Consider the following 111,127-nt stretch of genomic DNA (forward strand, 5'->3'; position numbering starts at 1 on the left):
ATTCGAACAAAACATTCGAAATAGAAAGCCACTTTCAACCACTTTCAGCCTCATATCTCCCGCACCCTTATAGCAATCGAGACGCAACCACCCCTATGCACGAATGGAGACTTGGGGCTACCACCACATACAAACACCATTCACGTGCGATGTGTAGTTTTGGCGAAAAAGTGAAATATAGGGACATACATGTCCATTTTTATATATGTATATAGATATAGATATAGATATAGATATATAGATTACTTGGAGAATCGGTCCCAAAAGACATCTCGGCACATCATTCGATGGTCCGATTCGAATCTTTTAGATTTAAAAAGGCAGCTGCAATGAGCATTTTGCTTTTCTCGGAAGAATTTAGACATTAATTTAAGCTTTTGTTTTAATCGACTAATTGCAAATTTTCTTTTTTTCAGAATGAAGATGTTGGAGTGGTTTCGCCGGAGGTTCCGACGGAAGAATGCGGTTGCGCCGGAGGGAGGGGGGTTCCTCGGACGGCTCCGATGAGACGTTCGAGGACCCGGAGCTCGACTGGGTCTCTGTCGAAACGATTACCGGTAGTTCGGTTTCGTTGGAGACCGTCGAGCGAGAGGCAGACGACCTCTTCCGAGTGCGTGTAGCGTAGCACTCTCCCGAAGACGAGAGTTCTGAGTCCATTCCACTTGGTCAATGTCGTCAGGGGTCAGCCGGCCACAGGCCTTGTTGTGGAAGACGTAGAGAGTGACGAGTTCGGAACGGGGAAGCATCGGAGGAGAGCGCCGCCGAAGTCGAGGAACCGTGATTTTGTTGCTGCGGGTGGCTGCGGTTCCCTCGGCGTAGGCGGTGATCCTCTTCGATTTTCCCCAACTCGTCCTTTGCAGCCGGATGCGACATTCTGACCGGATTCGACACTTTTCACCCGGACATGACCTCTTTACTCGGACGTGGCCTTCTCTTACCCGGATGTTCTCACGAACATGACACTCGATCGACGACAACGGATTTCATTTCCGATTGACCACCCGGACTTGACACGTTTTTTCTCCGGACGCGACATTCGGTCGACCTTTCTTTCCAAATAGCTGTTACGAGGATTAAGCTTCCGGTTAGGTTAGGTTAGGCTGGGTTTAGGGCCGAAGATGGTCTTCGATCACACAGACACATACGCACGGACATAACATTACTATACACGAAGATATACACCGTTTAACCTTTACTCGAATTCTCGCACTCACGCACTTACACGTCAAGCGCCTCGTTCTATGTAATTCCACACAATGAAACAACCCGAACACTCGCTTCCCACAAATCCAACCCCTGGGTCCTCGTCCCAGGAAGTGGAAACGCCAATTTTAAAGATTAAAACACTTTAAATTGGCAGCCGAAGGGGCTTTAGTAAATATAATCAAACACCAAACAATTTGCTGAGCTTATTATTAATTTACTGTTCAAACGTTTTCAGCCTACTTCTATCCTCAAGACATTTCTACAAACGAATACAAAACTTTCGAATAAATTTTAAATTTAAATATTTAACATATTTTTAAACATCTTTACAATAAATTGTAAACTATTAAATACTTAACTAAAAAANTGCACAAGTGGCTAAAAAGAACTGGGGACTGGGTTCCAACGCCATGTCTATCATATATGACTGTGTTTTTCTTCCGGTAATCACCTATGCGTGCGGCTCTTGGGGCTGGGCATCTCAAAAGGTGCACAGCAAACGCAAATTAATTTCCTCTCAAAGGCGAGCCCTGCTCTTGATAACACGATCTTTTCGAACAGTGAGTAATACGTGCTTACAAGTTTTAGCGAAGAAACCCCCTATAGATCTGACCATTCGTGAAAAAGAAAAATTTCACCACATTAAGTGGGGGAAGGAAATCACTGTTAATACAGCTGTCTATAATCAAGAGGATATTGAATGGAACTACCCTTATAGGGACACCCTCTTCCCTACCGGACAGGGTATCAGGTTGGAACGTGATCTTGGGGATTCCTGTATAGATGTTTTCACCGATGGATCTAAAATCGAGGGAAATGTTGGGTGCAGTTTCGTGGTTTATAATAATAACAATGAAGTTAACAACGAAATTTATAAACTTGATAATATGTGTTCCGTATTTCAGGCGGAGCTTTTCGCCATTGGAAAGGCTATCGAATTCATTAATAGAAATTACACCAACATCTCTGCTACCGTCCATACGGACTCTCTTTCTGCATACAACATCCTGTTAAGCAACAAGTTGCATCCTTTGGCAGAATCAATAAGGAACGACATAAGACTATCGGATTGCAAGATACACTTAAACTGGGTGAGAGCCCATCAGGGCTTAGAAGGTAACGAAAGGGCCGATCAATTAGCTAAAACTGCAACTACCATCAATAATGATCGGATAACCTATAGTAAACTCAGCCAGCAGTCTCTAAGAAAACTACTTCTACAGGATACCATTAGGATATGGCAAGACATGTGGGACAGGAACTCCGATCACATCACTTACAGTTTTATTCCTCACCTGGATAACTACATCAATTTTAACTGGTACACGCCGGACTTCTATACGAGCCAAATTATGTCTAATCATGGTAAATTTGCCAACTACTTGATGAGATTTGCCAACAAGAACTCCAACTTATGCGTGGAGTGTGATACTGAAGATGGGCCTATCCACTACTTATATAAATGTATTATCTTCGAAAGGGAAAGGATTGAACTCATAGTAATTCTGGATACCTACAATATCTCCTGGCCCTGTAGGCCACATGAGTTACTACTAAACAAAGAAGTCTACAATTACTTCAAGTACTTTTCCAAGCAGATCTGTAATTACTGCTGTAAAAAAATACACAGCTGATCTTTTTCTGGCACAAGTGGTGCCTCGGTTTTCGCAACACTGTTTTAATTTCATAAATGGGAATTTTGATATAGTTTGTTGGCTAGCGGGTATCATTGTTTTATTTTCTTATTGGTCTCCTTTTAGTGACCCATGATCAATCCTTACCATCTTAATTGGGTTTAAGCCCTGATACTGTCGGTGCCTAAAAGTTTTGCACCTGGCTGCGGTGTCGTCATGGGGCAGGATTGGTCGTGGGGTCGCTTTCCAGGAACAATATAACCAAACTGTAAATAATACTGTAAATAGTTTTTGTTTTTGTTATACTACACGCGAATTGCAATGTATTACTCTGTTACCACTCTTATTATTTTTATCTTTTTAATGTACTATAAATATACATTGTAAACTTATTAATTTTGTATTCTTGCCCTGGTGATGCTATGCGGGACCAGGGCATGTACATTTTGTACCAATAAAAACTAATGAATGAAATGAATGAAATGTATCCACAGACCACAAAGGCTGGAAAACCACACCAACGGATGAAATGGACAACATAAATGAACGAGTTTATCATCCATACTTACTACACAATCGCAAAAGTCGAAACAAACATGACAGCATACAGACAACAAGTACACCATAGATTCCCACAACAATATCCTCACCTCACTGTCACTGAACAAAGGGTTGTCGATCAAAAAAGAACAATTATACACAACAACCTTATCCCACAAACAACACTTTAACTTATCAAACAACAGGTTGCTGATCAAATACATCAACAGGCAGAAACATTTAACATTAATGAAGATCACATAACCTGTCAGGATAATCCAGCAACAAGCATTGATAATAGCACACATACAACAACTACAACTAATGATACTACAGGCACTTCCTCATTGATCACTGATAACATAGACATAGAATTAGTTAATACTCTCTCACTTATATTATATTTCAGGAAACACTCACTAAATATACAGGCACAGATCCCACACAATAACCACGAATACCGAAAATCAACACGTTAAAGGTAGTAGGAAAAACACTAAATTATGTAAACACTCACTTACTACCAAATTACATTCATTCAATTTCTACACTCGCAGACATTCATACGTTAGTTTATGCTGGGGCAGTCACAATAGTGACACACCATGGACTGAAAANTTATAGCGTAGTTTATACGGATTATTCCCAAAAAAATATACGTATTTTGGAAATGTTGAGTCGGATTAGTCTAGAATCGATTAATTTTATGGAAGAAATCCTTTCAATCAGCCGTAGTCCGTAAACTTCACACGTGTCGGGCTGTGATTGGAAGGACTCGTAAGAAATCGGATTCCTAAAGAATGGAACGTATCTATGATCTTATAAAGGGTCGACTTGTATGTTAAAAATAATTTTAGTTAAGTATTTAATAGTTTACAATTTATTGTAAAGATGTTTAAAATTATGTTAAAAGTTTAAATTTTAAATTTATTCGAAAGTTTTGTATTCGATTGTAGAACAGTAATGTCTTGAGGATGGCCTATTAGAAGTAGGCTGAAAACGTTTGAACAGTAAATAAATAATAAGCTCAGCAAATTGTTTGGTGTTTGATTATATTTGTAAGTAAACTGCTGAGGAAGTGAGAGTAGGGGCTCTGGTAATCACACATCTTGCATGGATTAAATAGAATTTCAGACATTAGCATCAATAATCGTTTTGTGATGAATTTTTCTGTTAAATTTAGTGTGGTAAGAAATTATCTGCGCACAAATCTCGCTCGAAGTATTGATAACTCATACCTAAGATCATTAAAGATCTTCGTGCTTATCGTATATTTCATCATACTTGCAGCATGACAGCTGGTGGTTTTTTGTTTTGATTTGTTCTGTCTTAATCTTATACCCATTTTTGGTTTCTCAAGATCCACGATGTGGACTGCAGGACTGTATGACACGGGACTTTACACATCAGGTATAGACCGCCCTGGGTTCTTCAATAGCCCGAATTCGATTTGAGCTGTAGACTGGTCGTATCTCCAGAGGAGTCGGACTTAATGACGACTTTATTCGTTATTATCATATACAATTTTCATCGAAGTCCGGAAGACTAGTAGTGCCAGAGACATTCACCGGCATTCAGAACAATCAAGTAACAATTATTTTTTTATTTTTACGCTTTTTTCACACGTGCTGGATAACACATGTCGAACGACGATAACGGAAGAATGGCGACCTCCTTGCCAGAAATCTCCCGGGTGGCTGTAAGAACCCCACCGTTCTGGAAGGCTAACCCGACACTTTGGTTCGCCCAAATAGAGACCCAATTCGCAAACGCTAATATAACAGCCTACGAGACGAAATTCAATCATGTTATTGCGGCCATGGAGAGCGAAATCCTCGCGCAAGTAAGCGACATAGTCGTCCAACCTCCAAACAAAGATAAATACCTCACGCTCAAACGCCGATTAATTAACCAGTTCGCGGATTCAGAACAACAACGGCTACGGCTGTTGCTGCAAGACATCGAGCTAGGGGATCAACGCCCGTCTCAATTACTACGAAAGATGCGAGATTTAGCCACAAATAGAATTTCAGACGACGTGCTCAAGACACTTTGGCTCCAGCGTTTGCCAACAGCCGCTCAGCAAATACTAGCGGTAAGTGGCGAAGATCTGGCGCGAGCTGCCGAATTGGCTGATAAAATCTGCGAAGTCACCGCACCGATGGGCCAGATTCAGACCGTGTCACCGCCGTCCGCCGAGAACCACGTGGACGCGATCGCCCAGTTGAAGGAGCAGATAGCACAATTGTCCCTCCAGATCCAGCAAATCATTGAGTCAAAACCCTACCGACGTAGCAGGCATCGCAGCCGCTGGTTTTCGTCCCCCATCGAAACAGAAGCACATCAGAGGGAAGGCAGATCTGCTGGTACCACCGGAAGTTTGGAGACAAAGCAAACAAGTGCACGTCCCCTTGCCAATTTCAGGCGGGAAACTGATCGGGCCGTCGCTCGACGATACGGGAGGTGGCCAATCTAGGGGACACAAGCTCTTCTTGCATGATAGGGCTACGTCCACGCGTTTTCTGGTAGACACAGGAGCGGACATTTCTGTAGTTCCCCCAACTCCGGCCGAAGTAAGAAGAAAGCCAGACCGACTGCAACTCTTCGCAGCAAATGGTTCAACGATCAAAACGTACGGACGGAGACTATTATTATTGGAGTTGGGTCTGCGTCTGTCGTTTCAATGGTCGTTCGTAATAGCAGCAGTATCCAACCCAATAATTGGAGCGGATTTCCTAAGGAACTTTGGACTGATTGTCAATATTCGACACAAAAGGCTTTTGGATACCCAAACTAAACTTGCGAGCGTAGGAAAAGCCGTGACGGTGTCAACACCGATACTATCACTCGTTGGAGACGACTCCTCCTTTTAGACGTCTGCTCGCAGAGTTTCCAGAGGTAGTCACACCATCTACACCAGCAGAACCGCCCAAACATAGCGTCGTCCATTTCATTCAAACCTTGGGACCGCCAGTCGCAGGAAGGCCACGCAGACTTCCGCCCGACAAATTCAAGCGAGGAAAGAGTTCGAATGTATGATGGCCCAAGGAATTTGCAGACCATCCAGCATCCAGTGGGCTAGTCCGTTGCACCTAGTGCGAAAAAGCAACAGCGACTGGAGGCCCTGCGGAGATTATAGGAGATTAAACGCAGTAACAGTCCTGACCGCTATCCCATACCCCATATACAAGACTGTGTACAACTGTTACGCGGCAAGTCCATTTTCTCGACGCTCGACCTAGCGAGGGCTTACCACCAAATCCCAGTGAACCCGGAAGATGTCCCCAAGACAGCAGTAACCACCCCCTTCGGGTTGTTCGAGTTCCTATACATGGGTTTCGGATTATGCAACGCTGCACAGACCTTCCAACGGTTCATTCATCAAGTCCTACGCGAGCTGGACTTTTGTGTGCCCTACTTCGACGACGTGTTAGTGCCCTCGACCAACGAAGCAGAACATTGGGAACACTCAAGACCGTCCTAGAACGCTTCAAAGAATATGGAGTACGGATCAACCCGTCCAAATGTCTCCTTGGTCAATCTGAAGTAAGATTTTTAGGCTATCGCGTAACCCCTGCAGGCGTCAGTCCCATGCCAGATAGGGTTGCAGCAATAAGCCAAATACCCCAACCAAAAACAGTACGTGAATTACGTAGGTTCCTGGCAATGCTGAACTTTTACCGACGTTTCATTCCCCATGCGGCAAAATCACAGGCGCCCCTCTGCGAGAATCTTAAAGGGGCAGCAAAAAACGACAACCGTGCGATTAATTGGGACGAAGACTCAGAAAAAGCCTTCCATGAGCGCAAAGATAAATTAGCGCGAGTGGGATCGGGATATACTAGTGTTGCTAGTATATCCCGATCCCACGGCGCCGACGACACTGATTGTTGACGCTTCTGACATCGCTGTAGGTGCGGTCCTGCAGCAAAAGCAGGACAACGAGTGGAAGCTTCTAGCCTTTTTTTCCCGCAAGCTAACACCAGCGGAGTGCAAGTATAGTGCGTACGATAGGGAATTACTCGCGGCTTATTTGGCAGTCCGACACTTTAGGCATATGCTAGAGGGCCGTGCATTTACAATACATACTGACCACAAACCCCTGACCAATGCCTTTATGCAGAAATCGAACAAGTGCTCACCCCATCAAGTTAGGCAGCTAGATTTTATCTCCGAGTTTATGATAGACATTCGACATATCAAGGGCAAAGAAAATGTTGTAGCCGACACGCTGTCGCCTTTAGAAACAATCACAAGTCTGCCGATTAACTATCTGGAAATGGCCAGAGCTCAGGAGACAGACGACTAGCTTCAGGCGTTACTTAATAACCCCAACTCGACCGGGTTAGTCCTGAAGTTGCTGCCGATAGATGATTCAGTAGCCCAGCTGTACTGCGATGTGTCAACAAACAGGGCCAGGCTGTTTGTTCCCAAGGATTTTAGACGACAGGTCTCCGATTCTGTTCATGGTCTGGTTCATCCTAGTATCCGCGCAACAGCAAAATTAGTAAGCGAGCGATATTGCTGGGAGTCAATGCGATCGGATTTTACCAAGTGGACGCACGCTTTCCTCCAGTGCCAACGCTCCAAGGTGCACAAGCATATTCGCTCAAAACCAGGCACCTTTCTCACTCTCAGTTCCCGTTTCGAACATGTGCATATAGATATAGTGGGTCCGCTTTCCCCGTCGCAAAGCTTTACATCGTTACATGTATCGATAGGTACTCCAGGTGGCCTGAGTGTATTCCAGTCGCCGATATCTCGGCGGAATCGATCGCAAAAGTCTTTTACGCGAATTGGATATGTCGCTTTGGTGTTCCGCTCAGATTGACCTCGGACCAAGGACGCCAATTTGAGTCCAACCTTTTCCACTCTTTATCGACAACTCTGGGCATCAAACAGATCCACACAACCCCGTATCATCCAGCGGTGAATGGAATGGTGGAGCGGCTCCACCGCACACTTAAGGCAGTCCTACGTTGCCATGGAGGAGACGATTGGGCACATGTACTCCCAACGGTTCTCTATGGGCTTCGAACAGCGTTCAAAGAAGACCTATAAGCCTCCACTGCTAAAATGATTTGCGGTGAAAATCTTAGGTTGCCGTAAATTTTTTACTCCAAGCAGGTACAACCCCGACCTAGCAAACTTCGTCGGGCGTCTTAAGAACACCATGGAAAGTTACGCCCAACACCCACCAGGCAACCAAACGGGACAGCTTGCTTCGTACACGAGGAACTGAGCTCGTGCTCACAGGTATTTATGCGCGACGACATGGTAAGGAACTCATTACAACCAGTCTATTTGGGTCCTTTTCGTGTTATAGCAAGAGACGACAAGGTTTTCACCATCGAACAGGGCAGTCGAAAGATTGCAATAAACATAAACCGGTTAAAACCGGCATCCATCGAGGTAAGCCCAGATACGGAGTCCGGAGGGCCGCCTCTAACTTTCAAACAGCAGAAGACAGCTGCTAAGACGACAACAGGAGCGACGACGCCAGATGACAGACGAGCGCCGGTCGCAACCAGATCTGGTCGACGGGTCCGATTCAACCCGCGATATTTATGACGGGTTAACCGTAATGATATTTGTGGTTATATAACGGCAAACTTCTCGTTGTCACTGGTGGGGGTGTGTGTGACGGCCGAATAATTGTAACCTAGCGCTGCATCTGAAAATCCAGATGGAGCTATAAAAACAGGTGCAGTCCGTCCGCCATATTCTCTCTCTCTGTCTCGGCTACACTACTCACGACAAGTGAATGTTCTGTATCGACGCATGCTTGCAACGGATCGAACTTTACTCAATAAGTGTAAAACAAAATCTTATACGTGATTATATCTCACCACGAAAATTTATTTACAAAGCTTCGATTATTTTATAAATCAACGAACACTCAAGTGGTGCATCAATCACCACAGTGGGCATAGTAGCTGGTGAAACAGATTCTAACTTACCGTGATCATTTCTTTTCGGATTTATTACAATAATGCTTAATTTTAATAATTTTGCATATTAATAATATTAGTTATAAAGTATTATTAAATTAATTAATTTCATTTCAGTAATATAAAATCCAGCATTTGTCAATAAAATCTGATTACAGCGCCTCTAGCTGCGAAATAGAGAACAAGAACTCTAAACATGCTTATGCATCGTATTATTAGATTAATTAAAAGTCGTAATTTTCCAATTTTAAATAGGATAAACGGTATTTTATTTTGAATTATTAAGGTAATATATGAAATATATATATTCAAAGTATAATTTTAAATTGCAGAATGTAATTATACCAAGTTAAATAATGGAAAAACCATAGGTTCTCACTTTTATTCCACTTCAATCGGTAACATGTATGTATAATAATAATGCTATAGCTAAATACATTTATTTTTTATTAATAATAATAATAATAATATCCATTTAGAGATCAATGGATTGTAATGACAGATAATGGAAATACAATAGTGTGTTGGCACCCAGAAAAACAATATCCATATGAACATACTTTGGTAAGTGTTTATGATGTTTAAACATTTTATTGATTTATTATCAAAGTTAAAATTTAATATTTATTAGTTGAATATAAAGTATGATTTACAAATATTCAAACATTGTTTCTACTGAAGTTTTAAAGATGTTTTTGAGTGTTTGCAAGTCTTGCCGACAAAAAAGAAACATGTGGAAGGAAGGTGTTGTAAAGCCAATGGTATTTTCACATATGAATTCAAGATGTCAGGTAGATATAATGTAGTTTCCATCAGGTTGAGACTGAAAATCTAAGTTTATTTTAGTAGTTGGTACACTAAAATAAACATTTGACTAAACATAAACATGATCATTTGACTAACTTTGTTGTTTTTAAGACTCCTCCAAACAAAGAGGGCTGAAGAAGTTGGTACACGCTTGATATATTTCTGCTTCTTGGTACACCTTGCATCCTCCAGTCTGATAATGGCTGTGAATTTTGCAATAAGCTCATAGAAGACTTGAAAATATCTTGGCCAGAACCTAAAATTGTACATGGGAAACTAAGGCACAGCCAGAGTCAAGGTAGTGTAGAGAGGGCCAACCAAGACATTGATTATCTTTCATCCAGGTTGTCAGTATATTTTCTATCTACTACATGGAGTAATGGTCTAAAATTTATTCAGTTCATGAAAAGTAGAGGTTTCCACTCTGGTATAAAGAGATCTCCTTATGAAGCTATGTTTGGATGTGCAGCAAGATGGGCTTGTCAACAACACCCATTCTGAGGGAAGATTTGATTCATTGAATGATGATGAAACCACATCTATATTATGTGACATTTGCTCAAGAAATTCTGAGGAACATTTAGAAAGCTACATTCAGATGATGATATTGAACAGAAGATCTGCAGGTTATGTTTAAATAAACTGAATATCCAGAAAGAAAGAGACCAAAGAATGTTTGGAAATACAAGCAAAGGAAATGAAAATACTGTCAGAAAAATCACAGTCTGAGGCATCTATATGGAATGATGGTTTGTATCCTGCTGCTTGATGTTGACAGAAGATGAGGAGATGCCAGATCCATTCTTACTGTTCAGAAGAAACTAGTGAAGGATTTTGATTGGGAACAAGAAATGGGTGCCTCAAACAGTTATATTGCAGGAATCAATTTAGTGACTGTGAACAAAAATCAATATCAATTGATGAAATACTAGACATTGAGATACCACTCCAGTCTGTTGCTACAACCCAAAGTGGTGGTACAGGTCAGGGTTCAAAAAATGCTCATGTAAAAAATAGTGAGACAACAAAAGATGTGCTTGTCTATAAAGATAATATTCTCTGTAACTTCAAATGCCATTCCAGCACTATTATAATATTACAGTATTTATTTATCTATATATATAAAAAAGAATCTCTCTGTGTGTGTGTGTGTGTCTGTCCTTCATGCATTACTATACCATTTATCCAATTAACATGAAACTTTGGGAAGTTGTTTAATACACTCCTGCAAAGGTTTCTGGCATAATACATTTATCCTACGATAGATGGCACACGTGTATATGAGCATTTCAGCACAGTTAGGAGTTAAAACTTGAAATTTGGTACACAGTTAGGGTACATCATGAGAATGCACACTAACAAGGGATTTTCTGAAATCCCCCCATGGGGAAAGGGACAGGATTAAGACTTCAACAATGGAAGTGTTAAGAGAAAGCAATGTGCAAGATTTACAGGAGCAGATGCGGTTTTTTGCATTAAATCAAACATAATTTTAGACCCATCTAAAAATTTTCTAATTAGTCCGGAAATGGAAACCTAATTTTTGTATTCTGTGAAAAAGGATAAGATTGGCTGTAATGTAATAATCTTAATCTTTGCTATCATTACTTTTTGCCCAAGCAATGCTGGGCTTATCTGCTAGTTATATTACATATAATAATTTGACAAGCTTAACATGCATTTATTTTATTACTTTTATTTCATATTCTAACTCACACTGGTTGGTTAATTCATAGAATAACTAGTTTTAAACTATGTAATTTTTAGTTCACTCCATACTTTACCTAAACCAGTCAGGTATTCTATAGAATAACGGCATTCAACACTTTAACAGTAACATATATATTAAATTTCTATTCCTTACTGTTTTTTACTATCATACTAAACTAGGTATCCCAATAGTATTTAATTATAAATACCCCTAGGTATTCATAAGTAAAATTTAAAAAAAAAATTTAAAAAGCAATGCATCTTTTTAATATTGGATTTTTAAACCTGAAGATGGCCTGTGAATCAGGCTGAAAACGTTTGTTTGAAATAAATTATATTTCTCGGCAAGGATAAGGTGTTAGTTATATGTATAGTGATTTGCTGAGTANCATATATATTAAATTTCTATTCCTTACTGTTTTTTACTATCATACTAAACTAGGTATCCCAATAGTATTTAATTATAAATACCCCTAGGTATTCATAAGTAAAATTTAAAAAAAAAATTTAAAAAGCAGGCAAATTTATAAAACAAAATTAATGAAATTGCTAAAAAAATTAAAATAAATTTAAATTTGATTATCTTTTGTGCAAAACAATGCTGATACAATTTCAGTAGTTATGTCACAAAAGAAAAAAAAGTTGCAATTACAGTCGACCCCCCTATAACATGGTAGATACATTCCGGATTTTATGAAATCCATTTTCTACGAGTCCTTAAATACATGAGCCAATCACAGCCTGGCACGTATGCAGTTTACGGACTACGGCTGTTTTCTTCCATAAAATTAATCGATTCTAGACTAACTCGACTCAACATTTCCAAAATACATATAATTTTTTGGGAATAATCCATATAAACTATGCTATAAACAAAAAATTATAGGATTACTTACTGAGTGTGCACCGTTCAACGACGCCATTGCTTAAGCTTGTTTTCGTCATGGAGCGGTGCATCGAATGGCACTCTCGTGCTTCCTGATAAATTATTTTTCTGCGAAAACTTTGCTGAACTTTGGAGACATCATTAATATAAATATAATTTTTATGGATGTTAAATAATAAATGGCTTTTAGTAGGTCCACTGCTCGTTTAAACTCAATGGTTTGTGCAATATCAGCTATTGTCTGGATTTGACCAATCCTGTCGCGACATGAGTCGGCAATGACGTTTTACTGAATTATACGATTCTCTTTTAGCATGTTTATATGAATACGGTTGCAATTTTTTTGCCATCATATAGGAATCCGAACTATATGAACCCGTTTTATAGGGGGGGTCTACTGTAATTAAAAAAATCATAATAAAGGATTCAAAAATGGCAAAATTAAATAAATAATAAATTAATAACAAAAATAATCATAAAACTAAATTAATACTAAATTAATTAAAACTCTGGCCTTTACACTGAAACTGAATTAAAAAATAGAATCAAAACTAATTAAAATCAAATTGTTTGAAAATTAAAACATTTTTAAAAACCATTTAAAAGTTGTTTTGAAAATTTCAAAATATATTTCAAAATTAATTTGATTTACATCACTACACACAAATAACATATTGCTTTTACTGTATATACTGTAATATATACTATTAATATATACTGTATACAGATAAAAATCACTAAAAATAATATAAAAACTAAAACTATATCTGTATTCTATATATAACTAAAGGTTGTTATTAAAAAATCTAACTTAAAGAATAGTTGCTATGGAAGCAAACTTGAGTTGAAGAGACAACTGAGTCAAACGTGAAGTCTTTTTGTTTCCTATCTCTACATAATTACCTTCCTTTCCCTTTCTTGACCCTTTTCACAAATTCATGCAAATCCACAGAAGAAGTTAACGGGTCCTTTTGGTGAAGGATTGCAGATCCCACCTGCGAACTGGCGTGTATTTCTTTGTAAAGTGTTGATTTAAAATAAAAATATTAATTTTAAGTATTTATTTATCTTCATGTTTTTATTGTTTCCCTATCAATTGCTATCACCTGATTATCTTAGATAATTGACATTCTGCTATATTGAAGAAATATGATGGTAATTTTTTGCTGTAACTAAAAGTTATTTTTGACTTATTTTAGCCTCTTCCTGAAATTGAACCAGAACTGAAAGAAGTAAGTAATTTTAAAAATAGAAAAATATTTTATTAACTATAATCAATTTTTTAAAAATATTGTTTGAAATAGGGAGATTCTTTGTTAAAAATACAATATCGATTAGAAGATCATCATCGTTATAGGCCAGAAGGACCAAATATGGAAGAACTTCAAGCTCTTACTTTTACTACAAAACATCGGTGGTATCCTAAGTGAGTGAAGAATTTACATATGTTTTTAATATAAAAATGCTATTTCATTTACAATATTTTTATTTTTAGGCCTGAAAAAAAATATGATGATCCAAATCCACCAATAGATAGAGATGGGTTATAAATATTTTATAATGTTTGTAAAGAACTTATTGTAATTACAAAAGTAGAAATAAAAATAAATTATACAATTTTAATTTTTAAAATGATTGATTTTGATTAATCTTATAATATAATCGAGATGGGTTGATGATGATGATGATAATAATAATCACAGAGCCCAAACGGTTAGGAGTTGAAAGTTGAAATTTGATACACAGTTAGGGTATGTCATGAGAATGTATACTAAGAAGGGATTTTTCAAAACTCCCCCTGTGGGGGAGAGGGAAAGGATTAAGGCTTATCCTAAAGAACTCAGCTTCTACTGTACTATTTTAGATGCAAGTTTTTGTTTTTAACTGCATTTTAGTAGGGTACTACATGGGGATGAAAGAAGTGTATTCCTTAACAATGGAAGTGTTAAAAGAAAGCGACATGCAAGATTTACAGGCGCAGATGTGGTTTTTTGCATTTTTGCAGGAAATCAAACATATTTTTAGACTTTTACTAGACTATCGTTACTTTTTGCCCGAGCAATGCTGGGCTTATCTGCTAGGACTTATTATACTGGGACCTGGTTCTGCAAATTAAGAAAACAATTCAGAAAGAACAGTGTTTATTTTTCAACTGTTTTTTTCTGAATTGTTTTCTTAATTTGCAGAACCAGGTCCCAGTATAATAAGTCCTTGTAGACATTTAAGTACAAAACTATAAGGACACAAAGGCATAAATTTTGAACAATACTTACAGCTGCAAAAAGAATACAAAAACTACATAAAAGATTCTAAATCGAAATCCTGGAGAGAATACTGCACTAGAGCTAACAAAGACCCTTGGTGGTTTCTTACCAAGTGGAGCTGTAACAGATTACGAAGAAAGGAGGACATGACCACCATGGAAACTACAAAAGGGCATACAAATGATTTGCAAACTACCATCAAAGCTATATTTCAAAAATTGTGTTTAGAAGATAACGAAAACAAAGATCTTGACATTCATAGTGAAATCAGAGTCAAGATAAACGTAGACCCCTGACACACCCCCTTTCATACTCAAAGAAGTTCGCAAAGTAATCACTAACCTGAATAACAAAGACCCTGGGCTCGACAGAATTACCCCAGAGATCATCAAACAAATTTGGAATATAAACACAACACTTCTTTACCTCTTCAATACTTGCCTACATTTCAGCATCATCTGATTTTGATTAATATACAGTATAATAAAATATTCTATTAAACAGCTTTTCATTAAGAAAAAATAGAATGTCAAACTTACATCAATAATGAGAAACAACTCCAAATTCTTTAAAAATGCAGCAAACCCCTGCTAACTCAGACTAATGAGGAGTGAAGATTAATTCAGACTCATAAACTTGGACAGAGTTTAATTCCCAGTAAGACTTATAACTAAGATAGCAATAAAATCTAATATCAAATTTGAATAAATTATTATTATATCATCAAGCAATTCTATTACAAATACAATTTAATATTAATTTTCAAAGTGATTAAAATTACTTATCACTTCAAAAGTGGCCACAATGTAACCAAGGCATTTGGCAAGGTCATAGTCAATAGACCTGCTACGCTCTGGTTCAAGAAATTCAAAGATGGAGATTTCTCATTTCAAGATGAACCCCATCCAGACAGTGATTCTAGCATTGAGGATGACATTCTCTTGCCTGGAAAACTTAAGATGTGCTAATTCTCTCAGAGTTATAATCCAAACTACTGTATGTTTTACAAGCGGGAAATTTTCTATAAACAACCAGAAATGAACAGCGACTAACTTGTCCTGACTGACTAAGTCATTGATTGATTCATCATTGCCCAGAGCAAACCGCTGAACCTAAAGAGGTGAAATTTGGCACACAGTTAGGGTACGTCATGAAAACGCACACTAAAAAGGGATTTTTCAAAATTCCACCACGGGGAGAGGGAGAGCATTAAAGCTTAACCGGATGAATGGTTTCTACTGTACTATTTTAGATGCAATTTTTTGTTTTCAACTACGTTTAGTCTTCATTGAGTAGATGCATTAAATTGATAACATTTCAGAAATTGTTATAAATATTTTTATATATTTCGATTTTTTAACCAAATATTCGAACTGTTTTAAATTCAAATTTGTTATTGCATATTGGTTCAATTATAGAATGATTATAAATGCTCCAGAAAATTGATCAAATTGAAAATAGTTTGTTTGATTCTCAACAATTCTCATTATTCTCAACAGTAGGTGTTATATAACAATTACTATGGTTGTTGAAATACTGAATATGAATGGGGTTTGCTTGCAAAACCACTGCGGACGAAGTCACAGGTAACAGCTAGTAATCAATACAGTAAAACATGTCCAAAACAGAACTTGCATAAGAAGGGAACCTGCATAAATGGGAGAAAGGTCTATGTTAAAAAAAATCTGTTCAAAACCAGAAAAAATATTTAGTATCATGAGATTCTGGTTTAAGCAGGTTTTACTGTACATATCAATGTACTAGACATGGACAGATGTTAGATGCATACTTATGCAAAACTGAAGATTCCAACAATTTTAATATCAAATCACACAGTCCCCCAAAAGGAGACTGCTCATAGGGATACCTCTATTCTGTATGTAGGTGGTGTCATCAAATATGAAGGAGAAGGAAAATGTGGCCAGGTGTGCCAATTCAAAAACTGTGGATGCAGGATAGATGACTGGTCAAACTTGTCAAGGAGAAAGTTCCTGAGGTGACAAAAACAGGATTCCAACCTTATAGAAGGGTATAAGGCCTCAAAGTCAAACACTTCATCAAGCAGAACAAGGTCTTTTTCTTAAGAACTAAAGGTTGTGTGATGATGTAGTCATAGGTAGGAAGGTGCTGAGCATCAAACTTGTTGAGGATACATTTCACAAGGATGGTAGACAAGCAGCTCTTGTCTAGAAACAGATCTTAAGTTTCTATCTAGTTTAGGTATTTTAACAAATTCATATAACCTTGACATGAAAGAGGAAAGGACAACAGCATTATAAGAAAGTTAATTGCACCTCTCACTAAATAATGATGTAGTGTAGTGTTACGACATAATGTATTCTGTCTTACAGCTTTAAACCAATGTTTTATTCAAAATTTGCAAGTACTTTCGATAGTTTACAACTCTTCTCTTCAGGCTGATTTGATTAGACTCAAATCAAATAAGATTTTTCATATTTAAATAAAATAAGAACATAACAGGCAACAGTAAAAAAAAATTGATACTTTTGAATAAAATATTGGTTTTAATGATGTAAGACAGAATAAGTTACATTGTAACATTACACTAGAACAGCATTATTCATGAAAAGCTAGTGAGCAAAAAGCATGCAAGTAAACTGTTTGACTCTGGATTGTAAATGGTCAGAAGCCATTGTACAGTTTGTAGTATAGATGAATCTTTCATCACTTGGATAAGTAGAATGGGACAAGACAACTTTGACTTTTTATGAGCTGAACACTGTCTAACAAGGAAGGCTTCTTTCTCTAACTTTGGGATAATGCTTTTTGTTTTGCTTTCATTATTTACTATTGTTACATATTAAGTAATATTTTTCTGTTACATTTACCTTTAGTTTACCATTATGCATATTTCCATATTTTTATGTATTTTTATCATTTATCTACATATTTATTTTTGTATTTTTCATAATTTATGTTTTATTCTTTTCACCTACATTTTTAATTAAAACCATCTGGCATTCTATGTTCCTGAATATTTTTTCTCATAAAGTATGTAAATATTTTATTTCACATTATGTTGTTCTTTTTTTGTATTTTACCTGAAGATGGTCCTTAAACAGGACCAAAACATCAGTAATTAAAAGTTTTTGCTACATACAAAGGTGTTTTGAGTGTTTGATAATCTACTGTTGCAGTGTTTAGTTGTTCCAGACTAAAATTTTTACTTTTTCATCTTGAGTTTCAATAGGCCAAAGTTTACATATAATACGCAGTATAATGTCCATTAAAATTGAAAAATTTACCAACAGACTTTAAGAAATTAAATTATGAACTGAATTTTATTCACTAAGAATTTTTTCCCCAAAGCACAAATGAGTCTAATGGTACCATTGGAATTCATTTTTAGATTAGTAAACTAAGGAAAAAAAATGCTATGTTACACTTCTTAATCATCATCATCTATGGTGTTTTATTGTAGATTGTTCTCTAAAAAACTTCAGAAACTTTAACTTCAGAACTTTAGAACATTATTATTTTTTCCTAATGAAAATTATTGACATCAACTTTATTAAATATATTACATAATGAGAAATGATAAAATAAATGAAAAGACATTTATGTGATTAAAAAACATTTTAAGTGAACCATGAGAAAAGTAAACAATTAACATAAAAAAATTTCTGTACATTCTTTCATTAAAAAGTTATGATACTGTTTACTATAAAAAAGTTAAATTATTGAAATTAATAATTGAAAAAAATTCTCAAAAGATTTTTATATTATTATTATTATCTAATTTAATCTATCACATAAAATTGTATTTTACAAAGTGACAGAATCAAAACAATTCTGGAGTTAAAAAAAAAATTACTCATATGACTTGTTAAAACAAAAATTTAACATTTGTATATTTATATATATATATATAGTACAATAATAATAATAATAATAATATATATGCATATATTTATATATAAAATGGCATAGAGTACAGATAAATTTTAATTTTTATTTTATTTCTACAAATAAAGTATTTTATCAATATATATATTTTTCTATTAGAAGATGACACAAATAGTTTTATTATTATGTAGATTTATATGCTATAAATGTGTAGAGTTTTCTGCCAATTAACTTATTTTTAATAAAATCAGAATTTCTACAAAATATAACATATACAATCACATCTAATTCACTGATGTGACACAAACTTTGGGATTGAATTAAATGGATAACTCAAACTTTCTAATCATACACACCATGCTTCACATTCTTTTCTCAATCAAACACACACACATTCACCACTAGAGGAGATGTTACATTTCTCCCCACATCACTAATGTCACACTCTCAATATTTCTAAATAATAATTATAACATATAGCTATCCAATCTGGTTGTGTGCTGGCCCATTGAATTTGATTAATTTCCCCTTCAGCTGTGTAAGCTAGAATAGGATCTTCAATGGCTCTTGGCATCTGCTGAATATCCCATATTAAAGCCTGGTGATCATCAGCTAAAAGTAAAGGTAAAACTAAGAAAAATATTTAGAAGCATTACAATTATTATTAAAATTATTACAACTTACCTGCAGTGCAAATATGACATGAAGAATGAGGAGCCCATGCAATACCATTTACACAGGCTTTATGATTATTTAAACGTGCGACTGGAGTACATGGAACGCGGACATCCAAGATTATAACCTAATAAAATTTTTAAATGTGTGAAATTTGAAGTTCATATAATTTCATAAAAGAAAGTAATCCTTTAAATTTTTAATAAATTTTAATAAAAAAATTCCTTTAACCAAAGGAATTTGACCCTACAGAACTGTAATATAAAGCATATGAGAAATTTATAACTCTTTCTATTTAACTATAAACATTCTCACGATCAAACCATGTATAGTTTACAATTATCGGCGAAATTTGTCATATTTTTGTCATTCTAACACCAACTTTAACCCCACACCTGCTAAAACAATTGGTCACCTGACAAATTTTTCCACCACAAAATGTATAAAAGCCATCCTCCTTCCCCTCTCGGGGGAGTCACCAATCGAACAGACAATGACAAAGACAGGCCATATCTTCCCCTCATACCTGCAGTACGCCCTTAATTGGAAGACCTTATGCCACCCCGAGCACTGCTTTTCGAAACCTTTAAGTCAGAAGTATCCCTCCGATATTATCTCAGAGGTATGATATATTATTGTGAACTCTCTCTCTCTCTTCCGCTAAGTCTAAGGAGTTTTGTAAGATTTTATTTAGTTAGTTAGTTTAATAAACTCTTGTTTTGTTTTATAAATGGTGTCGTTACTCGACTTAGCCAACGTCTTATCGTCGACCCCTCCGACTCTCCTCCACTCGCGTAACTGAACGAAACGCCATCCTTGATAAGAAAGTAGGTCACCGACCTGTGGCCGGAAGGAGAAAACTTTCCGACCTCCCCGGCAGCTCACAAATTTATGAATTTCATTTATAAATTTTGTTAAAATAATAATGATTTTAATTTTATACTAAAAGTTTTAGAAAATTAATGCACAATTTTTAAAAAATATATATAGGTATATGATTCTTGAGGGGTAGTTACCTGCCCCTCAAGAATCATATAGCCAAATCCTAATGTGTAAAAAGTGCAGTGTCTGATTTCTCAACTATTATTATATTCAGATAATATAACAATATAATAACTACAGATATATGACCATATTAATTATAATGTCAAGTCTTAAAGCAGTGGCCAATTGTTTAGGACCAAACATGATTGTGGCAAAAATCATTGATTAAATACAAAAAAGAACCTGGAATTAAATAAACAATTATGCAAAAATCAATTGTTTGTATTTGTATAAAACATTTGTAGAACGAAGTAATTTGCATAATTTGCTGTGGAAAAATTACAAGTTGTTTAGCAAAGAAATTAAAACACCTTAATTTGTTGCTGAGAAATATATTTGAAAAACTAAGGTTTTCAACCTGATTAACAGGCCATCATCAGGTCTAAAAAACGAAAATGGAACAGATACGTTCCATGTATAGAATATAAATATTTAAATCAAAATTTAGAACAAAAATTTTTAAAAATATACAAGAGAAACGGAAGAAAATATAAAAATAACACAAAATAAAATTAAAATATACAAGAGAATATATAAAAATAACACAAAATAAAATTAAAATATACAAGAGAATATATAAAAATAACACCAAATAAACTAAAAAATAAAAAATATATAATAAATATAATAAATCTTCCAATAAACTAATTCTAGCTTGAGTTTTCAGTGAACTTTTTAATCATGTATTTCCACGCCGACGACAGGCTCTCAGCATCTCTCGCATTTAAACATCCCTCACGTAGCCTACTCCTATATATTTCAATCTTCTCCGCCGTCATTGATAAAGTGGGGGAAGACACTGGTTTTAGCCTCGTCCCATTTCACCACCAAACCTTGGACTTGCGACATTTGTGACAAAACTGTAGCATTGGATCCTTTTTTTACGTTATAACAATGTTCTTTTAGTCTTACTCCTAAGCTCCTGTTGGTGACGCCGATGTAGTCTTTCTTAACATCTAGTTGGATGTTCTCATAAGGAACTTTATAGACACCTGGTTTTTTTTCTGTTTTTATTCTATCTTTATCATTCCTCAATATCTTATATAAATTTGGGGCTCTTTTTAAAACCATTCTTGCTTGTTTCCTATTAGCAACTTCTTTCATAATGCTGTTCAAATTATTGTTATATGTAAACTTCAAGCGTCTATTAGGAGCGGTATTTAAGCTTTTTTTCTCTTTGTTCCTTTCATATTTTTTGAGTAATCCTACAATGGTGCTTTTCTTGTAGCCTAGGGTCTGGGCTACTTGCAATATTCTGTCAATTTCTTTATTCCTGTTACCGTTTTTTAGTTTATTTTGTGTTATTTTTATATATTCTCCTGTATATTTTAATTTTATTTTGTGTTATTTTTATATTTTCTTCCGTTTCTCTTGTATATTTTTAAAAATTTTTGTTCTATATTTTGATTTAAATATTTATATTCTATACATGGAACGTATCTGTTCCATTTTCGTTTTTTAGACCTGATGATGGCCTGTTAATCAGATTGAAAACGTTAGTTTTTCAAATGTATTTCTCAGCAACAAATTAAGGTGTTTTAATTTCTGTGTTTACTTGCTGAGCACTTTTTATGTTATTGTTGTTTAGCAATACACCCACATACATCTGGTCATTAGTTTAGGACCACTCACAATAAATCCTACAAACAAAGTAAGTACATTCCAAAAACTTACTAAAACATATCAAAACATTAAAATGCAATTAAAGTAATATATATTTTCTGCTTAAAAATGGGCAGGGGAAAGAATTTGAGTCCTGATCTTTATCAAAACATTGTAAGTCTTCGTAGTCAGCTATGCCAAAATTGCAACAACATTGGGGTGCAGCAAAACATCATGTATTTGCACAGTGAAGCTATGGGAAGAAACTGGATGTCTTTTGGATTGGCCTAAACCTGGAAGACAGAGAAAAACCACCAAATGAACAGATCGTAGAATTCACAGAATAGCAAAAAAAAAAAAAAAAAAAATTGCACACTAACATCAACGGATCTCAAAACTAAAATGATAAAACCTGGGATGCCTGAACTTAGTACCCACACCATTAGGTGCCGATTAAATGAATTTAATCTATTTGGGTGAGTTGCCAGGAAGAAGCCACTTGTATCACTGAAAAATAGACAAGCTCGTCTGAAGTTTGGTCATGAACACTTGACTTGGACAAGTCAAAACTGGCAGAGTGTGCTGTGATCGGATGAAAGGAAGATAAATCTGTTTGGGAGTGATGGTCGCAAATACATAAGATGACAAAAAGCTGAGGAATTTCGTCTTAATTGTATTCAACCTACTGTAAAGTTTAGAGATGGAAATGCAATAGTGTGGAGATGTTTTTCTTCATATGGAATTGGACCCATTCATTCATAAATGGGATAATGGAACAATTTCGATATAAACAAATTCTGGAAGATGTAATGTTGCCATTTGCTGATGATAATTTGCCTCTGAAGTGGATTTTCCAACTAGACCAATGCACACCAATGATCCAAAGCACACCAGTAAACTTGTCAAAAAATTTCAGGACAACCATCTTAGGGTAATGGAATGGCCAGCCCAATCACCAGATTTAAACCCTATTGAAATGTTATGAGGTGATGTAAAATCTGCTTTGAAACATAAAAAATACCAGAATAAAAACGAGCTATTTGTGGCAATTCAAGAAGCTTGGAAAAACATTCCAGCTGAGTGTTTGCAATGATTGGTGGACTCCATGCCTTACCATTGCTTATCTGTGATAAAAAACTTTGGTTATCCAACAAAATATTAGTTTTTTTTTCCTAAATTTTCTTATTGGTCCTAAACATTTGTCCAGGGACAAATTGAACTTGTTGCACATCATCCATTCTTGAGTAAAAGTAATGTTTTGTTTATGATATAAAGGTTATAATTTTATCAAATGAAAACAAAGTTAATATTTTTCCTGAATTTTAGTTACATTTGTTTAGTTTTAGATTCCACACAACTCGTTTTGAAAATAATTGTTAATGATCCTGAACAATTGGTTACCACTTCATGTTCCTAATGATATATTTAACAAATTTAAAAATGCTTATTCTACAAACTAATTTCTCTAAATTTATAACAATTTCCCTGAAGATGTCTTGATTGTCTGAAAGTGCTTAGAAACTTTTTCCCCTGAAAATTTGTGTTGTTTTTATTAGTTCCAATAAAGCACTTAAGGAATGGTTTGAAAGTTTAAAAAAAACTGTAGAAAGCAATAGGAACATTTGCTTATAGAAACTCAGGATTCACATATTCTTTTCAGAAAATTAAAAATGGAGAATTTCATGCTGAAATAGGGTTTTAACATTGATAAATGTTTGTTTTGCAAGCAGATTCCTTTTAAAAAATTTTATTTCAAAAGATAAGAAAAAATTGTTCCAATATTAAATTAGGTAAGAATAAACTGATCAATCTCATATGAAGCAATGTTTGTGAAAATTGCTTTACCAATATTATATTCATGTTTATATCACTCAATTTCCATTCTAAAAATAAAGGATTATTTTTTCCACTATAAGTTTATTAGAACTTTAGTCAAAAGACTAGTTCAACAAGAGTTTCATTCCTGAAGAAAAGTGATATTTTTCAAGGCAACTATACAAATTTCTCCCCTATGTCAACATATCTGATCATTCTAAGATTTTCCAATTTATTCATCTAAATATTGATGCTATTTTGCTAAAACACAAAAAAGTATTTTTTAGATCAAGACATAATAATAATTGTAATATACTTAAATTTAACTCAAGATTCTATGGCAGAAATTCAACATTGATAGAAATCATAAAAATTATTACAGAAAAATAAATTTGTGACTTTCAATAGTTAACCTCTGGACAATTTCACAGAAAAGCACAATTACAGAATGTAGCTAACATTAAGAGAATAAAAGATTGTGGATGTTTCATTAGCATATACACTGAAGGATTTGAAAAGTAAAATGAGCAAAGTAATTATTCTCCCTATTTTAAGCAAAAACTTACTTGATGATGTTTACAACAGCATCAACATATGAAAAGTTTTATATTTTAATTTTATTTAAATTTTTTATTTTTTATTTAAACATGGCATTAATCACCATTCTTTATTTTCTTCAAGACATTTATCTTATTAACTAAGAACTTTTTATAATTGGCAGTGTTCTATTAAAAGTAAAAAAGAATAATAATTTACTTCGCAAGCATCCATTGCAAATGTTGCTAAATAATTTGGATCTTGTTTGTTCCAAGCAAGTCTTAATAAAGGATGATGTTGTGGATCTTCATAAATAATTGTGGAGTGTTCCAAATGCCTAAGGTCAAACATCCGGACTGAACCATCTGCACCTATTATAAATATTTATACTTGTAAGTATAAAATTATTTTACAAGGATAGTTACATCTTTAATATTAATTCTAATAAACCAATACATTTATAGAATAATCATTATAGCCAATAAATTTAATCAATAATATATAATGAGAATTTTATATACACAATTTGAATTTAAAAAATACATAACTAAATAATTCAAATAAAATGCACATAACACATACACAAAGTTATGATTTGAAATACTTTATATAATTCTTTAATGGATGGATTAAAGATCAAAATCAATAATTACATACTGTAAATGCCAATATTAATCTTAAAACAATGAGAATGTAAAAGAAAATGATATATCATAAATGTAATATGAAATATAAAGCAAAAATAATAAGTTAAGTTATAAAAAAAGAAATAATCATCAATATAAATTAAAACAAGATGGCAACTGAAAACAACCAGTGTAAGCAAATGTATAAACTGTGGTCAAACAAAAAGATGACAAGCATTCCTGATGACAACACACACATTTCAGTTAAAAGTAATTGCAATGAGTCTGAAGGCATTCATTCCACTGTTTTGGAAGTCATATTACATTCTGCTCAAAGAAGGCCTTTGGGCTTTAGGAGCAACCAATCTGTTACACTATTCTGGACCTCAACATCTGATCATGTGAATCAGATGTCTTTTGATAGGCCAAACAAACAATAATCATAAAATGAAAGGTCTGGGCTATACATTAGGATTATATAACTCTCCTTGGAATTTATTCAATTGAAGCAATTTTTTCATTGGATACTTGTAAATAGGTGTTATCACATAACAATATGTCATTATAGGTTAACAATCCTAGATATTTGTTTTGGTCACCTTAGGTAGCATTGCAATATCTGACAGTATGCAGCAGTGTAGATCTGTGTTCAGGAACTCAATGAGCAATTGTCCTTGTTCATCAAAAAGATAGTTAATAAGACTTTCTCTGCAATTGTTAAGTTTTAAATTTCTTTGGCATGAGAAATGCCAGATGTTTTCAAAGCATGGTGGACCTCTTAGTTTCCAACTCAAAATGATGGCACCAACTTTCATCTTCCATCAACAGCTTCTTGAGAAACATTAGATCATTGTGATAACCTATCAAATGTTGAAATGATAGACTCATTTTACCCTTCTTTTGGGTTTTTGATAACATCTTCAGCACCCACTGAATACACACTTTCCTATGTTCAAATCTTTCATGCATAATCATCCAAATGATCCCATGACTGGCACCAAGTTCAAGTTCTGTAACACAATGATCTACTTTCACAAGTCCATGTATAATACTTGTTCAATGAGTTTGAGAGTGATCACAATGTTTGCTTCATCAGATCATGTGTCATCTGGAATGCTTTTACCACTTTTCCAGAACAATATACATCATTTGTAGATTATTTTCCAAGGCACATATTCTTTACATGACAACCAATCTAAATAAATGTCAACTGGCATTGTTGCATTCAGTGATTAGGAAATGTATCACTGCACATGGTTCTTCAGTAGATGAATTTTCCAGTTAAAACTCCATTTCTTTATTTAGCAAGTTTGCTAGGATGGTAATAGGACTGACTGTGCCTATTATCAATGTCACCTGTCCAATATTGCTTATTGTCACATGCATGTCGTGCACACGTGACATCACATATGTTGCCAATATTAAACATGCATTACAAGCTTTTTGTTATCCTGCTAGAGGTGGTTGCTACAATGCTCATTGTCTTTTCATTTGACAAACTCTTATATTTCTGCCATGCAAGCACTAATCTTAAAAAAATGAAATTATGCAAGAAGTTGCCATAATTATATTTATTCAATACTTTTAATATGGTAAAATCTTTAACTGCTACACAAGTTAGATAACCAGATGAAAGTAAATAAAGTTTTTGATACATCTTAAAATAATATAATTTTATAGATAATATCCAGTAATTATAAAATTAATACTAAACAAAATCATCAAACTAATCTTATGGGGTACTGAATAAAATTTTAAATTAATTAATATGATAACAGTTAAGCCTAACATATCCTAGATAATAGAGCAATTTACATTTTTGCTCTGCTGATTTGGTTTTTCTGGAAGCAGGTGACTGAATACCCCATTGTATCACCATTCCCTGAAAGTGCAGAACTAAGATGGACCCATGAGAATGTGAAACATCTACTACCAACTAGCTGAGGAACATATGAACTCAATCCTTTAAATACAGTGGAAACCTGAGTTGTTTGTCTAGTTGAAATGCAAATTGCATGAGACTTGCTAAGAAAAAGATCAAACTTCCTTACATTGCATATAGTAAGATTGACAAGTCATCATTCTTTGTAGTGTAAATAAGACAACATTATCAACAAAACAAAGACCACCACAGAGTGGCTAGATCATAACTGTAGCATAAACTAATTTAAAAAAAAAAAAATCAACTTTCATGTTTACTTCCCAATTGAACATATTTCAGAGTTTAGTACATATACTAAGTTGGGCCACTGCAACATGGCAAGGCTTAAAATCAGCTTACATATGGTGTTTGCTTGAGCTGTATTCAATTGCTGCTTGTTATTTGCTTGTTTTTTTTTTTGTTGTTTATGTATGTTTTATGTTGGTTTTTGTTATATTCATTATGGTTGATAATAAAAATTAAAAATAATTACAACCAATTACCATACTTTCATCAGTACTTAAAATTAATTTACACTGTGATCACAATCTGACCACTCTGCATTATATCAAAGGGAACAATGAAATGTATAAAATCATCTCTCCCAACTGACTCCATTTGGATATCCTACCCTTAGATGTAAATTTTTTCAAAAGCAGAAGAAACCAAGATTATCAGAACTATAGCATGGGTCACTAAAATTGTAAATAGAGAGAAGTTTGATTCAATAATTAAATTTGTGCTTCATATACAAGTATCCCTTTTGTGTTTACATCTTTACTGTATTAGTTTAACTATATTCACTTGCTGGCAACTCTTATTTTAGACAACTGAAAAGAAAATACTTTATTCTGTACATAAAATTTTCATCAAACTGCAATTTATTTATTTATTTTATTTTTAAATATATATAAAAATCACTTACCAACACTTGCAAACATATCTCTACCCCCGCCAGCTCTGCTGAAAGCAATATCATAAACTTCTTTGTCATGTGCAATAAGCTGTGTTTTAACATGACCAGAAACAAGATTGATTCTTCCAACTACTTGTCCAGTCTAACAAGTAAATAATAATAATTCACGTAACCTGAATTATAAATATATAACTTATAATACGGTAATTAATTTTTCTTTATAATAGTAAACTTAATAATAAAAATAACCTGCATTCTATTACTTCATTTTAATTACACTTTCAATTTATTAATTTCATAACTTCAAACGACATTTACAATGGTTAGAGCATGAAAACCCTATAAAAAAACTTTTTTGATACATACTTCTTGTCCTTAGTTACTTATATATTATAGCTTTGTCCATTTTGGACTTTCTTGTAAACTAGGACTTGTCATACCAAGGGAAGAGAATCACACAGTTTCAAATTAAAATACCTTTAACATATACAATAGAAATTAAAAGATGCCTAGATTCTGAGGGAAGCGAGGACATGCAAGCCAAAGAAGAACTGAGAAGATTTAAAACAGACTTGTGGTATACAAGAACATGCCAATGAGAAATAATTCAAATGAACCTCTTAGCAAATACTGGAGGAAATATAATTCATCATACCAAAAAAAAAAGCTTTGTAACTCCAGTGATACATGTTTACAAAACAGCAAACATTTTCGACCCCATCCAGGCCTTCATCAGGCTACGTTCACTGTTTTGTAAACACACATCACTGGAGTTACTCTTTATAATATTAGTATAGATAGAAAAGTATAAAAATATAGAAACTTAATTTAGAATTAGAAAAAGCTATATTTATATTATTAGATAACATATAAAATGGCATATAAAATGCTCCACAAAAGTGTGAACCGAGGGGGTTGAACGGCAAGCTCATCCCCACTTATTGGCTTCTTTGTCAGGGGATGGCCTATGTTGTAAACAAGTGGGAGGGTTGGTGAGGTCATGACAAGGTGTCGGCCATAATCAAGGATGACACATATTTAAACATAAGAATAACATATTTAATAAAATACAAAAATTATACACAGTGAATACAAAAGCGAATAGATACAAAGATGGAAATAGCTAAAAATTCTAGGTCGCGACAAGGATTACTTTGTTCTTATCGATAGACCATCTAAGTTCTGAACCTTTATCGGTCCCAAAATTCTTTAAGTTAAATTAACCTTAATCTAGCTTATAACAGAGAAAGAGAGAAGTTTAATTTTTCTAAGTAATTATCACTTCTGCTGTGGCAATCAAGTTCCGAGCAGTCTTGCTTCAGGAGTGCAGAGCAGGGATCCAAATCATTACCAGCCTGGAGTCTTCCTTATGGTGATCACCCTGATGCATGAGTGCGATCCCTTTTTATTCACATCATGGAGGGGGAACTATCGAGAGAAGTTCTGATGCAATCCCATCTAAGTTCAATTTGCGTCTGGGCGTTATTTATGTTAATTGTCAGAAATCAAACATTTCTTTAAATTACTTCTTTCTATCCAGTATTGTTACTCATTCTACCTCATAAAATTGATAACAGCTGTCAAATCAACTGAATTAATTGCTGGAGGTGACTAAGGTCAGAGTATGTAGTGCAACCTTAGTAATAATTGTTCATTTGATGGGTCATCTGATCGGTTTTATCAATGTTAAAATTGGACAAAATAGGAAGTGTATGGGTTTGTTTGGTTCAGACTCCTCTTGTTGGTGACCTTTTTTGTTACCCTCTATCGTGTAACAAGTTTAGGTTCTTGTTAATTGGCTAGTTATTTGTAGATCATAATGAAGGTGAAAATGAATAATCCTCAGTCACGAGGGGAGAACCTTATCTGTCGTCTGTGATGTATTTGAAAGTTTAAAAGGTCACTTCTCGAAGTTATGCAGAAAATTGAAGGGTTGAAAGGTCTAATTTTGACCTCCCAGAAAGGAGAAACTGGAGGAAGAAGGGAAATAATGATTGAAAAAAATATTGAAGCTTTTAAATTCACAAAAGAGCTTAAATCTTCACAAAAGCATAGAACTGCTCAAAAAATTTGTATTTTAAGGTCAGAACATGCACTAATAAATAGAAATAGATTTTTTTACATGTAATTCAGCACCTAACTTATAAAAATGTAATTTTAGGAAACTAATTCGTGGCTGACTGCAAAAAGTGAGGAAGTCAATTTACATACTGCCACATAAGTATAGAACCACCATCTTTCTCACAAGTTTGAAGTATGAAAGTTTTTTCATCATGCCTCATGGTATTTTTTTCCTTCATGTCATTTAACAGACTTTAAGAAAGGACAAATTGTAGTTTTGAGAAGCACAGATTTAAGTCATCAGGCAATAGCAATCATCATCAAGCATTCAAAAAAAGATCATTCAGCATTATTTGTCAAATCCTGCAAATTATGGACCAAAGCATAGAAGTGGATATCCTTCAAAGCTTACCCTGAAGGACCGCAGATGAATTATTAATGCAGCTTCTAATTCTACAGCGTCCACACAAAATTTGGGATGATTTGGATATTTAAGTACATCACGAAACTGTTCAACATTGTTCGGTCTCGAATGAGAAGTGCCCCTGCTCTTAAGCCTGAGCACAAAGCTGCATGACTCAATTTTGCTAGGAAAAATATGGCTACTCAATAGAATAAAATAAGTTTTTTGTTTTGTTTAGACCAGTGTTTCTCAATGGGGGTGATTTTTCTATGTTGGGAGCTATTAGTAACAATTTATATTTTGGGGGACAATTTTCAATTTTCTGGGGGGCGATATAGTAAAACATTACATTAAGAATAATTAGATATTTTATTCATTATACTGTACAATAATTAAACAAATAGCATTCCTATAATCCTTCTTCCTTCCACTTTTAACCCTTTTCTGTCACATGACAGGAATTGTAATATTCAGGGATCCCGATTAGCTGATTGACAAAGGGACGAAAAGGGGGCCATGCCCAAGGGTAGGGTGAGATATGTGGTGAGAGAAGAAAAAACACTTTTGGGTTCGCCACCAAGGAGAAAGGTCAAGCAAGAGTGATGGAGTAGCGTGTGTAAGGCTTAGGGAAAAGAGAGAACAAGCCAAGGGAGATCAAGTAGGAGTGGAGACAAGAATTAATTGGGATAGCTGTTCTGGAGAGATCCAAGGAATGTGTTCGATAATAATTATATTGAAAAAACCCCGATGCTAACAGATTGTAAATTTGCTGTGCATGAAGTGACCAACATCGTTATCTACCTAAGTATCAGGACTCACCGATTCACTACTGGTAGACTTTTCTAGTCATTCTTTATCCTTCTTTCTCTCTCTATTAGTAATAGTATTAGGTTTAAGTTTAATTGTAATTATCTTAGTTTAAGTGGGTTACTTATTTTCTAATTTGTCATGAGAATGTTGAACGAGAGATGAGACTCTGTAATTCTATATATATAATTGGTTCAGTGACAGTCATTCCGACCTCTGTCTATTTATTCAACTAATAAAGTGATTGATCTTTATTTGCTGGTCGTCCATACTTTCACAGTATAATAATTAAAAATATTAATGATGATTAAAGACAAAGTGCAGACTATAAAAGAAGAAAATAAAAGGAATAAAATAATATAGGATTAACACATCAGTGTTGCAGCATTACAAGCAGTGATTTGAAAAAATTCACATGTACTCACAAGTACTTTTAACAGCTTACAGCTGTCATCCTCCGGTGAAAATCAAATACTATAAATTTCGAATGTGAATCATACTGATGTGTTAATCATATATTACTCTACGCTGGCATGAAGTGTAAGTTTATTTATGTTTAAAAAGGAATAAAGTAATAAAAATATAAAAAATAGTTTATTTATTTTACTTATTATTATTTTTTTTTATTTTTTAGAAAATTAAACAGTACATTAAACCATGTCTGAAAAACGAAAATGTCGCCAATATTCCATTGAATAATTAAAATTTGGTTTTATTGCTTCGCCAAGTAATGAGCAGTTACCAATGTGTCTTGAATGTCATCAAGTTTTTTCAAACGAAGGAATGAAGCCTTCAAGAATGAAAGAACATTTATCAAGAAAACATCCCAATAAGAAGTACAAAGATTTTGAATATTTTCTTAATTTAAAAAAGAAGTTAGACAATCGTACAACAGTTGTGAATTTATTTAAGGATTCGGCAATTCAACTTAACAAGGGTCTTGTGACTTCATACAAAATTTCATTGTTAATAGCAAAATGTGGCAAGCCTCATAATATTGGGGAAAAATTAATAATTCCAGCTGTTTGAGAAATTTTAAGTGATATGACTACATTAAATCCAAACAGTATAATTTCTTCCATTCCTTTAAGCAACAATACTGTTTCCAGATGAATTGATGAGATGGCTAATGATGATGAAGAACAACTTTGTGAAGATCTTCAAAACACAGAATTTACATTACAATTGGATGAAAGTATAGTTCGCAATAATGAAGCGTTATTACTGGTGTATGTGCGATACATTAAAAATGACAAAATCATTGAGGAAATGTTATTTGCAAAATCTTTAACTACTAATACTAAAGGTTTGTATCAGTAGTTATATCTTTAACTACTAATACTAAATTTGTATTAGTATTAAATTTGTATTGTATTTTAGTATTAGTAGTTAAATCTTTAACTACTAATACTAAAATTTTATGACTTCTATTCTCTCCAAGAATATAATATGTTAACACATTTACAATTTATATTGAAGCTAAATTTTAGAATTTAAATTAAAATAATTTTTACTTACTTCTAAGCCCCAGATGGTGCAGGTAGTATCGATACTTGATGTACCCAATAAATTTGGATCAACTTCATTCCAATCAAAAGAAGTAAGTGGAGCACAAAAATCTGAGTTTTTATTCTAGAAAGAAAAAAATAAATTTTTTATTCAAGTAGGCAAAGTTTGCTAAATTTCTTATAAGAGAGGTTGTGGCCGACGTTTTCATTGCAAAAATGTGAACGTCAGACATTCAGTGCTGCCTTCCTGTAAGCCTAGAAGTTTGACAATGGTGTTTGGAATGTCAGTGGAATCATGCTCAACATTCCAAATGCCATTGTCAAACTTCTAGGCTTACAGGAAGGTGGCTCCAAACATTCGACATTCACATTTTTGTGATAAAAATATCAGCCACAATCTCTCTATTAATAAAATCAAAAGAATTTTTGAAGTCTAAGAACTTTAAAACATTAATCTGGCCTGCAAATAGCCCACATTTAACTCATATTAAAAATTTATGGACAAAGCTGAAAATGCTGGTTGATAAAAGGGCACTAATTAATAAAGACAAACTTAAAGAAGCTATTACAGTTAGCTGAAGTAAAATAATTTTCAGACACCTTCAATGAATTTGGCAATTTGACAATGCCAAGATAAATAAAAGCTGTAATAAGATCAAGAGGAAGATCAACAAAATATTAACTCCTGTTATTTTGTTGAATATAAAGATCCTTTTATTATTACAGGTTGACATTCAAAAATCTGGAAACCTTCTGAGGAGTGCTGGATTTTTTATGGTTATACATGACGTATACATTTAACAGAAAATTACTACCTGTATAATCCTTTAAAGAAAGAAAATTGAACACTAAATGAAAAGCAAATGAAATTTTAATGTTCATCAATTAAATAAAACAGTTCTACAGAATTTTAGTTAGGCACCTCCAGAAAACAGTAGTGCGTCAATACAGTAAATTTCAAAATGAACTCTGAAATCCATGCCTAAATCTGAAGGAAACAGATTATCGATGACTGAATACAAGTTGACATTCAACCTGTATTGTTGCTGTTCAAATACTTTTTCCCAATATTGCTTTATGTAAAAAATTTTTTGGGGAAAATGGTTTTGTTTATTTTAATTTCAAATGAATAACATTTGAAATTAAAGTGATAAACATGTGATATGATAACCCAATAAATAAAATGTATATTTTGTTTTGAATATAACATTAGATTTAAATCTTATATGAATTTTTAAATTATTTGTCTAGAATTGTAAAATTCATATAATGTTTGAAACTAAAATATTTGAACTTTATCAGTCACCATTTAAGTTTGAAATTTTATTAAAGTTATCAAAAAATGTTTGCACAATTACAACTTACATTATTCAATAAACACTCTAATCTTGTATCAGTTTCTCCAGCTCTCCAAATTCTTAGATAATCACCACTTGTCGCAAGAAGGTCCGGATACATGCCTTTAGTATCTGGAATCCACACAATTTTGGTAGTTGGATATGGATGATCAAAAGTGCTTTTTGCAGTAAATTCTGATGTTTCTTCATCTAAGGAAACTATTTGAACCTACAAAACAAAAGCAAGCACAAATATAAAACCATTCATTCATTACATTTTTCAATCAATCTTCCAGAATTTGATAGTAAAAGTAGTTACAACTTGATACCTATTTAAATTAGCTGAAAACATTTGTTTAATTAAGTAAAAAAAATTAAATAATAGAAATTACAGGTTTAATTTGTCAAGTTAATATCATTTAATTGTTGTTTCTTTTTATTTCACTGTAAATGATATACTAAAACTGATCTACAATAAAATAAAAATAAAAATGTTTCAAAAAAAATGCTAGAATCGTTATTTCAGACTCATTAATATAATTAATAAACTTCTTTTAAGACATTTATTCAACTTTTTATAGAAAATATCATAATTTATCTGATATACTAATATGGCCATATGTCCCAATTTAGGTGGGACACTCTTGCATTTGAGTTTCAACCCCAAATGCTTGGTGTGTTGCATAAATGTATGGGAATGATGTATCAAATGTCATCTAGAAAGGTACAAGGCTTTTGATGTCCTCAACTTCCTAACTGGATGACACTAATATATTGTGCAGAATGCATTAATAGCCAATTGAACAATATGTTGCAAGGTGAAATTGCTCTTGCAAATGTACAGGGTGTCCCTAAAGTCTGGACACACAGGAAATCTCACTAACTATAATTTTTCTCTCCACAAATTAAATATGGCTTTAAAAGTGAAAAATAATATTGGAATTCACAGCTGAATATTGGATAAGTAAAGTTGAGAAAATTATCATCTAGGCGTTAACAACCTACAGCTATCACTATGGTTGTTTGTAGCCATAGATGTAGGTTGTTAACGCCTAGATGATAATTTTCTCAACTTTAAATATGGCTTTGTTGAATAAAGAAAGAATTGGACTAGTATTTCATATTATTCACATCCATGTGACCATATGACATGGGCATAGACATGGTCATGTAGAGTGGTCTCCTTGTTCACTTGACTTTAGCCCCTTTGACTTCTTTTTCTAAAAATGATGGAAATCATTTTCAGAAAAAAAGTCAAGGACGCTAATGTCATTTAATTCATTATTTGATACTCCAATTAAATAAATTATTGTTAATGAATTTTATTTCTTGAAAATATGTATCTTTGTATGTGTCAAGACTTTAGGGACACACTACATTTTAGATAAGTCAATCAATAGTCCAATATACTACCTCAATATAGCTTCAGTATCAGAAGTTAGTTTCATCCATGGGAATAAATGTATTAATGCAAGATATGCATACATTTTACCATAAGCATGAAAGTTCATTGTAAAAGATAAGCTTCATTATAGAAACTCCTAGTTACCACATTTGCTAAGATATATTTTTGAATTTAAAACTTAGTTCTTATTCTACTTTTATATTTTACTTTACATCACCTTTATGTTATTTTTAGAATTTTTATGTTCTTTATATTCAAATATTTACAATTTTATGTTCTAATGTTCTGTATATGACGCATTCTATTCAGTCACCTAAGGACAGCCCACACATTAGGCTGAAAACATCAGTATACCATATTTTCTCGCATATAAGACAAGGTTTTTATTCATTTTTCTCTGCTTCAAAAACCTAGGTCATCCTATACTCGCGAGTGAAGGATTATTTGTCTTTTTGCAATAATTTTTGTGAACCGTGTATTTGCAGTTTTTATCAGATGTTCACACTTTAGTGTTTAAAAACAAAACTATTTTAACTGGATCGTTTGAATCGTTCTTGTATATTGTCAAGAGTAAAGATGAATAGAAATAGGAAAAGCAAAACTTTTGAATTAAATTCCAATCGAAATTCCAAAATCACACGGGAATGCAATATAAGTTTTAATCCATTCCCATGAAAACAGACAATTATTCGGAAATCAGAATTTGGAGAAACTCATAAGTGTGGATTCAACCATTAAGAATTGCCAAAAAAAGGTTCCCGATTGTCCAGCTTTATACGAACAAATTATGTTGTCAATTTTACAAAATTTTTCTTTAAAGTTTAAAATGCCAGTAATTTTTGCAGAACAATGTGTGCATTTAATAATATTTTACTTGTGATTAAACAAAATTAGAATTGAATTAATAAATCTAATTTTATTTTGATCTTTAAAGTCACGCCTCATCTGTATGTGAGATTGTCTTATATAAATACAGTATAAGCAAATAAGTGTTTCTTAGCACCAAAGGTGTTTAGTGACGAATTATTCTTTCTGCCAAGTAAGTGTTATGTTGCATTAATTTTCAATACATTAATTTCAAAGGATGAAAATCCAAAGATCCATTATAGTTTTATGCTCATCTATAACAATGCATTTGACCAAGCTGTAATAAAGCCAAATACCCACCAACAGTTTACTCTGAAATGCAACATTTTTTACTGTATATATTTCTGAAAGTTATATCAAACAAGTAATCATGATTCACAATAAAATATATATAAATAAGCTTAAATAAATACATATATTGTCATTGATTTAATGCAATAGTAAAACATTTATAAGATATTTACTTTATTGTTATATTCTTCAATAAAACTTCCCAATGCCAAACGAAATCTTCTATCTGGTCTAACGCTCCAATTCATTGAATATACAGTCCAAGGAGCTTCATACTTATAAATTTCTTTACGTTTTGGTGGAGCCGAATGAACAGCCATTGTTAAATAAAAAACTTAAACGTAGTTTTATTAATATAAGAAAAATAACTTAAGTATTTACAACTTTCAAAACGATTTTACTTCGCGCAACAGGACTAATATGTCAGTAATGATTTTACTTATTGCGCCACCTTGCGTATTCCACACAAATCAGAAATTTACCGCAGCCTTCTGATATTGTGTAATTGTTTTCTTTTCCTTTGCAAAATCTGATTAATTTAAAATTTTTATTTATAAATTTATTTAAATTTAATCATTTTGGTGAAAGTTTCGACAATAGTAAGCAATAGTAACGTAGATAATTCAGGCAGAATATTTTTCACGCTTTCATTACGAGTTTTCTACAAAATGTCAAATATAATTATAAACTTTGACGTTCAATAATTTTGAAAAATGAATTTTTAAATTATTTCCTATTAAATCCGGTTTCGTGGACGAATTTATTTGCAATTCGCGCGAGGATCCTCGCTTGGTTAATACTCGGCTATTAGCAGAGTCGGTAGTTAATCTACCGACTCTGCTATTAGTGTCTTGAAATTCGTTACAAACCCCACATTTATATATTTTTACTTGGTTCCGTAAAACATGGACCCAATGGTGTTTTATGACTCGATTAATGCATTTGTAACTGAAGTTAACTATATATCATAAATTTGATAAAATATCAATAAGATTAACTATAATAACAATAACTGAATATTAATAAGAAAAAAAATAAAAGTAGATACCCAAATAAGAAGATATCCAAGGAAAATTCTAATAAAAAGTAATATAATACAAACATCCCAATCTTTACGCGCTCACCAGTAATCCATGAATAAAACCACCGACACTGCTAGTTGGTTGTAGATTCGCGCCTTATCAACGGCGGGATACATGAAATTTTTCGGGTTTTCTTCAAGTTAGTTACATTTAAATAGAAAGTAGTTTCTCATAACAGACTCCACCCGAGAAAAATTCCCCCGGCAGATCGCCCATGTGCCGCGTTGTTGTATACGAATAGAACCAAACCAATCAAATTTTTACAAGATTTATTTTACAATGAAATTAAAAATTGCAACATGGCATTGTGACCATGTCACAATAAATAATTGCTCGTACTTATAATTTGTAAAAACTTTGGTTTCAAATTGTGGAAACATTTACGATGAAAAAGCACATTTTGATCTTTGTCATGTTATGAACCACAATATTGAAGTTAAAATCCTTCTAAGAGATAATAAGGAGATAATAATTGTGACAAATGGAAGAAGAGTTGCATTTACCCATAAAAAATATACAAACAAAACATGCCAGTAAGTGCAAGAGACTGATATGTACAAACGAAACTATACCATTAAAATTGAGCACTACAGGTAACCCCCGTATAACACGGTAGTTACGTTCCAAAAAATTGCCGTGTTATGCGAATCCGTGTTATACGAAACAAAGAACTAATACGAAAAGGAGGGTTAGGTTCCAAAAATTAAAAAATATGCTAGTATATTTTCATAATTAAGATAAATATCTTCATTAAAATTTTTTAAGTGATACATATTAATATAAATTAAACAATATTTTCTTCGTCATCACTAAAAACACTATTAATTAACCGATAGCGTTTTCTTTTTGGCAAGTTATCCTTATCCTCTGAGCATTTTTCTGCATTATCTTCAGATCCATGCTTTACCTTTTGCAAAATGTATGTAATTTTAGATTGCTCGCTTCTAGTTAAAAGGTCTTTATAAATTTCCTTATATGGTGCTAAGCACTTATAAAGAATAAAGTAAGTATGGAATAAAAGAAAAACATTCGGCAACATCAGAAGCAGAAGCGTCGCGATCTGGCAACATTGAAACAAGTTTTGAGAAGGACCACGTGTATCGATAGAAGGCGAGAAGAGAAAATTTACATACTTAAGTACTAATAGTTCACGAAAATAATAATTTTCGTGAACTATTATTAGTTAAGTATGTAAAAATTTATTACATTTCCTGTTGTACGAGGGTTTTACCCAATTCTCGAACCGTGTCAGAGTGAATCCGTGCTATAAAAGTACCGTGTTATACGGGGGATGGTACCAATTCTTGAACCAGCGAATCCGTGCTATAGAAGTGCCGTGTTATACGGGGGTTACCTGTATATCCATCATTGTGCATAACAAAAATATATTAAGACGAACTAACCTTTTGTTCGTTATGTTGGAGACACTGAAGCCGTGAGCGCGAATAGAAATTAGAAAATTACCAATCCGAAATGCATTGTTAAACAGGCGAAATAAACAGAACTGTTTTAATCTCGGTCTCTGCTAGTTGTACGTAAGTAAAAAAGACGTAATAAATATTACTAGTCTCACTACTGGAAGAAGAAACCTTCACTTATAACTTTTTATACGTTCTCCAGCCTGACGAAATAGAGTCTGTCTCCTCGAAGTGAGCTACCGACTTTTCCCGAAGGGTTTGTACAGTACATTTCTATGTAACCTTTCAAGTTGTTTCGGCCGAGGCACTATTTTCCCTCGATGCCGTCTTTTTCATTTCTAAGCAGTGAAAAAATTGTAGGGTTCTTCTAAATCCCTACAATTATCTCACTCCTTAGAATTCTGTGCTTACTATATCGGGCTATCTCCTGCTAGATGAAATAGAAAGTTTTCTCGTAGGTGACTACCACACCGTGTGATAGAACTGCCTGGGCTGAAACATTTGGAAAGGATAGATATCTACAAAATGTTTGAGAGAAGGACCTCATTACATCAGACAGTTGGAGAAATTCATCAGCGATCAAATAAAAAAAAGTTCGAAAAATTCAGATGCGAATGGCAGTTCGTTTGTATTCACACACACTGGAAGCCTCCACTCCGCACGCTGTCACAAGGCACGATGTTTATTTTTAGTCGTATGTGGTTTCCACACTTTATATAAGGTTTCTGACTAGTTCATGCTTATAGATTAGGGATCCCCAAACTTTTTATCCCTGTTTATGACGAAAATGGACTGTATACAAGCGCACACAATAATTGCACTGTTAAAACAACTTTATTAATTTCAACAAGCCAAAACACTCCGATAATACTGCCCGGACTCCTCTCGAATCCGTTCCACAGCCAAGATGGCGACCACGCCCAACGAACATCACCCAAAAAAAGGCGCGTAAAAAAGCGCCTTCTCAACATTAAAAAACTTTCCAAAAAATAATAAATAATAATTTAAACAATCCCGTCGACCCCTTTATAGAATATTTGCCTTCTTATCGTCCCCCAGATTAAGTATTTAACAAAAACATTAAATCATTTTTGCATTTTTGATGTTAAGCGATAAGGAGATCCGCATAACAACCCAACAAAAGAATTTATAGATTCCATTCTTATCCACCCAATAACATTAACAGAAAAGTATATTATCCACTGATTTATAATCTTAAAAAATAATTGCAAAATTATGGATGGACGGAAATTTGCCTATAGTTCTTAATTTAAACCGTACATGTCATAATACGTAAAAAACACAATTATCTTTGAAAACAAGTTATATTGGATGAAAAAAACCTCTTACTGTCATTTTGCGACTACTACTGAATACCTTAAAAATATGTTAACATACCTTTTTATTAAAATAGTTTGATATTAATGGGATGGATGTGTCTGAAGAGAAGCAGCAAGATTATTGATATTCGGTTGAAAATTAGTAAGTTTTAGTTGCAAAATACCACTAATCTGTTCCTCTGTTTTATCAAATTTGTTCTCTCTGTTAGTCGCAAAATACCACTAATCTGTTCCTCTGTTTTGTAGCTGAATCTGTTCCTCTGTTTTGTCAAAATTGCGTTCGCGTGGTTAAAACCAGCTTTAACCATGTATGAAGTTGGGAATGCAAGTAAGAAAGGTTCGGCTTCTGCTCTGAGCTTGGAATATTTAGTGGCAATATTCTTATTGCTCCAAAATTCACTAAGGTTTTTATTTTTTAAACAACGCTTTAGCTTCAAGATCTACACATATTTCAATCAGTTCATCTTCTAAACCATGTTCACCCATTATCTATTTTTACATCAAATGGATTAGCAAACCATTCGGAAACATGCATATTCTCCAAGTCTTCGAAACGCGCTTTAAAGTCTTCCCTTAATTTATCAAAATGTTTAATATATATCTCCAAATCACGTTCGGAAATTTTTTCATTTTTTTCAGTACTCGCAAGTTTGAAAAATATTTAAAATCGGATCGTGCCAGTGAAGACTTAAATAGCTCAATTTTTACTTGAAAGGCCATTATGATTGTTCGAGCTTGAATAACTGTAACGTTTTTTCCTTGCAAATGCTTCTGTACTATATTAATGATTTTTGATATATTACGATATTTTCTCTGTAAAGGACAAAATATCTACATTTAGATATAAAATACTTGAAGTGACAACTCTACTAGAGTGTAACAGTGCAACGTATGTCTGTGAACCACCAGCGTTCATAACATGTTTGCAATACTAGTACAGTTGCCAGATGCGTGAAAACATGCTTAAAGTGGCGTAGGCTAAGGCAAAACTCAAGTTATAACTAGGGAAATCAGTAATGTTAATCATATCCGTATTTCGAATTTTTATTGGAATATTCTATTTTTTTCCTAGACAGTTTAATTGATCCTCTTTGGTATTAATCGACCTCTGGAGAACTCTTTAGTCTTATCGACTTCTTGGGGTCGATATCGACCACTTTGGGGACCTCTATTATAGATGAACATTATTTATTTTATTTAATCGAAAATTAAAATTTCGGAATGTTTATGAAAATACTGTTCAAAACCCTATTCGAGTTAAATAGTTCGACGAATTCGAGTTAATTTTGTTTGATTTAGCATGTTGGACGGTCGGGGTAAGAAAATGACTTCGAGTTTTCCTAGTTCGAGTTATCCAGGTTTCATTAATTTACTAGTCATGGATTTTCAATAATGTTTTTTTTTTGGATATTTAAAAATCTATAAAAATACAACTATTGTAGAATTAAAATTATAAAATAGAATCATTCTGTACTGTACAAAAGTGAAACTATTAGTTTGGGAGACGCCTGCATGTTGTGGACCTAAGGAGCCATATTTCGAAACGCTCCATTGCATATGCTAACTTTTATGACAGGCTACAAATAATCATTTCCAAAAAGACAATACTCCGCTTGACACAGATACGGCCTGGGAGATATCTCCGTCAGGTTACAAGCTTTTTTGGCTTGCAGTCTCCAGATTTGTCACTCATCAAGCATTCGTGGGATCAGATAAGACACCAGCTTCAGCCGTCTACGGGTGGGAGGAATCCGGAGCGGCAGTTACATCTGTGGGAAAGTTACATCTGTGTGTTACCAGAAGTAACTTTACAGACTCGGGCCACAAGCTTTCTCAGTTTTGTTACCTGGATTGTAAAAGTAAAATATTTGAAGGGACAAAGGGGTCGAAGCTAAAAACTATACTTATTTTTTTCTAACATAGTTTTATAGAAATTTTTATGTTATAATAATAAAAATAACAAATAGGTCAAATCTGTTGCATATAGCACATGTCTGTGTGCTGAAGTTTCATTCGATTTCAATGCTGCCTCATTGGTGTATTTTTTTTTTGTCAATGATGGTAATAGATTTTAGTGATGAGTTAGGCACATGCTACTTATTGTGTTTTTAAGGCATTATCTATTTTTACATAAATACTCGTGTTTTTATTATGAACAAACTTCTAGGTAAGATTCTTTAACAAAATTATAATTTAAAAACTATGTTTAGAAGAACAGTATTATTATTATTATTATTATATGAAATAGCCTAGGTGAATAAAAACACTGAACGATAGGGTTTCGCGCCTGGCCAATGGACTGCCCGTATTCTGGGTTTACTTCACATGTCTAAAAATCTAAATAGGGACCTATTTACTCTTAATAATAATAATATAATGAAAATTATAATTTTAATTCTATTATTATTATTATTCCATTATTCTATTTCATTATTTGCTCACTCCACCATTATTCTATTAAAACTAATTATCCAGTCTAAAATAATCGACATGAAAATAGATTATTCTATAATTATAGAATACAGTCGACCCCCCTATAACACGGGTTCCTATAGTTCGGATTCCTATATCACGGCGAAAAAATTGCGACAGTATTCATACAAACATGCTAAAAAAACTCCTATAATTCGGGAAAACGTCATCGCTGACTCGTGTCGCGACAGGATTGCACAAATCGTTGAGTTTAAACGAGCAGCGGACCTACCAAAAACCATTTATTATTTAACGTCCATAAAAATTATATTTATATTAATTAATGATGTCTCTAAAGTTCAGCGAATTTTTCGCAAAAAAAATAATTTATCGGGAAGCACGCGAGCGCCATTCGATGACAACCTCCACGACGAAAACAAGCTTAAGCAACGGCGTAGTCGAACGGAGCACACTCGGTAAGTAATCCTACAATTTTTTGTTTATAGCATAGTTTATATGGATTATTCCCAAAAAATTATACGTATTTTGGAAATGTTGAGTCGGATTAGTCTAGAATCGATTAATTTTATGGAAGAAACCTTTCAAACAGCTGTAGTCCGTAAACTGCAAACGTGCCGGACTGTGATTGGCTGGACTCCTAAAAGCTGGATTCATAAAAACAGGAACATATCTACCGTGTTATAGGGGGGTCGACTGTAATCCATTTTATTAAATTTAACCTCCTCTCTCCTATATAATATGTAGGAGAGAGGAGGTTAAAGAGCATGCATTTCGTGTTTCTCAAATTTTGCAACACTGACTGAAGAATTTCCCGTGCACATATTTTACTCTTGATGGCAAAGTGTGTCCGATCCAACTTTTTTGGTCTGTGATTCGCCAGGGTATTGATATCTTAGTAAACATTTTTTTGTGTTTCCAGAAGTAACTTTACAGACTCGGGCCACAAGCATTCTCAGTTTTGTTACCTGGATTGTAAAAGTAAAGTATTTGAAGGGACAAAGGGGTCGAAGCTAAAAACTATATTTGTTTTTTCTAACATAGCCAAGCGGAAAGATGTATAAATGATATATATCCAGATAAAAATGTATTCTGATTAAACAATAAACACCTGATTAATACAAAAATCAACATAATGCGTACTCTTTCCCTCCTCTCCCCTGCTGTTGGCCTGTGAAACTGCATATACTACAGAGCTAGGTGAAAGAGCTTACAATAAATAAAACGATAATTCTGTAAATAATAGCTTTAAACTTTACATCTAAATTTCGTCTAAACTTACTCATAATTAGACGCTGAGAAATAAACATTGTTTTATAGAAATTTTTATGTTATATTAATAAAAATAACAAATAGGTCAAATCTGTAGATATTTGATTACGAATATCTATTCGATTTTCAAATAACATTATGTCTACCCATTCGTTATTTTATTTTATTTCTGTCAAATATATAACACAAAAATAAAACAAAGTAGATATTTTTTTGTTTAAAATGAATAGGTAATTTATTTATTACTTATTCGTTTTCTAGTCGTTTATTTAATTGCTGCTCTTAAATAGTACAATTACAAATGGAATATTGTTTATAATTTAAACTGATTGTTATAATCAATAAGATTGACTTTTCAGTGCTAAAGAATCATTTAACGCGAACAAACTTCGATGACAATTTTTACTATAAATATAGATGGAGCGATTTCCAATTAAAAATATTGTCGTAAAATATTTTTTGGAAAACATTCCTTTTCCGATTACTTTAGCAGGATCCATTTAGAACGTGCACATTTCTAATGGAGATCTTTTGTCCTTCAGAATTGTTTGGTTTACAAACAATAAATCCAATCTAAAAAGAAAAGTCAAATTTAATATAAAAAATTATAAAATTAAATATAAACATGTATTATTATTTTTTTTTTGTATAAGCAGTTTCGGATAGAGACATGGATCTCTTTCTGTATAGAGAACACTAAGAAGTCTGGGTTATGTTGTTAGTGTACAGTACATGTGACACATTATCCAAGGGATGTGGTTAATGAAACACAGGATCTAATTTTAATGTACGATGAAATTGGAACTGTGATGGACTATGAAAGTTTATACCCATCTATAAAAATTGAATCATGCAGGGTAGCACTTTTAGATTTCATGCACATCAAGAGCCCAAATTTGGCATATTACAATAATGATTTGATAGAACTAGCTAACCTTATTTGTTATAAATCTTTTTTCGCCTTTAATGACCATCAGTACAGACAAAAAAGAGGAGTACCTATGGGAAGGCCCATGTCAGGCCTTTTGTGTGAGCTTGTATTGAGAAAATTGGAAAAAAGTGCTCTTCTGTTTTCTTAAATGACATTGTGTATTTTAAAAGATACGTTGATGATGTCTTGGTAATTTGGAAGAATGACCAAAAAATTGATGAGTTTATTAACATGATCAACAACAATGATGATGGTCTCATGCTGAAGATTGAACAAAAATGTGCCTTACGGATACATTTTTTAGATGTTGACATTGAATTTAAAGAAGGAAATTTGGCCACTAATGTGTACGTAAAACTGACGCATAGCCCTCTGTACATTCCGTCCCACTCTAATGATCCTTACCAATACAAAATGGCTGCCTTCCGTGCCCTTATCCAAAGGGCCTTTCTCTATTGCAGTAGTGTGTTGGATAGGCAAAAAGAAATTAATAGAATACTGTATTACATATTGCCAGATCTCTAGGGTACAGAGAAGATATGATAACAACATTGATTAGAAAATACAAAATAAACAAAACTAAAGCTCAAAACTGCGATTTCGGCAAAATCACAAAGTTCACTTATGATAGAAAGAGAAAAGCCATCATGAAGGAATTCTCAGCCCGCAAAAAGTCCAAGTTAATTTTCAAGAGAGCTCCTAACCTGTACAAATTATTAAGGAATGACAAAGACAGCATAGATAAAGAAAAAAGAGCAGAAGTATACAAGATTCCATATGAAAATCGTGAACTAGACATTAATAAAAATTATATTGGTGTCACTAATAAAAGTTTAGGAGTCAGATTAAAAGAACATAAATACAATATCAGCAAGGAATCTAATGCCACAATACTATCGCAATTGGCGCAAGTTGAAGGCTCAATCGTCAAATGGAACGAAGCAAGTATTATTAAACCAGTACATTCACCGACATAGGCAATTTGCACCGAAAAAATTGAAATATATAAGAGCAGATTGCATGATGTATGCATTAATTCTAGAGATTCTGAAGGGTTGTCTTCGGCCTGGAAATACTTAACTAAACGATTAGACAGCTCTTAATTTAATGCCTTGATTTTAGTATTTTTTTGCATATCTTGCATTTCATTGAATTTCTATATAACGTTTTAATATTTAATTAACCTATGCTTATTTTTTCATATACATATTTTGTTATTTATAATAATAATTTTTATTTTATTTTATTTTTCTTTATACATTTATATATATATTTCATTCGTTATTTTATTTTATTTGTATTTAAATTTTTGTTCTATTTAATTTATATTAGAATATTCTTAGCCTGGCCAACAGATTTGGCTGAAAACGTTTGCTTTTTATTAAATTTTTCTCAGCAAATTAAGGTGTTGTGTTTTGATTTACATACAAATGCTGAGTGAGTGTACAGTACATAAAGTAAAAAATATCATTTGGCACTTTGGCTACTTTTTGGGCTACGTATTATTTATAAATATATTGTATTAGTTGAATAAAAATGCACTTTAAAATGGTGTTTCGTCGTTTTTTAATTTAATAATTAGAGACCCAAATAAAACAAACATTTGTGTTTTAAAATATTTTAAATAAATAAATTTTGTCTCTTTTATAACAAATGAATTTATCTATTTCTAAGTAAAAATGAAAGTGTCTGTAGAAGTAATTTTTTAAAATATCCTTTTTCATGATGAAGTTTTAATACTAATTATTATAATCTAGACATGTTAACCCTTAAATATACTTGTGTATTGAAGTTTTGGGCCAAAAGTATATATTATATATACTTGTGGCCCAAAACTCCTTGACTTTTTTCAACGCGGCCCAGAGAAACAAAAAGGTTGGACACGCCTGGTTTAGATAAAACATTAAAAAGAAGCTATCTACAAAGGATAGAATCTATAACAAGAATAACTCAGAATTTTAAGTGTCAATCATAATAATTAGTGCATGTGACTAGACCAGGGATGACAAACGTTTTAGAGTTCTCATGCCTCATATAAATGAGCATAATTATCTTTAAAAATCTTTATGCGTACAGAAGTTTTTTTACTTCAAATAACAATATTTAAAGAGATGAAACGAATATTCTTTAATTAGAATAAATGTAAAGAAGCTGATTGAAAAAAGAATGATCGGGTGATAAACCGAAATCGTATGATATGTACGTTACCTGCGTACGTTATGATTTCTCCCAACCTGCTACTTTAGGCACGTGTGCCATAAGTTCGCCATCCATAGATTACACCACATTAATTTATTGTTGTTAAAGTTTGTTTGTTTATTAAGTTATGGCAACGCAACACTTGAGCGATCTGTCTAGGGAATGCCCTCTGTGAGATCTTTTTAAGGGTAACTGACCCCTATTCAGGCGTTACAAACGTGAAAAAAACGCGGAAAACTCCACGTAGCCAGCCCGTCTTGGCAAAGCACGAACCAACGACCAAACTCCCATTGTTCAGGGAAAGGAACAGCTTGACCACTGGTGGGCCTGTTGTTAAAGACTAAGTTCTACATTGTTGTTGTCTATACTAATATTATAAAGAGGTAATGTTTGTATATATGTAAGTTTGTATGCAGCAGGTAATCTCCGAAACTACTCATCCGATTTCAAAAATTCTTTCACCAATATTTAGAATGAAACCTCACGGTGGACATAGGCTGTATATTATTCCGTTAAACATTCATATAAATTAAAAGATATAATCTAGGTTAAGGCTTTTATGTCCAACAGATGGCGCTACGAGTACGACGCCCTAAGTTTGCTTTTCTGTAAGGCATTACGCTTTTCTGTAAAAATGAACTAAAGCAGATCATCTTCTATCTATTTATATAAATAAAAATGTAATGTTCGTTTGTTCCTACCGATTCCTTTGAAATTTTGACACACCGCTGCATTCGAAATACGCACGTGTTTTTATATAATATACATGTCGAAATTCAACCCCACTGAAAGGAAGATGGTTAGGATTAAGGCTTACGGTAAAGAACTCTGCTTCTATTTATACTATTTTAGATGCGGGTTTTTGCGTTTTTGATTGCGTTTTAATAGGGTACATCAACAGAATGTACACTAACAACAAATTTTTCGAAAAATTCCCCCCCACGGGGAAGTGTTATTAATTTATAATAGATACATTTTGAGCCACCACAACGCGTGACGGGGTCTGCTAATAATTCTATAAAATGATTCAAAGGTATAAAAATAAATAAAGCAAATTTTTTATTTAGAAATATCAAAAAAATCTAGAAAGGAACTTTAATTTACAAGAAATTTTTCAGTAGACTGAGGCATAAAAGAATTAATTCTATAATTTGATAACAGAGAGGTCTCGAGAGGTAAATTGAGGCTATTTCAGTTATAAATGTGGGACTTCTTTCATCAGAAGCTATAAAGTACAGTACATAAATGAAATCAATAAAACAGGAAAACATAATTTACAGTTTGTAAAAATTCACAAAAAAATTTCCAAAAGAAAAAAATAGATTTATTACTATTTATCAAAATAAAATTTAATTTCTGTTAGTGCAAAATTGACTCTTTTTTATAATATAAAAGAGTAAATTTTGGGGCTTTTCTGTGCCCACAGAAGTTCAAAGAGCCCAATTATCTGATTATGCACATATGCATATATGGAAGTACCTAATGTAATGTAGAAACACAAAAACACTTTTGGAATATATAACTATATTATTCTATCTGTAAATTTTCGTCAGATGGAGATTATTATTATTTTTTTTTTTTTAAATAATATTGAATTATTCTAGTTCTATATAAAATGTAAATATTTGATTTATGAATATTGAATTATATCAGAAATTTATTTATTTAATAATTGTTTCATTTTTATTTTTCCAGCTCTGTTTTATATAAAGTATGAAGATCAGTCCAAGAAATAAAAATCTATAAAATTTTTGAAAAGAGGAAAAAAGAAATAGAAACAAAATTCGTGAGGTTTTTCTGTGCATGGGGATGCGAGAGTGTGTGTTTGCCAGTCACGATTTTGTTCACCCATTTTGAAGCTAAATAGTTCCTGTGCTTTTTGTCGAAAAATTTCTGAAATTTTGCAGAAATGTTTGTGTACCAAGGAGATTGATTTTATTAAATTTTGCAGTTAAAGGTCGAGGAAGTGGAGAGATAAAAGTGATAGTGTGTCATATCTCGAGTGGGCTCGGACCTCCTCGTGACGATTTTACTTGTTATTAGCATCTACAACTTTTTATAAAACCCATCCATAACTTCAAAATTAAGCTTTTTTATATTTTATAATAATTAAAAATATAAAAAGTTTTAAACAAAATATAACAAGTAGCTCCACATGCAATTTTAAATGTTGCCAGGAAAGTTAAGCAACTCGTTGCTGGATTTATTAAGAAAACGTTATTAAGATCAATAAATAGTTTGAAAAGCTAATTAAAAACTGATAAAAAATTTAATTTGATGGGAAAAAATTATGCAGAAAAAGTAATATTAATATTCACCTGAATTTCTTGATTTCTCACAGGAATAAGAAGACTGACCATCGTCCAAATATCAGCATCATCATCTATAATTACTGCTGCGTAATTTTCGCCTTCGTTCCAAACAGCTACTGCAATTAATCTACTTTTATCTTGAGCTATAGACAAATATTCTTTTTTGTAATCAAATATTAGACAAGCTTGGTCCTCTATTGAAATAGGTATTATAAACAGTAGGGAAGACTTTGGCTTATGTATTATAATTTCTTGATAGCAATCTAAAATGCAGAGAAAAAAAAGAGAAACTAAGATTGTTTTGATACAATTAATAAAAAATCTAATAATAAATATAAAATACCTCCAAACCCACAAATTGTCTTCCAATTTTTATAACATTGCATTTCAAATTCGCATTGTTTCTTTGTCCCAATGGAAAAGTCACATTCCCATAAAATTTCATTGTTTATAAAAGTGGTTTGGAGTGTAGTAATTGTACTGGTAATGGTAGTGATAGTAGTAGAAGTAAGATTATCAGCATTAATATTAGTAAGAGTACTAGAAACAACAGAAGAAGCAGGGACAGTCGTGGAAGGAGGGGCAGTTATGGTGGGAGCAGCAGCAGTCGTGGTGGGTGCGGCAGCAGTTGTGGTTGAAGCAGCAGTTGTAGAAGCAGGAACAGTAATAGGAGCAGCAATTGTACTAGTAGTACTAGTTTTTATGGGTGCTATAAAAAATCATGAATAAATTATAAACTATTTATTTATTACAAATATGAACATGATTTAATTTATATCTGTAATAAACTTCCGTTTAGTATGAAACATATTTGATTTCAACTAAGTTTCATGCTTCAGTAAAATCAAACCTATTTCTTCTCAATATTCAAACAGATCTTTTTTTATACATTGAATTAATTTATAAAATTATTTTCGTTTAAATATTAAATTGATTCTTACAGTTAACTTAATTACGAGGGTGTATCAAATGAAAATCTTAAAATTGCTATACATTTTGTATAGTGACGATTAAGAAAAACTCATACATATCATTTTTCGACTTACTTGTTAGTCTCCATGACGTTGAATGCACGTATTCCACTGCTTCAGAAGTGCATGGATACCACGTTTAAAGAAATGTTTCGGTCGTGACAGTAGCCACCGTTTTCACTTCTTTATCACTTCTGAAATGCTTGCCTCCCATCACTTCTTTAAGCGGTCTAAGCACATGAAAGTCACTTTGAGCAAGGTCTGGTGAATTAGGTGGGTGTATGAGACATTCAAATATGAGATCCTGGATAGTCTGAACTGTCAAACGGGCTATATACAGTTGGGCGTAGTCATGCTGTAACAATACATCTGAAGTCAGAAGCCCTCATCGCTTAGTCCTGATTGCTTGGCAAAGTTGATTTTTCAGTAGATTTGCATAAGAAGTACTGGTTACTTTCACTCCCTTATCCATGTAATGTTCCAGAATTACTTCCTTTGCATCCCTGTGCTCAGAGTGAGTATGACTTTTCCCGCTGATGGTTAAGTGCGGAATTTTTTCGGTTTTGGCGATGTGCTATGGCGCCATTCCTTGCTTATCGTTTCGTTTCTGATTGATGATAGTGAACCCAGGTCTCATCACCTGCAACAATTTTGTGCAGAAATGCATCACCTTCGACATGGAAACGATGCAAAAGTTCTTCGCAGACATTGACGTGACAGTCTTTCAATTCAGCAATTAACTGATGTTGAACCCATCTTGCAGACACTTTATTGAATTGCAGCACATTAAGGACAATCATTCTGCGCTGAACCCAAACTAATCTCCAAAATTGTGGCTATTTCGTTCATACGTATACGCCTGTATTGCTCTTGCTTTACAAGCTCTTCCACTAACGCAATGTTTTTGTCCATCACTACGCAATGAGCCTGCCCTGGTAATGAAGCATCCTTCGAAACTTTCTTCACCACTCATACACTTGCAGCAGGGACAAACAGGAATCACCATACTGTGCTGTCATTCTACAATTGATTTCAATAGGTTTGACACCTTCGCTACTCAAAAAACGAATCAGAGATCGCTGCTCTACAGTGGTGTATGCTGATAGTGGAACAGCCATCTTGCTACTAATAGTGCTGCGTCCTCTGTGTTGTAGCATCATTCTGCAACCTGTCTGTCATTTTGTGAACCTCAAGGAATACTTCTGCCACTTACCAAATCAATCGTACTACTTTTTCGGAATTTTATTGCACTTTTAAGGTTTTCATTTGAAACACCTATGTACATCTGTATAATTCATAATCGAAGACAAATGAATAGAAGAAGAGATCAGAAAAGACTATTTATTGTACGATCTTTACTGGGCTGAAATTTGAAAAAATTGTTAGACTATAAATTCCCAATGTCATCTATCCCTCTGTTTTTTCCTCAATCTTGAGAACGGAATTACAGTAGAGCGTCGATTTTCCGAATCAATTGGGGACTGGGGTTGTCCGGATAACTGATATTTCGGATAACTGATTTACGTACGAAAAAATAGTTTAACGTATCCGATGTCGAAATTCTTCTCAGTTGCGTGTCGCTTTGCGTTGAATTTTCGTCGATGTTAAGCCTAACAAAGACTATTGTATCGTTAAAAATTATTTTTTTATTTTGTACAAACAAAATAAATATATTGAAAAATATAAAAATAATAAAAAATTATACTTCAGATGTTAATTTAGTATCAAAAACGTAAAATATTTGAGTAGCCCAAGACACAGCCAAAGATTGAAGCGCCACAGCACTGGCGAAAATTTAAATTTGCCGACTAGAATTCTTTCGGATGATTGACGTTTCGGATGATTGACTTTCGGAAAATCGACGCTCTACTGTATATAGATGAAAGATGAGACCAAGTATGGAAACCTTTGGGCAGGAGATCCCAATTAACTATATATGAATTTCCAATGAAAACCGGAAGTCATGTTATTTCAATTCAAAACTTTTCCCTGAAAGATTTTAGATAGATGACCAGCACGACTCTATTGTCAAAGGAAAAGTATGATGTACAGGGACAAAAATTGCAGCCCAGCATTGTGACGATGTCACAATAAATAATTGCTCGTTGAGCTATACAAAATTATGAGAAAACTGAACAGCTCTTTTCTGCATATTATTCAATTTTACAATAAACAATTTCATCTCATTGTACATTAATTTTGATACAATAATTTAAAAGTTTTAACATTACAAATTAATCTATTTAAATAATTACATTTGCTTATTATTTTATGTAACATTAAATAAATATCTTTAGAGCAAATTATTAATTTCCCTTTTACTTTCTTGGCTATTATATATACATAACAAGAAAAAGAATTGGAATCGTGTCAAATTTTGCCCTCCGTTTTTTGCAAATCTACAGGTTTTGAAACTTCCTGAACCAAAAAATTTTAAAAAGGGGAAAAAATTCGTGGAGATATATGTGATATCTCGAATGGGATCGGATTTAATAAAGATTTTATTCATTATTAACGTTTACAATTTCTTTTTAAATAAAAACTCATTTCTACATTCAAAATTAATTTAATTTTGAGGGTAGAAATGACCAGAAATGACCCCAGTTAAGCGTAACCAACGGTACGCTTAACTGGGAAAACGAAAAAAGGGGGAAGAGAGGTCATCCCAATGAGTTTGTAAACAGAGGGAATTGCATGATTTTGATGAAAGACAAATATGTCAATTTTAGTATTGTTGTAAAATTAATTGTAAATGTATAAGAAAAATTTGTAATTGTTTAAATTTTATAACAGCGAAAAACAGATAATTAGATAATACAAAACCGTATGTTTCTTAAAATAAAGAGTGTTAAGGGCCAAGAAGTTTTTGTAATTCCATAACAACAAGTAAACATAGGCGATGGAAATTTGTGGTTTTAATATCTTGATAACCTGCAAATTAAAAAGTTGGCTGAGGAGGAGCAATAAATGCCCGAAACGTATGTAAATAATATCAACACGTATCAACTAAATAAAATTTGATGATAAAAATTGCCAAGTGCCTGAAAATAAATACAATAATAATTTGTGTTTGAATTACTATTTCATTGTTATACCAAGAGTTCGTACTTGCAGTTGCGCATTATAACAATGACACAAGCAAATTTTCATTTATTTAATTGTTTTGGTATACACAAAACAGAAAACGAAAGTTTTAATAGATATATAATATCACTTAGCGGGCCACACAATTTAATGTGACGGGCCGCGGGTTGGCCAGGCCTGTTCTAGGCTTACAGGAAAGCGGCGTGAACGTCCAACGTACACGTTTTAGCGTTTATAACTTCGGCCTCAACATCGCTGTTAATGTATAGTTCAACTGGCAACATTAATTTTAATCCTTAGTTATGGTTTCGTTTTGATGCTGTTATTCAACAGTTTATTTCTTTATACGTTTACGAGAAAAAATGGGAATAAACAAAACAATTTTTATAACATTGCATTTCAAATTCGCATTGTTTCTTCGTCCCAATGGAAAAATTAAATTTCATTATTTATAAAAGTGGTTTGGAGTGTAGTAATTGTACTGGTAATGGTAGTGATAATAGTATTAAGATTATCAGCATTAATATTACTAAGAGTACTAGAAACAGCAGTAGAAGCAGAAACAGTCGTGGAAGGAGGGGCAGTCGTGGTAGCAGCAGTCTTTTTTCCCCTCGTTACATCGAACATTTCCTTATATGGACACAAAATTTCCACGTGTTTATATCAACAATCATACGTAATCATTTTATAAAATTTCTTTATAATTTCGCGTTGTTTCAGAGTGTTTTCGGGCCTTCACAATAGCTACCCGAAAGTAGCATAAAACCCACTACTAAATGTTATGCCAAAACACCAAACATGTTCCAAAACAGCGCTACTGTATAGGTCGTTCAGCAGAAAAATATTCAACAGCTCCGGAACTGTTCAGTCTGCTAAACGCAACCAATACTGGCATAAATATTGCATAAATTCGCAAGCTACAAAGGGTGATTGAGTAAGTTACAAGTTATAACTGTTGAATAAAACCGATTTCTCTAACTTATAGACGCAACGCTCGTTATAAGGAAAGAAACTGACATGTTTGCTAGTAATAAGCATTGCGCCTACAAGGTACCCTTCATCAATGAACTCAAGAAAATTCTTCAATCGATAAAATCAATAAAGAGTCTTGTATTAAGTTGTAAAAACTATATAAGTATCTAATTTGTCACATCTAACAACTCGGGTTTTTTCATTTCTGAATGGTACTGTCTTAATTCTAATAAGTACCTATCAGTGGCAAAGTGGATAAAACCACCGAAAACTAGCAGATTCCCCACCCGTAACCAAATGAATCAAAGTAATTCTAATAATTTTTCTGTAAACTTGCTATTTGCCAGGACATACTTCTCATGTAGTTTAGAGCCATGCTGAAGTTCATACATTTTTGAAATTTACGATTAATAACGCCGGGTGTAAAAATTACCATGATGGATACAAACCTGGGCTAAGCCGGATATAACAAGCTAGTTTGTTTATAAATAAAAAAATAATCATTCAAATCTAGTACGTTATTAATATAACTAAAGTCACTGCAAATTATCGGAAAATTTCTACTAAAATTTTTTAAAATCAGAGGAAGATCAGAAAAATCTTTTGATTCAGAATGTTTTGATAAACTAAACTTAGATCCGGTCTTGTAAATTTAACAATAATAAAATTATTTATAATAATTAATAATTATAGCATTATACGGTTACGAAAGGACCAAAAACTGTTAATTAGTCCAGACAACTATTTTTCTGCTGGCTCTGTCCACAAAAGTCATTAGCAAATTATAGTACCATCTGCTACTTACCACATAAACGTTTATAAACAGTATCACATCCCATTCCATCTGGACAGTTACTACACGAAACTCCTTTTTCATATATTTCTTCTCCTTCTGTCAAAGTCCTATTTAAATAAAAAAAGAAACTGAAATTCTTTATTTCTAATGTTAAGAAATTCATTAAACTTAAAGCCTAATTTAAAAAGTTTGATATAAACTGAAAATGAAACTAAGTAAAACGTCGATTTCAATTTTCGATTTTCTGATAATACAGTAATTGTAAATCAATTCAAAAAATTTAGTGAAAAATCATGTTTGAATTTTAATGTATTTCTTTGTCGACAATTTTGTTCTTTTAAATTTTATATCTTTTAACTCTATTAATATATTAATAGCTACCAGGGCTGTGGAGTCGGCTGTGGAGGTAAATCTATAGCTGTTGCTATAGATTTACCTCCACAGCCGACACTGCAAAACGTATTCCACAGCAGAGAGCTATCCTGCTCCATATTATCGAAGAGAAAGGCTTAGAAATATACAATAATTTCCATTTAGAGGAAAATGCCACGAATCCGACAGTGGATAAAATCTTAGCTAAATTTACGGACCATTTCCAGCCGTATAAGAACACTATCTATAGTAGATATGTATTTTTCTCGCTTGTACAGAAGCCAGGACAAACTGCAGACGAATTTGTAACATAGCTACATACAAAAGCTCAAGGATGTGATTTTGACACCCTAACAGAATCTCTCATAAGAGACAGAATTGTCTTAGGCACACAAGATGATAGTATCAGACAAAAAATGCTGCAAGATCCGACATTAACATTGGCCAAAGCAATAGACATGGCAAGAGCGTCCAAACTATCTAAGCACCAATTATCTAAAATCAGGGCAACAGAAATAACAGTGAACAAGGTGAAAAGTCAGTTTCCAAGACAAAAAGATAAATCGAAGAAATCGAATACGTGATGACGAATAAAAATAGCAAGAATAAAAAATGTCACAAATTCCTAACTATAACTATGTATGTATGGAAACTGTCCAGCTTTTGGCAAATTTTGTTATAAATTCAAAAAAAAAACCATTTTTCTTCAGCATGTAAGGCGAAGAAAATAAACGAAATTGATAATCCTAATTCTACCGTCATCTCAGATGAGGAAGATTATTTATTGGATAGAATCGTTGTGCTGAATGAAGTCACGCATGAACACTGGGAAGAAGTCATTGAAATAAATGGGAATCCCACTAAAATAAAATTAGATACTGGAGCGGACACTAATGTTATTTCTTGGACATATTTGAAGCAGTGGACCAATTCTTCAAAGATAAAACAGACTAAGGTCAAAGCCTATACATTCACACGCGAGAGAATTCCTATCGTCGGTGAATGTCACCTCCGACTCAAGTCTGGAAGCCACGAAATCACGAAATTCCTTGTCTTCAGGAAATAGACTACCTCTATTGAGCGGAGATGCATGCAAAAAACTAAGCTTTATTAAAAGGATAAATTCTATTACACCTGAACTTAACCCAGAAAATATTTTGGAATCCTATTCCAGTGTATTTGAGGGAAGTGGAAAACTCAAGCGTAAGGTTATAATCAAATTAAATCAAAATGCAATTCCAAAACTTGTCCCTCCTAGAAGGATCCCAGAAGCTTTAAAAAACAGAAGTTAAACAAGAATTAGAGGATCTGGTTAGAAAAGGAATCTTAAAAAAGACAGAAGAAACTTCTAGTTGGCTCCACCCAATGGTCATTGTTAAAAAGAAACAAGGAAAATTACGCCTGTGTATGGATCCGCGTGAGTTAAATAAATACATTATTAGAGATAATTATCAGATACCATCGCCAACAGAACTGTTATCAAGCATTCCAAAAGCTAGATATTATACAGTTATGGATGCTAAATCAGCCTTCTTTCAGCTACCGGTAGAAGAACAATCGCAAAAACTGTTAATAATGAATACACCTTTCGGAAAATATAAATTTACAAGATTGCCGTTTGGAATCACAACAGCATCAGAGCATTTTCAAAGAGCCATCGACACAATATTTTCAGATATTGAAGGCATTTACACATATATGGACGATGTTCTAATCTACGGCGACACATTAAGAGAGCATAATCAAAAACTGATAAAAGTCTTACAAAGAGAAGAAACTCATGGCCTTAAATTTGAAAAAAGCAAGATACAACTGGCACAAAGGCAAGTCACCTTTGTAGGGCACATAATAGGGCCAGACGGTATAAAACCAGAAGAATCAAAACTTATTGCCATTCAACAATTAAAAGAACCAGAAAACCAAAAAGCACAACAAAGATTCTTGGGATTAGTGAATTATTTAGGCAAATTTATACCTAATTTATCAAATCTCACACACAATCTTAGGCAGCTATTCAAAAAAAATATTGAATGGACATGGACAGAAGAGGCAAGAAGGATTTTTAATTATATAAAGAAAATTCTAACGCAGCCTCAAACGTTAGCACAATATGATACAAACAAAATTATAATCCTACATACAGATGCCAGTCAACATGCTCTAGAAGCAGCAATTACACAGGAAGGAAAACCCTTAGCTTTTTCATCATCATCTTTGAATGACACACAATAAAACTATTTCCAAATCGAAAAGGAACTACTCGCCTTATATTATGGATATAAAAAAAATTGATCACCTGCTACTTGGAAGATCGTTTGTAGCATATACCGACCACCAACCTTTAATCACGCTAATTAAAAAACCATTAAGTGCATTGTCTCCTAGACTGCAGAGATTAATGCTAAAGTTATTGGCTTACGACTTCAAGTTATACTACAAGCCGGGAAGAGATAATCTCATTGCAGATGTTCTCTCAAGTTACATAAGGCATTCTACACCCAATTTTTCAACACCAGACCTAGACAAACAAGTATTAATAAGAACAGTTGGTATGAAAATTACAGACACCAAACTCATAGAATTAGCTGAAAACACAAGACAAGATCAAAGTCTGCAGACTCTAAAGAAATACATATCAGAAGAATGGCGGGTACATAAAAAGTCTATCCCATCAAACATCAAAGCCTACTACGATTTTAAAAGAGACCTATACCTATGAAAGGATATTATATGTAAAGGACCTGCCATAATAATTCCAGAGAAACAAAGAACCAGAGTTCTACATCAAATTCATGCTGCACATCTGGAAATCAACGCTTCACTCAGTAGAACGAGGAATAAGGTATACTGGCCAGGAATAAATCGTGACATAGAAGAAGTAGTAAAATCTTGTAGACGATGTCAAAGATTTCGACCAGCCCAGACAAAAGAACCTCTGATACCCCATAGAATTCCTACATATCCATGGCAAGAAGCAACAGCGGATATTTTCTATTTGACCAACAGTCCATATTTGCTAATACAGTGTGGATAGATACAGTGCCTATCCAGAAGTTTATAAAATGCCATCGACTGATGCTTCCAAAGTTATTCCCAAGTTCAAAGAAACCTTTTCGCGATTTGGAAGTCCAGAAATATTGATAACTGATAATGATCCCCATTCTCGTCAGTAGCTTTTAATCGCTTCTGTGACAAATGGAATAGCAGGCACTGTACATCTAGTCCTCGATATCCCCAGAGTAATGGCCACATAGAACGGCATGTGCAAACAATAAAAAACATACTTAAAAAGACAACAGAAGCAGGTCAAGATCGGTATTTGGCTTTGCAAAACTGGAGAAACACTCCTAGGAACTCGTTACCATCTCCAGCTCAGCTGTGCATTGGAAGGAACTTAAGGTCAACACTTCCATGCAAATCATCCCATTATCACCAATTCCAATTTCGTAGAGAAGATATCCAACAACAAATGGAGCAGAACCAGAACAGGATGTCAATGTATTATGACAGAGATAGTGTTCCCCTCAATCCGTTGAGACCGTCAACGCGAGTTTTAGTGCATACAGGAAAAGAATGGTCCCCGGCAACGGTTGTAAAACCTCTAAATGAACCCAGATCATACTTAACCCCTCAGTCTCCATGGACTCACACGGACAACAATACCGAAGAAACAGAGTGCATCTGAAACCGAATCACAGCCCCGGAAAGCACCTCAAGGGAAAGGTGAAGAGAAACGAGAAAATGGAAAGGAACAAACTGAGGAAAAAGAAGAAGTAGCAATCTCAAAAGAAAAGGAGTTTCAAACTCCGACATGAACTAGATCAGGAAAAATAATTAAACCTCCTGTTCGATTCAATTTGTAAATACAGTATGTATGTATTTAAGTTTTATGTGTTTAGTCATTTCATTTGTCAAAAAAAAGGAAACATGTTACGGTAAGATCTGGCAACACTACAGAGAGAGAGACGTGCAAGACAATGGCCGTGACTAATGTATAAGAGTGGAGATCGCCCGGTCCAAGTAGGACCCCGAATAAAGCATTCAGAGTAAGTGTTTGTATTCCTGTCTCGCGGGGGGGGGTCTTAAGTGCATCACGAAGGGCGTATAAACACTAAGTAAACCACATAAAACAGCTGCCACATTGAACATGCTTTGTAACACGTTTTAGAAACGATTAAAAACATTTTCAACCCATGTCTTCATGTCTTATTTCGTTTAACAATATTGCATACAGCGCCATTCCTCGCTGGTGGTGAGTTTTTGAACTATTTTGTTTTTGCGGAAAATAAAATCCCATTACGTCCTGTAAATTATTACCAAGTTTGATAACATTCTGTCCAGTAGTTTTCCTTTTATGGCCATTTCATAGTCAAACTTTAATTATAATGACCCTGTATATTGTGTTAAACCAATGGTCGATTATATGCTTTTTTCAATCTTGTCGCTCGTTTTGGACATTGCATATTTCTTTTTACTACGTTAGATGCGTCTCTTTTTCCAGATAATCTTAAGTTTACCTCAGCAGCATAAGTAATATCATTCAAGTTTCGATCATCAATAATTTCTTGAACTTTTCTCATTTTTGCTCTCCAGTTTTCGAAAAATCCTTTTTGGGATGTCCCATTATTTGTTTTTGTGGTGTTGCACGGCTTGCATTAGTTTGTGGCAAAACGACATTTTCGATAATTATCTAATCATTGAGCCATAAATGATTGTTTGTTGAAAAATGTTTGATATTTCGATTGCAATTCGGCTTCTGCCCGCAGCGTTCTGCGGAAGACGCAATTGAGACGGTGGTCAACCATGTTCTACATTTGCTCGAGACCCATAAATATGTTTTGGGGGTCAGTTTGGATATTTCCAAAGCTTTTGATAGAGCATGGTGGCCCTTCATTTTATATCGTCTTCGTCAAATCAATTGCCCTTGTAATATTCTGAAAATCCTACAGGATTACTTGAAAGATCGTAGTGCCATTTTAAGATATGGTCAACATCAGGTTTGTAAAAACATCACTATTGGGTGTCCACAGGGGTCCGTAATTGGACCTCTTTTATGGAATATTAGAGGAGAAGGTGGTATTATGAAACCCCATTTACATTTTAGTGAATTGTAAACAAGGTATCATAACTACACCCACATTTTTTGTGCGAAAAGTACTGGTAATTAGTAAACTAAATGTTCCTAATTGGATTTTTCGCTAGTGTAACTGTAAGTATGGTTTTTGAAGGCTTTTGTACAAAAAGTCCAAAAGTAGAAAATCGGGTGGTAATATGGAACCTTACTGTATATTTTCAAAAAAATGCTTTAATGTAGCCAAAAGCAAATAGGAAAGGACAAAAAATGTTAAATAATTACAAAATTATTTACTCCAATGTATTTTATCGCAAAAATGCTTTTATAATAGAAAAATATGACCTCCATCAACAATATATATTCCANTATTACTGCTGAAATTGCTTTAGGATTATGGAATATTATTCCTACTTTTCTTTATAAAATGTATAACACCTGTTTAGAATATTCTATCTTTCCTCATGCATGGAAAGTTGCGTCTGTTGTACCTGTTCCAAAACCAGGGTCTGTAAACGATACTAGACCAATTTCTTTATTATCTACGTTGGGTAAAGTTTTGGAGCGGTTAATTACTGGGAGACTTGTGTGGTTTGTTGAATGTAACCAGAGCCTGAGTGAGGCACAATTCGGCTTCCGCCCGCAGCGTTCTGCGGAAGACGCAATTGAGACGGTGGTCAACCATGTTCTACATTTGCTCGAGACCCATAAATATGTTTTGGGGGTCAGTTTGGATATTTCCAAAGCTTTTGATAGAGCATGGTGGCCCTTCATTTTATATCGTCTTCGTCAAATCAATTGCCCTTGTAATATTCTGAAAATCCTACAGGATTACTTGAAAGATCGTAGTGCCATTTTAAGATATGGTCAACATCAGGTTTGTAAAAACATTACTATTGGGTGTCCACAGGGGTCCGTAATTGGACCCCTTTTATGGAATATTACCTTTGATGCATTTCTTCTCGAAGACTTTGGACACACAAAAATCTGTGCCTATGCTGATGATGTATTCCTGCTGTTAGGTGGCAAGTCGAGGGCTGATATTGAATGTAATGCTAAAACTATGCTCCAACATGTTTTTAACTGGGGTATTAAACATAAATTCCTTTTCAATCCTTCAAAGACTATAGAGCTATAGTCTTTAATAAACCTAGACACCCCAATTTGTATCTTCGCCCCCCACATAGCAAAATGCAGGGTAATACCATCAAAGTGGAACGTTCACTAAAATATCTGGGGGTTATTTTAGATTTTCGATTATCAGGGGACAATCATATTGAATATATTACAAACCGGACCGGGTTTATTTTTCACTCATTTTCCCAAGTAGCAAAGAAAGAATGGGGCCTCTCCTCTGCCGCCATGTCTACCAATTATGATGGAATCTATATTCCAATTATTACTTATGCGTGTGGCTCTTGGGGGTGGGCCACACGTAAGGTGCACGCTAAAAGAAAGCTTTTGTCTTCTCAGAGACGCGCACTTCTTCTTATCACCAAGGCATACAGGACTGTGAGTAATTGCTGTTTACAGGTATTAGCTAAAAAGCCACCTATAGATCTTGCTATATTGCAAAAACTACAGTTCCAACATCTTAAATGGGGACAGACAATTCAGATCTCGAATTGTACACTTAGTTATAATGACATTGAGTGGCCAATACCGTATACAGAAACTTTTTCACCAGACAGAACTTCTGGTTGTAGTTTTACTAGTTTATACAGTGCTGATGTTGACGTATATACTGATGGCTCACACATTAACGATAAGGTTGGGTGTAGTTTTGTTATATATCTTAATAATTCTGAAGTTGTACATCAAATGTATCGGCTTGACTGTAAATGTACTGTTTTTCAAGCTGAATTATTTGCTATTGGGATGGCTATCGACTATATCAATCATAATTATAATACTCTTCATGTTCATATCCATACAGACTCTATGTCTGTTTATAATCTCCTTCAGAATAACAATCTGCACCCACTAGCTCAACATATTAACAGGGCTATTTTGGCTTCCCACTGTGTGTTCACTATCACATGGATTAGGGCTCATCAGGGAGTGCTGGGGAATGAGAGAGCTGACTCCCTGGCTAAAGAAGCTGCTATGAATGACTCACTCTCAATATCTTATAACAAAATTAGCAAACGTTCGTTACGTCATCTTCTATGGTTAGACACAATACAACTCTGGCAGAATATGTGGAACCAGAACAGACAACATATTACCTTCAGTTTCATTCCGGATCTTCTGCAGTTTCTCAAGATTAATTGGTACACTCCTGATTACTACACTTCACAAATTTTTACCAATCACGGTAAATATGCAAGTTATCTTGCTCGATTTACTAATAGGAATTCTAGACTTTGTCAAGCCTGTGGTGTGGAAGATGGTGCAATACATTATCTTTTTGACTGTATGATTTTTGATAGACTCACGCCTTGAGATTCAATTACTATTACAGGAACTGGGAATTATGTGGCCTTGCAACCCTTCTGATATTTGGCGTACAAAGGAAATATATTATGCTTTTAAGAGACTTGCTAGGCATATCAATACTGTAACTCACAACTCTATCTACAATTAATCGTCTTGGCCCCTGGTTATTTAATGTAATTTGTAGCATCTACACGCGCATTTCTGTTGTATAATATAATATATATATACTTTTTCTCATCCAGTTCTAATATTATGCAGATTGGTTGTTGTTGCATCCTTACATGTAATGTGTTTACGCGCTAGTTGCTTTGTATTTGATTTAATGTTATTTTAATTTTGTTTTTATTACATGTATTTTTATTCTATGTGTAATTGTTTCGGTTTTTGTCACGTCGTGTGATTTTTAATGTGATTGTTGATAGCACGTGTTTACTTTTGTTGCAAACTTATATTACGTGAACTTTTGTTATGTTTATTTGTTTTATTTATCTTATTTTATTTATTATTGTTTATTGTTTATTTGTTAATTTATTTTATCTTACTTATTTCATCATCTGCATTTATTTCTGTATTACTTCTTAATTTAATATTCACTTAATATTGTATATATACTCTATCCCTGGTAATGCGTGTAGCGGGACCAGGGAATGTACAATTATTTTTTGTACCAATAAAACAAAATGAATGAAAAAAAACAAAAAAATGAATTTCGATTACGTCTCTTCCTTCTTTGACTTAGACAAATGGAAAAAGAAGAAATGATTCCACGTAACTCATTTTCCATAACTTGATTGGATTTTTTTAAATTAAACTTTTCTTTAATGTAGTCTATCGATAACATTTTATAATTCGGATGACCCGCCTATCATTTTATCTTTTTCTCTTAGTTTTTCAAAAAGTTCCCTTCTGCTAACTACCAGTACATGTCAACGCCCCGTGAAATCCCTTCGGTTTGCGATTATTTTCTATAAAATTTTACCATTGACTATTATTAATAAAATATACATAATAAATACATACCTTGGCGATTACTATCCATCTTAATATTTGACAAAAACACTCAAAAACAGCGAGCGAAACAGCTATTCAAAACAAGTCCGAAAACGACAATAACGTTATGCTTCCAAAGAGATATAAAACTGATGCTTTTCATTGTTGGTTAAAACAAAGCCACGGTGCGTATTTTAAAAATTATTGATAGCAACTGTCTGGCTGGAATGTTGTTTCTTAATTCATAAACATGTAAGAGTCATTTTCAGTTATCCATTTTTTGACTTTTGTCCTCCTAGTTCTTTACTATGACTCAATGTGCGTTGGGTGAATATGCATGTGGATGCTGGCAATGGGTACTTCCAGCATCTTCTATTTACCATGAATCAAGGAATATTTTACATTACATGCTATTCAAAATTTGAATAAAATATAGGCTAATGTAAAACATACTTTGGTCCATGACAAATAAAAATGTCTAGTAAGGATGTTAAATAACTTATGACTGCGTAGTCACATTAAATGTGGCCGGATGGCCAAGCGGTCTAAGTAGCAGCCTACTGCTCTGGGAGACCCAGGTTCGGCTCCCGTTTGGGTCGAAAAATCCCCCAAAATTTTTCGAGGTAATCCATCTGGATATGTCGGTCCCCATCCCCATAAATACGTATTCAGTCCAGGAATGTAGTAGTAAATTAAAAAATAGCAAGGAGCTACCCGGTCCGTCGAGTATTTGAATCGCCACAGTCTACAGTTTTGTATGGGCAAAGCGCAATTTTCTGACGCAATATCTGCAAAACGGCTTAAATGCGCCAAAAATGACCTTATATATTCGTAATCAGTGTAAAAAACTGTGTAAGATGTAATTTTCTGTGTTTTATCCGAGGCATATAGTTTTAAAGTTCAACCTAGATTTTCAGAAAGTATAAGGGCTTTGCTTAAAAAAGTAACAGGACTCCGTCCTGAAACGCTCTAGCACGACTACAATGCTGGTCAATTCCCAAGTAAGTAATCACCATCATTGACAATTTTCATGCTGAATATCGTAGTCAATTAACATTTTATATAAATTAAATTTTTAAAATTTTGTCTTAATAAAATTTAGAGGTGATTATTAAGTCGACTTCTGAAAATGTTATTAAATGAAACAATGGAATGGACCTCAATGTCATTATCAGCTGAATGGATGTGGCAAAAACTTATGAAGGACTTTTCTATTGAGTCATTCTAACGCGTTTTCTCTTATGGCCACTTAATTCATTTTTATTAACTTGACAGATAGACAGGATAGATGTAATTTATATGCATATAAACATAAGAATAAAATTTCTGAATTGATTATAAAATAATAAGTTATGCAATTTAGATTGTTTTCAAGTCAACTGAAAACGCATATATTTTTGCAATCTAATGAATCTGTAATTAATATAATTAATAATTAAATATTAAGTCACACGCATTTTATTTTTCCAGACAAAATTTTTTATGTTCTAATGCATTTTTTGTAAAACTCTGCCCTGTGGGCATAAGAGGACCTCTTTTAGCAAGCTCATTATGAGTTCAGCCAAACTCATAATAGGACGGCGAGTGGGGGACCGACATACCTGGATTGACCACCACCTGAAAAATTCGAGAGGCTTTTTCAACCTGTCTGGATACGATCCCGGATCCACCAGAGCAGTAGACTCCCACCTGAACCGCTCGGTCCTCTGGCCGTCTAACAGCATGTTCTTTAGGTCATAAAAATGAAGAAATTCCATATAAACATAGACTCGAAAATGTTTCCTTTCCAGCTTACAGTAGTTTGAAAATTCCTCTGTAAAGTCGTTCTTCACATGTATTGCCGTTAGCACAGTTATACATAAAATAAATGTCCGCATTTAAGTTAGAGTAATGGATCATCGTATAAATAACACTTAAAAACGTCAATACATAAATGTCAAAGCCATAGCTTGTTATTAATTTGTATAGTGTAAAACTTTTTAATTAAAGCTAATTTTAAAATTGTTATAATTTTGTAAGAAAGTATTTTTATGACCCACAGAACACACTGTTTAAGTTTCGTGAGAACTTTCGAAAACATCCTATATGTTGGAGCTTAAAACTTCACCATAATTTATGTAGACTTACTCATTATACTTACGCAGGTGTATAATTGCATACATATATTTCCCTATATGTTTCGTTATCCACTTTATAGTTTATAGAATCGCATCCCACTTTATACGTCGTTGCCCGAAATATCTGAAAATAAAAATTTTAAATATTAAAAATTTGAGTTAGTATTCTTGTTACAATAGAAAGCGTAAATTGAAACTTACATTTACCCAATTTTTTTTAGGGCTTTCAGCAGACCGAAAATTTTTAATAATTTTTCCAGATAAACTTGTTATTTCAGATGCCCATGTTTTAATTACTTCTCTAAATCTTCCAGCAGGAGTATCAATCGCATAGTCATTTGGATATGAAAGTACCTCGAAATTTTGTTCCACATGAGTACCTCCTGCAAAATATTTGATCGACTTTAGATAATAATATGAGTTATACAATATTTCATCAATTTTGTAATAAAATACGGGTACTAAATTAACATTAGCAGATCTAGCGTCACAGCAATCTACGATAAATTTCAACACTTCATGTGAGGTTCCTACTACTTGTTGTAAGTAGAATTAATTAAAAATTTTCTAAGACAGGAAATTTCGGTTGTCAAATAGGATCAAGAGATCGTGTTAGTGATGTAAAACAGAGACCGGAGGAAAAACTACATGTCTATATCAAAATAAACGTGACGAGAAGATAAACGACCTAACAGATGTCCTTTTGGTTATTAATCCTACCCCTTTTCTCGATTGTCTAAACTCGGACGCTTGTATACAAGCATCTTCACAAAGCTCTTTCTCTCTCTCGGTCGACATTCTCTTACGTCGATCATCTTCACGTCGCGTTTATTACGATATAAATATGTAGTTTTCCCTCCGGTCTCTGTTTTACATCACTAACACGATCTCTTGATCCTATTTGACAACCGAAATTTCCCGTCTTAGAAATTTTATAATTAATTTGAATTAATTCTAATTAAAACACGTATTAGAACCTCACATTCATAATTATTATCATTGTAATGTCGGTTCGAGGAGATTGCATTTTTTCGACATGGCATGAGTTAAGTGCGCCCATAAAAAAGGACCAGAGAAGCAAATATCCTCCTGAAATTTCTTTATTCTTTAAGACAAACAAATTGTAGCTTTGGCTTTATCAACATTTATTACGCAAATTTCCTTTGTTGGTATGTCTCTATTCTGATCGAGCTTTTTAATAAAGATTCTTTGCAAAAATAACAATCCCACACGTAGCTCAATTTTTTTAAAGACAAATGTTCATAACGTAAGTCTATAACCAATACATCGATGATCTGGAATTCCGGATTAATCCTTCAAAAATAAAAATTATGTTTGAAGGATCAATCTAGAATAGAGTAAAAAGTTGAAAACTTATTTTTCGACATTTCACTTTAAGAGATGGCCAGAAAATGGAGTAAATCAATGACATTTAAGTTTGTTCACATGCTTGTAATCTAAGCGTGTTTAGTCTCGAATCTGTTGGTCTTAAATAAATTTTAATTTTCTTCATTGGACAGTCACTGATGTTTCAAGTATCCTGCACACGCGATTCAGAAATGACAGAATTTTCTTTTTCAGTTTCGATGTTTTCAAAATGAAACATGGTTTAATCTCCAAGGAAATGGGATTTATCAGAAAGTATTTTCATCTCTTATCCCATTTTAAACTTGAGCTACAATCACGATAGCACATGCAGAGTTGACCAGAACTCTGCATGTGCTATCCACCTAGTTTTTGATAAACCTCGAAACTTGCATATCGTAGGTACGTCATCAATCCACATAAATATTCAAATACTGCAGTATATCTTGCATACCAAAAAATTTATTCCAAAATTTAAATTACAAATACTACATATATTTTTTTATGCAACGATATATTTCAGTATTTATTTATATTTTAACAACAGATTATCATGAGAACATGAGAAATATAAAAAAAATGTTGCTTCAAACACAATGAAGTGCCTTAATTTAACACTTCATTGTGTTTGAAGCAACAAAGTTCGAAGCACGGTTTCAGATTATTAAAAAAATCAAAAAATATGTTTTTTATATGGTAAAAAAAAATATAAAAAACACATTCTACATAGATATTTGAATATTTTTATGATGAAAAAATTTTTGAAGTAAAAGCGCTTATGCATGTAAATCACTGTAATAGTAATTAATTAATAATTAACTCTTACTATTTCTCGCTGCTTGCCATTTTACAGCATTCTCTTGCTGATTTACAGTAATTTTACCCCATTGTGCAATTACTGAAAGTTTTCCTTTTCCCCCCTAAAAAGCCAAAGTTGCTGACTGGCCTTATATATATATATATACAGTAGACCCCTATAAAACGGGTTCCTATAATTACGATTCCTATAAAACTGCGAAGAAATTGCGACGGTATCCGTAAAAAACGGTAAAAAACTCCTATAATTACGTAAAACGTNCACAAATAAATAAAATGTAACTATTTGCATGTGTAATTTTAATAATAAATAATAAGTTATTTTCTGCATGATGTTATAACTTATATTTTTAGAATAACTTTAGATCAAGAGGAAATTGGAGTGATGTAAATTAGAAAAGTAATATCTAGATCAGAATTATTGTTATCTTTCATCACCACAGTGATTTGATGAGAGTTATATGAAGTGATGTGATTTGTTAACTAGTTGATATTATAAGATTGTTAAAATAAATGATAGTATAGTTTAGATATAAAATTACAAATACATTAATTTGTATTTTATTGTAATTTGTTTATTGTTTATTATTAATTTTAATGAATATGTGAAATATAATAAAAGTTAAATTGATATTTGATTTTTATTATACTTTACACATTTATTAAAGCAAATTATGATAATATATTTTGATTGTACAGACATGTTATTGTTATATAATATAGTACAAATGTAATTTAACAATATATTAATAATAATTGCTATGTATATATAAATGAATACATTTATATATACATAGCAGATAAAATAAAAGTTGCAAGCAAGATATGATTAATTATTTGTTTTAAACCAGGGGTTTCAAATCTGGTAACTAGTGTCCTCAAGCAGTCAATCAATCCACTGACTCCTTGGAACGCTAACACTGATACTAATAACCAGATTTAAATTACTAGGGAATGTTTAGGATCAGTAAACAAAAATGTTTTTTGTTTTTTATATATATATATATTTAAAAACATGATGAAAATATGTTATAATAATTTATAAATCTTTAAATTTTAATAAATAAAACACACTATTCTGAACATTTTGATTTTATCTTTAACAAAACAAAATTTTATAAATTTTTATTTAATTATTTAATTCATTCTATTTGTGATTTATTCTTAGTTTGCATTAGTATAGTAAGGGGTTGGTAAATTAAATCTAATTTTGTAAAAGGGTTGATGAATGAAAAATTATGGTAATTTATTGGAAAATTAGTTGTCATTTTACATTTGTTTGATCATTTCATAATTGAATGTTAATATATATTGTATTGACAACATACAACAATTTGCATTTATGCACATTCTTATAGGCAAATTTAATGTGTGGTTTATTAATGTAAGTAAATATGACATAATGAAGTACAGTAGAACGTCGTTTATCCGAATCAATTGGGGACTGGGGTTGTTCGGATAAGTTATTTTTCAGATAACCGATTATGTACAAAAAAATACATTAACCTATCCAGTGTTGAAATTTTTCTCCGTTGCGTGTCGCTTCGCGTTGAATTTTCGTCGATGTTAAGCCTAACGTAAACTTTTTAAAATAATAATCGTGGCTATTGTATCGTTAAAAATTATTTCTTTATTTTTTACAAACAAAATAAATATATTGAAAAATATAAAAACAAAAAAAAATTTATACTTTAGAAGTGATCTAGTATCAAAAACGTTCGATTCAGCATGACACACAGTCCTCAGAAAAACACCACACAAAAGTGACAGTGCTGCCAGCTAAAACATACACAAACATAAAAAATATTGGAGTAGCCCAAGATATAGCCAAAGATTGCAATGCCACAGCACTAGCGAAAATTTAAATTTGCCGACTGGAATTCTTTCGGATAAATGACTCTACTGTATGTTATTTTTATTGATGACATATAATTAAATTTTTAAAAAATTTTAAATACTTTTAAATAAGTATTCTATTCTATAAATATGTTTATTTGAAAAATCTATTCTATAAATATTCTATAGAAATATTCTTTTCTGTTTGAATATATGTTTTTCTCAAATATATAAAAATAATAAGTGAAGATGTAACATTTCTTACAACATACTTTTATTTTAGTAAAAGTGATTTAGAAGATGATGATAACAGATGTAGAAAAAGACCTGCAAATGAAATAAATTCAGAAACTTTCAGTCAACAAAAAAGCATGTAAGTTTTTTATATTATACATATTAAATATTTCTTTGTAGTATAGTATCTTATTGTTAAACATCTCAATATAAAATAAACCAACTATATTTATTTTTACTATCATTACTTCTCTTAGATTATATACAAAACATCCTGGAAAATTATTTGTTGAATAAGTTTTTAGTTACAGAAACATTAATATTTAAGACAGAAAAAGTTTTAGTATTAAGTTTCTCTTATAGAATTATAAGGTTATCTGAAAATGTCACAATACAGATTTAAGTACTTAAGCATTGGAATAGATTGATGATTTTTTTATTATTATAAAATATTTATTTTACTAAGATTTTAGTTACGAATAAAAATCTTTTTCACTTATTAACATTTAGATACTAGTTCCTAATCTCTAAACAGCAATTTCATCAAATAAGTTCATCTTTATTCCAATAAAAAATGAAATTAATTACAAGATCAACTTCAGTTTCTTGCTTTTATAATTTTACATTAATATAAATTCAAACAGAAGTTTTAAATAATTTAAAGAGCAGATAAAATTCAATAAGCAAAATTAATAACTTAAATTTAACAAAAGTTACTATTAATGTTAACAAAAATACTAAAAAATTTTATTGTAACATTAATTGTTACAAGTATTTTTCTGTTTGAGCAAATATTCCATTTGATGACAAATATTCTAATTTATAATAGATGTTGAGAAAGTATTAACAATATATAATCCAGTAGTAATATTTAGAAGGATTTATTATTATTACTTTTTACAAAAAATATTTACCAGATTTAAATAAAATATTGACATATTTTGACCAAACATTGTGTTATAAATATGTTAATGGACTGTTGTTAGGTCTTTTGTTTGCTTGTGAATGAGAATTGGCGATGTTAATAGAAATAATACATTCAGTATGTAAATATTCTGAATTACTGACTTATTATTTTATAGATTGTAAAAGTCTAATAAATTTTTTAGACTTTTACAATCTATAAAACCTGCAGAATGGTTTTTATATTTATCTTATGCATGTTTTAAAAATGTTGGTAAAAAAGTACTGTATTATATGTAAAATGTGTATTTTGTTTTGTTTTATTATGAGGAAGCTACCATTTGTCCAGTATGGCATCATCATAAATGTAAGAAATAAATAAATCCAAATTATTGAGAAGCTAAATTATTTTATGAATCTTTTTATTTATCTACTAGCTGCAAGGACCCGCTTCGCTGGGCAAAAAGTAACGATAGTGAAGATTAAGATGATTACGTTATAGCTAATCTTACCCGTTTTCACAGAATGCAAGAATTAGGTCCCCCGTTTCCAGACTAATTAGAGAATTTTTACGTTTAGTCAAACGAACTATTTTCAACGTTTATGGAACGTTTACAATCGTTCTATAATCGAACCAATATTCGAATTTTATGTTCGAATTTAATTCGAACAAATTCGAACAAAACATTCGAAATAGAAAGCCACTTTCAACCACTTTCAGCCTCATATCTCCCGCACCCTTATAGCTATCGAGACGCAACCACCCCTATGCACGAATGGAGACTTGGGGCTACTACCACATACAAACACCATTCACGTGCGATGTGTAGTTTTTGTGGAAAAGTGAAATATAGGGACATACATGTCCATTTATATATATATATATAATAATGCAGAATACAGAATAACATAATACAGAAAATTCTACAAATAGATAAATTTTATTTTTTTAAAAACTTTTTATCATAAAAATTTATCTAATGTAACTACATAAAGTTAATATTGAGATATAAAATATAAATTTTTGTAAAATATAACCAAAATTTATTTTTGACATACAAGTAATATAAATCTTGTCTTCACTTTTAATTTTTTTTTTCAGAAAAATTTTTCATAAAAATTTAAATTATTTTTATGTATATTATATAAGCAGTAAAATATAATTGAAATTTAAATATTTATGTTGCTTTTGTAACATAAAAGATTTAGCAACAAATACAAATTTCAAGTAAATCTTATACTGTATATAAAATATACTATAATTGCCTGGATTCTCAGCATTTGATAAGATTTTAGTGACTACTTTAATAAAAACAATATTTAATTAATTTATTTTTATTTTAGAAAATTATCCTCTCCATGCAGTTCCTTGAAAACATCAGTAACTATGAATACAAATGTAAGCTCTAACTTTTTATTACATTAAAGAATATTGCATTTCATACGTTTTTGTTTGTCCCATTAAATAGATTATAAAATTAGATTAAATAGATTATAAAAAAGTTTGACTTAAAATTTTTTTTTTTTTGTCATATTCTGTGTGTAATGAATGGGTTTATTAATTTTACATTAATTCATTTTAATTTATTCTAAAAGAAAAAAATTTTGAAATATTTATAAATATGCCAAAATTATAGTATCAGGTAACCATAAAAGTTAGTGTGATTTTGAAAGTAAAATTAAGCTATATATAAAAAATTGAATTGAGATATTCTGTTCAAAAAAGTAAGCATTAGCATAATTTATTACCTTTTCTTATTGAGATACAAGTTTTAAATGCTACTCTGATAGAATTTTAGAAAGCTGCCAGCTGCATTTCTAGTGCTTCTCAATTTTGAAATTGATGGTTATGCACATCCTAGGGGAAGAAAAAGTGTAGTTGGAGTTTTTATGTTTGGAGAATGTAGATGATGGGTAGAATATCCCAAAACAAGGCTTGTTTGCAGTGTAAGTAACAAAACAAGGTTTGTTTGCAGTGTAAGTAACCTAAGACAAGCTCCAAAGCTTGTCTTAGGTTACTTACACTGCATGAAGGAAAGCATTGTCTTGGTTGGGCACGCTGTTTTTGTAATGAACAAAGTATAGACTATTTTTGAAGCTATGCCAAGATCACCACAATGTTTGTTTGACCAATGGCAAGAGCTCATAATGAATGACAACAGCTGTAGTCCATCAGGCATACAGCAAAATTTTCTGTTGGTGGATGCTAGACTTAGGTATTACCAGTATAGATTAACTGGATGACAACAATGATACAAATGCTTGATGTTCTGTAGACAGTCCATTTTTCATCGCATGTTTAACAAATACATCATACTCTCTGAAGTTTGTTGTTGGCAGTCAGTTTAAACAAAACTCATTTACTCAGCTTCCAGATTTTTCTATGTGATGTACAAGGTGTGTTCAAAAAGTATCGGACTTTTGGTCGGCAAAAATAAATTTATTGATTTTGATGTACAAAACCCTAATCCCCTTCAAAGTAGTTTCCTTGGTAATGTATACACTTCTCCCAGCGTTCCTGCCATTGCTGGAAACACTGCTGGAACGCATCTTTTGGAATGGCCATCAGCCGGTCTGTCACATTCCGCACGATGTCTTCTCTAAACTAAAATCGAGTTCCTTTTAGCGGCATTTTCAGCTTGGGAAATAGCCAAAAGTCACACAAAGCCATATGGGGAGAGTACGAAGCATGACAAACCACAGGAGTGTTATGTTTGGCGACGAAAGCCCGAATCAGATGAACAGAATGGGCGGATGCGTTATCACGATGAAGCTGCCAAGTTTTGATCAACCACAGATCCTGTCGTTTGCGTCGCACTGTATCGGAAAGACGACGAAGGACCTCCTGGTAGTACTCCTTTGCGATGGTTTGGCCTTGTGGTGCGTACTCATGACACACCACCCCACGAGAGTCGAAGAAACTGTCAACATGATCTTTGATATTGCTGCAGACCTGCTGTGCTTTTTTTGGCCTCGAGGATCGTCCCCAAAAGCCTGCTGAATCTTGCAAATGGTTTACGCTTGGGTATCGCCAAGGTTTTTGGCAAAATTTGATGTAATATCGCTGCTCACGTTGTTCACTCATTTTCCAGCTTAGTGGAATCCGACGAGAGCGCACTACATGACCTCACTCATAGGCCGATTGCCAACGACTGACGCTTCCTGCAGGCGGGAAAAAATTCAGGGCTGTGCATGACTGTCACCTCAACAACTCCACCGAAGGAGGTTTCTCGTGCATCATTGGTTTACGCGGGAAAAAAAAAGGTCCGATACTTTTTGAACAGACCTTGTAAATGCAAATGAATGATTTCATCACTCAATGATTTCATCACAAGCTCTTGGTTTCATTGAGATGATAACTTTGAAAAACCACATAAACTTGTGTTTAGCTGTTATTATAATTAATAATATAAGAATTACAAGTAATGTATTAACAAAATATAACAGTTTAATCTCAAGTTTTAAGATTTTGATGCTAGAAATGAGCATTTGTCATAAAAGATACTCCATTTCAATAATTAAATTTCTCAAACATGATCTAGTTAAGAATTTGGTTGTAAAAGTTTGGAGTTTTATTTGACATCAAAACTGATATAATACTTTAGATTACACTGGTATATAGAACTTTTTTAATATATTTTTAATTTGTTACTATTAAAAGTATTAATACAATAAATTGATAATTCAATTGTTATAAGTAAATAATCCTATTAAATATTGTAAAAAACACACTGACTCTAAATTATTGTCAGTGTTTCCATATTCCATAATTTTCCAACTGGAAACAACAAAATAAAAATGCTTACAGAATATGAAAGTGTAGTTCAAAAAGTTTTATTTGGCAATGCTGTATTTGCCAGATTGGTGTCTGAGAGGTCATAGGATGTCATATTTCAAAATAGCAATTATTCAAAAGGAAGCAATGTGTGTACTTTACATTGTACTTGCCTCTCATCTTCTAGATGACCCCAACACAATGGACCATTCAGACCTTGGTTTGGATGATTTCCTCCAAGCAATCTCCAATTTTTCGATGAACTGAAGTTCAGAATTTTTGCTTCAGTAGAGACAGATACACTGCAAATGCTAGACAGTTGAAGAGAAATATGTGCCATGAAAGACATGCAAATTGAAGTTGTTTAGTCTTCTGCAGTATAGATTCTACACATAATAATATTTTTTTAGTTACACTTTCATATTCTGTAAGCAGTTTTATTTTGTTGTTTCTAGTTAGAAAATTATAGGACACAGAAATCCCAACAATAATTTAGAATTACCCTACATTTCTTGATTTTGCAAATACAATAATTAATGTATGCTATAGAAAAAGTATTAAAATCCACAATTTAAAAGATGCAATATTATGCAGAAAATTTTTGAAAAAATTGTAAGATTTTTGTCTAGAAGTTGCAGAAATTTAATTTTTTACCATAGACATTTTATCCAAGGCACAATTTTAAGTTACACTGGTAACTGCTACCAGTATAACTTAAAATTTAGTTTTATTGTTATCAACACTTCTCTTAGATTGAAAAGTAATGATAATAAAAGAACTTTATCAGTTTGATTTTGTTATATACAGTTGACCCCCGTATAACATTGTTGATTATTCCATTTTATGTGAATTCCATGTTGTACGAGTTACTTAGATTTTAAAAATACGTGAGCCGTTCACAGCCTGGCACACTTATTTGTAAAATCTAAGTGACTCGTACAACATGGAATTCATATAAAACGGAATAATCAACAGTGTTATAGGGGGGTCGACTGTAGATGATATTTATTTGTTGTTGTTGGACTGATTACTTCCTTAAAGCAGCTTTGCTGTATTTTTTTTTATAAATAAATGGATATTATATTATTATATTAATAATAAAATTCATATGTAATAAAAAAATGTATATTTTATTTTATCTGTTGACTATCAGGAGGGAGATTCAGAAACAACATAAACAGGTATGGTAAACAATATAGATTAGATTAGAATAATGTATTTTTATGGATGATATAATTAAAATTTCCAGAAATTACTGAAATATATTTTAAATTATCTTCATAGAAATAAGCTTTTAACACAATATAGTTTGATCTTCATGCCAAATATCAGATAAGAAGAAGTAAAGACACACTGAGTATTTTTACTTCTTATCTGATATTTGGCTAACTGTTAATGCTGCACTCAATGTGTCTTTAAAATTGAGTGAATTTTAGCAGTATATAATTAAGGACTAAATATTTTTTCTTTGAAGTACTATTGATGGATAAACTGCTTTCTGCTTAGGAGTTAAGATAATTTTTAAAAATTTCATGTTTGTACCAAATAAGAGAAATTTGTCATCATCTGTTTTTAAGATCATTTTTATTAAATAAATGTTTGTCTGTATTTTGAATAAAAATAGAATATTTTTCTTTCAAATTAGTCTAATTTCACAATTTTAACTTTCATTTTCACATTACCAAATATATTTTCATGTATAAATTTTAAAAGAAATATTTCTCTTGTCTAATGTCATTTGAGATTTTTCAAGAATCTAATTTTCTAATGATACTGTTTTTTTATATGTTTCATTTTATTATATTCTGTGAAATTAATTACAATGTATTTAATATGGTGAAAACAAACCAAAAACTATTATATTAATAAATGTTTCTGAAATAGTATTTTTCTACATATTAAAAATTACTTCATTATATTCATATATAGAAGTTTAATAGTACAATGTACTGTACTTCATATAATTTTTGCTGAATTAGAAACAGTTACACTTTAAATGCTGGGGAGTTGAAGGGGGAAATCATATGCATGTTGAAGTTGTAATGTAAGTCAAAAGGAAATGATTCTTCAAGTAAAAATTATGCCAAAAACAAAATTAAAATCAATAGAAAATGACACAAAAAATTTTTAAAAGTTCTTTATAATGTTATTTTTGGAACACTTGACTAGTCAAAAATCAATAATTAAAAAGGTTTTGCAAATTAATAGAATGCAGTGTATACAGTGGGTGATCAGTTACCGAACAGTTCGGATAGTGAAAAAATCGGATAACGAACACTTTCATGAAAGATTTTTATGATCAGACAATGAACACTTTACTGAACAAACATAAAAAGAAGCTATGGAAAATAACGAATAATAATTGATTTTCCCTTGTGTTCAGCTAACAATTCAAAACCTTTCAGAGTGCGGGAGATGTCAACATCGACATTCAACCCTATACCAATCATATAGTATAATATTCCTCCGAATTTTGAAACTCTCCTTGTAATTCCAGCTTTTAGTTTACCTTTCTAACAAATAATTTTTGATAGCCTTCTGGAGACTATTGGACAGGCATTTGTTAAGTTTTGCATCGGGTTTATTTATGAAAGGTGAAAGTTTAACTCCCACACCAAGATATATCTGAACGAACCATCTCCCAAATTCATTAACGTTTTAATACCAAATTTCGAATTTTATCCAGGCCTTGCATTTAAATAATTTTTTGTGGGCTAGTTGATTTCTGTTGTCTGAATTTTTGTAAGTGCTTTTCTAAACTTTTTATTTAAAAAAAGAAACTGATAATATTATGGAGCCTAAAAAGAGGAGTGTCAAGAACTGTTCACCATAGAAACCAAGTAAGAGACAATAGCCAAGGTAGAAAGTGTGCACAAGATATTTGATGTTACTAGGCAGTATGGCTTGAACAGGTCTACAATAGGCACAATCTTAGCTATGAAAGATATATCATGAAGTCTTAAGCTGCTAATGAAGTAATGAAAATCACATCTGAGAAATAAAGAGCATTTTAGAGCTCACAATGGAACCTGAAACTGATCTGACTATAGAAGAACTCCAAGAACTCTCAAATAAAGAATACCAAGAAACTCAGCAAGATGTGTTTTCTTTTGAAAAAGAGGAAGACTAAAGAGGACCAATGTCAACATCTGCTACTAAAGATCTTTTGAAGAAATGGGAGGATGTCAGAACAATGATCATCCAAATGGCATCCAAACCAGAGTAAGGTTAATGGGGTTGGGGATCTCTATAATTACAATACTATTAATTACTTTCAAAAAATCCTGAACAAAAGAGAAAAGCAATCGACATTGGACAGATTCTTTAACCCCCACAAATGGAAAAAAACATGACTAATAAAAATGCAAGACTTCGTATATATGTATTTTTACTATTACATATAAATAAACGTAGTAAAAAAGTATATATTTTTTATTTTTTGGAATCTCCGGAACGAATTAATCAAATTCCCATAAAAACCTATGGTAAATCGATAATCGATTAGCGAACAATTTGGATAACGAACAAAGTCTTGGAACGGATTATGTTTGTTAATCGATCATCCACTGTATGTAGAATTTTAGTATTATGAAAATAAAAACAAGTTAAAAGTTATTTGGATAAAATATGATAATTGATAACAAAACAAGAAATGAATGATGATAAAGATTCATTTGAGAACTGTTAATTACTTTATAAGGATCATAGTCACTGGAAATGTTCAGAATAGAATACTTTCTATTTTAATGAATTTTGTGTTTTGATTGTCAGAGCATAGGAGCATAACTTTTAGACAGATGATAAAATAAAAGAATTAAAATGTATTGCGTTTCTTTCTTAGTAATCATTGACATAATATTTTTCAGTTATTCAGAAGCAGATTTTTCTGTTTGATATCTTTAAAAAAGAAATCTGATAATCTTGATAGCAGGTGAATAAGTATTTTTCAGTACATCTCACATTTCCATATATATATAAATTAATTGCCTAAAATGAAAAAAATGCATCATAATATTGCTATCATATTGTCGTTTAAGAGCCTGACACAAGATTTGAAAATATTCAATCTTCATTATGTATTATTTCTGTTCAAATAGCAGTTTCATAAACACTGATAAATAGTGTTGGCTTGCTTTGGCAAAACTATTAAATCTTTAGCTGTTGATCTGTCAATTGTAAATTCCAGAAAAATCTAAAAATTAAAAATTTTTTAAACTTGATGGAAATTTTTAGATCAATGTTAATAATTGAAATATTTTTATATACTATGATATCAATATATATATTTATACACTAACTTGAGATCAGTACATTAATGATATTATTAATGTAATGTCAATTTTCTAATCAATTATTATGTACTACATTAAAGTAAAGGGGAATATTTATATGACATCTATGTAGCACATAAGTATATATTACTCAAATTTATAAATGTTGCATTAAATAATATAATTTGTTAAATTTTCATATTTATTAATGATTTGTTTTTATTTCAGATAGTACAAAATAGGAAGAATCCTTGAAATATCTTAAAACACCTTTAGATATTCAATATTTTGGGAAGTGTGTACTGTTGATCGCAGCTACTTTGTCTCCATTCTTTGTGGAGGAAAACAGAATTCCATCACATGAATGTTACTTCTGGTGTCTGTTTCAAATAATTTCTCCACACTCGGCATGTCTTCTGCACTACATCAAGTACGGAGTTTGTGATCAATAGGAAAACACATATTCCTTTTGCTCTCCCAATTTCAGCAGCATGCTTTAATAATCATAGTGCTGTTTAAGTGATAGCAACACAAAAGACATCTTGCCACAAACTATACATACATATACATATATAAAAAATATATATAAATATATATATTTAAAAAAAATTACAAAATACGAGACTATAAGATGCGTTTATCATTTTATGTGCACTCTGATGAAGTCTGTCTTTTGAAAGCTTATGTAACGAAAATTTTTATCAATGGAACAAAGTCAAATAGGCCTGGTCTTTCTTTTGAGGGATATGGGTAAAGTGTTGAATTTGATAAAATGGTTTTATTGTCCTTGAGGCACGAAAACTACAGAAATCTCTCTTTACAAATAAGGGATTGCAAAAATAAACTGTAAAAACTTTGTAGGCTGCAGATTCCGGTTACTGATTCGTGTCAGATGGAGTACGAAATTTTATAGCCTGCACATTTTTGAAATTTCAATAAAATGTAGTTTTTGTGTAATATCTGTTTTATTTCTTTGAATATGAAAATTTTTATTTTATCTTTGAATACAATTATAAATAAAGTTTTTATAGGTTTAAATTGTATTTTATACTAAAGTTATATAAAATTTATTTATATAAAATAAATTTCGTGGATGATGCAAATAATTTAACCACAACGCTACACATTAAAAAAATATTTTAGAATGCTGTAAGCATGAATAAACATTTTAGGATTTGAAATGGAATTTATTTTTACTTTTTTTACTAGTTAGTAAGTTTATTTATTTATCTTTTATATGATTTATAAAAGTTATTTTTTACGAATTGGTACGAAAATTACATTGTATATTTGGTAACTACAGTTATTATTTTTATTTATTTATTTTTTTAATTTTCGGTATATTTCGGCGATTAAAACGGAACTAAACTTACTTGCTATAATTTGCTTGGTTATGTGTCATGTAATTATTCCACTACTATCCAACTTTAAACAGCGGCGGCCTTATCCATTGCGAGGCTCTGGGCGGCAGATGTATGCGAGGCCCTTGTTTTTTGTGCAAAGTATGTGAATTGAAATAGTAGGCACTTATTAATATTAATATATACTGTACTGTAAATTAAATTTATTTTATTGTTATAACTAATAGCCAAGGATAAAATAAAAAGTTTTAAATATCAACTTTTTTCTACTTGGTTGTTGCGCGAGGCCCCGGGCGATTGCCCTGCTCGCCACCCCGTAAGGCCGCCACTGACTTTAAACATTACTCGATTTATAAAAAGATTATCATTTGTTAGATTAAGAAACAAAATAAAAAATTTTGAAAAAATATTTTAAAACTTTTTGTGAAATTATTATAACGTAGATTTTATATATCAATGTGTTTCGTTTAACTGCGATGTGCTGTCATGTTCTACATCTTGATGCTAGATGTGATTAACTATATAATAATAATTTAGGTAAATTTCTTAAGGCATTTAAGTACAGTAGTAGAAATAATGACAAAATTTTTTTATCTGTACTTGGAGACTGTCAAAAGAAATTTTTCTTGTTTAGTCAAATGTATCGAATTTTTTGACGTCGGATGCATGAATTGAACTATGATTTTATTGCCAAGATAATCTTTAAAAAGTTGAAACGGGCGAACACTTAACATCCATGAAATAGTGTTCTAACGTACACGAATTATCATTTACGCGCACTACATATGTCCTTCATGTATGAAAGGATTTATTGCTTCGTAATATTCTAATTTTCGTGCATGAATAAAACTTGTTTTATATACGCTTCATTACGAGGTTTTCTTGCCAATCTTTAACTTCTGAAATTTTAAGTGCTAATCAAAACATAATTGTGTGGGGGGTCGCATAAGAGATACTCATAAATCTTTTATTATGCCCCACAATGACTCAATATGGTTTATACATTTTATAAAATCAAATTTTAGTTTTCCCGAACTTTAATTTGTTGATTTCATTTTCTTACTGCTTATTTATCTAAATATCATAATCATCATCATCATTAATACTAAATTAACTTAAATTAACACTCCAAAACCTTTAAACGTCCAGTAGTAATCAATTTAATAATAAACGTTTTCGACCGTACTTTCGGTCTTCATCAGGATTAAAAATCAGTTAGATTCGAACCTGTGCAAGCGTAGAACAATGATTATGAAATTATTTTGAAAAATGGAACAGCACAAACGGATTTTAAAAGAATACAGTTATGCATGTGCAAAGATTTTAATCATTAATACTGAAATGTGGGGAAATAAAAAATGACTTTTCACTAAAATTATACCAATTATTCCAAAGGTACATACATCAACATTTTAACTGTGTTCAAATTGTCGAGAATTATCCAAATATAAATTAAGATATTCGGTAATTAATTATATAACTTATTAGTGTTTTAAAATATCTTAAATATTAACTTACAAATTTATCCTGAAATTTCATGCCATTCTTTACTGCCTAAAAATTAGTTGTTTTTTTCTAGTACTTAATATACTTGTATTAGTTTAATACTAAACTACATTCGAAAATTGACTTTATGAATAAGTATGATCTCCTGTACCCTTGTGATCAAAAACTGTCGGGAATGGTTCAATAAAACGCAAAATTTGAATTTATTCATCAAAATTATTTCGTTTCCTTCAAAGTAACCGTCCCCTCCGACTGCAATGTACTTATACAAATCCCGAAATAATGCTTTAAAGTCCTTTTCGTGAAACTCCTTCGGGACTCGCAGCAAATTTTGTTTTATGGCATAATCTACTCAAAACGGTGACCACGAAGCGGAAATTTTAATCGAGGAAACAGAAAAAAAATCACACGGTGTCATATCAGATAATACAGAGCTTGCGGAATCGTATTTTTTTGAATTTTTTACCAAAAATTGTCAATAGCATTGCGAGTAGGTGCATTGTGGTGCAAAATCCCTGCATTTTCTTGCAAAAATGAGATCGTTTTCTACGAATTGCTTCACGAAAATGACGCAAAACGCTCAAATAATATTCTTTGTTGACAGTTTGGCCAGTCGGAAGGAATTCGTAGTGCACAACATCACGATAATTGAAGAATACAGTCAACACGATCTCGATTTTTGACCGACTTTGACCTAGTCTATTTGGTCTCGCTTCATCTTTCGAGCTCAATTTACTCGATTTTCGAGTTATTTCGGTGTCTAAAGCGTAGATCGTACGGATGTTTCATCATCCGTAATTGATGCTTTTTAAGAACGATTCGCCTGGAGAAAATATTTCCTCGGCTTCTCGAACACGTTGTTTTTGGAAAAAATTCAACGTTTTTGAGACAACTCGAGAAGTGACGCGCCGCAAGCAAAATAATCTTTTAAAATTGCTCGGCAAGATCCAAGTGATACTGGAACATGTTCAGTAATAGCCTGAATTGTTAAACGACAATCACTGAGTTTCAGATCTCTGACTTGTGGGATGTGTTGTTCATCAATTGAAGTGTGTGGTCTACCAGAGCGTGATTTATTCTCGAACATCTTGCACCCCTAGAAAACTTTTCTTTTTGATAGACTATCGTCACAAAGGGTGCAACATTTTGTAACATTTCCAACGGTTTTGTAGTAGTAATTCCATTGCGAAAATAAAATTTAATGCACGCTCGTTGCTCGATTTGTAGTTTATATGAACCATTCCCGATACTTTTTGATCAAAGTAGTATACGAGGGTATTTAATCATAAAATAAATAATGTGTATAAAAATGAATAGTATGTTAGTTATAATTAACGAAATAAGATTCGTTTACAGTGAAAACTAGAATTTAAAAAATGTATTAAGTAATATTATTTATAACAATTATTACTTTACTTCCTAATAGTTCTAATTCTATTGTTATATTAATATATTGATTTATTATTGTTCTCATATAAAGAATAGAGGAATTAGAACACGTTGCATCCTGTAATGGGGTTGAAATCGTGGCTACTTCGATTAAGAACGGTAATGAACAACAATAAGTAAGTATCTATGAGCACACACAAAAAACTATATTAAATTATAATAAATTTAAATACTGTAGTTTCGTCTTATAAATTTTAAAGTATTGAATTGGAATTAGTGTCATCACAATTAAATTATATTATGCTGTTATAATCTAATTCGAATGGTCGATGGTTAATATTTGTAAAGAAGGAAAGCAAAATTTTTCACTTTAAATATCGATTAATACGATTTAATAAATATAGAAGATACTATTTGCCGTATTAAATATGCCCAAAATAACGACAGAAAGAATATGAAAAGTTTTTAAATTTACGTTAAAAAAGTTAATGTATAAATTGTTTTAAAAAACAGTTTAAAGAACCTTTATAGAATGTCGAATAATTGAAAACTACAAAAATAACAATGCAATTATAATCATTTATTAAAACCTTTCTTTACCATCATTTTATTATCTGTTTTAAAATGTTCTAATTTTAATTTCTTTAAAAACAATTTTAGTTAAAACTTAATGCGTATAAAATTTCGTCAAATTTTTCAGAAAATTGCTCTATTCAGTTACTACATTGGGGATTATATGAGTGAAAAGTGTGTTTAGCATAGGTTCATAAAAACTACTGCAAAATTGACTTCTGGCATTTTTAATAACAGTTTAATAAATCAGGGTTAGGAGGTGGGAAAAGTTCTAGAAGCTGTGATTATGAAAATAAATTTTATTTAAAAAAAATGACTGAACTGGTATTTTCTTATTATACCAAATAATATACTCTAGAAGTTTTATTCAAAGTAGTAATAAATTAACTTAAAACTTGTAATGAATTTTCAAGTTTAAAATTTTATATTAGATCAACAAATATATAAAATAATTTTGTTTAGAAATTCACAAAATTATTTAAAATTTTGATATTGCTTTTATTCTATTACAACAGAGAAAATAATCACAGCACAAGAAACGATGCAAAATTCGATTTATTTTCCGAATTGAAAAGAAAGTTACAAGACAATTCGCAATCATCTAAATCTACAGATAAATTATTAGCCTGGCTAAATTCAGATAACGATCATGTTTTGTGTCAAGAAGCAACTCAGAAAATTCAGAAAGTGGTTGAACTACCTGCCGAGACATTTTCGAAGAAATCCTTAGAATACGCGAGAGCCATTTTTCACGACGAAACTTTGATTATTTATCAACCTAGCGTAGAACATATTTCAATTATTCAATCCGAAATAAAAGAAACTCAATTACAGGAGACTTCTGCCGAATCTATAATTAAAACAGAAAATTATTTACAAAATGATCAAATAATTAAGAAACTTCCAGAAGGAATAGGAAACAAAAACGATGGAGAAAATAATTCGAAAATATCCGAAACAGAAGAATTAACGGAAGAAGAATCATTGACTAATATCACTGAAATATTTACAGAAAATCTTGAGATAATTTCACTAGGAAAATGTTTACAAGATCAGTATCAAAAAGAGAATATTACAGACAAAAGTACATATATATATGACGACGTAATGTTTTCATCAACAAATCAAATCCAGAATAAAATATTCGACCACAACGCCATTGCAAATCAAGACGATATAAATAATTCAGGAAGTTTTGTTTCTGAAAATCATAGCGCAATATCTGATACAGAGAGTAATTACCTCAATGTTGAGAAGATAGAAAATTTAAAAACTGAAAAGTCTTTTGATGTAAATGACAACGATAGCAACAATTCGAACGTTACAGATATAAAACGTGATGATTCGTTATTAAACGAAGAAAAGCATACTTCATTTCCTTCTGGATCAGACGTGTTTGAAGACTGGCATCTATCATTTATCGATGAGGATAAACCTATTTTCGATCTTGAAGAAATTCTATCCCCAATCGATAAATTAAAGGTAAAAGATTTTTTTCTCTAGAATTGGTATTTGTATTATACGAGTATAATCAATACAGTTTTGAATTTATTTCAAGTTTAAAACTGATAGCGATAAATTTAATACTTCTGTTTGATATGTAATTTCAAACAACGCTTCAAATAAACTCAATCAGACAGTTATTATATGTAAATGATTCGTTTTGAAGAATATTTTAATACATTTTTTTATGTATTTAATATCGGTATTTTTTGTGTGCGTCACATCATTACAGTAGACCCCCCTATAACGCTTAGATACGTTCCACGTTATTCGAATTTCACGTTGTAGGAATACTTAAATACATGAGCCAATCGCAGCCTGACACGTGTGAAGTTTACGGACTACGGCTGTTTGAAAGGTTTTCTTCCATAAAATTAGTCGATTCTAGACTAATTCGACTCAACATTTCCAAAACACGTATAATTTTTTGGGAATAATCCGTATAAACGATTCTATAAACAAAAAAATTGTAGGACTACTTACCGAGTGTGTGCACCGTTCGACTACGCCGTTGCTTACGCTTGTTTTCGTCGCGGAGCAGCGCACCAAAAGGCGGCCGCGTTTTCTGATAAATTATTTTTCTGCGAAAAATTCGTTGACATTTGGAGACATCATTAATAGAAATAATTTTTATGGCCGTTGAATAAGAAATGTTTCTTTCACAAGAAATGTATAAAATTAGTGCTGTGTTAGACTTACGGTACCTAATTTACATACTGTACAGACGATAGTAAACTCAACTTACTCGCCTAAACTCTCCGTAGCGTGGCGCTGGACGGCCGAAAGTATATATATATATATAATTATAATAAAGTTACAATAAATTAAGTTAATATATAATTATATATACAGTACCTAATTTATATATAATACTGTACAGACGATAGCAAATAGCGTGGCGTTGGACGGCGGAAAATAGTTCGGCTGCTCATCCACTATTGGTCCAGATTCGACCAATCTTGTCCCGACACGAGTCGGCGACGACGTTTTACGAGTCCCTTTATACGAATACTGCCGCAATTTTTTCGCTAAGTTATAGGAATTTCCGTTATAGGAACCCGCGTTATAGGGGGGTCGACTGTATAAAATTTAATTAAACTTCAATTTTATTCTTTGGTGGATAAGCAGAATCTTCATTTCCATTGTTAGCCTTTCTATCCAAAGAATTGGATTTATTAACTTGTTAATTAATGAATTGAATTGTTTTATTTTTAGTGTTCCGTCTTTTTCAATTACTCAAATAATTTCATTAAAATTTGCTGTACTCCAACAATTCACTTATCATCGTTCCTCTTGTACAGTACTTGTCCTCGTAAACAAGTCTTTAGTACGACGAGTTCTATTTTGTTAGCATTAGCCTTAAAAAATACGAAAGTCTATAGAAGTTTTGGGAATAAATTTGAAATAGAATATCTAAATAAAATGGAGAAAATAATCTTATGTTGTTTTCAATTATCAGTGTTTGAAGTTTGAAAAACATTTGTTATGAAAATTAGTATTTGTTAAATTTAATTATTATTGAAAATAATATGTTTTATATAGGAAGAAGAACATCATTGAAAAAAGTATTCGATTCTATAATTTATCAAGAACATGAAAATTTTTGATACTGAATTTAAAAAGCTAATAAAAAATCGGACATTTTAAATCATATTATTGAATTGCCATTTTATTTGATTTATTGAAATTTGAAAATTCCGGGAATTTTGGCGATAATAAACTGTTTGCCATGGCACTGTTCGTCCATAAGGCCAATAACACACATGCCTAAAATTGTGTGGCAAAAAACTGAATCAGAAACCAGCTTTCGGTTCAGTTTCTGTTTTACGCTTTTATGTCAGAACACACATACATAAAAATTCTGACCGAATAGGAAACGGAAATGTAACAACGTCATATATAGTTTAGTAAAATGGCTCCCTCGGTATCTGATGTTGTTATTTGTTGGTGGCTGTATTCTACTCAAACATTGATTTTAAGAAATGATTTTATTAAAAAAACGCCAAAAGAGATGCTGGTGGGTTAGGAAACTTTCGAGAGCGTGATTTACATGGATTTAATAATTCGTTGATTACGGAACTGCAATTTAACGATCGAGAATACTATATACAGTAAATGAATTGTACTTTTTTTCATATCGTTTTTTGAGGTTATTTCAAAATTTAAAAATCTTCAGATTTCTGAGAATGTCACCAGAATTATTCGAATACAATTGTAGGGCTAACCTCCATTGCCTCCATTATTGGAATAAAAACTACGTGTTTACTTTGGCATACAAAAAAAGACTTCTCTTTATTGGAGGAATTTTGGCATAAAAATTTTAGGCGCGTAAAAAGTAGAGACATACTTTACTCTGTTTTCAGTAATGTTACGTTTTCTGTTTTATGTAAGATTTTACGCCGAATTTTACGCATGTGTGTTCCTGGTTTAATACTATATCATCATTGAAACTGGTCAAGTTTATATAATTTCTCTCCCGAGTACAATAAGATTTCATTTCCGGTATCTTATATCTATAAAATGTGAGAGAAGAGTAAATGACGATATTCTTTAAGCAGTAACATGCAACTATAAGCTAGTGTCACAACGTTTTCAACAGTTTACTAAATTTTCTAATACTATAATGCTGAAAAAGGAATGTTTGTTTTTAACAGAATACACGAATTCACGGATACAAAACGATGTTCATAGTTTAGCATTATCAGAAAATACTCCAATACTCGAATACATGATTTACTCGGGTAATGAGTACATATAATTATTACACAGGTAATCCAGTACTCCGTTATTTGAATACAGTACTTGTTTATTAAAGCCACTCGATGCAGTGGCGTACCGTGGATGTCAGCCGCCCGGGGCGGAGGAAAATTTCGCCCCCCTTATTTAGGTATCTCAATTTAAAAGACTAAAATTCAGTTTCGTCACAAAATAAGTAATGAAAAATTCCGTTCTAGTGTTGTGACCTTATTAAAATCGTTGACCCGGACGGCAGGTGAGGTTTGTTCGAATAGAAGTTCCTGACGGAATGTCATTTTGCAATGCAAAGAATAATGTGCAGTAGAGGAGAAGGTGGTATTATGGAACCCCAATTACATTTTAGTGAATTGTAAACAAGGTATCATAACTACACCCACATTTTCTGTGCGAAAAGTACTGGTAACTAGTAAACTAAGTGTTCCTAATTGGATTTTTCGCTAGTGTAGTTATAAGTATGGTTTTTGAAGGCATTTGTACAAAAAGTCCGAAAGTAGGCTTAGAGAAAATCGGGTGGTAATATGGAACCTTACTGTATATTTTCAAAAAAATGCTTTAATGTAGCCAAAAACAAATAGGAAAGGACAAAAAATGTTAAATAATTACCAAATTATTTACTCCAATGTATTTTATCGCAAAAATGCTTTTATAATAGAAAAATATGACCTCCATCAACAATATATATTCCAGCAGCTCTTTTTCGATATTCTCGGGAAGAATTGGCTTTCTACCTAGTGTCTTTTTCACAAATTGCTCTGGAGGAATGTCTGCTTGCAAATAGAAAGTTCGGAGGAGTTGAGTTCCATATTACTGTAAAAGCACCAATGGGGTCCGTATTTCACGCATCGCCATCTCGAATTAACTTATGTCTGTCGAGACCAAAATTTAAAAAACGTGAACATCACACAGATTAATATGTACCCCTAAGTCTCTGGAACGGAATACATGCACCAGTGAACCTACAACTTCACGATTTATATTTTAAAAATAATTAAATTCACTTAGCATTCAAAACTTGCGAATTTTGAAAAAAACAAATTTGCTGATTAAATGCGAACAACTGTTTAACTGAAGTAAAACGGGTTTTCCCCTTGCTATAGATGTCTGCCTAGTTCAGTTCAGCCATATTCCGCTGCAGTTCGCCTTTATTATCAGTTCGAAATGGGGTGGTTCCATAATACCCGCAGTGTTCCATAATACCACTTTCTCCTCTACTGCTGGTCAGTTACAGTTAGCGACTAAATAGACTTGGATAGGAGTAACGCAAGTGACCTAGCTATATTGGATATTGGAGGTGTATATATATATATACGAATAAATCGTAAAAGCAAAAAAAAGGTCAACAGGTCGCGCACGATATCTCCGGACATCGAGTCGACTCCCGGACTATCCGGGTGGATGGTAACACTATTCCGTGCTCATTTCAATCGGTCCGAGTCGTAGGTGGACGAAAATATGAATATAAATGTTTCAAATTCTTACAAGATATTATTATTATTTATTATGAAATTTCGCCGCCTCCTAAAACGTAATTTTGCTGCACCTTAAAAAGTGTCTTCAGGGGCGGGCCGCCCCTGCCGCCCCCACTACGCTACGCTACTGACTCGATGCCATCATTTTCGCGTGACGTCAGTGACGATTTAGTCATTATTGGCATTTACAATATTTTTAAAAGCTTATCTCCACCGTCAAAATTAAGCCCTTCCTTTTTATTATAATTACAGTAGAGCGTCGTTTATCCGAATCAATTGGGGACTGGGGTTGTTCGGATAACTTGTTTTTCGGATAACCGATCATGTACGAAAAAATATATTAACCTATCCCGTGTTGAAATTTTTCTCCGTTGCGTGTCGCTTCACGTTGAATTTTCGTCGATGTTAAGCCTAACATAAACTTTTTAAAATAACAATCGTGGCTATTATATCGTTAAAAATTATTTTTTTATTTTGTACAAACAAAATAAATATATTTAAAAATATAAAAACAATAAAAAAATTATACTTCAAAAGTTAATTTAGTATCAAAAACGTAAAATATTTGAGTAGCCCAAGATATAGCCAAAGATTGCAGCGCCACAGCACTAGCGAAAATTTAAATATGCCAACTGGAATTCTTTCGGATAACCGGCTTTCGGATAAACGACGCTCTACTGAAATAATACAGAAGTTATTTTTTGTAATAAAATCACATAACAGATGGCGCCGCACACCATTTTAAACTTTGCTGTTTCTTAAACATATTTTTCGCTGGAAAAGTTACGCAACTCCTTGCTGAATTTTTTAAATATTGAATTGATAAAATTTGTGGAATTTTTAGGTCTTAGAAACAGAATAATACTGTAACATCGAAGTAAAGCCGTTAAGTAATTTGTTGTAGTTGTTGTTGATATAAAATTTCATCGATTAATAAACAATATTTACATTCCAATTATATCAAGACTCTCACCGATCCAACACTGGAATCAGAAAGCACTCAACAACTATTAATCCATTTTATATTGTTTCCTATGGAAAAATTTGTTTCGGTTTAAGAACAACTTTTAGGAACGAATTAAGTTCAAAAACCGAGGTTTGACTATACTGTTATTATTCTAATGTATGTTTAAGTGATCAAATTATAATGATAGCCTTGAACGTATTTACTTTGTCAAGTATAAACGAAGAGCGACGTAACCATCTAAGTATTCCACTAGGTCAATAATTACATTTAAACAAATATTTTGAAATGTATTTTAGTATTAATTAATCCTTTTAACCTGATAAACATTATTAACGCCTTATTAAAAGTCTCATTTATCCATTATTTTTAACGAACTGTTTACGTCGCTTAATCTGCTTGTTTAATAGAGATTAAAGGAACGGCTTTTAATCCCGAAAATAAAATTTTTCTTCTTTGAAAATCCGTCTAAAACCACTGCTGGAATCGACATCACTCGTCTATTTCTTACTAATCTGCCAGATTAATAAGAAGTAGGCGAGTATTACTAATGCAATAGTATATAAAGAAAGATTCCTACTAAATATAGCACTCTTTGGAGAAAAACGCTGCGATAGAAATGAAGCTAGAAGTGAGTAAAACTACCATTTTGATTTCATTTTTTGTGGGAAAATTTTGGGTAAAGAAATTCGGTTAAACTGAATACTATTTCAAACATTTCTTAGGTTTTTCCCATAGTTGTTCTTTCTTTTTACCTGTTCGTGTTTCTGGCGAACGCTTCAATTTCGTCATCTTTGCAACAAAGAACGTTCTATCGCAGAAGAATACAAGTCTGTGGTTCCCAGTTAGCTGATGTACTCAGATTAATTTGCAACGGAACTTATTATAATCCTCATAGCAGACGATTTATCTCTACCTATCATGATTTATCAAGTAAGTGGAAATGTATTGTTCTTGCCGGTTTCTTAAAATAAATTCTCTGTTCATTAAATTTCTAGATCCTTATTGGAATCTCGTGTCCAGATCATACCGATATCCACTTCAGAATGTTCCAGCTGTTTTTTCTGATCGAAAGAAGAGAGGAGTGGTAGACGAATGTTGCCGCAATAGTTGTACTTTTCAGCAGATAAGTGCTTATTGTGGCCAATCCGAATCCGAAGAACAGGAAGAAGAACGTAACTTATGGATGAAATAATTTTTAACGATTGTTGATAATGAATTGTAAATTTTACAATGAAATTTTAAGGCACTAGAAATGAATGTAATGATGTCAAGTGAAAAAAAAAATCTATTTTTAAAAGTAGAAGTGTTCGTGATTCAAAATAATTTATAGTTTTATTACGGTTTTACAAAGTGATTACGTTTCCATTTAGAGTTTGATTTAAAATTCTATAATTAAATAATGGCAACTAGGATTAGTCTATATCTAAATTACTTCTTCAGTAGGCCTGATAGTGGTATTGGTAATTGATTTACTGTAACTATACATGTTATTAAATAAAATTTAAGTAGAAATACCAATAAACGTTATTGTCTACTTTTCAGGGGGGCGACATTAAAAAAGTAATTATTTTGACAAAGAAGCAAAATTGAAAAAACGTTTGTTTAGTTAACTGACTAATTAAAAGTTCTAAAATTATAACAGAAGTACTTGATCATGTAATCGGTTTCCTCAAATATATTATATACATACAATATCTGTACTGCAGCTAGCACACAATTTCATTAATTACACGAAAGTTTTAGAGTTATCTTGGAGTTTTGTAGACAGTAAAAATACTAGTGTTAAGATGTACAGAAAAAGGACACAGAAACTAAAATATTCCTATTTGTACTCTCCAATATTATTCTGTATGCACTGTAATTTTATGCGGATAATCCGTGGTTAATCTGTATTTAAAAGGCAATTTGAAAAGAGGGTGTAGATCATACGCTGCTTTAAATATTATAATTACGAACTCGTCAAATAGCTTTTCCTTTGTTTAAAGTTATTACTTCAAAAATCTTTAAAATTAAAAAAAAAAAAAAATTCTTTTGCACCGCAGTTATAAGGCTGCATGCATAAAACTCAACGATCTGAACAGTTATCGAGCTTTACCGACTTCGTAATTTGCAGATATTTACATATCCATTATTTCTGATGCATAAACGCACAAGGTTAAACCGGTGAGTTTGACCTTGTCGTCAGAAACACTGTTCGCTAATCCCCAGTAGTCTGATATTGAAACCAACGAGAAGAAGGTTTTCGAGATAACATTGCCCAATACAAAGATTGTTTATTATAAATTCGAGATGAGAAGAAAGTCACGCGACCAATATTTAAGTATCTGGAGTAGTGATGAGCGATAGTCGTAATGTAATCGATAGCAACATCGAATGAGACATAAAGCATTCGATATGTATCGGATATTTAATGAATTATTCGCGAAACTATCGAATATTTTTAAAATTGAAAAGGGGGAACAAAAAATATAACAAAACATATACTTTATTGCACATTTAATATAGGGTAACTGTACCATATTTCGCCCATATATAACGTCTAGGGCCGTGGAGTCCAAACCAGTAGCAAGAGGTGCAAGCTTCCATCGAGAAGAGGTAGGATGTAAGGAATATACATTGTGATGGATACCGTCAGTATCGTAACAATATCATATATTTCCGTATGATGCACTCGTGATCAAACAGCACAAAAGAAAACAACAAAAGCGCGCACCATCATATCGTCAATCCCGAGCTGATGATCTGATGTGGAAGATGAAACGCAGTATTCCACGACGTATTGCAGTGACGTATATTCACAAGAAAATTGACAATATTGATCGTCAAAGATGGCGGAACGATCGTTCCAAACTCCGTCCGTTGCGTGTTTCCTAATATCGCCTATGGGTGAACTTGCGGCTCTGGCAGTGGCAGCGCCGATGTGGAAACACGAGTCACGAATTCGATCCCCTCAACCGGCATTGAATTTTTTTGTAGTGAAACCACTCTTTGTAACCCGTATTGTAGAATAAATGGCAGCGATTGGCGTGCGGAACGCCATATCTGAAAGCATTACGCTGTCAATGAAAGGGAATCGGCCGGTCCCGCGCCGGTACCTTCTTAGTGACATACTGTACCTTAACTGTGTACCAAATTTTAACTTTCAACTCCTAACCGTTTGGACTCTGCGCTTATTATTATTATCATTATCAACCCATTTCGATTATATTATAAGATGGGGTCCCATTAAATTTCAATAAGCCCTAGACCAGGAAAAACCTAGATCCGCCTCTATAGTACTGAATACTTTTACGTGAGTAAATGACATTTCTTTTGATGCTTAAAAAGTCTCGAACGTGACTGTTATGGTATATTTATTATTGTTTACAATACTGACTGGAAACAAAATTCTGTTACATTATTGTTTCTAACATCAAAATTCACGGCAATTCCCTTTACAGCGATTTTGCTAAATTGTAAGATTATAGATCTATAGTAACATATAAATGGATTATCGATATTGATACCGTCCTTATCCCGAACAGTCAGTAGATATCTACCCTTTCCGAATGTTACAGTCGGTGTGGTAGTCACATACGACAAAGTCCACTTTTTCATCTATAAGGAGATAGCCCTATGTAATTAGCACAGAATTCTAAGGAGTAAAATAATTGTAGAGTTTTAGAAAACCCCTACAATTTCCTCGCTGCTTATAAATGAAAAAGACGCCATCGAGAGATAATAGTGTCTCGGCCGAAACAACTTGTAAGGTTAGAAATCTACAAAGCCTTCGGGAGAAGGCAGTGGCGTAGCGTGGGTGTCAGCCGCCCGGGGCGGAGGAAAATTTCGCCCCCCCCCTTATTTAGGTATCTCAATTTAAAAGACTAAAATTCAGTTTCGTCACATAATAAGTAATGAAAAATTCCGTTCTAGTGTTGCCACCTTATTAAAATCGCTGACCCGGACGGCAGATGAGGTTTGTTCGAACAGAAGTTCCTGACGGAATGTCATTTTGCAATGCAAAGAATAATGTGCAGTATATGCTGGTCAGTTACAGTTAGCGACTAGATAGACTTGGATAGGAGTAACGCAAGTGACCTAGCTCTATTGGATATTGGATGTGTATATATACGAATAAATCGTACGAGAAAAAAAAAAGGTCGACAGGTTGCGCACGATAACCCCGGACGGCGAATCGATTCCCGGACTGTCCGGATGATAACACTATTCCGTGCTCATTTCAATCGGTCCGAATCGTAGGTGGACGAAGATATGAAATAAAATGTTTCAAATTCTTACAAGATATTATTATTTATTGTGAAATTTTGCAGCCCCCTAAAACGTAATTTTGCCGCATCCTAAAAAGTGCCGCCCCTGCCGCCCCCACTACGCTACGCTACTGGGAGAAGGACGGTAGTTCATTTCGAGGAAACAGACTATTTCGTCAGGCCCAGAGTGCGTATAAAAAGTTATAAGTAAAGGTTTCTTCTTTCAATAGTGAGACTAGTAGCCTAATATTTATCATGTCTTTCTTAATCTAAATGTATAAAATTATTTGTCCTGACTGAGTGATTGAGTCATCATCGCCCAGAGCAAACCGCTGAACCTAGAGTAGAAATTTGATACACAGTTAGGGTACGTTATGAAAACGCACACTAAGAAGGGATTTTTCGAAATTCCCTCCGCGGGAGGAGAGGGAAAGCTTAACCTGAAGAACGGCTTCTACTGTACTGTTTGAGATGCGATTTTTTGTTTTCAACTACGTTTAGTCTTCATTGAGTACTTAGGTGTATTAAATTGATAACATTTCAGACATTGTTATAAATATTTCTATATATTTCGATTTTTTAACCAAATGTTCGAACCGTTTTAAATTCTAATTTGTTATTGCATATTGATTCGACTATAGAACGATTGTAAACGTTCCAGAAAATTGATCAAATTAAAAACAGTTCGTTTGATTCTCAGAGGTAGGTGTTATATAACAATTACTATGGTTGTTGAAATACTGAATATAAATGGTGTTTGCTTGCAAGTCGCGGGTAAAAGCTAGTTATGCATAATTAACAGAGACCGAGATTAAAACAGTTGTCTTTATTTCGCCTATTTAATAATGTGTGAGATATGCAGCGGGCCACTGGGCTAATCCCCGACCACTTACTCTGCAACAGGTTGGTAGAACCCGATCTCTGATTTGTCGGATGGCTAGGAGGGCAAAAAGTGAGTGGGGAGTGCGTCGGTAAGTCGGCAGGTACCGTTTAGAGACAGGAGACAGGTTTAACAAACTAAACAAGCATTTATTTATATAACTAAGCTAGGATACATAGGTTAAATGCGATTAAATACTTTCACTATACAAAAGGGGACGCTCTAATAGCTTTAACGGAGAGAGAGAGTTCATAAAGCTCTAAAAATACAAATACTTCTATGAGGATATGTCTAATATGCGTTCGTTGAATGTCCGTAAGACTCGTAATCGGCGCAGGAACGATAGAATAGCGATAATCATGGAAGCTCAAATGGCTGTGATTGTGGTCGGTCGTATGTCCTTTCGGTCCGGAATATGCACAGTTACAAGTATAACTTCCTTCGGTCGCGCCGGAGTTTCCGGGGACTCGAGGTTTTATACGTTATTCGTGGGAAACGAGTCACGTGATCGACTTCTGTTGACACTTACGGTGATTTCCGATCAACTAACTATCAACTTTTCCACCTAAGTGTGAAAACAATCGGTGACCTCCGATATACTTCTCACCAAGAGTGGTTTTTTCATCGGAGTTGTTTACAAAGATTATTTTTTCCACATCGGCGTAAAAATCGCGGATCTCACAAATGCATTTCGGATTGGTAATTTTCCAATCCCTGTTCGGGCTCTCGGCTTTAGTGTCTAAAGTTGTCTATAGCCTAACGAACAAAAGGATAGTTCGTCTTAATATACTTTTGTTATCCACAACGATGGGTATAATGCACAATTCGTACACATCTTAATTGTGTAGTTTCTACGTATCAGTCTCTTGCACTTACCGGCATGTTTTCTTTGTCTATTTTTGATGGTCAAATGCAACACTTCTTCCATTTCTCACAATTATTAACTCCTTATTACTTCTTAGAAGGATTTTAACTTTCAATATTGTGATTCATAACACTACAAAATGTAGTTTGTCATTGTAAATATTTTTACAAGTTGAAACTAAAGTTTTCACAAACAAACTATAATGTGAGGGGCTTGCCGTGGATACTGAGTAACTATGACCGTAGTATCACTTAACTGGCAACTATTCTTTAGAATAGTCCTCTGTTTGTCTAAAAGGATGGTTTTCTATTCGAAGAAAGTCGAGTGCGGAGGGATTTACAATTTGAAGATTAATTTAAAGCGGGACTAGAGGATTTCACAATCGCTCGTTTCCTCGTCAGGATTCCCGACACCAGTTAATCAAATTTAGATACGCGGATTAATACGCGTTATGCTTCGTAGAGGGAAGAGGTTTGATTCAGACACTTGAGACATTCCTTTAACAATAATATAACTAAATTTAATAAGACAAATGAATAAAACTATACACAATGAAATAATTAATCTAAAAGTTTCGAGAGAGAGAGCTCACAATTTTCTATTACGATCATACTACCTCTTCTTCTTTATCTTTAATTTATTTATACATTAATTCCTGCAGTTCATATACTTCAGCTCGTGGTAAGGTCTTGAATGGCACCTAATAAAACTTTTCTTCTTATCTTACTAACTTGAACTCATTATTAACTTCTGCTGGATATGACTATGGGCGTAGGCCTTAGGGATGCGGTATGGAATACGTCTGTCTTCTATGAGATCTTCAGGTGTACTCCTAAGGACGTTGGCCTTAGGGAGCCAATATGGAATACGTCTTCCTTCTATGGAATTTCGTGGCGTACTCCCCGAATCCTGCAAAACTTTCTATTTCTCTTGATTTTCATCCAATCAACATTTTGGATTCTCTCACGTGAACAGAGGAAAAGGGGATTTATTGTGGGGTCGACAGTTCCCAGGGTGCTGAGATTGTTAGTAGATAAGGATAAAACAAAAGGATGTTTCAACTTCCGTTAAAGGAAGTGACATTTTATCAATTTCCCACGTTTATAAAAACGATATTTTCTCACCAAAATTAAAGAATATTTTCCACTAGAAATTTAACTTTATAATTAAATTATTAATTAGTCACAGGGTCTATTCAGATCTCACAATAACTACGAACAATTGTTTATTGTGACACCGTCACAGTGCCGGGTTGCAATTTTTAATTATATTTTTAAATCATTTAATTTAAAACGTGCTTTCTACCTCATATTAATAGTGGCTTCCCCTGTACATCATACTTTTCCTTTAACATTAAGAGTCGTGCCGGTCATCTATTAACTGCTTTCGGGAGATTTTGAATTGAAAAAAACGAGACTTCCGGTCTGCATGGGCAGTTCATACGAAGTTGGGGCCTCCTGTGCCTAAGGTTTCCACATCTGGTCTCGGATTTCATATAATTCCGTTCTCAAGATTAAGACAGTGGAAATTTATGTGTCTACAATGACAAAATTTGGAAATAAATGTATCATTTCTTTGAAAACAAAATTGTCGCCTTGTAAGTAATGAAGACATAAAGAAAAATTCTTAACCGTCAAAAAAAAAAAAAAAAAAATACAGATATACCTCGCCTTACGTCGGTAATTGGTTCCAGGAGAACGACGTAAGTCGAATTTACTTGTCTCCGAATCTACTTATCACTAGGCTAAACCGTAAATTACCATTCCCGGTTCTGTATTTTATCTATTAATGCATTTTTAATAATATATGGTTAATAAAAATCTATTTTAAGCTTACAAACAAATAAATTTTAGTTTTTTAATATGGTACAGAAAAAAAGTAATCTAAATTCACGAATGCGTGTACTGTAAATACAGTACATACTTGTATATATTTTAATATGATTTTATGTGCTTTAAACGTTTTTCTAGTGATATTACGACTTCAATATTTGTGGCGGACAGACGTAAAGTCGAGTAAAATATACTTAAGCGATAGAAATACCATATTTCTCATTTGTCAGAAAACCTAAATATAAGTTAAAAAGAACAACAACAATCGAAATCAAAGATGTGCAAACACTTTACTTATCATCAAAAATCTTCAGACAAAAATATGTTCTTGTTGTTGAATAAGGCAACACAACACGAGGGTGGATCTACCAACAAGGAAAGATCACGAGGGATTTTATGTGTAAAATTAGCCCCTATTACAGGTTAAATAAATGTACAAATCTGAAAACTTTACGAGGACATTCTGATGTTCGAGATTAAACCCGTAACCATTATTGTTCAATGATTTAATGTACTGAAGTACTGGTGGGCATGTAAAGTATAACCGCAAACTACCTTGAACATACGCTTTTTAGCAGATCAGTCCAAACTATCTAATCTCCTTCCTTTTTCCTAGAATATATCTTGATTTCCTGAGGTCCAAACCCAGAATCAAACCCTAATCCTCCAGAAAATCCACGATCATCTGTCTTCCTGAGTAATCAAATATGTTACAACAGCCACATCACTAATGCAAATTAATTTATTTAAATTACAAGATCATATTTATAATAAAACACTATTATTAAAATATTATCTTTAAATATTTTTCATTCATAAAAGTAACCATTACAAAATTATTCACCTTTAACAATTAAACATTCTGTTTTACATATTCAAATTTATTTACTTGTTAAATTAAAATAATTAATTATAAAATATATACCAGCATTTACAATACTTTTTAAACAATATTAAAATACAGATTTTAAATCGTAAAAGAAATTATTTCATTTAAAAATTTTATTATGAGATTACACGTAAAAATATGCAAACGAGTTTCACCATCAAGCTGGGACGAGGTACACTTTGCTGTTGATTTCGTAGTGTTCAAGAGTTAAAGTAAGTAAAAAACAATTAGATTTCTTGCGAATTTAACATTAATTTCATGAGTTATATTAAAATTCCTATGAAAATTTCACTGAATACTTGCTTAAATTCGAATTTCAAGAAGTTTCTTTGAGTGTGTAAGAAATTGTATTGCTTTAGAAATTCCCCACCTCATGAAACCTGAAGTTTTCAGTGTTCTTTAATAATTTATATTATTGTGCTTTTATTTTTACAATAGTTTAAACCACTTAATTATTTTTAATGTAGGAAACTAAATTTTTTATTATGGCACCTCCTCCATCTGACGAAGAGTATGATGCGAGTAAGAGAAAAGATAAGAGATCATCTAAAGGGAAAGAAGTAAAAGGTAAACAGGGTGAAGGGGAAGGAGTAGCTGCTGAAGAGAAAAAGCGACAGAAATCAAAGAAAGACACTAGGCGCTCTAAAGAGCAGAAAATGGAAAAGAGTTCCTCTTCTCAATCTCCTAGAAAATCAATTAAAGGACAAGAACAATTTGAAGGAAAGAGAGAGAAATCTAGCAAACAGGAATCAGACAGAAGAGTTGAAGAAATTAAACCAGCTGAAAGCAAAGTCATTGAACCAAAAGAGGAATCAGCCGTTGCCATGTATAAAGAAGCAGTAGACATCTCTTCAGCATCTCTAAGTTCCAGACATTTGATGCTAACTTCTTTTAAAGAAATACTAGAATTAACTGAAGAGAAATTATCCCTTACCAAAACCTTGTTAAGTTTGAAAGAACAGCAAAGGAAACTAAAAACAGGGTCAAAAGAAGCTAAAACTAAACCTTCAGCAATTGTAGAAAAAGTTTATGAAAGTATAGGAGAAATGAACGAACTCGCTGAAAAACTAGAAGATATTGTCTGTGTCTCTAGTTCACCTTCAGGTATGAAGATAAAAAAGAAATTAGCTGAAGAAGAAACTGAAGGAATGATAATCAAACCTGGTGAAGGTGAAGAACCAAAAGGTTCTTCTTCTTTATTAAATTTCTGCGATTTGAGATCAAAATTGCTTATGAAGAGACTCGAACATTCAAAAGTATTATTAGCAATCTTAAATCAAAAGGAACAAAGAATAAAATTAGGAGAAATGGCTGAATCTGATGAATTAGAAAAGGAAATTAGACATCTGGAAGAAACAGAAGAAACTTTAAGAGACGATATTACTAAGCTTACAAAAGAAATAGAAATAGCTGGGCAGGAAAAACGGGATTTGTCGTCGTCTTTTTCAAGTCACGAAGAGGAAACTGAAGCAGTGGAAGATACAGAAGATCTGAAAAAACTTCAGAATGACTGCATAATGAATAGATTGGAACTAATGAAAGTAATGATAGAACTAGTAAAGAAAAAAGAGATGAAAGAAGAATCTACTGAATCCAATGAAGAGGAGATTAGAAATATAAAAGAAAAAGAGCGAAAACTACAAGAAACAGTTGCAAAACTTGAAGACATGATACAAAATAAACTGAAAGAAACGACTACACTTTCTCCAGGCGACAAACCCTTGGCATCATCCCCTCCAGCAGATACTTTAGACTCGAAGATGGAAGACCAGAAGAAGCAATCAATCGAACAGTCTGATATGGAAGCACAAAAACCTGTCAATCGGTTCACCTTTCCTGGATTTTCAAAGTCACCTAAAGTATTTAAAGATGATAAGTGGGAAGAGGAAAGAGTAAGAAAGCTGAATGAACTTGCAGAAATGGAAGAAACCGACTTTGGTGCTTTAACAAAACCCGTAGTCGGGGAGGAAAGGTTAGCAAAAATGAGGGAAGTTGTAGAAGAATTTTTTGAGGAAACGACATTACTTCAAAGATTTTCTCGGCATGAAAATTTGGAAATAACAGAGCAAAATATTGCTAAATTCACAGGCAAGCAGGAAATACAGGAAGAAAAAACAAAAAAGGAGGCAGAGTTGCTGGAAGCTGAATTAGAAAACATACAAAAGGATTCTGTTAAAGAAGAGGAAAGTAAATCAGCCGAAGAGGAGGAAAACTAGATCAGTTGCGGAGGAGGAAACTAGATCAGTTGCGGAGGAGGAAACTAGATCAGTTGCGGAGGAGGAAACTAGATCGGCCGAAGAAGAGGAAAGTAAATCGACTGAAGAAGAGGAAAGTACATCAAGCATTGAGGAGGATGAAGAGAAATTGGAGAAACCACCTGAAGAAATATCTCAACCAAAGAAGCGAGAAAGCTTCGAAGAAAAAGCAACAGTACTCATCGAAGAGAGATCAGAGCCTGAATTTGAGAAGAGAGACGAATCAGTTAAGACAGGAGGAGAGATGAAAACAGCAGACGCAAAATCGGAAGTTACTCCCATTCAAGACGTAAGGCAAGCAGCTGAAAAATCTAGTAAGTGTAATTTTTTTCTAAGTAGTGTCTAGTTTTGTAGATTTTACATTTGGGAATACGAAGTTTCATTCATCAATTCCTTCTAGACGAACCAGAAACATCTGAAAATGTTATCATTTGCACTGATCATATGGATTGGTTCAAAATTGTCTCAAACGAGTACAGAAGTAAGTAGAACTGTTACTTCGTATTTTACATGGATAAATCTCAATTTCTTTATTGTTTTATAGTACCTGTACTTCTAAAAAATCGACCTCATTACATGAGCATCCCTGTTAACGCTGTATCAGAATTATACAAACCAGGAGAGATTGACTTGTCTCGATTAAAAGTTATTGATGTTGCATCTCGAGGTAAGTGTTATGATTAAATTTCAGTGTTTTATCTAATGTAAATAAACTTTTGGTCGTATAAAATATTAATAATAAGGCTTTTTAACCTTTTAGAACCTCCAGCTATAAGACCTAGACTTAACAAACAACAGCTAAAGAGGAGGGCAATATTGATTAAACGAATACTTCCACGACATTCCCTAAAAATAAATATAAATTTTCCATACAAATCGGCAATATTAAAAGAAGCAGCAAACAAGGTATGTTCTGTGTAAAATTTTGTGCAAAATCCTCCATTTTAAACACCGCTTCTGTGTTTTTCAGGTCTTGTTTAGCCGTGACTATTATGACTATTTATCTGAGAAGAAATTATCTTTCATTATAAATCACTTAATGATAGAAAATGTAGATTTAGTAATCAACAATATTTCTTGGGAGAATATTTGTGAAGAAACTTTGGTAAGTAAACTTTCATATATTTTTGTATTGTTCTACTTCACTAAATTAACACAGAAATAAAATTGCAGATGATAATAATAGATCTACACATGTGGAAGATGGTTTTAATGGATTTTGCATTGTTTCTCGACGATTTTAAGCATTTTGCAGCCTTCGAATTCGGTGACGTGTTACTCAATGATAACGACTGGAAAGCTCATCATCTATACAGTTCTATTATGTATATAAAACAATTCATCATGTCTTACAAGACGGAGGAATTAACTAAGTTTTACTCCCTCCTTAAACTTTGCATTTTGCTGGAAACTTACAAAGAACGTATGGTATTATTTTAACAATTGTACTGTACACTTCCATTAACGCGCAACTAATTGTTCCATTATTAAACAGATGATTCTAAGATCGATGAGATGTATAAACCTATTCTTAAGAAACTCGTACAATATCATTCTTTACAATTTGTCAAAGATATCAAGATGATAAACTACCATATAAATATCAAAAACGAGGAAGTAATGGATGTGCTGTCACACTTTACCAATCTCGAGTACATTGATATTGTGAAGGATTTTGTTCCCGGTAGTATTCAGAATATCTTTTGTATATAATTTACCATTTATTACATTTTAATGGGGTTTTTTTATTTGCAGAATTTGGTACTACGCTCGAGTAGGAGTTATTTAAGAACCAGAGGAATCTTCATTTCTCGTGTTTGCTGTAACTTCCGTTCTTAATTTTTTCTTGGTTCGAATAACCGATTGATTAATAATTAACAATTCCAATTGTTTATTCTACGTAATATAAAATTGTGACTTGTGTAGCCTAAAACTGCTGCCTGGGATTGTACTGTTACGTAATAAAATGTTTTATTGTAATTGTTTTTAATAAAATTCTGTAAATTTCAGTTATTTTAGTAGTAAATTTTATTAATGCCACTAACGTAACGTGCTGTTAGATATGTAAATTAAACAGCGCATTGTTAAACCACCCCAAATATGCCGGAATCACTGGGAAAGCAGCTCATCTGACATTGGGTCTGTTAGATTTGTTGCGATAGTGTACATTTTTACGTCAATTTAACGTCACCTTTTTTCATCTGACAATAACACTGGAAACTTACGTCGACATTACGTAAACAAGTGTGCACTACCCCATCCAGGGCCCTTAGTCTCGAGTTTTTCGTGTAACAACTCCCAACGTGTTGAAGGTGTCACGTGGTACCATCTCTCACACTGACGTCAAATTGGTAGTCTCGAGTTCTAACTCGCGCTTTCCCATCTCACCATGCGAGTTGCTACTCACGTTGAGTCGAGCATGTGAAATCGCTACACGAAAGTGAAAATGGTTGACGAATACGTAATTCTTATGGCTATCGAATTTTTAGAAAGAGTCGAAAGACGTTTTTTGAGAAGACAATGAATTTTTCGACCACGAGTAGATGACATTTATTTTCGTGTCAAGTCAATAATAATAATAAAATTTTAATTCATAATTGATAAAATTATACAGCAAATTTTTTAAAAAAAAGAAGTATCTAATTAATCGAAAAAGAGTATTAATTAAAATGATAGTAAATTATATCTATAAATTATTAAAAGCGTAGACACTATATTAAGATTATTAATCAGAAGTGTTAAGTTATAATTAATAAATAATCTTAATAGACAAAACAATTTAAGAAATAGATCGAGGAAGAAAACTGTATGAAGAAAGGATTAAATTAAAATACTTTTTCCATTACATAACGGATTTTNTTAAAAATTTGTTTTGTACTTTAATGAAATCTTCATTCGTTCATTCACGGTAACGTTAAATTTTTATTTTACACCGTTTCGTGTTAAGCTTTAAGTGTATCGTTCATTTGCAGCAACACGTAAGGACATCAGCCAACAGGGAGACTGTACACAGGGCATCCATCTGCCAAGGGAGAATTAAGTTGGTGTGAGCCATGCAAGGTCAAAAAATGGCCTTTATGTACAGAGCAATTCATATTCAAACTCCATTTATTCGGACTCATTCTGATAATACTTATCCGTTGTCGTATTTAGTATTCAGGTATAAAGCTGTCCTGTATTGCAGTAGATTAATTAATGTTCTAAAAGGTCATAGGTTCTGGCTTCAACACGAAATTTTCGGATTGCCAGATGGCCAAATAGGTAAAGACACCAACAAACCATTACGGGATCCAGGGTCATGTCATGATGAACTCATATATTTCTACAATCGAGTTATTCGAATAAGTTGGAGACCATTGGTAAAACGAACCTGAGGTGTGGCCACGTGGTGAGACATCACCTTGACTATCTTTATTGTAGTCCTGATCAAACCCATAATAGTCATAGTAAAAGACCCTGTTACTGCCAACGGTGTGAAAAGAGTAAAAATAAGAATACAATAGCAAAATAAGAACATACAATTTTAGGCTAATTTCACAATGAAAATAATAATTTCTATGTGTTTTTCATTCAAATTTCACGAAATTTCTTTACACGTAAGGTTACGGTACTAAGAACGGAAAAGGTAACTTTGTAACTAAAGAAGCAATACGTAGTTACAAGAAGAGCAAAAATACAACTCAGGTAAAAATTGGTACTTTACCAATCAATATACGCGCAAAAGGTGTAGAAGTAAAGTGCTGTGGTACGAAGTACAAATCAAGACAATTTAAGAAGTAAATCGTTCTTCGAGCGCGCAGAAAGTTGAACATAAATCTACTGAAAAATTAGATCCAAGCAGTGAAACTATATTTTCTATTGATGATTTGACAACGTCGGAGGAAGAGAAGTGCAAATTGACGGCAAATGAATGTAAAGAAGAAAGAAAAATCATCACTTCTATAGTGAAAAAACATAAACATGAAGTTGGAAAAAGTAAAACAAAGAGTATTCAAGTTCAAGGTAAGACGGTGTTCAGTAAGATTGTTTTGAAAAAATGGATAGTCTTGCATTAATGTATTATTATGTTCTGTCGAGTTATTGCTGATTCCTTGTGACTTTACCTAATACTCCTTCACCTCTCTCTGTTGTCCTCTTATGTGGTAACAAGCAAACCGATCAACCTGCTTTAAAAACGTTATTTCTACTGTATTGAAATTGGCTTTAAATAAGGGGATTTGGCATCTAATATTTAAACACAGGACTTATCGCAACCGGTTAACCGATTTTTCAGAAAATCCCATTTCTGCCAGCACTAGTCCTCTTCTCATTTCTATGTTAAGGAGTATTAGCATCGGTAAAGATGCAAATATTTATCCATGAAAAATAGATGTGCCCAAAACACAATAGTTTTTGTTTCCAGTGTGCATACATGTTTAATTTCCTGTATTACTGAGCAATTTTGTCATTTTTAATGCCCAAAGTGTCGTCTAATGCCAAAATTTAATTGAGTCAATCATTCTTCTTTCGACTTTCTGTTTTATATATATATATATATATATACATAATAGCACGCATCGTGACAAGAAAGTCCATTGTAAATCATTCTGATCTTTGTATTATTAATAATTGAGATATCTCTAACTTCCATGGTACTAAATAGACTATGAATATCTCTTTTGCTCATCATTATTTGCTTTTTATTAAAATCATTTCTTCATGGTCACCATTTCTATCGATTCTGAAATCTAGAAGATGAACTATGTGTCTCTAGTTGCATCATAGAGAGATTTAATAGAACTTAAATCTGAAGACTTTAATCGGAAACTCTAATGGAACTCTGAATAATAATTGTCTGATGAGTCAGAGCATTGATCTGGTAAAATTCATCACCCTGTTGAGCATGCACGAAGACCAGAAAAGATATAAATGATCAGCCATAACATTTTGGCAGTGTTTAAGAACTTCCCCAGACACACCAGGGGACGTAACAAGCCTCCATAAAATAGCTTTCCAAATCATTACAGAACCTTCACGCCTTGAACGGAACCGACCTGGTAAAGTGAGTCCAAGACCACACGTGGTTGACACCACATTCACACCCTTCTATCAGCCCGATACAGTTGGAAACGGGATTTATCCGACCATGCAACTCGCCTCCACTCTGTGGGGAGTCATCAAACATTGTGCTTACCAATGTTTGATGACGCACAGTCAGCAGTGGCACAAGAGGAGAACGTCAGCTTTCTTAGCCTAGGATATGCCTCGTGGTTCATACAATCTGGCACTCAACATGGAAATGATCTGCATCACCGTCGCCTTAAATCAATCTTTAGCAGCATAGAAAGTCTCTTCGCCCCAGTCACCAATTATGATGTGGACAACCGACATTTGCCCGCCGAGTGCTGGTACATCCACGAATGGTATATGTCCAGTAGACTCATATTACGAAGTCCTTGAGAGACCTAAAGTTGTTGCCACATCAAAGATCAAATGATCCATGTGTCTTACACTGGCAATGTGTACACCGATCAACATCGCTAAGATTGCCACATTTATTTATTTTCATCGATTTTCATATATTGTTGAAGGGCTACACATTTTCCTGTTTATATTCTGAGATTGGTTTGGGTACATAAAACTCTGCTTTGGAGAAATCAACGTATAATTCCGATCACCATTGTCCTAATCTTTTGATTAGTCAGTGGTTCAGTGGTTCTATATATAATATCAAAATATTTTTGGATAAGAATACAAATAGGATCTTTATTTTTCAGAAAAGAATGAAATGATAATAATACAAAATTTCTATAACTTTTTTCCTAGGTTATAAAGCACCAATTAGATCATGGAAACGAGAAATAAAGAAAAATAAGTCTAATTTTCACGCCTTCTATTTATGTTCGAACTGCCTCAAAAACTTTGTAATTATTAAAGACACGTATAAAAGTAAGTAGCAAGGAAAATTGATATAATTAAACGTTCCTTATTGATTTATTGACGTCGTCTCAGCCTCACGTTACTCGCTACTGTCAAATACAATGCCATGTCCTTCACCTGAGTGTCCCATTGTAGACTAGGTCAAACCCACGATGAGTCTGAAGAAAAGATCTTCTAAGTGCCCACAGGATGAAGAGTCAGAAAATCTTTACATTTTATTAATTTGTCTTTACATTATGATGTATTTTCTCTTTTACAGCGCTATATTTCCCCTATCGTCAAGTTTTGAAACAAAGTTTTTTCAAGTAATCCTGATCTCGGTGGTTCAATACGTGTATAATGAACGTTTACTTTGGATCAATTTGTATAATATATTAAATGAACTGTGTAATTTTATACATAATTAGTTTGTGTTTTCAGTTCCTCTGATAACTTACGATTCCACCAAATTTTACTCCTTGATAATTCCTGTTCGTTCTGTATCAAAATCAGGCCGTATCAATCTGTCAAAAGTGAGATTGGCTATCACAGACACACAGAGTAAGTTCTACGTCAGTAATTATCTCCATTACTAATTAAATTTCTATGTGTTTTTCATTCAAATTTCACGAAATTTCTTTACACGTAAGGTTACGGTACTAAGAACGGAAAAGGTAACTTTGTAACTAAAGAAGCAATACGTAGTTACAAGAAGAGCAAAAATACAACTCAGGTAAAAATTGGTACTTTACCAATCAATATACGCGCAAAAGGTGTAGAAGTAAAGTGCTGTGGTACGAAGTACAAATCAAGACAATTTAAGAAGTATACTAATAGTGTAAGTATCATTTTAAACACTTTTTTTAGATAAAGTGAAGTTATTTCGCGTGTTGACAGTTCCTTATTGAGGTAATATCAATACCAACAATGTGAATGAATCGTGTTTTAGTTAGCAAGGTGGCCATACTAGTTTAGCTTCGACTCCCCGTTTTGGAGTGAGGAATAGAATCCAGATTACTGTTGGGTTTTCACAATACGTGGATTTCAATTAATGCTAATCTCTCAATTCACGCGACACTAAATCTTCATGGTTATCTCAATGGCATTTTGTATTTCATGGCGATTACTGAATCTAGTTGAAAAAGTACCTGTCTTTTTGCATCTTCAGGTAGACAATGTGTTGGATACTTCTGTTCCCACTGCTCAATTACTAATGAAGACCAACACAACTAACCTTCAGGATTAAAGGATTGAAGAGTTGATGGTGTGGAGCAACGCAATCCGTGGCCGATCTGTCAAGGAAGAGTGCGCGTTATTATATGGGCAGAATGGGCAATTGCCCGAGACCACCACTAACAGAGGGCCAATCTTTTATTAGAATATATTTCGTCCCGAAAAATTCCACCGAATAAAAATGTCTGAACTCGACACAGTACGTGGGGCTCCTAATTCAAATTCACCTGGGCACCATGAAGCTATAAAGCGCCATTGCTTCCAGGAAGATTTTCTGTAGGGAACTGGCTCCTATTTAAGATTTACAGATGCGAAGAAGACCCGAAATACTCCACTTTGGTGAGGCGCGATTATGTTTAGTGGTTTTACTCATTAGGCCACAGCTGTGTAACTAAACTTCAGGATAAGCTACCCGTGTCTAATTTAATTCGCGTTGTAATTCTACCACGATGCTCTTTATTTTTTGTGGATAATCTGTTCATCATCCTTTATACAATCCTTTAATGAATCAATTTACCTACATTCATTACAGATAATTTTCTCCGACTTATTCCATCGCAAGGCAAAACACATACGATTGAAATTATATCTAGACAACCTGATATTGCAAAATGCTGAACTGGTACTGAATAACATCCTTTGGTACACATTGCCTGCTGCTACATTTGTAAGTACGGACCTCTAAATCTAATTAATTTCATCTTAAACGTACTAACTAGCAAAAGTATTCAGGTGGAACTCATCAGGAAAAAATTATGCAAATTAGTTTTGATTGACTTTGCATTCCTTTACGAAGAATTGCACGAATTCCTAGATTTTGATATTCAAGAACAATTTAAGAGTAATGTTGAGCAGGAAACTTTTCAATTACTTTCTGACTATGTTCACTCTCTACGCTCTTTCTTTATGTATTTTAAAAACGTAGAATTGATGACTTTCTTCCATCACATGAAACTTTGTGTCTTTCTCTTGTCTGGTAAGTGGTATTCTTAGTACTTTTACTAATTAATTTATGAAACTTAAAACATGTAATCTTTATAGAAGAAGAGGAGGAGGTTTATTTCTTGTTCAGAAAGTTACAGAATAAACTTATCAGTGATAAGTCGCCATATTTTGTAAAACTCATCTCGGATCTATACGAAACAATGGATACTATCGAAGATGAAGATGCCGTCAATATCTTTAATGCGCTTAACGTTTATGACCATTTTGATATTATTCATGATTTTATACCAGGTAATTAGTTTAAATTATAAATATAAATGTATATAGTTAATTTAGCTAATTTCAAATCTTTCAGATTTCGAATTTCCTATAGAAAACTGAAGACTTTTTTTAAAAGTGAAGAATTAAATATGTTGTAGAATGATTGTCCTTCAAAAGTACCGGAGAATTTGAGAAATGCCTTTACGGTCTCAAATTTGCTGATGGGAAAACCCCTACCTATACCTCCTAGTGTGGGACATAATGCCTCCGGTGAAGGATGGGCAACGTTGGTAAGACGGCTAACATAGGAGGGGACCGAGCAGGAGTCGGGATAAACTTCTAACTTCATTCTTGTGATGAAGAAGGGCAATCTCTTGTCCTAGGAGTAAGAAATTGCTCCTTAAGGCGGATGAACTATTTACTTAGTCAACGGCATGGGAATGTGGAAGGCAATGGAAAACCACCACATTATTTTCTTCCTAGTTATAGTATTATGACATACAATCCAGGAATGGCCCTCAGTCCCCGGCAGACCTTCAATGGTCAGAGGGTGCTAAGAATCTCCGGACAAAACAAAAAATTAGCTACATGGAATGTTAGAAGTATGTTTGAAAGTGGAAA

At 33.0% G+C, this 111,127-nt stretch overlaps 7 protein-coding genes, 1 long non-coding RNA gene and 1 pseudogene across 10 annotated transcripts; 7 read left to right on the top strand and 2 right to left on the bottom strand.

Annotated features, from left to right (window-relative positions):
- The first annotated feature begins 4,353 nt into the window (after nucleotides 1–4,353).
- On the top strand, nucleotides 4,354–6,547 carry LOC111634199 (annotated as a pseudogene).
- Nucleotides 6,548–9,201: 2,654 nt separating this feature from the next.
- LOC111634200 (39S ribosomal protein L42, mitochondrial-like) lies at nucleotides 9,202–14,350 on the top strand. 2 transcript variants are annotated; one of them, XM_023378919.1, is made up of 7 exons: nucleotides 9,202–9,319; nucleotides 9,449–9,594; nucleotides 9,664–9,736; nucleotides 9,811–9,895; nucleotides 13,934–13,966; nucleotides 14,039–14,160; nucleotides 14,230–14,350. In XM_023378919.1, the coding sequence occupies exons 2-7, from the start codon at nucleotides 9,528–9,530 to the stop codon at nucleotides 14,282–14,284; spliced, it is 435 nt and encodes a 144-aa protein (XP_023234687.1). In that variant the 5' UTR covers nucleotides 9,202–9,319; nucleotides 9,449–9,527; the 3' UTR covers nucleotides 14,285–14,350. The 2 variants fall into 2 exon arrangements, with proteins under 2 accessions (XP_023234687.1, XP_023234686.1); XM_023378918.1 differs by lacking the exon at nucleotides 9,202–9,319 and having other exon boundaries at nucleotides 9,410–9,594.
- Nucleotides 14,351–18,949: 4,599 nt separating this feature from the next.
- LOC111634201 (DDB1- and CUL4-associated factor 7) lies at nucleotides 18,950–37,057 on the bottom strand. Its single transcript, XM_023378920.1, has 7 exons — nucleotides 36,854–37,057; nucleotides 34,146–34,346; nucleotides 32,791–32,904; nucleotides 28,011–28,143; nucleotides 24,758–24,909; nucleotides 19,550–19,667; nucleotides 18,950–19,477 (listed from the first exon to the last, which is right to left on the bottom strand). The coding sequence occupies exons 1-7, from the start codon at nucleotides 36,998–37,000 to the stop codon at nucleotides 19,305–19,307; spliced, it is 1,038 nt and encodes a 345-aa protein (XP_023234688.1). The 5' UTR covers nucleotides 37,001–37,057; the 3' UTR covers nucleotides 18,950–19,304.
- A 7,428-nt stretch (nucleotides 37,058–44,485) lies between these two features.
- Nucleotides 44,486–80,087, bottom strand: LOC111634195. The gene is made up of 7 exons (XM_023378910.1): nucleotides 80,048–80,087; nucleotides 66,678–66,859; nucleotides 66,500–66,600; nucleotides 55,497–55,594; nucleotides 50,008–50,373; nucleotides 49,671–49,927; nucleotides 44,486–44,795 (listed from the first exon to the last, which is right to left on the bottom strand). The coding sequence occupies exons 1-7, from the start codon at nucleotides 80,085–80,087 to the stop codon at nucleotides 44,709–44,711; spliced, it is 1,131 nt and encodes a 376-aa protein (XP_023234678.1). The 3' UTR covers nucleotides 44,486–44,708.
- A 3,866-nt stretch (nucleotides 80,088–83,953) lies between these two features.
- LOC111634202 lies at nucleotides 83,954–87,680 on the top strand. Its single transcript, XM_023378921.1, has 3 exons — nucleotides 83,954–84,108; nucleotides 85,021–85,987; nucleotides 87,551–87,680. Exons 1-3 carry the CDS (start codon nucleotides 84,056–84,058, stop codon nucleotides 87,566–87,568), a joined length of 1,038 nt encoding a protein of 345 aa, XP_023234689.1. The 5' UTR covers nucleotides 83,954–84,055; the 3' UTR covers nucleotides 87,569–87,680.
- Nucleotides 87,681–91,479: 3,799 nt separating this feature from the next.
- LOC111634212 (insulin-like) lies at nucleotides 91,480–92,957 on the top strand. Its single transcript, XM_023378932.1, has 3 exons — nucleotides 91,480–91,829; nucleotides 91,924–92,131; nucleotides 92,197–92,957. The coding sequence occupies exons 1-3, from the start codon at nucleotides 91,818–91,820 to the stop codon at nucleotides 92,391–92,393; spliced, it is 417 nt and encodes a 138-aa protein (XP_023234700.1). The 5' UTR covers nucleotides 91,480–91,817; the 3' UTR covers nucleotides 92,394–92,957.
- Nucleotides 92,958–99,998: 7,041 nt separating this feature from the next.
- Nucleotides 99,999–102,161, top strand: LOC111634206 (FK506-binding protein 5-like). 2 transcript variants are annotated; one of them, XM_023378924.1, is made up of 2 exons: nucleotides 99,999–100,126; nucleotides 100,382–102,161. In XM_023378924.1, exon 2 carries the CDS (start codon nucleotides 100,400–100,402, stop codon nucleotides 102,128–102,130), a length of 1,731 nt encoding a protein of 576 aa, XP_023234692.1. In that variant the 5' UTR covers nucleotides 99,999–100,126; nucleotides 100,382–100,399; the 3' UTR covers nucleotides 102,131–102,161. The 2 variants fall into 2 exon arrangements, with proteins under 2 accessions (XP_023234692.1, XP_023234693.1); XM_023378925.1 differs by lacking the exon at nucleotides 99,999–100,126 and adding an exon at nucleotides 100,136–100,251.
- On the top strand, nucleotides 102,144–104,168 carry LOC111634207. The gene is made up of 8 exons (XM_023378926.1): nucleotides 102,144–102,483; nucleotides 102,570–102,650; nucleotides 102,714–102,836; nucleotides 102,930–103,075; nucleotides 103,140–103,274; nucleotides 103,343–103,592; nucleotides 103,665–103,853; nucleotides 103,925–104,168. The coding sequence occupies exons 1-8, from the start codon at nucleotides 102,414–102,416 to the stop codon at nucleotides 103,945–103,947; spliced, it is 1,017 nt and encodes a 338-aa protein (XP_023234694.1). The 5' UTR covers nucleotides 102,144–102,413; the 3' UTR covers nucleotides 103,948–104,168.
- A 3,820-nt stretch (nucleotides 104,169–107,988) lies between these two features.
- LOC111634205 lies at nucleotides 107,989–110,046 on the top strand. Its single transcript, XR_002758168.1, has 5 exons — nucleotides 107,989–108,097; nucleotides 108,509–108,628; nucleotides 108,718–108,905; nucleotides 109,833–109,967; nucleotides 110,033–110,046. It is a non-coding gene; the product is annotated as an uncharacterized LOC111634205 (long non-coding RNA).
- Nucleotides 110,047–111,127: the final 1,081 nt, after the last annotated feature.

This window comes from Centruroides sculpturatus, unplaced genomic scaffold (genome assembly GCF_000671375.1).
Source record: "Centruroides sculpturatus isolate CEXI.00-Female unplaced genomic scaffold, Cexi_2.0 scaffold813, whole genome shotgun sequence".
NCBI lineage: Eukaryota > Metazoa > Arthropoda > Arachnida > Scorpiones > Buthidae > Centruroides > Centruroides sculpturatus.

What these genes read in the sequence shown, in the direction of transcription:
- LOC111634200 (XM_023378919.1), top strand. Translation starts at nt 9,528, where the DNA reads ATGCTTATGCATCGTATTATTAGATTAATTAAAAGTCGTAATTTTCCA. An exon ending in TCCACTTCAATCGGTAACAT is followed by an intron (nt 9,737 to 9,810) that starts GTATGTATAATA and finishes ATATCCATTTAG; the next exon opens with AGATCAATGGATTGTAATGA. An exon ending in AAACATCGGTGGTATCCTAA is followed by an intron (nt 14,161 to 14,229) that starts GTGAGTGAAGAA and finishes TTTTATTTTTAG; the next exon opens with GCCTGAAAAAAAATATGATG.
- LOC111634201 (XM_023378920.1), bottom strand. Translation starts at nt 37,000, where the DNA reads ATGGCTGTTCATTCGGCTCCACCAAAACGTAAAGAAATTTATAAGTAT. An exon ending in GCACCATCTGGGGCTTAGAA is followed by an intron (nt 28,144 to 32,790) that starts GTAAGTAAAAAT and finishes TTTACTTGTTAG; the next exon opens with ACTGGACAAGTAGTTGGAAG. An exon ending in AGATATGTTTGCAAGTGTTG is followed by an intron (nt 24,910 to 28,010) that starts GTAAGTGATTTT and finishes TATTTATAATAG; the next exon opens with GTGCAGATGGTTCAGTCCGG.
- LOC111634195 (XM_023378910.1), bottom strand. Translation starts at nt 80,087, where the DNA reads ATGCCGAGTGTGGAGAAATTATTTGAAACAGACACCAGAA. An exon ending in CTAAAAAAAATTGGGTAAAT is followed by an intron (nt 66,601 to 66,677) that starts GTAAGTTTCAAT and finishes TTTTATTTTCAG; the next exon opens with ATATTTCGGGCAACGACGTA. An exon ending in TGAGAAATCAAGAAATTCAG is followed by an intron (nt 44,796 to 49,670) that starts GTGAATATTAAT and finishes TTTTCTTTTTAG; the next exon opens with ATTGGATTTATTGTTTGTAA.
- LOC111634202 (XM_023378921.1), top strand. Translation starts at nt 84,056, where the DNA reads ATGGGGTTGAAATCGTGGCTACTTCGATTAAGAACGGTAATGAACAAC. An exon ending in ACGGTAATGAACAACAATAA is followed by an intron (nt 84,109 to 85,020) that starts GTAAGTATCTAT and finishes CTATTACAACAG; the next exon opens with AGAAAATAATCACAGCACAA.
- LOC111634212 (XM_023378932.1), top strand. An exon ending in TACCTATCATGATTTATCAA is followed by an intron (nt 92,132 to 92,196) that starts GTAAGTGGAAAT and finishes TTAAATTTCTAG; the next exon opens with ATCCTTATTGGAATCTCGTG.
- LOC111634206 (XM_023378924.1), top strand. Translation starts at nt 100,400, where the DNA reads ATGGCACCTCCTCCATCTGACGAAGAGTATGATGCGAGTAAGAGAAAA.
- LOC111634207 (XM_023378926.1), top strand. Translation starts at nt 102,414, where the DNA reads ATGAAAACAGCAGACGCAAAATCGGAAGTTACTCCCATTCAAGACGTA. An exon ending in TATTGATGTTGCATCTCGAG is followed by an intron (nt 102,837 to 102,929) that starts GTAAGTGTTATG and finishes TTAACCTTTTAG; the next exon opens with AACCTCCAGCTATAAGACCT. An exon ending in GCTGGAAACTTACAAAGAAC is followed by an intron (nt 103,593 to 103,664) that starts GTATGGTATTAT and finishes ATTATTAAACAG; the next exon opens with ATGATTCTAAGATCGATGAG.